A 105,000-nucleotide genomic window follows, 5' to 3' on the forward strand; every position below is an offset into this window, starting at 1 on the left:
GAATGTTTTTTCCTTAGCCTGTCCTTCTCTTTCATCTATATGTCTCCCACATAATATCTGCAAACTTGTAAAATAAAGGGAAATATTTTTGTTATCTGTATTTGACTATTACTTTTCACTACTGGTTATTACAGAATGAATGAGTAATGCATTCTACAGTGCCTTTCTGCAAATAAGTTGGACCATTTAAGGACGTAAAAATTCTGCTTGACTGAAGTGAATGTTTTGCGTAACTTTTCTAAACATTCATATAATAATATCTGCCTTTTTGTTATAAACTCTTCCAGGCAGCAAGATCACATGAGGTGAGTTGTGCTTCAGATATTTTATGATTTTTTCAGTTCACTCTGAAACCTTTAACAGGTATGGTCATGTCAGGCTGATGAGACATGGAATTTGGTCATGCAAGAAAAGTAAAAGCAGCCCAAATCCTCAACTTGCCTTGAGCTACTTTAGGAACTTTAAACCTGCAGCCGGATTTGTGGATAAGTGCTCTGAATTGTGGCAAGCTATCCAACAAGACACTAAATTTATAGCAACTGCATATAAATTAATTAAGGATTTGAAATTTCAGGACAAAATTTTGCTTTCAGAGTATTGGGTAAAAAAAGTAACAGTAACAGACAATCAGATATTAAAAGCAATTGATATAACTAGGAAATCAGTTTCTTTTCAAAAACTGATGTACACGCAAACAATGCATATTACACACATCTTAGATTACATAAATTTAACCCTAGGAATTCTCCAATTTGTCCATACTGTGCAGATCAAACAGCGGATCTTCTTCATATGTTCTGGAGTTGTAAATATATAAACTTTGGAACTCTCTTAAAGTACAACTGCAAAAGATGGGTTATCAAAGTTCTACACTGTCATGGGAATTTATGATTCTACACATTCCTCCAAGAGAGCTTTCCAGATCAAACTATTATCTGTATGAATATTTTTTGCTGATGAAACTCTATATAGCCACAAATTGGCTAGAACCACATAAGACATCATGGAATAATTTTAAGCTTGTGACTATAAAGCATATACTAGCACATAAATTACTTCTGAAACAAACTAACAAAAATATTAATAACCCGAAAATATGGGAAAAGGTCTTCAATATTATATTAGCATGATACTGATTTTAGGAATATATTAAATATAGGAAGCATTTCATGTAGATATTGTATAAATGGTTTGTAGTAGTTATAGTGTATTATGTGTGTGATGTTTATTGTATTTTTGTAATGTTTTTGGAAAATATATTTCAATAAAAATTTATTATGGAAAAAAAAAAAAAGCAGCCCAAATCCTCATATTTAGTTTATTATTGCTATTTGAGATATTAGTTGTTGAGGAAGAGTTTGTTTTCATGTAACAATTTTGATAATAAAATATGCATCTATCAAATCCTTATTGTGCAGTTCAGCCTAAATATGCAATTCGATAATTATTTATAAAATCAGATTTTTGGACAGAATTACACAGACGGTTATGTGATTTATTACATGAGGGCTCAGAGATGATTTGTTAAAAACTGATGTAAAATATTTAATAATTTTGAAGGAAGGTTACGTGTTTTTTTTTAATGTGTTCAGCAAAATACTTGAAGTTCACATCACTTTATTATTTCTGATTTTTCCCAATGTTTTTTCAATAAATCTTTTCTGTGTCCCCATATCATGAATTGCATAATTGTAATTGTACTATTATTTCTAACACTATTATTTTGTGAACTGACTGAAAAATCTCACTTCTTCTTCTCTTTTGGCTGTTCCTGTTAGGGGTCACTACAGCGGATCATCTGTTTCCATTTCTTCCTGTCCTCTGCATATTGCTCTGTCACACCAACCGCCTGCATGCCCTCTCTCACCACATCCATAAACCTTATCTTAAGCCTTCCTCTTTTCCTTTTACCTGGCAGCTCCATCCTTAGCATCTTTATCCGAATATACCCATCATCCCTCCTCATCACATGTCCAAACCAATGCAATCTCGCCTTTCTGACTGTCTCCAAACCGTTCAACCTGAGCTGACCCTCTAATATACTGATTCCTAATACTGTCCATCCTTGTCACACCCAGTGCAAATCTTAACATCTTTAACTCTGCCACTTCCAGCTCTGACTCCTCCCTTTTTGTCAATGACACTGTCTCCAACCCATACAACATAGCTGGTCTCACTAGCCTCTTGTAGACCTTCCCTTTCACTCTTACTGGTACCTGTCTGTCACAAATCACTCCTGACACTCTTCTCCACCCATTCCATCCTGCCTGTACTCTCTTCATCACCTCTCTTCCACACTCACCATTATTCTGAACTGTTGATACCAAGTACTTAAACTCACCCAACTTCGCTAACTCTACTCCCTGCATCCTCACCATTCCTCTATCCTCCCTCTCATTCAAACACACATATTCTCTCTTAGTCCTGCTGACCTTCATTCCTCTCCTCTCTAGAGTATATCTCTACCTCTCCAGGGTCTCCTCAACCTGGTCCCTACACTCACTACAAATCACAATGTCATCTGCAAAAATCATAGTCCATGGGGCCTCCTGTGTGATCTCGTCTGTCAACCTGTCCACACCATTGCAAATAAGAAAGGGCACAGAGCTGATCCTTGATGCAATCCCACCTCCACCTTAAATGGATCTGTCACTCCCACTGCAGACTTCATCACTGTCACATTACCCATGTACATATCCTGTACCACTCTTACATACCTCTCTGCCACTCCTGACTTCCTCATACAATACCACAACTCCTCTCTAGACACCCTTTCATATGATTTCTCCAAGTCCACAAAGACACAATGCAACTCCTTCTGACCTTCCCTATATTTCTCCATCAACAGTCTCAGAGCAAATATTGCATCTGTAGTACTCTTTCCTGGCATGAAACCATTGTTCTGATCACTAATCATCACCTCCCTTCTTAACCTAGCTTCTACTACTCTTTCCCATAACTTCAATCTGTGACTGATCAGTTTTATCCCTCTGTAGTTACTACAACTCTGCACATCACCCTTATTCTTAAAAATAGGTACCAAAACACTTTTTCTCTACTCCTGGTTAAGAACTCCACTGCCATTTCTCCTAAGCATCTCCATGCTTCCACTGGTATGTCATCTGGAAAAACAGCCTTTCCATTCTTCATCCTCTTCATAGATGTCCATACTTCCTCCTTGTTTGTTTCACTTCCTGATTCACTATCCCCACATCATCCAACCTTCTCTCTCTCTCTCTCTCTCTCTCTCTCTCTTTCTCATTCTCTTCATTCATCAGCCCCTAAAAGTACTCTTCCATCTGCTCAACACACTCTCCTCGCTTGTGAGTACGTTTCCCCTCACTATCCTTTATCACCCTTACCTGGTGCACATTTGACTGAAAAGTCTCACTGTTAGAAATAATTGTATAATGACAGTTCATGAAGTAAGAATTCACAGATGATTCAATGAACAATTATTATGAGGAAATTAAAAAATGATAAACAAGTCTCACTGCTAAAAACAGAGAATGACATCACTTTAGAAACTGTGGCTAGGACTCAAGAGAAATTCTTTGTGCCTGAACTAATTGTCCAAAGCATGTTGGTCAATTAGTGTAAAGATGAAAATCTCTCATTCAGTGACATGGTAAAGTTACAGTAAGTAACACCTCATTAGCAGCTAATTATTATATCTCTGACTTAAACAAGTCATTTCAGGCCTAGCAACATTAATATTCATCCTAATACCCCTTGCATCACACTAGCAGTGGAGCCCCCTACTGACACACATGCACACACACACACACACACACACACACACACACACACACACACACACACACACACACACACACACACACACACACACACTCACTCACACACACGCGCACATTCAGACACCCATGGCCCTGCATATAAGCGCGCACACATCTAATCATCCACAAACAATCCCCAGCATACTTATAGAAACACTCAGCCACACTCCTGTTCACCTGCTTAAATGTACACACACACACACACACACACACACACACACACACACACACACACACACACACACACACACACACACACACACACACACACACACACACATAGACACCCATGCCACCCATATAAGCATGCACAAATCTAATCATCCACAAACAAGCCCCAGCACATTTATAGAAACACTCAGCCACACTCCTGTTCACCTGCTTAAATGTATACACACACACACACACACACACACACACACACACACACACACACACACACACACACACACACACACGCGTGCACACACACGCGCACACACTCACACACATCCATTCAGCTGCATGCATATTGCTACAGATATGCACCACATGGCCACGCACAAACACATCTGTCTCCATTATACTGATCTATACCAGGGCAACTCCCATAGGAGTGAATGCCATCAAAAGATGGTATTCCCTGTATTCTCAAGAGTAAAAGTGAACTTCACTCTGCTGAGTTAATTTGGAGCCAGGACCATTTCCCGGGAAGAGGTCATGGCTAATTAGCATTAGCCACTCCCCAGGACTGCTGTATTACCTTGAGACTTCTCCAGTGAGTGTTGTCTATTCTGTGGCCAGGGCTGGTGCTGCAATTTTGGGGGGCCCCAGCAAAATGCTAAGTTTGGGGCCCCTAGACACTCCTAATCTATATATCACCCTGTCACTGAACCCTCCTAAACAACCTTTTAGTTCATGCTGCAAACTTTTGGGAGTAAGTACACACAGACTGACCTGTAACTGCAATGCTCCTACAGTACAACAGGCCCATTTACCATTCTCACAGAGGGACAGTCACAGAAAGTACATGGTGGTGGTGCTGCGGTAGCGTTGTCACCTCCCAGTAAGACGCTGTCCGGTTCGATTCTCAGATAGAGTGTCTTCTGCATGGAGACATGCGTGAATGGGCGTACCTTAGTTGAAGACTGTGCATCAGGCCTGGCAAGCCAGTATGTAAAAATCAACTGCCAATCATTAGCGGACCAGAGTTCTGCTGTGGCAACCCCTAACTGGGAAAAGCTGAAAGACACAAACAAACAGAGGGACAGTCACAGCTATTGGCATTTAGTTGCAGCAATGACACATTACAGCAATTCTATGTACAGGTCTGGACTTAGATGAAATGGTGTCCTAGTCCTACTGTCTCAGCAGCCCCCCCACCCCCTCCCACACACACACACACACACACCCACACCTCCCAGTCCTCTCCTCCATTTCCCCCCCATCTCGGGCTGCCTATGCCATGCACATTACTTTTTATTTCCCTTTCTCACATTTTGCCTTACTCTTCAGGCTTTTCAAGAAGCCATACATGTCTATATACTCCGAAGTACATTCAAAAGTTGTTGTTTTTTTCACTTTTACATAGCCTTTTCATTCAATAATGGCTTGAAAAGAAACTAAGATTAAGGAAAGAAATTCAGTGTTGCTTCTCAGCTTTAGTTTTCCTTGCATTGTCTCAACACACCTTTCCTGATCAAGTCAGCACAGTAATAACCCTTTAGGAAATAACTCAGATAAGCCAGGGCCCAAGAAGCCATAGGGTTATAGATGTTCTGGAGTATATTTTAGAGCTTTTTCCCAACCTTTTAATCCAATGGTATCCTGAACAAAAATCATGAGTAAGAAAAGAATTTCCGTCTATTTTTTTTTCTTTCAAGGATTTTTGTGCCCAAGGCTTAATGTTCAAGAACGACAAAATAGTAGCGCACAATAAACTAGCAAGCCAGTTGTTGTCTGGTATAAATATCCTATCTGAGAATACTGCCTGCCTCCCTAACCCCCCCCCCAAAAAAAAAAACAAAAAACAATCACTGCCTATGCATCCCTGTCCTGTTAGCCTGGGATGAAAGCAGAGGTATTTCAAGAGACTGCTGACAATTCATATACAAAACATGCCTCCTCACTCCTCAACTCTAACCATCAAAGGCAGCTACCTGTATATGTGCCTGATTTGAAGGTGAAAAAAAATGATTGCAGTAATTTACTCTACCTTGTTGCTCCTAGACAGTATGCTGCTCCTACACAAGCTATAGTAACCTTTATACACCTCTTAGGTCTGTGAAAAAAGTAAAAGAAGCAATGTCCGCACTGTCCTCAGCCCATACACAAGCTATAATGACCTCATGTGCAGACCTCTATGGTTTGACTGTGATGAAAATTAAAGAAGTAATAACCATACAACCCCCCAAACCATATAATGTACAGCAGCTTTCTATAAACACACACCTGAGCAGGGCTGGTTTTAGAACGGGTACGGATGAGAGCAGAGACCATTATCAGCTTTATCCTAACAAGGTCATATCACAGCCCTGTTCAGGTTAAAGAGTGTAATCAGAAAATTAAAAATTGTTTTTCTCATTTTTTTCCAATCAACAACAGCCCACACAGTCAAGGATGATTAAGGGAGGCCCCTGTATCAATGTATATAGTCTGGTGAGTGGGTTCCCCAAACTCCTTGACGATCAAAGTGTCTGAATGTTCTATGATGTATCTTATGCATTACTTTTAAAATATAATTACTTGTTAACTAGATTTTTTACTGATACCCAGAAGAACAATGTATGTGTTCTGGCATTATTAAGTGAATGCACAGATAAAAATCAGTGATACTTTTTACACACCCACACACACACACACACACACACACACACACACACACACACACACACACACACACACACACACACACACACACACACACACACACACACACACACACGCACACACACGCACACACACTCTTTCTCTCTCTATCTCTCTCTCTCTCTCACACACAAGCATAAGCCGTAGCAATCCTAGTTTTGTACTTATTTCAGCAAATGGCAATACATTGTGCAACACTGGTGCTACCACACCAGATCAGTGACTGCTGTTTAGCAGTCACCAAAAAGCAGCAGGGGTAAGTCACTTTTATTTACCTCATTGATGAGTAATGCATACCTGTCACTCTCGGATTTCACAGACCTTCTCTGACTTTGCTCTCTCTCTGTCTTTCATAAAATGTTTGATTGTCTGGTAAATCATTCAGGATTACAGACAGTCAATAGATCCAGACATCAGAGTTTTATACTTCTTCTTGTCCAAAAATGCATGTTGATGCAAAAGGTGTTATTCTATTCCTTTCATAAGTGAATTAGAGTAATATTTAAAACACGTTCCTGATTTTGAGCCTTTATTCTGCTATTCATTTTGGTATTGTGCTGAATTTTTCAGCAAAGACGTTGACAGTTTTAGTATTTGGTGTTCTACCAGTATTCATAAAACTCCCCGAAAGAAAAAACAAACATCCCTGAAGATGAGAAGCATCAGCTGTTTTTAAAACCCAAAGTTTACCCTGAGCTCAGTCTCTCTGGGCTGCGGATCTTTCTACTGCTTACCCTGCTATGTTCATTATCACCTTTATCTTAACAATGTCATATCACAGCCCTGCAGTTAACGAGCAGAATCAGGAAATTCATACAGTTTCCCTCATCTTCCCCAAACAGCAACAGCTTTTTGAGGTCCACACATAGTCAATGATGATTAACAGGCCCCTTTGCAACCACAGGTATTGCAGATACCTAAAGCTGGCTATATTGTTGGTTTTAGCATAGAGAATGTCCACCAGTAGGGTTTAATTAAGCCAGGTGCACTATGTCAATAGTAAAATATTTAATGGAATTGTGAAGCCTGTTACTTGATAAAACACTGTTATTATAACCGGAAGTATCTTTGAATTTTAAAGGTGATATAAAAAGAGTTATTACTCACCTGGTTTATTAAGTATACAAAATTGCTGTACTAGCTTTTATTAGTTTTTACAGGGATGTTACAAAATAACTAAATAATATAACTTGCTGTGGTTGGGGGCCCCCAGGAACAGGGGGCCCCCAGCAACCACAGGGCCCACTGGTGCCTAAAGCCAGCTATGTCTGTGACCTCTGTAAGAGGAAACCACAGCAGGAGTCCAGTTTCTGAATCAGAAAGAGTCATGCAGAAACCTTCTGAGTTAAGGCTTCCACATCACGAATATCCTGTCTGAATCATAAGCTATTTAACTTTAGACATTAAACTGACTGGTAATCATAAAACAAAATTTTGCTAACGGGTTGCTAGCAGCTGTAATATGTTTAAGCACATTAATTTGCATTCTTCTTTAAATATACACGTTACATATGATGTTTAAACATTTTCACAGCTGAAGTACCGATAAAAGCAATCGTTAATGACTTTTTCAAGTGAAATGGAGAAGGACACAAAAATCTCATAAGAAAGTGAAATTTCCCTGTGTTACATATGTAAAAGAAACTAATCCAAACATATTTATATGTAGGATTGAGCTTGGCTCAGGAAATGATCAACCTGTTTGAAGGAAATGGAGCTTTCAAGCTTGATGGTCACTTCAGGAAATCAAAACTGCTGGGGTTGCTTCTGTAAGATCTTTTACTAGCTAATCAGTAAACAGCAGAGTTGTGGACTTGTTCTACTTGTTCTGGAACTATCAATACCCTGTTGGAAAACATATACTCCAAAAGGGTATAGGTTTTATGTTCCTCACATTTTTTAAAGTTGTTTAATTCACACCATGTCATTATTTATTGCTTAGATAAAAAAACACACCCCTAAACTTCAAAAATATACATGATTTAATCATATCTTGATATGCTGTGCCATACTAATGCATCCACAACAAACTGTTTTGTATTCTGTTTTTTTGTCTTTTTCTGAGACTGCTGTTTTTGTCCTCCTTATATAATTTATCCTCAATAAAAGGGAGCAGCTTATTTCATTTTATAGTGACAGTGCTCTGGGCCAATGGCTTTTTAGCAGCTTGTGTTAAGTAGTAAAATCATGTCCTAAAAATTAAATGGATTTTTATGCTTGCTCCAAATAGGGGTAGTGGGCTAAATAGCAATGTCCCTTTAAAACCAACCCTTAGAGCTAGATGGCTGAGAAGATGATTGGTTGTTTTTTAATTGATTTTATTATTTAAACAGTGTATTTCAATTATATTGTTAGATCTGATAAAGCAACTGTGTTGCGAAAACGCTCAAGTCGGTTTGTTTTATTTTATTAAAAGTGTTTATTTTAAAGTATTTTTCCTGCCTTATTGACTTCTTTGCATGATTTTTACTCATGTCATAAAAATATTTGCCCATACTCTTCTTGAGATATCAGATTTGTCAGTACAGTATATTACTGACTGCCTTTAAACTATCTGTACCTGCACAAAAGCAACATTTCATTGGCCAGACACGAAAGTACTGACCAGTTGGCTTCTAGGATGTTGAAGTATAACTAAATTATTCACTTTTTTCACATAAAGATTTACCAAAAGCCTTACTGTTTGGTTTCACCTCAGGTATTACTGTGTGCACTTAACTGACCTCAGTAATCCAATCCGATAATTTAATAGTGTGATGACATCTATCACAAAGAACTACAGACAATGGCAGGTCAAGCTTAGGTCAAATGGACTGAAGCATGTTCCTTTCTAAAACAACTTATGATCTAAACAAGCAAAAAAAAAACTGGTGGGGCCTACATGCTCTATGGTAGGGAAAAATGAAGTAATGTAAAGGCATTGTAGGATTTATTGGCAATAAATAAGATGTGAATGACATTATAAGGACAAAAATAATGGGATAAAGTTAATAACATTAGTAACTGGTATTTTTACTTTAATTATTTTATAACAAAAACAGGAAAACAAGGCTTATGTTTGCAATCATGTGTTGCTCTCAGATATGCTTAATGACATTCTCACTGGTTTCACAGGTAAACCATCAGCTATAGAACGTCACCACTCAAAACAGACAGGGAAATGTCATCAGAGACCTTATTAATGCATCTCTTGGGTGTCAGAAATTCTAAAATGTAAGGAAATTAATTAAAAAATAGTCATGCAAATCATGTGGCATGTCACAATTAATGAACTTTTCACACCATGTTGAAAAAGGCAATAATGAATGTGTAATTATTTCAATAACATGTTTTCTCCAGTCAACTTACCTGTTGTTAGAATCTTAAAGTGGAGTGCACTACTGCCATGGAAAATAATGCCTTTCTTCCAGAATCTTCTACATTTTTGACTATTACAGGCAAAAACATAAAGGACTAGAACTTCCTCAAAGACTTTACCTCTTGCTAGTCTCCGCTGCATCATGGTCAGCAAGCATTATCACTCAACCTTTAAATTCCTGACATCAGACAGCAGCTGCTGCTGCTACACAAAATATACCATCATTTTCCAAGATACTGATAAGAAATTGTAGATCCTAAAAGAACTCTTCTTTATCAGCATGGCTGTACTTTCTATTTCATTTCTCTCACTTCTCCCACTGCATTATTAGCTGAGTTTTCTCTTCATTCTCCTTTGTTTTTGACCAGGATTGTCCTTTCTGCATTGCTCGAAGGCATATCGCAGCATGTATACTAAATTCACTGTTTTTGAGTCACCTGTCTTCGCTATCCTTCAAAACTCCCCTTTCTGTCTCATTCTGTAACTTTCTACCCATTTATATCCAACTCCCATTTCTGAGTGAGTGCTGTGAGAATAGGGATTGTTGTACCTCACATGGTTTTCCACATTACCTACTTCCTGATTCAGTTCTATCCTTCCTTTTCAACCTGAATGATTGTGATATGATGCTTTCACATGGCTACAGTAATTTCTTCCTACTCCTCATTTAACTATTGCTGCAAATAATTCAGTCTTTCAAATACAAATCCAAGTTTGTTCACCTGCAAATTTAAGCCTTTCAGGTCTGCTGCTAAGACTTTAAGTATGCCAGGTGACTTACTAGAAACCTCAAGATAACCTTAGATGGTCACACACTGGTATGAAATCATTTTAAATCAAACTTCACCAATGTGCACTGTATTAATCCAAATATGTTTGGTGGATTTATGAGGACATGTCCTAGGCTGCTGTCTTTATTGGCTCCACCCCAACGCCAATCCATTGTAAGTTCACTGAGACTATATGGAGATTATCTAACCTAAAAGTCTTTCGGCTTTTTCTGGTTAGGGGGTTGCAACAGCAGAACTCCAGTCCGCTCATGATTGGCAGTGGATTTTTATGGTGCCGAGTTGCCAGCCCGATGCCCAACCTTCAAAGAAGGCGCGCCCATTCATGCTCGCACCTACCTGCATGTCTTTATGTCTTTAGCATCACTTAACCATGGGGAGGACATGCAGACTCCACACAGAAGATGCTCCAGCTGAAAATCGAATGGGAGAACCTCTTGCTGCGAGGCGACAACGCTAACCTCTGCACCACCACGGCCCTATTACCCTAAATTGCCAGATTAAATACAACATCTTAATTCTATCAAATGAACATCAGTTAGTTTGTTCAATGGCTCTTACCACAAACACACACATTTATACATTCAGCCATATTCATAAAAACAGACACCTAACATTTATTTAAGCACCAACATATACAAAAACATGTGCCATTCAAGCAACTGAGAGAACATTTCATTAAACATTATGAGCTGTGTCACAAATAATCAAAGGCACAAGTTATCAAAAGAAGAAAGTTTTGTAAGATGTGAAATTGTATCATGTCAGGGATTGGGAATTTGACATCCCACACTGGGTCAGTAATCAAGGAGCCTGAATCCTCACAGTATTCACTTGGAATACAAATGGATACACTCAGTATTTCCAGATGCAGCTCTCTGCACCAAGTACAATTTCTCTTAAGATCACACAGAGAGCACACTCAGTCTGGGGTCTGGATCTCTCTTTCTGGCTCCCTCCATGCCCCAGTAAGACTCCCACTGGTACAGCTGTAGGATTAGGTCCTTAGCCAAGTGCCGAAGCCAAGTCCTTCATCACCCTCTCTGTGAAACCAGTGCTTCATGCCCCTGTTCCAAGTAGCTGACACACACACACACACACACACACACACACACACACACACACACACACTGTAAGATTTGATTTTTCACACACACACACACACACACACACACACACACACACACACACACACACACACACACACACACACACACACACACACACACACACACACACACACACACACACACACACACACACACACACACACACACACACACACACACACACACACACACACACACACAGACCTGGGAAAGGCTGGCACAGATTTACCTGCTGTGCCCCCTTCTGCCCAGAGTATAAGATAGTAATCACTGCCACCAGACACTCCAGAATCAGCTAGTCTAAGGCCCTTAACAAAAGGTGTCCAGTTTTACTGTGTAATATTACCACTAATACATATGGTAGTAGATGACCAAGACAGCTAGGCCTTCTGGAGTTGCCCACACAGTGTCACCAAATAAATATAAGTGGTTTCTAATGTTAAATGCTTTCTAAAAGGACCAGCAACAATAAAAGTTTTAAATATATATAATAATAAATAATAAAAGAGCATGAAAATACTGAATATATATTTACAGTATACCACAGGTTTCAAATCACAGGAAAGATTGAAAATAGCATTGATGGACAGATTCAGACAAATAATGAAAAACAATATCTAAACTAAGCTTTACTGTATTTTCCTGACTGAATCCAGGAGAATTACTATTCCCTACTTACTTAACAGAGCAAGGTAGATGATGTGGCGAGTGGTCCTTCTTTTTGTCAGGCCCAAGACAGAATACTCAGTACCGAGAGATTTCTCTTTGGAATATCTAAAATTTCCAATATGACTGGCAGAATGATCTCATCTCATCACCTGACTCTAGGTTTTCACACTATTCCCCTTTGTAGCTTGAGATAGGATGTTAACATAGAGGTGATAAGATGCATATCTAAAGTTTGGCAATGTTTATGGCAGTGCTTGGGGCATCCCCTATTTTTACTTAGTTAATGAACAAAGGTTTCTTCCAGACATGCCATCTCTGGTACTATTCAGAGCTGTGAGATAAGCACTTTCATGGCTCAACAGGTGGTCCAATTAACAGTATTTTTTCTTAAAGTAAGAAACACACCTTCTCTTCCAGTGCCCTTTGCTAACGTATATACATACAGTCTCACATGTATATTCATTCTCTGTCTAGCAGGACTCACTGTTGATACATTTTTTAACACTAACAACTTTACAAACACATTTTGATTTTCAAATGCCATACAATTCTAAAGCATTTGTAACATAAACATCTTGTATAATTCAGTTTGATATTCAAAGGACATATCATTCTTTACAGACCTCCATCTGGCCATGCTGGCACTAGCCCATATAATCACAGGGAATATGCCTTTTCTCCACTGTTGTGTGATCCTGGAGTTGGTATATATAAAGTTGTGGGGTGTGATGACACAGATGTTATTTGTGATGGTTCATTTGCTTTGGAATGTTAAGTATTTGTGTATATGTAATGATAGAGAGTCTGCATATACGTGTGTGTGTGTGTGTGTGTGTGTGTGTGTGTGTGTGTGTGTGTGTGTGTGTGTGTGTGTGTGTGTGTGTGTGTGTGTGTGTGTGTGTGTGTGTGTGTGTGTGTGTGTGTGTGTGTGTGTGCCAGTGTTAATTGTACAGAGTTTGGTCATGTGCATGGTAGTATGTGATGGGTTGTTTGTGTGTGATGATTTGTTGTTTTGTTTTTTGTTCACTTCTGCTGTGATCATTGTTACATTACATTTGATAATTCAGTAGATAATCACAAAAGAACATTCGTGCATATACAGTTAGTCAGACTTCCGAGGCATTCTCAGAATCATAAAAATACACAGCTCCAGTTCATTCTTTTTTACATCCAGTAGATGCTATTCATTCATCAACCACTGTGCCGAATCTGGAGTAGCAACATAAGAGCTTGAATAAAATGTATGAGTGTTTTATGTGTTTAGGCTAAGAAGTAATCATTAAAATAAATAGCTACTCCAAAGCTGTATCAGTGTAGATTTTCTGCAGAAATCAAAGATATGAAGTTGTTGTTGTTGTTGTGTCTTTCGGCTTTTCCCGGTTAGAGGTCGCCACAGCAAATGATTGGCAGTAGAGTTTTACGTGCAGAGTTGCCAGCCCTGACGCACAACCTTCAACGAAGGTACGCCCATTCCCGCATGTCTCCACACACAAGATGCTCTAGCTGAGAATCGAACAGGACAACATCTTACTGTGAGATGACAACGCTACCGCAGCACCACCACCGCAGTATAGAAATCAAAGATATGAAGTAACAGTTAAAAATGAGTCCATCAATTCCAAAAGACACATTAGCGTAGACGTCATTTAGCTACTTAATAGCAGTCACACAGCATAAATGTTTGTGAGACATCATTGTCTGATAACACTAATATAACAATGTTTTCTGTAGGTTACAAGTGAGACTTCCTTAATGAAGAATGAAGAATGCTGCTAATGTAGTAAAAAAGGGCTAACATTTTTTTTAAAAAGCCCAATCAATTCATATAAATCCTGGTTTCTCTCTCTTTCTCTCTCTATAACTCATACCTCTAAACACTTAGCCCAAGAAATCTGGACAAAGCCAGAAATAATGGGGGATCAAAGGTAAAAAAATAGGGACAGATTTTAAATATTGCCCTTATAAATGTAGAAAGTTGCTAGAATTACAGATATTGCATTATTATATGTTTTCTGGAGGATATAAAGTCAGAAACTTAGATTTCTGTTATTATTTAGCATTATTTAGTGACTTCGGTCATCAGTGATTTACCAGAAAACTACAAATTTTATGAACAGCAAACCAACAATAAGAGGCAAAAATCTGGACATTCTGCTAAAATTTGGACAGTTGAAATTTATGCTTTAACTTTCCATTTAATGGCATTTAATGGCAATTTTGCTGTTATTGAGGGTCTTTTGATAGCATTGTTACATAAAGCTGTAGCTGTTGACAGTGGGTGGCAAGAAAATCATGAAACTGAGTTCATTGACAAATTTATAAATATGCCAGATATCATTTCTGTCCTAAGTGGAAATACGGCTTATGTATACAGGTGGCATATGTCACACTTTTAACCAGATAAGAAAAATGCTTTTTTTATATATTTGCTTTAGTTAAATCATTTACTTATAATTCCAAGATCTATAATTAAACAATGATGGAATCAAATAAAGATCTCCAAAATATAATTAATTAGCAGATAACAGCCTTTAATCTTTATGCTATTCGTCTGGTCTACACAAAGCATTTACTGTTCAGCATACTCTTGAACCGTTCCTCAAATACAGTACACAGATGCAAAACCAAAGAAAGTCCCCTTAGTGAATAAAAGTGTGAAATAGCTATTATATAAGTTTTAATTAAATATTTGGCACCTGAATGTTATAAAACATCGCAAGAATGTGTTTACTCGTCCATGAAATGTAATACCATTAAAACTGGAATATAATTTATCTATATTTCTATGTAGCAGATAAGAAATTTTGAATCCCCAGAAGTACATAACAACTGTTACAATGCATCATTCAGTGCCTAATTTACTAAGCAGTACAATTAATACTGCACATAAGCATGGATATGAAAACATGTATCAAGATATAAAAAGTGTATTGCCTGCCACCCAGAAACCTTATATGGCACAACACTCTGAATGCACTGAGATTATTTTTATTTTTACTTACCAACTGCCTTATTTTCTTTTTTTATTTATTTTACTGACTGCACCCTTTAACAATATTACTGAAATTCACCTTCACTGCAAGCCAACACTTAGCATTGACAACATTTGTTTTACTTCTTGCTACTCAGAGTTGTTTGAATGCTCACTTTTATTTCTTATGAATCTGATTTATTCCATGGGTGCTAATACATGAGGTTTGCAACAAACCAATTTGTCCAGGGACATCTTTAGTAAGGGGTTACTCAGATATATTAGTGAGAGGTAAAATGGTGTGGGATGAAAGGGTTAAATGGAAGGAGTGTCGATTGAGAGGAAATGAGGTAAGGGTGGGGAGGGGCTTAAGGGACTTAGGCAAGACCAGTTGGGTAAGGAACCACATTTTGGCATGAACTTGCTGAGGGTAGGTACGCCTATGATGACCTGTAGGTGTTCTGGGAAAAGGTAGGCCTCGGGGTGCTGGTTGGGGGCAGTTGGCCTGTACATATAAGATATATATTAATAATTTATATCATTTTTTTAATGATAAACAGGTGGCAGGTACATAGTTTAGTGTTGGCTGGCTATGGTACTTTCCTTCATAACTGGGCTGATAAGCCCTGCCGCTTGGACTGTTTTGCCAAGTCTCTCATGGGATTGACGGCTTTCACTCAATAGTTTTTGCCGGGCCTCATTTGTCTTGTCTGTGTGTGGCTTGCTTTGATTTTCTTGTTGACCGAGCCAGGTGTCTTGTTTTCAGCATGTGGCTTGGAGGAATGCGGAGTTCGCACGATGTGCAGATGGTGTTTTTAGGGATGATGTGGTTTGTGGAGCTTGCTGCTGTCTGGTGGTTGCTCTGGACTGAGGTGGTTGGAGGGGATGTGCTTTGGTCTCGGTCTCACTGATTGTTGTTTTGTTGGGTCTCCTGGCATGGTGCGTGGGAACTGTCATTGTGTGGGCCTTTGTCTTCCCCCCTGCCTGTTCTGGATTCCTCAGGTGTCCTGCATTGAAAGGAATTGTATAGATGTTGGTCTGTTTTTGAAAAAAAAATAAATAAATAATAGTAATGGTGAGGTGAGTGTGTTTTGGTTTCCGGCGGGTCATGAGGAGGCTCCAGAGCTTGACTTCCATTCGACAAGACTGACTGCTTGAGGGATTTTGTGTGGTATTCACGGGCTTTCCTTTTATCTTCCAGGTTGGCATCTTTTGTGGGCTTTGGTTGGGCATCATGGTGATTGGCTGCTGGCTGCCTGTTTTCCCACTGGTACATTTCTGATGGGGTGGGTGTGAGTGGTGAAGTATGCGCATCCGTTTGTAAACATCAGGGAAAAAAAATTAAACTACTCCTTGGATGGGGGGGTTTGGCTCTGTTGCAGTACCAGGGGTCCGCTGCTCTGTCATGCTAGGGGATTGCTGCTGTGGATGGGATGGGACTCTGTGAGTTTCCTTTGGTTGTGTTTATTCCAGACAATAAGAACTTATATGAAATACAGACTATCTTTAAAAATGTGTCAGTTACTCATGAAATTTAGTGTTATAATATCGCTTATTAAGCATATAAATGCGTATGCTGTATTGCACACACATGGTGTTGGACACATTATTTAAATAACGGATGGGTTATCGTTATTTTCAGTGAGATGTGCCCATTACTCTACTATTGGCTCTGCAGTCTGACTCCATTGGAAAGATAAGTTTTCTCTTGAAGCTGTCTGATGCATATAGGACATAAATGGCAGCAGGATGCCCGTATTCATGGCATGAGAACTAATGTAGGCAGTTATGTGGCCAGGTAGTACGTTAGCATAACAGGTGGCTACTGCTCAGATAGCTGTCAAGAAAGACTGCATAGATTGCCAATAGCTGGAGCACAGGAGCTGGTCAAATTAGTGATGGTGACTATAAGGAACAGGTAATCTGTGGCTAGAAGTGCTGTCTGGTGCTAAGAAGTCATCTTAAGTTGCAGGGTATCTATGTTCTGGTCAGTAGAGACTGTTGATATCTACTATGAGAGGCAGGAATATTATGTATTTATTTATTTATTTTTGTTAACATTGTAAGTCTGCCGGATACAATTGTCCCTTTACTAGGTTGATGCACAAACACTGGTTAAGTGACTTGTTCAGAGTCACACAATTTACGATTTGCAAGTGTAAATTGAAACTTTTCTGGCCTATGACACCCACAAATTTCCTTCTCTGTTTTCAGTGGAAGAAACACATGTTTAATATTTGCAAGAACATTAATCACAGGAAACACGTTTCAGGGACCAGAACTTTATTTATAACTAACAGATATTTATGATGGTGTCCATGAACTCAATGAGGAATTAAACCCACAGCTAGGACAGCTGTTTAATCAAAGTCTTACCTCTGGATACATACTGCAACTGTGGTCCCACTTCACAAACCTTATCTGCAAAGCCATGGAGAGGATCATAATGGACCTCATAAATAAAGACATAGACTTTGGATCCAACCCAGTTTGGCTTTGTCAAGGCAGATCATGCCTTTTAAACTTGGTTGACGTCACCAAAGCCATTGATGAGGAAAGGCAGTCCATACAGCCGGTATCATGAAAAACTCATCAGCTTAAATGTTAACCCATACATCACAAGATGGGTTGCAAACTGGCTGAGTGACAGAACCCACAGGGTCAGAGTTGCGCCATGTCAGACTCAAAGCCTGTCACAAGTGGTGTCCCACAGGGCTCAGTCATCTACTTTGTACAAGCAAACACAGGAGGGTTATGACAAAGTTTGCAGATGACTGCAAACTGGGCTTATAGTAGAAAAACACATCGACACAGATATCCTTTCAGAAGGTCACAGAAACGGATATAACTGGTGCCCAGAGCCACTAAAAAAAGTTAAAAATGAAAAATGCATAGTCATAACCGAAAAAAAAACAACCCCTACCTACAAGCTACAAATAATCCCACTGAGCACTGAGCAAGAAGTTATCAGGGACCTGGGGACCCAGGTTGATAGTAGTCTGTCATTTGACACCCATGTAGCTAAAGTAGTTAGGAAGACCTTCTACATTGCCCACCTTATCATGGAGGTCATAGTCTCCCTTTACTCATCACTCATCAGACCAATGATTGAGTACAATGCCCCATTCGGAATGTATCTGACCCGACACTTGCAGCAGCTGGAGAGGCCACAAAGTTCCTCACCAAAAGGATAAAGGGTCTCAAAAATCTGTCCTATGCTGCCCGACTGAAAGAACTCCAGCTCTATTCAGTGGTGACCTTTGCCTAACATACAAGGCCATGTCAAACCCAGATTTGATGAATATGCTTCACCTCAAAAATCTAGATCCATCAGAGCCACGAGACTTAAACCGGAGGATAGATTCATCACCCAAAGACTCCTATGCTGTGGAACAAAATCATGTGAGGCAGAGCACCTGGCTGGCCTTGTTCAAGAGGAAGCTTGACCAATGGATGCGAGATGATATACCCCAGGGATTACCTCAGTGTCACTGCTCGACAGAGGCACAGGCAGATAGCCTAGTATGAACCTATGAACCTATAAGAACTTGCTGGAGAGACAGATTTGTATACCAAAGTCGACTTAGGTATGGAATAAACTTCCCATCTTCATAACACAAAGGGCATCCCTCAATCTCTTCAAAAGAATTTGGATAAATGGGTGGGGAACCATAAATTAACTCCTGTCACACTGACTATGTCCCTTATCCCTTATGGGCAGAGGCAGTCTGTAAAATGACTCAGGGCTCCAATATACAGTGACCTTCTACCCTGATACTACCCTATCCCATATCTGGGGAATTAAGATATAATATTTTCATATTCTGGGTATTATTGGCTAGGTTTGCAAAGTATCTTGTGCCAATAGCCCAGTACTCACCTAGGAAGATACCTCTCACCCTCTTAGACCACAAAATCTGGACATAGCTATAAATAAGGGGGAACAAAGGCCCAAAATTGTGGACACTTTTTAAATTTTTCTTTTCAAGCATAGAAAGTTGATAGAATGACAACTTTTGCATTAGCATGTAGTTTTCCGAAGGAGGGTGAAGTCTGGGGCTCAAATGTCTGTCATTATTTTATGATTTACAACCTTAGTTATTTAATTATTTTGATGTCTGTTGACAGTGTTGGTGCAACTGAGTCAGTGGCCCATTTTCAGTGGAGACCAGAGGAGAAGGGCTGCATTACAGAGAAGTACAGTATGACAGTATAGACATATTTACATGTAATGCAGTGGCTAAGCATTTGGGTCTACAACTAGTGAAGCTAGGTTAGGAAGGAAGACTATGGTATGGTGGAGTAACAGGAAGGCAATCTTGTTATGCTCTCCACTTCTATTGAGAGGGTGTTAAATAAAATTGTTCCTAGTTCTGCCTTCCTTATATTTGGGGCCTGTGGTAGGTCCTGCGTAATGGTCACCAAAGTCCTTGATTTAAAACCAGATATGCCAGGCATATACTTTGAATAATTAAAAAAGGGTATATATTATAGATCATTTACTGAGTTCCATAGCTTAGTCTTTAATTGCTTCGCAGACATGCCTTCACTGAGCTGTCATCGACTATGGTTTAAAAAGTCTGGCCCTGCTAATCTGCCAGATGTAATGAAGGGTGAAAGAGGCAGATGGGGGGGGGCAGGGGAAGAAAAAAAGCAACATTACTCTGTTAGTGCCTGATCCCAGGGGTAAGGCAAGGTTACTAGTGAGCTATTAGTTGCACATTTGTACATTGTTTCACATTGTGGAGGCTAGAGTTCCCCATTTGGGAGACAGAAAGTTCTGAGGATAGGTTGCGAGCTATAATCCTGTTTTATGGGTGCAGAGTGCTTACAGTTTCTTTTCTTTTGCAGATTAGTTTTCAGTTTCTGGTATTGGAGTGGTGTGCAAGGAGGTTGCAGAAAGACAGCATTTATGGTATGGTTGATCAGGTTGTAGGAGTCCTGCATGGTGAGACTACACGTAAAGGAGTGTAGAGTGGATATTAGTCAGTCACTAGAAGGAGGTGCATCTGAAAGACTGCAAAGTTGAAGAAGTAGCATTAATGAATGGGCTGACAGTGAATTTACACCTTCAGTTGGTGGGAAGGTGCACAGTGGACCTTGGTTGATGGTCAGAATGAAGGAGGCCCAAAAGTTGATAGGGCAGTTGCAGCAGATGTCCCAGTCACCAGGGGGGTGCACAACAAGGTCACAAAGGAGGTACGTTTTGGGAAAGATTAAAACAGTGTTGGGGATTGTTTATGGGGGCGTGGGATTTCCACGGGTGTGGTTGATTCACAACAGTCATAAGATTGTAGGGTTATTAGGCTAATGACTCCAGGGCAATTGCAAGTTGGCAAAGTTCAGCCCTTGCTTTCAGATGGGGTAACCTGTAGCGTGAATTTAGTTACCCATCCAGTTGCTTAAACAGTATTTGTTGAGGGTCAGTGATGTGTTCTGCCTGACAGGAAGCTGGTGTCTAATTTTAGGTGGTATTCTTGGGAAGACAGTTGTCCCCCATGTAGATACTGTTTACATCACATACCAGGTTAGGGTTTTAGAGAATAGCATGTGGACTCTTTCCTTGGTCCCTTGGGTGGGTATTGGATAGACAGGAGGTTGGAGGTTATTAAGTGCGCTTTTGATAGTAGGTCAGGTTTGAAGGGCATTGCAGGTATGTGAGGATTGGGGATATGTAGAAACTAGGTATTTCTGTGTCCAGACTAAAGTTATATGCATTAGGGAGGACATGGTTTTGAGTTTTCTAACAGATGTTTCTGGTTGTTTCACTATCAGATGTGAGGTGACAGGCTGAAAAGGAAGCATTAGGAGGTAGAGCTCTGGTAAATGCATTGCATTGCTCATACTAATTTTGTTGATTTCAAATGTGACAGGAGGGTTGGTTCATATTTTTGGGGGCTTGATTTGTGCCTTGGTTATCAGCAAGGTGGGTTGTCTGCATAAGGGATGTTGGATGGAAGTTGATTTCAAGTTGGCAGGCAGAGAAAGTTGAGGGAATGGAGGTCCAGTTTTAACTTGGTTAATATGATAGTGGTAGAGTTTGTAAAGATGGGCTCGTGCGGGGATGGGTCTTGGGAAATGGCGTTCAAGCGGTTGTAGTTCTGTGTCATTTGTTAGGGCTGTAGTGAGTTATTCTGAAAATGTTTTGAGGGTCAGCAAAGGTGTGGATGTTCATTAGGTGATACGTTTGTATTGGACATTTGGAGAAGATGGCAGGATTGCTCGTGGACTTTATTATATATGGCTGTTATTAGGGATGGTAGGCAGTTGCCTTGTGTGGTTTCACGCAGCATTGGGTAAATGTTTTTGGTGTCGCCTACGGTAGGTAATGTCTTAGGGCTCATTATAAGGTAACATTGGTAGTTGGAATGAGTGAGAAGTTAGTTAATAGAAGTAAGCAAAGATATGGTTAGGTTAGTATTGGGAAAGGATCATTGGTTTAACTGTTAATCAAGTGGTGATTTTCAGTGCTGATAAAGCTGGGCTTTTGGGGTTGCTGATAGGGATCCAGCTGGGTTTTAGGGAAGATGGGTACACCAAATCATGTTTGACTGAGCCACCCCTTCTCTTTTATGGGTGGTTAGGTTGTTGATATGCTTGTAGGAGAAAGAGGGAACAGCTTGGTCAGGCTGTTGGGCAGAGAATAGGGATAGGCTTGCCCTCTTTTGTTCCTCCTCTGGTGTTTGGATGTTCATTCCAATAAATTGGGAAAAGAAAGTGAGCAGTTGGAGGCTATAAGTGGTAAATATAAGTGAGCAGAGGTAAGGACGTTGCTTATTTAATTGGAGGGGTAATTAAGTAAATGGTATGTGAAGTGAGTTGTTGGATGCTGCTTCTTAAGTAAAGGACTTCGTGGGATGTTTAATTCAATAAATGGTATATGAAGTGAGTCGTTGGATGCTGCTTCTTAAGTAAAGGACTTGGTGGGATGTGTAATTCAATAAATGGTATATGAAGTGAGTTGTTGGATGCTGCTTCTTAAGTAAAGGACTTGGTGGGATGTGTAATTCAATAAATGGTATATGAAGTGAGTTGTTGGATGCTGCTTCTTAAGTAAAGGACTTGATGGGATGTGTAATTCAATAAATGGTATATGAAGTGAGTTGTTGGATGCTGCTTCTTAAGTAGAGGACTTGGTGGGATGTGGAATTCAATAAATGGTATATGAAGTGAGTTGTTGGATGCTGCTTCTTAAGTAGAGGACTTGGTGGGATGTGGAATTCAATAAATGGTATATGAAGTGAGTTGTTGGATGCTGCTTCTTAAGTAAAGGACTTCGTGGGATGTTTAATTCAATAAATGGTATATGAAGTGAGTTGTTGGATGCTGCTTCATAAGTAAAGGAATTGGTGGGATGTGTAATTCAATAAATGGTATATGAAGTAAGTTGATGGATGCTGCTTCATAAGTAAAGGACTTGGTGGGATGTGTAATTCAATAAATGGTATATGAAGTGAGTTGTTGGATGCTGCTTCATAAGTAAAGGACTTGGTGGGATGTGTAATTCAATAAATGGTATATGAAGTAAGTTGTTGGATGCTGCTTCATAAGTAAAGGACTTGGTGGGATGTGTAATTCAATAAATGGTATATGAAGTGAGTTGTTGGATGCTGCTTCATAAGTAAAGGACTTGGTGGGATGTGTAATTCCTAAAGTAACTGAGTAGAGGTATGGATGTTGCATACTGGGTCAGGATAGGTAAAGTCAGGCTATTCTGATTGACATTACAGGGATGTTTATGCTGTGATTAAAATCAGCTGTACTATGTTCATTTGTAATTAATATTGGTTATAAAAGCCATGTTATGGAAGTTTAATAAGGGTCGTCAAATGTCATTCGGTGTGATGTGTTTTACTAAAGGGGACTGGGACAATGGCAATTTCTGTAGTTCTGTTTTACATGAGAGTGATAAGAACTGGTAGTACCTAGGGTTTAACTAATGGTTTAGTCACTTACTGTCCCTATTTATTCAGTTTTATTTGCTTGTTTAAATAATTTGCACTTCCTCACTTTTCCTACTTATTCAGTCAATGTTTCAGTTTAGTGCAGCCTATCAGTGCAAAGTCATATAGTGGGTTTAAAAGCAATAGCAAACCTAAGAAATGCACCCAGATACACTGAGCTTATTTACCGTACCAAGACAGGCACAGGACTTTTTGATTCTTTGTTACACTGTGTGTGATGTCACAGGCATCTAGAGCTCTGCTTTAACTGGGACAGACAGGCTGTTAATAGTTCATAGGTTCATAGGTAGGTACTAGGCTATCGGCCCTAGGGCCCATACAAGCCTAGCCAAAAAATGTACCCTGACTTTCGCCACCCAAGAAAATGATTTTCCTGTGCCCCTGTCGAGCAGAGCCACAGAAGTGATCCCCGGGGTGAATTTCCCATTTCCCATCCAATCATCAAGATTTTTCTTGAAGAGTGCTAATGAGGAGCTGTGTTTGACATAGATAGGTAGTCTGTTCCAGAGTATGGGAAGTCTCTGGGACAGGAATCTATCCCTCCAGCATGTTCTGTTTATTGTGGTGACAAGGTTAAGGTCCCTAGCGCGTGTAGCTTGGAGGGATTGGGATTTTTTTAAGTGGAGCATGTCCAACAGCTCTGGGTTTGACATAGCTTTGTATGTTAGGCAGAGATCGCCCCTGAGTAGGTGATATGCAATGGAGTAAAGCTGTAGATGTCCTTCAAGGATGCATCTGCAGTCCTAACATATGGGTTGTCCTGCCTCAGGCAGCCCTTCAGTCGGCCGGATTCCAAAGTCTGGGTCTGGCCTCGGCTGATGTCGCACTTCACCCGACGTCATAGCTGCTGTCAATTGGGTATAAAGGCATCAGCCGACGCCATTTTCCCCAGTCTTTCTTGCCGCGTGGTGCCCGAAGCAGAAGCTGTTCGCAAGTGCCGGTCGGTCAGAACCAGAGATTACTACTACCGAAGACTTCTAAAAAGCTAAGTACCCCGTTGGGGACTCTTTCTTGCCTCAGCCGATGTCAGAAAAAGTAAATAACTGTTTAACTTGTGGGAAACAAATACCTCATAAGGATTTCCACTCTTACTGCCTTCCTTGCTTAGGCCCAGACCACGACGTAGCAGCTTGTCGGAGACTCCGACTTCACAATTAGCTAAAAAGCGTAAGGAAAAGGACCGACATTCGCGGTCCGCGGTTTCGGCCGAAACCGCGGTTAAGCCAACCACGAGTGTCTCGGTTTCGGCTGAAACCGAGTCCTCGGTTCTTCCTTCGGCCGAAAGCATGCCTCCTACAACCGAGGCCTCATCCAGCATGGCTGAATCTGCTACTGAATTTCCACCTGCTGCTGCAGGTTCTCAGGATTTATCAGATACTATTCCCTTAGACATATCTACTCCTGCACGTGGAGCTGCTAGGCCCCCTGCATCCATGTCTATCAAGGCTTTTTCTAGGGCTAAAGCAGCTAAATCTTCTAAGGCCTTGCCTGCTAAAACCCCCTCACACAGGCCTAGCTCTAGTACCCAAATGCTTAGCCTGGCAGAGGATCTCATTTCTTTGATCAGGGGATCCCAACCTCACCCTGACAGGGCCTCTCATCTCCCTCCAGAGAAGAGGCCTAGAGCAGAGCCCCCTGAGCCAGTTTCTACAGATTATTCCTCTGATGATTCAGAAAACTCAAATCCTCCAGAAGGCCCTTATTCTCCATATGAGGACTCTGACGCAGAAGACTCCATTCCTTCTGCCTCTCCTCCTGAGGAATTTTCTTTTGGGGAAACCTTGCATGCTATGAGAGAACAATTTCAATGGCAGGGCCAGGATTTTTCAGATTCTAGGAAAAGGCTTAGGACCTTTTACATTTGCCACAGCATAGGCCTTTAGCCATTCCTCCAGTACTTACAGTTGTGGATGATGCATTTAATGATGCTTGTACTGCCCCTGACTCTCTTCCCCCGGCCCCTGCTAAGCCCGACAGATACTACAGGGTCCTGGACACACATTATCACTTGTATAAGGCTCCTATTGCAGATCCTGAAACTATTTCACAGGGCCCCAAAGCTGTAGCAGCTGCCTCTGCCAAAACCCCCTCCCATCTGAAAGAGAATCTAGAGCATTAGAGAGATGGGGTAAAAAAGTTTATACTTCTGCTACTCTTTCGGCTAGGGCCTTAAACTGTCAATTCCACATGATTCAGTATCAGGAATTTTTGTTAGATCAGCTAACTAAAAAACTGTCCTCTCCTGAACCTATAGACCGTAAGTCCCTTCAGGATTTGGTACATAACACTCAGCAGGTCAGTAATCATTCCTTAAAATGCGGCTATGATGCACTGGAGGCTTCCTTTAGATCAGCTATGACTGGTACAGTGATCAGAAGGCATGCATGGTTAAAAGAGCAATCCTTACCAGACCATGTAAAGTCAAAGCTCATAGATGCTCCCATGGAAAAACACAGTTTGTTTGGCTCCCCTGCACAGCAAGTGTTAAAGAAGGTGGAAGAAAAAGCAAAATCTGTCCAAACAGTCAAGGATTTCTTACAGGTCCAGCCTCCGAGGTTTAGTAGGAATTGGCCTTCGAAGAATTGGTCCTTTCCAGACACCACCAGAGCACAGAGAGGCAGAAATAGGCGCCCAAGAGGCAGAGGTCAATCCAGAGGTGCCTACAGGGGACGTCAGTGGCAGCCTAACAACCAGAGAAGTACTGCCACAGATCCAGCCACTACCACTTCCACAGGACAGTCACAGTGACTTGGCTCTGATACCGCCTACCAGGGAACAACTAGAAGCACCCTTAGGCAGAAAGCTAGCCTTATTTTCAGTAAACTGGCATTACATTACAGGAGACAAATGGATTTTACAGACAATAGACAAAGGTTACAGGTTTCACTTCCATACTCTACCAAGGAAGAGAGGAATGCCAAACCTACCACCAAACCAAAAAACAAACGCTCTAGAACAAATCGACCACTTACTAAGGATGAGAGCTATAGAAAAGGTACCGTCTATGGAACAAGGACAAGGATTTTATTCCAGACTTTTCCTGGTACCAAGAAAGGAAAACCAATGGAGACCTATTCTCGACCTGTCCGCTCTGAACACATATCTCATTGTTCCAAAATTCAAGATGCTGACCCTACAGCAACTTCTTCCCATGCTGGGCAAGGAGTCTTGGCTGGTGACTCTAGATCTCAAGGAGGCATACCTGCACGTCCCCATACGACCAGATTGCAGAAGATACCTCAGATTTCTTGCAGGATCAGAGCATTATCAATTCTCAGCATTGCCTTTTGGCTTATCTACTGCGCCCAGAGTATTCACGAAATGCCTGGCATCAGTAATTGCTCATTGCAGGCTTCAGGGAATTCAAATTTATCCATACCTGGACGACTGCCTGTTACAAGCGGACAACAAAACAAATTAACAAAAGATTTGAGAAAGGTTATTCACCTATTGCAAGCCCTGGGATACACAGTCAACATAAAAAAGTCAAGGCTGATACCATCCCAAAGGATAACTTTCTTGGGTGCAGAACTGGACACATCAAATCAAATGGCATTCCTCACAGCAGAAAAGCAAAAGCAACTACCACTCTATTTCATGGCATTAACAACGCAGAACCAGCTTATAGCAAGGAAAGTCCTGCAAGCCCTGGGTTACATGGCATCCTGCATAATATTGATTCCACATGCCAGACTACATATGAGGAAGTTGCAATGGTACCTAAGGAATTTATGGTCTCAGCACAAGCACAGCCTAGAAGCCCAAATTCCAATAATTCCATGCCTGAAGCAAGAATTCCAGTGGTGGGCTCAGGCCTGTCAATTGAACAAAGGACTGCCTTTCCACAGGCCTCACCCAAGCCAGACTATCACCACGGACGCCTCAGACCTCGGTTGAGGGGCACACATGGTGGACAAGTGCATACAAGGCTTATGGACACAAGACCAGCTGAATCTACACATAAATCAAAAAGAGATGCTGGCAGTAAAACAGGCAATTCAGACATTCAGACCGTTTCTTCAACAAGGTCATTTGCTGATAAGGACGGACAACACCACAGTTATGTGGTATATCAACAAACAGGGAGGCACACATTCATATCCTCTATGCCGGATGGCAATGGACCTCTGGAATGTGGCCCTGAACCTCAACATTCAGCTCCAGGCCATATTTGTGCCAGGAAAAGAAAATATACTAGCAGACATCTTAAGCAGAACTACCATGGATGCCCACGAATGGATGCTGCATCCAGACATCTTCAAATCCATTACAAAGAAATGGGGACTACCAGAAATAGACCTGTTCGCATCCCCACACAACCACCAATTGAGAAAATTCTGCACAAGGACATACCACCCACTTGCTTGGAAGGTGGACTCCTATCCTTCAGTTGGGAAAACCTGACAGCATATGCATTCCCACCTCTTCCTTTGATGCACAAAGTGCTACTGAAGATCAAAGAAGATCACCCAAGGATCATCCTGATAGCTCCAGACTGGCCGAGGCAGCATTGGTACCCGCTACTGAGGAGTATGTCTCGGCACACGCATGGCCTCTACCTCTAGTTCCTTTACTGCTAACACAGAACAACTTCAAAATCCTGCATCCAAACTTGAAAACACTGCAGCTAGCTGCTTGGAACATTACATAAAACAAAATAACCCAGATTTATCTCAAAGGGTTAAAGACATTATCCTGGAGGCTCGCAGACCCTCCACAAGGAAAACTTATTCAGCAAAATGGAAAAGATACCTCATTTGGAGTGCAGCAAAGGAGAAAATGTATCATTGGCAAACATAGCTAACATCCTGGAATATTTAGCAGAGCTTTTCCACAATGGCCTATCTTACTCCTCCATTAAGATTCATGCATCAGCAATTTCAGCAGAATACAACATGGATCCTCCAGTCTTCTCTCATCCTCTACTCAGGCAGTTTCTGAGAGGAATTAAAAATGTAAAGCCTCCAAGGAAGCCACCTTTGCCTACATGGGACCTGAACTTTGTGTTAGAAAAGTTAACACTTCCCCCTTTTGAACCAGCAGCAACAGCAGAATTACAGTTCTTATCTTGGAAAACTGCTTTCTTGCTTGCAATCACTTCAGCAAGAAGGGTTTCTGAATTACAGGCATTAATGGCAGTACAGCCCTTCCTTATCTTCCATCAGGATAGAGTGTCCTTGAGAACTAATCCTACTTTTATGCCAAAGGTGGTCTCCAGGGTATCATTAACCCAAGCAATCCACCTACCAACATTCTTCCCCAACCCACAGAACAGGGGAGAAAGACTACTGCATACCTTGGATGTGCACAGGCAATTGCGCTACTACCTGGACAGAACCAAGAACAATAGAAAAACTGACCAGCTTCTGGTAGCATATGCAACAGGAATGGAAGGAAAAGCAATTTCAAAACAGACAATCTCAAAATGGATAGGAAATTGCATTAGATTTTGTTACTCTTTTCATGGAAAGACAACTCCAGAAAACATCAGACCTCACTCCACAAGGGCTACTGCCACTACTACAGCTTTCTTCAGGAGTGGCTACCAAAGACATTTTAGAGGCTGCTACTTGGAGCTCCGTGCATACATTTGCCAAGCATTATAATCTACCTTTATACTCCAGATCCCGAGCAGGTTTTGCCACTGCTGTTTTGCAAGGGATCTTAACTACACCATAATCTTCTTAGTGCCTCCTCCCCCAGTTTGGCTATGGTATTCTACCCATATGTTAGGACTGCAGATGCATCCTTGAAGGACATAGTACAGTTTTGTACCTACCATAAATGTAGATGTCCGAGAGGTATGCATCTGCAGTCAGGATTACCCACCCTCCTTCCCCTCTGTGGTACTCCTAGGGTATTTGCCCATCTTGTAGCTAGCTGAGGGAATCTATTATGGTGTATTTGTTTGTATATATGTATATACATGTTTATTTTTATTTGCTCTCTACTGTTTGGAATCATTTGCATTTATCCAAATTTAGCCTTCCTAGAGGGCACCTGGCATCTGGGGCAAGAAACACTGAGGAAAATGGCGTCGGCTGATGCCTTTATACCCAATTGACAGCAGCTATGACGTCGGGTGAAGTGCGACATCAGCCGAGGCCAGACCCAGACTTTGGAATCCGGCCGACTGAAGGGCTGCCTGAGGCAGGACAACCCATGTTAGGACTGCAGATGCATACCTCTCGGACATTTACATTTATGGTAGGTACAAAACTGTACTTTTTTTGAGACGGACTGCATAGGGCATATGTTTGAGGCCAGTAATCCTCTTTGTGAGGTATTTCTGTGGTCTTTCCAGTTGTTGTAGATGTCTTGTGAGGTACATACCAAAACGGGTGTTGTACTCTATAATGGGTCTAATGAGTGATGAGTAGAGGGGAACAATGACCTCTTCTTTTCTGGATGAGAATCCTTTTGTGATGAGATGAGCCACGTAGAAGGATTTCCTGACCACTGTGGCGATGTGATTATCAAAGGAGAGACTACTGTCCACCTGTGTCCCAAGGTCTCTTATCACATTTTCGGCATTAAGTAGACTACCAGCTATGTTGTAGTTCATGTGTACAGAGTTTTTACCAAAGGGGATGACAATACACTTTTTGGCATTGAGCTTCAGGCCATGGCTTTGACACCAGGTATCTGTCTCATTGAGGCCCTTTTGTAGTTTGTCCACATCATTAGGCCTTTCGATTATGGCTCCTAGTTTGCAGTCATCTGCAAACTTTGTTAGCCAAAGACCTTCTGTGTTGGCCTGCGCTTCATAGAAGTAGATACCAAACTTTTGTATCTTTTTTCTTTGATGCTACTGACAATGACGCAATTTCACTTTTCAAGCAGCTATAGTGTCCCTACATTCTCATCTCTGTTTTGTGTACAGCAGTACCCACATCTAAGGTTTTTGTATATTAAGATCCCAGACTGATCTTATTACACCACAGGGCATTTGTTTTCAGACGCTTGCAGGTGTTTTTATGCTGGGATTTACCTTTCACCATTGGCTGTGTTGGATAAATATCTTTCATCTTCACACAAATCTTTAGTTCTGAAAACAGGTTTTTGTGGCTGTTTAAGCCTGTGGCTTTCTTTACCTATCTGCTACCACGTTGTCAGTCTCTTTTCTATGTTTTTTTTTCTGACTGACTTTAACTGCTGTTTTCCCTTCAACCTCTCCATAGTAATCTGTTAAGGCCAGCTTCTAGTCTACACGAATCTAAGCTTACAATGTTAAAAAATCCATAATTACAGTTTTAATTACTTTTTCTTTTTTTCCTTTTTTTCTTTTTATCTTTTCTTTTTTTTTTTGGTGGTGGTGGGGGGGGGGCAGCTGAAAGAAATACCCTTCATGCAGTATTACTCATCATATTTGCCGATTCTGTTTCTGTAGAAACATGGCACAGTTTCAAAAAGGACCATTTTGCAATAAACAAACAACGTCATGATTAGCATAAAACCTTAAGGAAAACTCCAAAGAAGTGCTTCATCAAGAGTTCAGGCCTTTATTTTATTCATTCATGTGTTTGATAAAAAGACGGATGTCCTGATTTACAAGTACTTTTTTCTGGATACAACCATAAATATAGGCAAACGTATGCAAACTGTAGCAAAGAGGTTATTCAATTTAGCTGAGACCAGTTAGACAAAGACTGATTTTTGCTACCTCTGGCTGAGCAAAATGACAGTTTCTATGAAAAGATAAACATTTTCACTAAGGGTGTTCTAAAGTCCTGTGTACACCATCCTATTTATATTGTAATTTTTTTTACGTCACCAGCAGAGAAATGGACATTGTGACAGTTCAGTCACCATCCAAGCAGTCTATATTAACGCATATTATTCCCCTCACGGGGATATAGCCTGGTTTTGCTATAAATACTAAGACAAAGACCAGCATGTCGTGGTCCACTGTACATATCAAAAGTTCACCCAAAACACTAAGTTTGAGTGGCAGATCCTGCATACACCCACTCTGTACAGCAGACTTCGCTTCTTCCATCATCTTCTTTTTATAACTCTGTACCTTAACACTGACAGGGAAAAGAAATCCAGTTTTGGAAAACCCACAGGCAAGTGTGGCCTTGTGGTCTGGAACTGACTGACCTTCATACACTTAGACTCCTCCCTCACTGGAGAACAACCGAGGACTAAATACAGACAGTACAAATAACTATTTATATATAATCTCCAGTTACAAAATATCACTGTTAATGTTTAATTAATGAGATGTATGACTTTGGCCACCAGCAATGATTGCCTTTATATGGCAGCATCCCTGGTAGAAGGGTCTTTTTACTGATCCATTTTGATGTGATTTATCCTGAATGAATATGACTGTGAGAGTTTAAATTAGAGATGTTGTTATGGACAAAGTAACAGTCTCCTGCCAGTATAATAAGGTGGCTCCAAATACTGTGTGTTAAATGATTTTACCACTTGTTCAAACACAAAAGGAACTTTGTTCTCTCCACTGATCCCCTCCTTCTGTTGCATTCTGGGACAGTAAAGTTGTGCTCCTGTTTTTGATACCCTCTTTTTCCCTGCATAAGTTAAACTTAGCACATTTTCTTTCAACAGTGGATAGTGTATGAAAAATAAATCTCCCATGATCCAGTGTCCTTTTTCTAATAATATCAACAGCTAAAGCTGGCTAGTCTGCATTTATTTTTTTCATTTATTAAAACCCCATCCTGCCTAGTACCTGTTTTCTCAAGCAGTAATTGTCTTGACTTACCCAGCTACTGTTTTGACTTCCCCACTTTAAGGAAGGTAGTGTTTCCTGAAAACACCAGCTTATCTCCCACATCAGAAAGTTCAAATGAACAACAATCCATTTAAAACCCCAGTTGCAAGTACTACAAGTATCAGTGAGACAAGAAATGATCATAACAAAATAGACTTCTAGACAAAAATTTGACTGATACATATCATACACAACTGCCATTTGCACATGCTTTAGACCGATCATTTTCTAGCAATGTGTCCTTTGCATTTGCCCTGTTATTGTACCAAAAGTCTGATATTTGTTCTTGTGTCACTGTTGGCTGCATCCAGAGGTTGGCAGCAGTCTTGTGACGAGTCAGAATCTTGGGATATCTAAGGGTTGGTATATTTCTTATTGGTCGCCTCTTCTGACGTTTGGCTAATCGGATGTAGAGGATTAATGTTGATGTCATGAAAGATATGATGACAGCAGACAGTACCGCTAATGTGATGATACATTGTAATTGGATATGCAGAGGTGTCACTGACCAGCAGCTTTGAGCTATGTCATTCCCAGTATCCATAGCACTGGAGTTCCTTACTTCCAAAATGTTACTGTCAGGTGAAGTGACAAAAGTAAAGTAGGTGTTTTCCAATTGCTCAGAGGCTAGGGAATTTTCAGTAACATTCAAGAACCCATCAACATACCGCACAAAATGGTGCACCAGAAAAGAGCTGCATATCCAATTTTTAGTCAGGTGTCTACTTATCTGCTTCATTAAAGTTTCCTGGAGATTCTAAAGAAAAAGAAAAAAAAAGTTTCATTTTGTCAAACTCAACTTAGACTTAGTACTATTTTATAAAAAAAAGAATGCTGTTAACAGCTCAGGCATTATGGCTATTATCATATTCAGTCAACACAAATAAAATAGTTCCTCCTGTTTTTATTACTTATCTAATAACTTACCAAGTCCAGTAGTCACAAGTCCCTCTTTTCAGGTTTAATTCAGTAGTATTTTCTCTTTAAATGACTATTTAGAATGAAAGCGGTTGGAAATAGCGCCTGAGTGAATTGAACCCAGGAGTACAAGACAGAACGCATTACCAGTCCATAGTGTTAATTCTGTGTTACACTGTTAGGCTGCAGTGACTATACATACATGTTTTGCTGTAAGTAACTACATGCTTATAGAGATAAAGCTGTAATTTGCATGAATCTATGAATCTATTTGTTTTTATTTACAGCCCTTTATTTGTGTAACAACATGAACAGATACCTGTTCTGCTTGCGGAGGTTAAGTTTTTTACAAGTGATATTACAGTATGTCGCTATGGTGATAACTTATGCCATAAACAGGATGCAGCCTTCCTAGTATCAGCAAAATAAAAAACAAAAGGGAATTATTACAATAGAAACATGGAATAAAATGCATTTAGATCTATTAAAATCTTGGATTACAAGCAGCTGAATGCAGGCTTCCTTAAAAAAAGATTCTTATTATAAGTGCCAAGATAAGAAGGGAATTATATTCACGTGAAAGAACATTCAAGACTGATGATTTTGTTAGCGTGATTAGGATCTGGAAAGCAGAACATTGCTGCTGTAAGACAGTCATACAAGTTAAGCTACATAGATAAACTACAGTAAAGAGTATTTTACACACCCAGGATTCTTGCTTTCTCAGTGTAACTGGCCAAGCAATACCTGGAAATGTATAGCTCCTTTAGTTCATTCTTAGGTTTCATTCACTGTAGTTTTATTTTTGTTCTTTTACCTGCTTAGCTTGAATATATACATTTGCTGATGTTCCAAGTTATCACTCAACTTGTAATAAAAAAACAGTATTAAAAATAACCCAGAGAAAGGCCTGATATACTTTGAGATATTAGGTATATAGAGATAGATGTACTTAGAATTTACTTAAAGAATCTCTTAAACCCCTCTGCATTTGAAATGTTATTCATTTTTACTGTATATGTATATCTATAATTATCTTTTGAACACACCTATGTTTGTAAAGATATTTACATCAAAGGCGCTCAAAAAAATTAATGATTTATGAAAATGTAGGATAGTCTCTGATAGTAGGCTTAAACAGATGAAAACTACTTGCAAAATTGCTACTTGATTTTGCAGTCAAATTTACAGCAACAATTAAATGTGTATTAAGCCAACTTAGTGCCACAGAAGTGAGATACATATTGGTCTGGTTTGTGGCAGAAGTTTGGGTCAGCGAGAGGATGTTGGCAGGGAAGTTAAGGATAATAAAGACTGCAGACTGCTGCCCCATGTATCGAGCTCATAACAATGGTCGAGCATGACCTGTGTCAGTGCTTGTGAAAATACGGTGTGATACCAAATTTATCACATTGTCAGTAAGCAGGGTACAATATCCCCTACTTTATAGAGGGGTAGGATATCCAAAACACTTCTCTTGGCTCATGATTACTAGAAAAATTATTTTTCCTAGGATAACTAAAAACTAGCCCTGCCGGGGGTAACTAAAAACTAGCCCTGTCCAGGGTAACCTGAAAAACTGTTCTTCCCTAGAGTATCTAAAAAAACTATCCCTGTTTGAGGTAACCAGAAAACTGCTCCTTACTAGGGTAAGTAAAAACTACCCCTGCCTACGGTAACTAGAAAACTGTCCTTTATATTTGTTGCTCCCTGCAGTACTCTCATTGCAAGAATTCAAACCAAGAAAGTATAAATTTTAAGGGATGAACTGAACAGTAGCTAATAATATTTGAAATCTGCTTTCTCTATCAGATCTCTTGAAAGACTATAGTATTTAATTATGATGACTGACATTACTATGAGTCATAATCAGAATAAAGGCATTTCCAAGTGACATGGGAATCCCAACATGAGGTAATTGGTTGCTTTGGATAACGAGATAGTGGGTAATAATGGCTGATAGTGGCTATGAACGTATGGTTGAATATGCCACTTGGCCCTCTGGGCATTTTTTTCTGGCTATACTGCTCAGACAAGCTCCACGTGGGTTTACAGAGTGGTCCTAGCAGCAGGGAACTCAGAAAAGCGACTACCTTCTGGATTTAAGTATCTTTGCTTTTTTTTCACTTGAAATAGCTTCTGTAGCTTACCTTGAACTAGCCTGAACTTTTTTTTAACTGATTGCTGCATTATTTTAAAATCTGCACTTAAAGTTACATTTTAGTCGAATTTGATCGAAAGTTTGCTTGTTTGTTTGTTTAATTTAACTGTGGAGGCTGCCCACTAAAGTGTGCTAGCCTGTGTAACTAATTTATCACTGTTTCTGCATTTTCTGTGTGTTTCTACCAAAAAAACAAAAAAAAAATAATCCTTGTTTTCCCGCCTTCCTCGACTAGTTTAGACCAGTTTACAGGCATTGCTGTATTCTGGGCTGTAGTGTAGTTCCTGTGTTGTCCATTACCTTACTTGGATAGAAGGAAGTTTCTTTGCTCACCAGTGGGAGTGGGAGCCTTGAGCAGCCTACCTGTCCTTGGGGGAAGTGACCTCAACACAAGAAGCTGTAGTAATTGGTTGTTTTGGACCATTTCTAGCTCTTTTGTAGTTCACTGTTTAAAATCCGCCTCTGGGCATTTTTTTTCTGGCTATACTGCTCAGACAAGCTCCACGTGGGTTTACAGAGTGGTCCTAGCAGCAGGGAACTCAGAAAAGTGACTACCTTCTGGATTTAAGTATCTTTGCTTTTTTCACTTGAAATAGCTTCTGTAGCTTACCTTGAACTAGCCTGAACTTTTTTTTAACTGATTGCTGCATTATTTTAAAATCTGCACTTAAAGTTACATTTTAGTCGAATTTGATCGAAAGTTTGCTTGTTTGTTTGTTTAATTTAACTGTGGAGGCTGCCCACTAAAGTGTGCTAGCCTGTGTAACTAATTTATCACTGTTTCTGCATTTTCTGTGTGTTTCTACCAAAAAAAAAAAACAAAAAAAAATCCTTGTTTTCCTGCCTTCCTCGACTAGTTTAGACCAGTTTACAGGCATTGCTGTATTCTGGGCTGTGGTGTAGTTCCTGTGTTGTCCATTACCTTACTTGGATAGAAGGAAGTTTCTTTGCTCACCAGTGGGAGTGGGGAGCCTTGAGCAGCCTACCTGTCCTTGGGGGAAGTGACCTCAGCACAAGAAGCTGTAGTAATGGGTTGTTTTGGACCATTTCTAGCTCTTTTGTAGTTCACTGTTTAAAATCCGCCTCTGGGCGTTTTTTCTGGCTATACTGCTCAGACAAGCTCCACGTGGGTTTACAGAGTGGTCCTAGCAGCAGGGAACTCAGAAAAGTGACTACCTTCTAGATTTAAGTATCTTTGCTGTTTTTTCACTTGAAATAGCTTCTGCAGCTTACCTTGAACTAGCCTGAACTGTTTTTTAACTGATTGCTGCATTATTTTAAAATCTGCACTTAAAGTTACATTTTAGTCGAATTTGATCGAAAGTTTGCTTGTTTGTTTGTTTAATTTAACTGTGGAGGCTGCCCACTAAAGTGTGCTAGCCTGTGTAACTAATTTATCACTGTTTCTGCATTTTCTGTGTGTTTCTACCAAAAAAACAAAAAAAAATCCTTGTTTTCCCGCCTTCCTCGACTAGTTTAGACCAGTTTACAGGCATTGCTGTATTCTTTGCTATGGTGTAGTTCCTGTGTTGTCCATTACCTTACTTGGATAGAAGGAAGTTTCTTTGCTCACCAGTGGAAGTGGGGAGCCTTGAGCAGCCTACCTGTCCTTGGGGGAAGTGACCTCAGCACAAGAAGCTGTAGTAATTGGTTGTTTTGGACCATTTCTATCTCTTTTGTAGTTCACTGATTAAAATCCGCATTTGCACGGCTTTGCACGGTCGTGCGCATAGCGCAGCGCCGGTTAAACAAGGTTAAACTTTTTCTGGCTCCGCCAAGTCTGCTCTTCAAATTTTCCCTTAAGGAAGCTCTACTCTTAGTATGACCAGACTACTCACTGTATTATAAGCCTAGCACTTGTTCTCAATACTTCTCTACTAAGTAAGCACTCTCGTACTAAGTAAAGCACTACATCTACTTACCACCCCTGTGAATATCCACTTCCCTTAAAGGTATACCACTCCCTTATACTGTTGTAGCATGTCGAGTGGTAGATTACTGGCGTCGTCTCCAGTTCAGCTGGTCAATCTGGGTATCTTGAGACAATGCTACAATTGTCTCATGTACACAGACAACCCTCTCCTCCTCCCAACAAACACAAATACATGTGAGAGATGCAACTATATAGCCAAACTGGAGGCTGAACTCTCTCAACTCAGGGCTGGCATGACCAAACAGGAGGAGATGGCAACCACACACACAACAATCCCAGTCCCACATAGACCTACCACAACTGCAAATCAAACACATAAAAACACAAAGACATACTCAGAGGCTCTAATAAAAAACTTACCAAAACAACAGAGCCTCCCAAAGCAGACATCCAAAAATCCACCACCTCAAAATAAAACACATGCAACACATACTTCAATAAATCAGTGTGTCAACCAATCGCAGCCCATAAGGCCAAACACCTTGCCTGATACACTAGTAATAGGTGACTCCATAGTCAGACACACTGATGTCCCACTGACCAGGCTGAACAAGGAGAAGGTGACTGTCAGCTGTCTATCGGGAGCTAGGATCCGCCACATAACACATGCACTCAGGTCACTCCAAAGCAAGTACAAATATGACTCCGTCATTGTCCATGCTGGTGTGAATGACTTGAGACGTACCTCCCTGGACTACATAAAAAGAGACCTAGAGGAGCTCTCCGATTATGTAGCCCAGGCTGGTATGACCCTGACCCTGAGCAGCATCTTGCCCTCACCAAGAATGATACCACAATACAAAGACAAGATGATCAGCTTTAACAATTGGCTCAAGTACTGGTGTTATTCTAAGGGGATCCAATGTCTGTCTGCCTGGGATGATATGTTGGACAAGCCACGCTGCTTCGCAAGGGATGGCTTACACCTGTCACCACTGGGCTTCCGGATATTGGCTAAGGCTCTTGCCACCCTCATAGTGCCTTTTTTAGGCAAGGCTCAAATGACAAACCCACCTCCTTAGAAAACAAAAATGGAAAAAAACTAAGGGTAATGCTGCTCAACGCCAGAAGTCTAAATCTCCAGATGCAGGATCTTGTTGCACTCCTCAGCATGGAGAACATTGACGTCTGTGCAGTAACTGAAACCTGGTTCAAGGCTCCTGAGAGCACCCCAGCACTACCAGGCTATACCTCGTATCATGCTTTTCGGCCCCAAAACCCGGGCCGAACCACAAAGGTAGGGGGAGTGTCCATATTCATAAAAGACACCCACACCTCCAGGTTAGTAGCAACACATGAAGCATCAGAGACCATACAGGTGCAACTAACCATAGGCAAAACTGCTATACAACTGGTAGCATGTTACAGACCACCCTCCCAATCTCAAGAACCCCACTCAGCCTTCCTGAAGACATTGGAGGATATGAATGTGTCACAAAATACCATCATACTAAGACTTCAACTACCCAAACATAGATTGGGTACATTATTCTAGCCCTAATACCCTAGCCCAAAGGTTCCTGGAATTCATAAATTCAAATGCACTGGAACAACTAGTCACCTCTCCCACTAGGGGAGATAATATACTAGACCTGATCATCACAAACATGGGGACAAAATGCTCCACACTGGAAGTATACCCCTCACTAGTGAGATCTGACCACAAACTAATCACCCTGGATATACATATCCCACCTCCACCCCCAGCACAAAAGACCACAGTGAAAAACTTCTCAAAATCAGACTTCACTCTTCTTAAGACTGAGATGGTATCCTTTAAGCCCACTGTGCCAGTGGATAGCACATCCCACAATGCCGAATCCTTCACAAATGCTTTCTATGGACATCTCCAAGAATGCATGGATCATGCAATCCCAAACAAATCCAAGTCCCTCTCCACCAAATGTAAGCGTCCTGTCTGGTGGACCTCAGCCATAAACAAATTATATAACAAAAGAAGGAAGCTACTGCACGTCAGAGCGAAATCCCATGAAGGAAGACATCTCTGATCAACATTAGCAGAAAACTACGTTCTCTCATAAAAACATCCAAGGCAAACTTTGAGAGAAAAATCGCTAAGGACACTAAAGATAACCACAAAGCCTTCTTCAGCTATGTTAGAAACCTGGTAGGAAACCCTCAGATATGCTCAGAGTTGGTTCACAACAACAAAAATACACTGAACCCACAGATATTGCTACATTCTGGCTGACAGGTTCAGTGCAAATGTCTCCCTCCTTCACCCCAAAGAATAAATACTTATCCCAGATGAATGTAATCTCCCTGTCATCTCAGATGTCCAAGTGAGAACCGCCCTAAACAAAACAAAAAACACAGCATCAATGGGACCTGGCGGTATCCCGGGGTGCGTGTTACGTGAACTCAAGAGGAGCTAAACCCACACATAAAAACGCTATTTAACCTTAGCCTTACTTTGGGATATGTACCTGAACACTGGCGTGCAGCAATGGTCCCACTCCACAAGGGGTGCCTCTACAGACCCTGAAACTACCGCCCCATAAGCTTAACTAGCCTGGTCTGCAAAGCTATGGAAAGAATCATTATGGAACTCATAAACAGAGACATAGGGGACCTACAGACACTTGACCCCACCCAGTTCGGCTTTGTAAAGGGCAGATCCTGCCTTTTAAACCTGGTTGACTTTTTCGAAACAGTCACTAGAGCCATTGATGAGGGCAAAGCAGTCCATACAGCATACCTGGACTTGGCTAAGGCCTTTGACACAATACCTCACTCAGGCATCATAGATAAGCTAAACAGCTTAAAAGTAAACCCTTATGTCACTAGATGGGTTGCAAACTGGCTAAAGGGCAGAGCCCATAAAGTTAAAATCGCTGGAGCAATGTCAGACTCAAAGCCAGTCACAAGTGGTGTCCCACAGGGATCTGTCCTGGGACCCCTCTTGTTCTACATTTATTTCTCAGATGTTAAAGCAAATATGGGAGGGCTGTGGCTGACAAAGTTTGCAGATGACTGCAAACTAGGCGCCATAGTTGATACACCAGCAGACACACACATCCTACAAAAAGGCCTCACTGAAACGGACAACTGGTGCCATAGTCACGGCCTTAAACTAAATGCCAAAAAATGTATAGTCATCCCTTTTGGAAAAAACAAAGTACCCACAAATTATCACATAGACAGCAACCCACTGAGTATGGAAAAAGTAATCAGAGACCTAGGGACCCAAGTAGACAGTGACCTCTCATTTGACACCCACGTTACCAAAGTGGTTAGAAAAACATTCTACCTTGCACACCTCATCATGAAGGGATTCACATCCAGATCCAAGGATGTCATTGTACCCCTATATTCCTCCCTCATCAGACCCATGATTGAGTACAATGCCCCATTTGGTATGTACCTCACCCTGCATTTGCAACAGCTGGAGAGACCACAAAAGTACCTCACCAAAAGGATCAAGGGTCTCCAACATATGTCTTATTCTGCCAGACTAAAGAAACTTCAGCTCTATTCAGTAGCATACCACCTGCTCAGAGGTGATCTCTGCCTGACGTACAAGGCCATGTCCAATCAGGATCTGATGGACATGCTCCACCTCAAAAAACCCAAATCCATCAGGACCATGAGAGCTAAAGACTTAAACCTCAGCACAAGTATGAATAGGACATGCTGGAGGGATAGATTCATAACCCAGAGGCTTCCCATGCTTTGGAACAGGATCCCAGTTCGTATTAGGCAGAGCCCCTCACTGACTCTCTTCAAGAGAAATCTTGATGGGTGGATGGGAGATCGTAAGTTTACCCCAGGGGTCACATCTGTGTCACTACTAGACAGAGGCACAGTAAACTAATTCTATTGTATAAAGGGACCTTCATTGTGTCACTACTAGACAGAGGCACAGTATTCTAGATTTATTCTGTACATTTTTGTACCATTTCATGGGGTGGCAAAAGCCACATCACTATGGCTAGGCTTACAAATGCCCTAGGGCAGATAGCCTAGTACTATACTATGAAACTATGAAACTATGAATGAGCTGCTTGAGAAATCCATTAAGAGTAAATGACAGCTTTACCTAAAGAATAGTACATGAAGATAACAAATTTAACCAAGAGTTTAGGAAGACTGTTCGGGCTACCTCACTTTAATATGTAGCTATATCCAAAGACAGTTCTCAGTTTTCAAACCAATTAGACAAGTCAAAGAATATGACTTACATTACAAGTCTTCATACAGTCAGGGCCCTTAAGGCCTCTCTAGAAGAAACCCCACTTAATTGCTTGTAAGAGACCTTACTATAACGTAACTATCTCAACCAGATTCAACTGTAGATCATTCAAGGTTCAACTGGTGATGTGGAGTCACTCACATTTAGAGAAAGAGAAGGAATGCAGGATATCATTGAACAAGATATGCTACTGAAGCCCACCGAGTTATGTCACTGACTCACACTGCCTCCACCAAAGCAGCTAAGTATCTAAATATCCCATCTCTCACTTATTTATGCATCTGCTCTAGCTATAACTTTTTGGCACTTATCTTCTAGAAGTGGCTTGTGAAACACTGCCAATCAGTGACTATCTATCTATTGAATATGCTGTCCTTTCTGCACATCTCACTAGCTCCATTCCTGTTTTCCAGACAAGATAAGGTTGCTGCATTTCCATTCCTAAACCTACTGACCATTACTAGTTATAGGACTGACACTAGGACATAGGGACATAGGTCCTTCATAAATAGATATGATATTACTGGCACTTGTTATGACTGTAACCCCCCCCCCCCCATAGTTGTTTACAGATAGACTTGTAAGGATCTGCGCCCTTCCATCCCTCACTAATCTCTGGCACTAGCAGAGTCATCCAGCCATCATCCAATAGCAGTGTAGAGACAACAGTCCATTCCCACCAATTATATAATGAGCAGTTAGATTGTCTCCTCCCATGCTGTGGCTAATGCTGCAGCTGTTTCAGATCCACCAAATGCAGAAGAATGCTCTGCCATGATGTCACTGAGCTGTTCTGTAGCTATCATCCTGGATCACTGCAAAGACCTGGATTTTCCCATAACCTTACAGCAGAAATTGGAAACGTATCAGAAAGTTCCAAAAGGAATTCTTCCAAACACTATAGAAGTGGTGATGAGGATTTCTGAGAATGCCACACAAACAAAATGGCATTGTCCATCATCCATGCTAGTCAGGGAAAATGCATGGAGACATCAGTACTGGAAAGGCTGATCTAGAGAACACTGGATACAAGCATTCAAAATCATGGGAATTTGCTAGCTTACTGGCAGAGGCAAGGCATTTGTTTTTGCACCCTTTGATCAGGGTTAAGAAACAAACCCGGATATGCAGCATGATCCAGCAGAAGAAGCATAAAGTAGCAGCTGAAGGCTTGTTGTCCTACGTTGAACTGGTGGGAGATGAGGGTTATGGGTTTCTTGCAGACTCTGAAATTCCTATGTAGTCTAGCAGTTTGTTAGTAATAGTCATATATTGCCAAGGGAGTACCTAGGTTGAAGTGGTAAATAATGCATGCTAAGATGCATATGCTATCCGTACACGTCAGTGCACACCCTGCCACTAGTACAAAGTACAACTCACCATTCCTTTTGATGATGGAGTGCAATTCATACTCCAGATTTAAACCATCCACTATCCTGTGTTCACAAACGCTACACTAATAGGCAACAGTACCTTACTTTCAAAGAAGTTGGAGAGACCATACAAATGAAGGGTCATGTCCAGACTTCAAGAATGATATCATTTGGGAAAGAGACAGGGTTTGGGATTTGAGGCTGTAGGATAACATAGATCTGCAGTGAGAGATGGGAGCTCAGATAATTTATAAAAGACATAGGAGTTTCCTTTGTTGCTTTGATGTGTTGTAAAGTAAGTAGGGCAGAGACAAGAAGCAATACCCCTCACCCACATGGAGTACTTCATTGTTTTGCTCTCTCCATATTCAAAGTCAGCATTTTGTGTTCAAACTTTAATGCACTAACCTTTCTGGTCTTTGAATTTTCCTATGGAATTCTTGATAGGTAATGAGATATGGATGATATCCTGTAAGGGTATTACAATATGGATTAAGGGTGAGTGAGAACATTATATATGGTGATAAATTCAAAAGTTGGGTACTACCCCAAAATCAAGACAGCTAATGGAATGGATATTGCTGGGAAATTATTTGATTAAATGTCTAATTTAATCTGTGTATTGTTTAATTCTTACATTATTTTCTTCATATTTCTCCTTTTTAATCATAATGCAGATTAATAAATTACAAAAAAAGTGTCTTATGCAAGTTTCAAAAAACTAATTCATTATTACCATTTGATGCTCCATACACAGAAGCAAATTCTGTCTACCAAAAGCTATGGGGGAGTAAGATTCACCCTAAGTACCAGGCCATATTGCAATAATATCATACCTATTTGTGAAGACCCTAAGTTTCAGGGTAAATCCTAAAAATAGTAATGATGTATGAGCTTAGGAATGGAGATGCATATTTCTGATCTAATGGGCCCTGGACAGGCATAACTTGCAAAGACATTTCAATGAAGTGGATGTCATACAGGTGGAAATTGTCCAGAGAAAAGACACTGAATCTCTTTTGTCTGTTCATTTTAGTCAGTTACCACTGACTTCAAATACTTCAAACCTTAGATAATTCTCTCCCAGGGTCGCCACATCTTGGAAGGGTACACTAGACATATCCTAACACTAGGGGGGTCTGGGTTCCAATTATGTTTTTGAAAAATAATGTAATTGAACACTCAGAACTTCGAAACGACCGCATTTCGAAGATCGCATTGTGGGATCACAGTACAGTGAAGATCGGGATCTTTGCCCTTTCCTCACTGTAGTGTGATCTCGGAGTTGGAATATATATTTAGTGGGGGGTGTGGGGGTGCAGCCCCCCCCCAATAAAAGCTTTGATATGCGGCCGTTTTGAAGTTCTGAGTGTTCGATTACATTATTTTTCGATAACGTAATATGAACCCGGTGGGTCTTGTCAATGACTCATAGGCTGATAAGTATTTACTTGGCATGTAGTCAAGGACACCACTATGGAGTCTAGTCTAGTTTCTCAATTGCCCCAGGGCACTGTTGGGTTAAGTGACTTGTTTGGTGATACAAAGTAGGCAAATGAAGTCTGAAGGAATTAAGGCCTGGACTTTTGGAAAGAAGTTAGTTAATAGCACATAGCTTTCTTTCTCTGCATTAACTGCCAGACTTTCCTTCTGAATGGGAAGACCTCATGGCCACTGGGCTGTGAATACTACAACAAATGGATGAAAGAAGCAAAAATGCCAGGTAGTCATACACTGACATTTGGGACTTTCTCTTTAAGACCTACCTCCTTCTGAGGTACCTGGCTGATGGCAGCTAAGTAGGCATACAGTGTCACTGTGAAGGAAATAGCCACACCTATGTGGTGGTGTGTCTTTCTTTTCTAGATGCACTTACTGTGCCACTAGCTTTTACACGGTCCCAGCATCACTACTGGTGCTTATGAATCAGCCACATGCTCCCAGCATTCCTCACACCCTCCATACCTCTCAACTTCTTTGCTCAAGAATTCTGGACAAAGCCAACAATATCAGGGGGACATAGGTCCAAAATCAGGAATGATTTTTAAATATTACTATAACTCACTTCAAATGTAATAAAACAGCAGGGTTTGTATCAATATGCATTTCCCGAACAATAAGAATGGCAAAACTCTAATGTCTGGCTTTATTGAAATTCTAAAATCTAGCATTATTGACTGACTTTAATCATCAGTGATTTAACTGTAAATCAAAACTTTTTAAAGGGAGAGTATAAAAATATGAGGCAAAATCAAGGCCATTCTATAAAAGTCTTGACAGCTGAGAGGCATGCAATCCTCACTTCATAGAAATGAGCAGGAAGAGCCTCATTACCAGCCTCCCACCCCCACTCCGCATCAGTCCAGCAGGTGTCTGTACCACTAATCAAACTCAGGCTACACGGGTCATAATTAGGGACATATCCCTCTATGCTAGTCGTGTTTTCAAAAATCCACCTAAAAAGTGCATGGGATGGAGGGGAAAGGATACTACCAAAGATATGAGGATGTAGAGTTCTTCTAACTAAAGTCTGAAAAATATAGGGAGACATGATATAAGTGCACAAGGTAATTCTCTGAGAAATTATGGGCCATCTTGAACAGGAAAGATATGCAAGGGGTGGAAAAGGCACAGGCAGCAGACTATAAGGACTATCTACTAAGTAGATAGCTGAAAGCATTTCTTCATGGAGAAAGTGGTGAAGAAGGGTTCCACAAAAAATATTTTTGAAAAGAGTGGTACAGGAGAATAAATTATAAGAGGAAAGGGATCACTGAAGGGGGCATGGAATAATAAAAGTACTTAAAGGTAAGGCTGTTTAGGTTTACTTTCTCCTTCTGTTGTTATGAAAATATAAAACAATACCCAGAGCTTCCTTGTGGCATTAGCCGCAATCTATCCTTCCAGTTTTTTGACTTGTGATTCTTAATGGATACTTTTGACCCCCATGATACATAAAAATTTGTATAGTCCAGTAAAAAATAGAAAAGCAAGCAGGCTGATTAACACATGACTACAGTGATGCAAAAAAAGCCATTGAAAATCTAGAAGTGATTACTTCCAAGGAGAAAATTTAGATATATGGGAGTGCACAGTTAAGCAGTCGATATAATCAATATGAAAGAAGGTTTATTTTTGTACAGTGGTCTGTCTAGATAGGCAAAACTTAGCTAGTGGCTACAGCTAAACAGAGAGTGATATGACACGACACTTCCCAACTACATCCAAGAGAATTATAAATAGCCTGAGAATTAAGGTGGGTAGTTGCATTTAGGATGACTACAATAGGGCAAAATAGTTGCATTCAGGCTGATTACAAAAAAGTGAGATAATTGCATCTAAGCTGATTACAACTGTCAGACAGATTGAAGAGACATTTATTTATCTTTTATCAGCTTCCACATATGTGTCACAGTTCCTGAACATACCTTATGAACTAAAGACTACAAAATAGACTTCCAATTTTGCATTTCATTTCTTTTACATATGAATATGAATAAAATGGAATAAAACTGTGTGATGTTATACAGAGCAATTTATAATTAGCAGTAACCTTCCTATCAAAATGAGCACTGAAAGCAGATAAGTAATATTGCTCCGCCTGAACACTTATAAACAAGACCAAAAATGTTACACCAAAAGCCACCCAAATCTCTTTTTACTGTTTGTCTTGTCTGTAGCATAGTGTCAGGGAGCCTTGATTATGAACCAGCTCTTAAGGGTTTGTCTAACATTTTGAGGACTAGAGGATTTGATGGAGAAGTGGAAAAGGAGTGGTCGTTACCAGCTTATTCACCCGAGTGGGGGGAGGATGTTTGTGCTTCTCAGTGGCATATATTCCCCTAACATTTCTTCAGTGAAGGCTGAGGATCCTAGGTGGAACCCTAAATTCTGGATGAGAACAGGGCAGCACTGCTGCACCCACTCCATACCACATCAGGAAGGAATTTAGTGAGATGTACTGGGAGGACAGGTGTATACACTAAAATACCTGAACTGCATACAGTGATGATCTACCAGTATTCAACTCTCACTCCCACCGGTAAGCAAACAGAGTGGAATGAATGGGCGAAGCTGGCAGTGGGTGGGTTAGATGGTCAAATGTAAAATAATAATGGACTATTGGTGGTGTTTCAGGTAATATTAGCAGATAAGCTGTTGGAGTGTTATGAAGTATGATAGCATGTGACTATGATATCATGTGACTATGATAGCATGTGACTGATGTGGTTACAGTATGATAAAATAAGTTGACATTTTTCGGAAGTTGTTTTTCCCCTGTACCACATATCTTCTTTGTGTACTTTTTACATTTCTGTGCACATAACTTCTCAGGGTCATGTGACAACTTCTCAGGGTCATGTGATTAAAGGTTTTCTTCATCTTCTCTTCCTCCTTATCTAACCCTCTACATAAATCTTCCATTTACTGGTCCATTTATTCTCTTACAACTAGCATCACCTGCTTTGATAGTCGATTCTTTTACATCCATTTCAGATTAGTTCTCAACAATTGCGCACTGTTGTCTTTGCAGCCTCTCTGGTATTAATGGCTTACTTTTGCCTATGAATTCATGCATTATTCTGAATATGGTTGACTAGCTGAACAGTCTGTCAGCTGTGACATTTTTGAAAATCAGATTGTATGTTTAGTTATTGATGATTATGTAGAATATTATTGCAATAACCCATGCCTGGGTGTGGGTAATGCTGGATTTACCAATGGTTGGTGTGGTTTGGTCACGAGGACGAAGCCCGAGTGGCCAAACAAAGACAACCGTGGGTAAATCCAGCATTACCCACCCCCAGAAGTGGGTTATTGCTATTATACAATGACATTATTTAAGAAAAAACATAATTACTTTTCGTAAATAATGGCATTGTATAATGCCTCCTTGCTGCCCTTCTGCAGCTGTCTGATATTCTGCGGCAGTTCTGATGTACTGCGTATGCGTATGCTTACACAGTACATCAGAGCTGTGGGCAGAAGCAATGGAAAAAGCAAGATCTCTGTTGCTTTTTACAAACTGTCTTGCTATGTTAAAGGAGTTTAACATAGCGAGACAGCTTTAAAAAAAGCAATGGAGAATCTCCGTTGCTTTTTTGAAAGCTGTCTCGTTATGTTAAACCCATTTAGCATAGCGAGACACCTTAAAGAAAAGCAACGGAGATAGGAAGATCTCCGTTACTTTTTTTAAAGCTGTCTCGCTATGTTAAACTCATTTAACATAGCGAGACACTGTGTAAAAAGCAACAGAGATCTTGTGTTCTCCATTGCTTTAAAAAAGGAGTTATATTAATGGAAAAAGTCCAGGCGACCGGACCTTTTTCCATTACTATAATTCTGATTTACAATGTGCACACTGACCAATCAGTGTACACGTTTTGGAATATTAATGGAGGGGGTCGTTGTATAATGGCCAGGAATGAACACACAGGCATAACTTTATTGACATCATCAAGATACTTTGGAAAGAGTACAGTGTATAATCATAACACCAATGTATATTATTACAGTTTCATATAATTTGCAGGAGAGGACACAGGAGACAAACCAAACATGCACAATTCTATGTCTCACTATATTAGTCTGGATGAAGCAGAACAAAAATTAAAGGCTGAGGGGAGCACTGCAGAAAGTGATACAAGCCACATGTACTAGGAATAAGGTGATACAACAGATGAGTATCCAAAGGGGAGGGTGTCTGCTGACACATGATGGGCATCTTTAGTGGTAGGACTGGCAGTTAAGTGACAAAGTATACTGAAAACAAGCATTGTACAGTTTTTTATATTTTCTTGGACTACAGGGATGGTACTAACCATTTATGAAGAACCAGCCTCCATAACCATGCCATAGGTCCTGCCACTAAAATCCTCCATGAAATTAAGAACAGCCACACAGCTGTGTTTGGCACTTTCCTGATATTAATGGCTTACATCTGCCTCTTGCTGACTGTATAGCTCTGTGCTAGTCATGTAACCAGACAATGCTCCTAGTTTATTACCACTAAAAAGGCCCACATTCCTAAGTGACATTTCTGGTGAACGAATCAAATAAATAAACATGAATATATGTTCCCATAAGAATGTGAAGGCCTGCTGTGATCTCTTTAACTGGTTTGTTAAAGGGAGAGCACCTTATTGTGACTGGCCTACTTCTGAATGGGCTAAGGGAACAGAAGCAGACAGAGTGAAGCATGGAGAATGAGGCCGACATCAGAGATATACCATTATTACTTCTTTATGGAGATTAGAGATGGTATGTTCTAAATGTATTGCCTATACCATTATAGAATATTAGTCTGTCATTGTGCCTAATCTGAAGATGTAGCACTGTGCTCCCTACTACATGACTACTGGATTAGCAGGATTGACTGCTGCACCCCCCCCCCCAATTCTTTTCATGCTCGAATAAATATTTACACTGCTAATCACAATCAGCCCAGCATGTCATACAGTGCAGTCACATGTACAATAGGCCTCTGTGTGGATATTATGTCAAGTGAAGTGCATTGTGTTTATGTGTACATATCTCCAGGCAGCTCTTTGTTAATCCCTTCATACATGAGGCTGTTTCTCTCCTGCTAGTATTATTACTGGTATATTTTCTTAGCAATGTGTCCTCCACAGCTGACTGCTTTGTATATGTTGTATTGCCTGCATCACTGTTGGCTTCTTTACCCTCATACATCATCATCATCTTCTTTCGGCTGTTCCTGTTAGGGGTCACCACACCGGATAATCTGTTTCCCATTTCTTCCTGGCCTTTGCATCTTGCTCTGCCACACCAACCACCTGCATGTCCTCACTCACCACATCCATAAACCTTATCTTAGGCCTTCCTCTTCCTGTTACCTGGTAGCTTCATCCAAAGCATCTTTTTCCCAATATACTCAAGATTTACAGGAGCAGCAAGCAATACGTTTCATGTTCCAGTGTGCTTTTCTGTAAAACTTCTGAGAGATATTGCTGTAACAGTTTATCTCAGCTTTTTTGACACTGCTGGAAATGTGAAATAGCTGAATAGTTTAGCAGAGGAGGAAATGTTAATATTGTGAAAGAATGATGGTATACAAAGAGCATCAGAAAGTACAACACCTAAGCAAGACATACACAACCTTTGTGTCTGTAGTGCGAACAAGGAACTTACAATGCAATTATCTAACATATTACTTTTACCATTATAACAGCAGTAGACATGTGTACCCAAATAAAAGAGTAACAGTTATATCTGCTAAGACAGACAGTTTATTTTTTTCAAGTAAAACAGTTGTAGAAGTCATTTTGTCAGAGGTGGGTCACAAGGTTTTAACTAAACCTGTTCCTCTAACTCACTTCTTATGATCTTTTCACAGTTCCCCTATCAGCTTGAACAAGTTGACCGTAAACTGCTGACATCTCCCTCTAGGCTCATGTACTGATCCTGTAATGCAAACAGAATAGAAACAGAGCACCGGGAAGCTAATGTACGTAAGTTATTACAGCCATGGAGATCCAGATCTTTCAATACTATTATTTTCCACATTAACTGCAGCCAATTGCAGCAGTGGGATGCACACTCGTGGTGATGTTAGATTTTAAATTCCCCTCACCTCCGTCTCTACATTTCCTTCTCCCATTGTTAGGAGTCAGTATTTAACTAATAGTGACCAAAGTAAGTAGAGCGTCTTCGCTAAAATTCCTGATCTCGCTAACTAAAATGCTACAGTATAGCAGTATAAGGTTAACTCTTAAGTTAAGTTTAAATAGTGAAAAGGTTGTTCAATCAGTACAATCTGAAACTACCTGGTGTGTCTCATGGCTGAAACTACCTGCTCTGCCTTGTGACTCTACCCATTCCGTTCACCCTCACTCTGTTCAGGTGACTCCCCTCCCATTCCCTACTCCCAAATTCTATCCACCCCCCACTACCTGCACACTAATACACAACTCACTCCTCCTTTCACTTCAACCAGCCAATTACCACCTGTTCCTCTTCCCTCCAAATTCTATATCGCCCCTATTCTCCACTACATAACCACTGCCACACCTATCCTCTTCCTTCCTAACTTACTATCATTTTCCCACCTGCTACAAAACTTTCCTCCCTATCTACACTCCTTTTCCATCACCCTCACCTTGATATTCACTTGTATCTTCCTGTAACCCTTACAACTTTGCTTTTTTCCATACTATACATCCTATAAATTTCCATACTAGCACCCTTACAAACCCAGCTATGTTTTCATCTATTTCACAAATTGTAACTTTGTCACTTGTCTCCTTATTTCTTTGTTCTGTACTACACAATACTGCCCCAATCACTATCATCTACACACCTCTATAGTCCACTACCTTCCGTCCCATTTCTAGTCAGCTTAAGAGCTATACTAATCACCTATATCAAATAAACCCCCTCTTCCAATACAATCTAAAAATTGTACCTCTCATAAATAAAATTTAATTGACTCCAATAAGCAGCACTACCACTTCTTCTCAAACAAATAAAACCAAACTTCCCTCTAAACAAAAGCCATTAGCTTATACATTCACATTTATTACTGTATCTTTATCTGGCGCAATGCACCCGAATCCAGGTCCCACTTCAAAGAATACCTCCACACCCCCACTTAAGGTCAATTGTCTTAAATCCATTTACTTGGTAATTAAATCTCCAAAATATTTGCAACAAAATTTTAAATTTCCATGCATGAATCACTCATAACCAACAAACATTCTTGCTACCACTGAGACCGAGCTAAAACCCTATATTAAAGACACAGAATTTCTCCCTCCAGGCTTTCAAACAATAAGATCTGACAGATCCAACAAAAAAAGAGGTGGTATAGCTCTAATCACCTTTAATATAGTCCATTATACAAACCCTATTCTCCAATTCACTAATGCCGAAATTCTTATTTCTTTCCTAAAAATGAACAACTGCAAAATTCTACGCTTCATAGTTTTCTACCTACTGTACCCCCTGGCAACAACATACCCTTATTAGAAGAAATCCTTGCCTGGATTTCTACTAATATCAAAAATGAAACTGTTATATTAGGTAAGGTAAATATCAACTGGCTAAACCTCAGTTCCAACATTCCTGCTTCTAATATTAATCTATTCAACTTCACACAGCTCATAAACACCCTAGACCATTTAAGGATAACACCACAAGATCCATCCTAGACTGGATTCTTGTCTCCATATCCAATAAAGTATCTGAAGCAGGCAGTCTTCCAGACACTTTGAGTGACCACCTCCCTGCCCTTATCCACTGCTCCCCCTCCTCCTACCAAAATCAACACCATTACAAACAAATAAGGAACCTAACTGCATTCAATCCACTTAGATTTGTCAGTACCCTGAAAATAATAAGCTGGCACAACCTAAAGACTCTCCTGCTTGACAAAACTTTGACTACTTTAATAATATGTTTGTAAACACACTAAACATCTTTGCACCCCTTCGCATGAAAGGAATGAAAACAAATGCTGCCCCAAGGCTGTCCAAACATCCAAAAGATCTGATGCTCTCCAGAGATAAAATATGGGAACAGTATCAAGCTAATAGCAACCATCTGGACCAGATAAAATTTAAACATCTTTATAATCAGGTAAAAAAAAAAACTAGTTAACAAGACAAAAAAGAATACTATTCAAAACTGCAGTCTAACCATAAAAAAAATAAAATTCTGAAATTCCGTCACATCAGTCGTGAACCCTGGCACAAAAAGCAACCCGTTTGCACATCATGGAAAACCTTCTCAGGAAATAACCTTTCTCTTTAACTTTCTTTATTGATACTATAGTTGACATTACTGCTGGCTTTCCCAATGCTAAAGGGAGCATAAACGACTCAGCTCCACCAAAAACTTCCACTACCTTCCCTATCACTTCCTACACGCCCCTCACCCGTGAGCTTAACACCCACTCTCCTCCTAACTTCAGTCTTAATCCCATTTTTATGATAACTATAAAAATACTACTCCTGAAGCTTAAGCCCTGCTCCAATGCACCTGACAATATACCCCCTGAATTTCTAAAGCTTGCTGCAGATGCTGTTGTATTCCCTATAAGTATCCTTATTAATAGGTCCACTCAGGAATCCTATGTAACCAAATAATGGAAGAAAGCAATCATTCTCCCTCTTCATAAAGGTAGCAAAAACATCGATATCACCAAGTATCGTCTTATTGCTATTATTTCTCCTGTCTTTAAGATCTTGGAAAAGTGCATTCGGATTCAGCTGATGCACTATCTTCTCCAAAACCATCTCCTCTCTCCCACACAAAATGGCTTCATAGCCCTACAACTGCCCTTGTATCTTTCCTGGATGCTGTTAACAGAGCAAGTGATGCCAGGAAAGTAATCTCTACCCTCTTCTTAGATCGATCAAAGGATTTTGAAACAGTTTACCACCGCCTACTACTATCGCAACTCTCTAACATCGGACTTTCCCCCACCACCCTGAACTTGTTCTCAAGCTATCTAAAAGACAGGCAACAGGCTGTCAAATGGCAAAAATATATCTCTCCATATCTTTACACCTATACTGGAGTTCCTCAAGGCACCATACTTAGTCCCCTCCTATTCAACAATTTCATTAATAACTTTCATTCTTCTATAACCCATGGATCTCTCATTCAATATGCAGGCGACTCAACTGTTCTATGTTTGGCTGACTGTTTCTGAACTTGAAATCAAAACTTAAAAAGCCTTCTCCACTTCTGAATCCTGGGTGTGTAATAACCACCTAGTCCTTATTCCTAATAAATCCAAGATCATTTTATTCACTGCTAAGAAATCAACCCTGTTAGACAAAACCAAAGTTCAGTATGTATTCTCAAAGCAAGGCACAAATAGAACTTGTTAGCAACACTAAACTACTAGGAATCACCATAGATAAACACCTAAAATGTGATATTCCCTTACAACACAACATCCATAAAACTCATCAGAAACATGGAATCCTCTATAGACACACCACTTCCTTAGCCCCTCCACTAAACAAACCCTTGCCTCCACCTACTTACTCCGTTCTCTCATTTATGGTGCCCTTCTACTTACCAACCTTCAAACTATACTAAAGACCAAGCTCAAGACTTGCTATAATAAAATTGCCAAATTTACAACTAATTTCAAAAACTTCACCCATCACTGTACCACTCTACACTCCCTAAAATGGCTGTTACTACCAAAGTATCTCACCTATCTGCAACTAACTATAGCACACAAACTGATCTTTAAAATTTTAGATTGTCCTGCCCATACCTCAGTTTTCACTTACTAACTCCCAAAGATGCCTCTCAGAACTGGGAATTAGTAAGTTCTGCAAGTTTACAAACCAAATCTTCCTCCTGGCCAGCTCTTTTACTCCCACTCTTTAGCCAGAAAGTGGAATGCTCTACCTTTAGCCATTAGAACAATCCAGAATCCTGCAAGTTTCAGAACCTGTTTATGCGAATGCCTATCTTCCATCTCGATCTGTAGTTGCACCTAGCCTCCTTAGAATATCTTAAGTCCAGTGAAATGTTTCTACTTTTATACCATGTTTACCAAAATTTGTCTCTCCTGTAACTACCTCAAAATTGTTGTAATGTCACTTCTATTTGTTTTAGCCACTGGATTGCTAATTGTGTCTTTTATTTTAGCTGTCTTTTAGTAAGTATATTACCAGTGTAAAAAATGTATATTACCAGTGTATACATTTCTACTTTTATTCATGTACTGAGGAGATTTTCTTCTCTGGTCTCTACTGAAAACAGGCTTTGAGTGGCCCAGCGGACTTTCCCGGTAAACAAACTGCAAGCAAATAAGTAAATATAAGTCTGTGAAGTGGAGTGTTATAAGTGGATATTATGTTTTGCCCCTTACCTGCTTACAGATACTTTTTTTTCATTTCATGGTGTGACCAGGTTCTACCAACTCTGTTTGCCCGGGTCTATATTAAATCATTGAATGCTTAGAAAAGTGAACGATGATTTATCAACCCCATGTAAGCGAAAGCTTACAAACTCGAACACTTAGAACAGTGATTATTTTCCAAAGGAAAAAAATTGGTTTAAAAAAAGAAAAACACTTAAACCATAACATAAAATGGGGGGCTTTGCCCCCCATGCCCCTCACACACCCCTACTTAAATATACCAACTTCGCGATCACACTACAGTGACAAAAACGTCAAAGTAACAGATGAAAATGGCAAAGTAACAGAGTTGGCCAAGCAATATCTTTCCCAGGGAAAGAATTTGCTTATATGCCACTTCATCATTTTGCATTTTCGTCTTTTCAAGTTCGACCAAGATGCATTCAAAAGAATGCATCTTCGGTCATTTAATAGGAATCCATTTGCCCTCAGTCAACTCAGGCTTACTCCACTCTGCTATCCTGCTCCCAAATCCTACCTACCCCCACTACAGCTACATTTATTTTAACCGGACCACACCTACAAACTCTAATTATCCAACAACCACTACCAAAGCTAATCCCCAAATACTTGACTCACTAATTACATAGCCTCCCATTGCATCACTAAATCTCTCCTCCCCATTCTTCTCCCAAATTGTCACCTCCCTATTTAACTTATTCTATGCATATCACATCACCACTTATAAAACTCATAACTAATCTACTACTAAAACACCCTGTATACTACAATGTTGCTGTTGCACACATCCCTCTTAATTTTACTAATTCTAGCCCTTTATCTTACATCCTATCACAATCAAGTAATCATAAAAATTTCCTCTCCCACCCATCCCTTCCCCACACTACATACGCAAATATTGCCATAGCACCATACCTCTTTAATACCACCAAGACAGAGCTCTTTACATACAGACATACACAACAACCAGCTACTCCCTATCTAGTTCATAAATGCACTAGACTGACACTCACTTATACCCATTCCTAAATGTAATATTTCACTAATATTTCACCTCAAACTAAGTGGGTACATTCACCAGGCCCTAAACCCACTCATCAAGTACCTCACACACTACCTACTACAAACTTCCATATCATTACTAACCTGCCATGTAATGGGTCTGACCTTCTACTTATCAACTTGAATCTTAGGTGCCTAACAAACAAAATACATTAATTTTATGCTTCCCTCTCCCACTACTCCCCTGACATAGCAGTTATTACTGAAGCATGGCTAAAACTGGATTATTGTCTCCAAACCCAATAAAGTATCTGAAGCAGGCAGTCTTCCAGAAACTTTGAATGGCCACCTCCCTGCCCTTATCCACTGCTCCCCCTCCTCCTACCAAAATTAACACCATTACAAACAAATAAGGAACCTAACTGCATTCAATCCACTTAGATTTGTCAGTACCCTGAAAATAATAAACTGGCACAACCTAAAGACTCTCCTGCTTGACAACACTTTCACTACTTTAATAATATTTTTATAAACACACTAAACATCTTTGCACTCCTTCGCATGAAAGGAATCAAAACAAATGTTGCCCCACGGCTGTCCAAACATCCAAAAGATCTGATGCTCTCCAGAGATAAAATATGGGAACAGTATCAAGCTAATAGCAACCATCTGGACCAGATAACATTTAAACATCTTTATAATCAGGTAAAAAGACTAGTTAACAAGACAAAAAAGAATACTATTCAAAACTGCAGTCTAACCATAAAAAAAAATAAAATTCTGAAATTCTGTCACATCAGTCCTGAACCCTGGCACAAAAAGCAACCCATTTCCACATCATGGAAAACCTTCTCAGGAAATAACCTTTCTCTTTAACTTTCTTTATTAATACTATAGTTGACATTACTGCTGGCTTTCCCAATGCTAAAGGAAGCATAAACGACTCAGCTCCACCAAAAACTTCCACTACCTTCCCTATAACTTCCTACACGCCCCTCACCCGTGAGCTTAACACCCACTCTCCTCCTAACTTCAGTCTTAATCCCATTTTTATGATAACTATAAAAATACTACTCCTGAAGCTTAAGCCCTACTCCAATGCACCTGACAATATACCCCTGAATTTCTAAAGCTTGCTGCAGATGCTGTTGTATTCCCTATAAGTATCCTTATTAATAGGTCCACTCAGGAATCCTATGTAACCAAATAATGGAAGAAAGCAATCACTCTCCCTCTTCATAAAGGTAGCAAAAACATCGATATCACCAACTATCGTCATATTGCTATTATTTCTCCTGTCTCTAAGATCTTGGAAAAGTGCATTCAGAGTCAGCTGATGCACTGTCTTCTCCAAAACCATATCCTCTCTCCCACACAAAATTGCTTCATAGCCATACAACTGCCCTTTTATCTATCCTGGATGCTATTAACAGAGCAAGTGATGCTGGGAAAGTAATCTCTACCCTCTTCTTAGATCGATCAAAGGATTTTGATACAGTTTCCCATCCCCTACTACTATCGCAACTCTCTAACATCGGACTTTCCCCCACCACCCTGAACTTGTTCTCAAACTATTTAAAAGACAGGCAACAGGCTGTCAAATGGCAAAAATATATCTCTCCATATCTTTACACCTATACTGAAGTTCCTCAAGGCACCATACTTGGTCCCGTTGTATTCAGCAATTTCATTAATAACTTTCATTCTTCTATAACCCACGGATCTCTCATTCAATATGCAGGCGACTCAACTGTTCTATGTTTGGCTGACTCTGTTTCTGAACTTGAAATCAAAACTCAAAAAGCCTTCTCCACTTCTGAATCCTGGGTGTGTAATAACCACCTAGCCCTTATTCCTAATAAATCCAAGATTATTTTATTCACTGCTAAGAAATCAACCCTGTTAGACAAAACCAAAGTTCAGTATGTATTCTCAAAGCAAGGAACAAATAGAACTTGTTAGCAGCACTAAACTACTAGGGATCACCATAGATAAACACCTAAAATGTGATATTCCCTTACAACACAACATCCATAAAACTCATCAGAAACACGGAATCCTCGCTAGACACACCACTTCCTTAGCCCCTCCACTAAACAAACCCTTGCCTCCTCCTACTTACTCCGTTCTCTCATTTATGGTGCCCTTCTACTTACCAAACTTCAAACTATACTAAAGACCAAGCTCAAGACTTGTTATAATAAAATTGCCAAATTTGCAACTAATTCCAAAAACTTCACCCATCACTGTTCCACTCTACGCTCCCTAAAATGGCTGTTACTACCAAACTATCTCACCTATTTGCAACTAACTATAGCACACAAACTGATCTTTAAAATTTCAGATTGTCCTGCCCATACCTCAGTTTTCACTTACTAACTCCCAAAGATGCCTCTCAGAACTGGGAATTAGCAAGTTCTGCAAGTTTACAAATCAAATCTTCCTCCTGGCCAGCTCCTTTACTCCCACTCTTTAGCCAGAAAGTGGAATGCTCTACCTTCAGCCATTAGAACAATCCAGAATCCTGCAAGTTTCAGAACCTGTTTATGCGAATGCCTATCTTCCATCTCGATCTGTAGTTGCACCTAGCCTCCTTAGAATATCTTAAGTCCAGTGATATCTTTCTACTTTTATACCATGTTTACGTCTCTCTTGTAACTACCTCAAAATTGTTGTAATGTCACTTCTATTTGTTTTAGGCACTGGATTGCTAATTGTGTCTTATATTTTAGCTAACTGTCTGTTAGTAAGTATATTATCAGTGTAAAAAATGTATATTACCAGTGTATACATTTCTACTTTTATTCATGTACTGAGGAGATTTTCCTCTCTGGTCTATACTGAAAACAGGCTTTGAGTGGCCCAGCGGACTTTCCTGGTAAACAAACTGCAAGCAAATAAGTAAATATAAGTCTGTGAAGTGGAGTGTAATATTATGTTTTGCCCCTTACCTGCTTACAGATTTTTTTTTTTCATTTCATGGTGTGACCAGGTTCTACCAACTCTGTTTGCCCGGGTCTATATTAAATCATGTAATGCTTAGAAAAGTGAACGATGATTTATCAACCCCATGTAAGCGAAAGCTTACAAACTCGAACACTTAGAACAGCAATTTTTTTTCCAAGAGAAAAACAATCGCTGTTTCAAAAAAAAAAAAAAAAAAAAACACCTAACATACACCCCTACTTAAATATATCAACTCCGAGATTGCACTACAGTGAAGAAAACTGCAAAGTAACAGACGCGGCCAATTTGCTTATATGCCGCTTCGTCATTTTGCCTTTTCGTTTTTTTAAGTTCGACCAAGACACATTTGAAAGAATGCATCTTCAGTCATCTAATAGGAATTCATTTGCCCTCACTCCACTCAGGCTTACTCCACTCTGCTATCCTACTCCCAAATCCTACCCACCCCCACTACACTTACATTTATTTTAACCAGACTACACCTACCAACTCTAATTATCCAACCATCACTACCATATTTTATCCCCAAACACTTGACTCACTAATTACTTACCCTCCCATTACATCACTAAATCTCTCCTCCCCCATTCTTCTCCCAAATTGTCACCTCCCTACTTAACTTATTCTATGCATATTACATTGCCACTTATAAAATTCATAACTAATCTACTACTAAAACATCCTGTATACTACAATGTTGCTGTTGCACACATCCCTCTTAATTTTACTAATTCCAGCCCTTCATCTTACATCCTATCACAATCAAGTAATCATAAAAATTTCCTCTCCCATCCATCCCTTCCCCACACTACATACACAAATATTGCCATAGCACCATACCTCTTTAATACCACCAAGACAGAGCTCTTTACATACAGACATACACAACAACCAGCTACTCCCTATCTAGTTCATAAATGTACTAGACTGACACTCAAACACTTATACCCATTCCCACATATAATATTTCCCTAATATCTCACCTTGAACTAAGTGGGTACATTCACCCTAATCTAGGCCCTAAACCCACTCATCAAGTACCTCACACACTACCTACTACAAACTTCCATATCACTACTAACCTACCATGTAATGGGTCTGACCTTCTACTTATCAACTTGAATCTTAGGAGCCTAACAAACAAAATACATTAATTTTATGCTTCCCTCTCCCACTACTCCCCTGACATAGCAGCTATAACTGAAACTTGGCTAAAACCTCACAGAAATGACAATGGAATTCTAACCCCAGACTAAAACATCTATAGACTTGACAGAATGCACAAATGTGGTGGAGGTAAAGCTGTAATTTATAAACATACAGTCAAAGTACAACACTTAGAACTAAACACCCCAGGTCTCAATAACATTGAAATATTAATTATCCATCTTGAATTTAATCTAAAAAAATCTATAACAATTATAGCAGTCTACATCCCTTCCAGCAACAACTTCTCAAAAATCGAGGACTTTTTTCACCGGAGGTCCTCTGCAACTATTCAGGAAACCTTAATAATGGGAAACTTCAATATGGACTGGCTCACTTGTACCTCAGATAATAACTCTTAACTTTATCAACCTGTATGAATTCACCCAAACAATACAATCCCCAACTAGAACAGACAAGCACAGTAACAGACAGTTAATTCTAAAGTGGACATTAACTAGCAAGTTCTCACTGGCCTATCAGTCAGGCTGCCTACCTGATAACCTTGGCGACCATCTAAATATCTTCCTACTTTGACAATGTCTATATTCCCCAAAAAATGCCACATGCAAATAAATTCATAACAAAACCAATTTTCACCAGATACATTTATATCAGTTCTTCAGCGCTGTGACTGGTCCACACTAAAATATCTCCATCTAGATTCTGCCATACAGTACTTTAACAGTAAATTCCTAGACATACTAAACAGTTTATAACCTTCTAGAAATGCTCATGTCAAATCAAACTATGCACTGTGGTTAACTAAAGTCACTAAACAGTTAGTTACTTAATGTGAGAGACAAAGCCTGGACACAATATCAGGACAACAAAAAACAAAAAAAACCCCTAGACTACTACTGGCAACTAAGAAATAAATCCAAAAAACAGATCAAGATTGATAAAAACTTACTATGCTGGCATCCAACAAAAACACAAAAATAATCCTCAAAAATTCTGGAGTGCTATAAAACAACTACTACAACCTGGGCAATCCTCATCTCCAGCCCTTACAACCACAAATACTACAGATAGCATAGCTACCCAGTTTAATACACATATCAGCTCCATACTATGTCTAGCCAAAAATAACAACAATGCTCCCCTATCCATACCTAAAGAAGCTGAAGCAACTACTGATTCCTTCTCCCTAAAACCTGTCCGGACCAGTGCCACAAAAAATTACTCAACAAACTGAAACCCTCTTCACTCACAGCTGATAAATTGACTAGTGAATATCTGAAACTAGCAGCTGAAGCTACCTCTTACCCTGTCTCTGTCTTGATCAACTGATCCATCACAGAACAATATGTTTCCAAGCTCTGGAAAATGTCCTACATTATCCCACTGCATAAAGGTGGAACCTCAACAGACCTCTCTAATTACAGGCCAATAACCATACTACCACCACTATTTATTTACTTATTTTTATTTTATGTTATTTAAATTTGATGACGGAGGAAGTCCACTGGGCCAAGAAGAGCCCATTTTCAGTGGAGGCCTAGGGAGAAAAGCTCCACAATAATTGCAAGTTACATTTCGCATGTTACAAAAGGACTTAGTTCATAGAGCTAATTAAACATTTACAGATAAGCTACATATTTGCAATTGGCTTGTCACAATGTTACAAAAATGAAAAGACATAATTTGATACAGAAATTTCAACATTTACATAAAGTGAATATTTTTGTTATAAACTCAATTGTAGGTTTAACATTTCAAAATATATAGCTACTAGCCATTAGTAGGTCAGGAAAATATTATGCATGGAGAGGGTAATAATATAATTGAGATTGGAGAGTATAGTACAATAGATATTAGAGAGAAAATTAGTTTTTGGTAGGGGAGAGATTGTTTTGGGTGGGATGAAGTAATAGTAGAGGTAGTTGGATGAGTCAGTGCAAGGTGAAGTGAGGGGGAAGGGGTTTAAGTTGGAGCATGGCAAGGGCATTCCCATTTGGAAGAAAGATGAGAGAGTAGCTGAGATTTGAAATTTGAATTTAAAATAAAATTCTAGAAAATTATATACACTCAAAACTGATGAATTCCCTTTTATGCCAACACAGCTTCTGACCCAGTCATAGTACCACAACTGCCCTCTTTAAGTTTCACCAGCACAATCAACCAACATAAAAGTAATGGACAACTTGTAAACGCCAACTTTCTAGATATTTCCAAGGCATTTGATACCACTTCTTACCAAAACCTCCTCAATGAACTCTCATCCCTAAACCTAAACCAAACAGCCCTCCATGATGCCACAACTACCTATCTGACCAACGACAAGCTGCCAAATGGCAAAGTGACCTTCTCCTTATTACCCATCAGAATAGGTGTTCCACAGGGTTACAGTCTTAGGACCACTCCTCTTTACAAACTTCACCAACAAACTCCACACTGCCACCTGCCTTGCCACTATCATTCAATATGCAGATGACTCCAGTCACATCTGTGCAGCACCTTCCCTTCCTCAACTGCAAGAAATAAGCCAACAATCCTTCTCAGCCATTAAGCCTTGGCTCTCTGACTATCAACTAATTTTCAATCCCACCAAAACTAAACTAATTATTTTTTCCAAATAACAAATCACCTGAACATATATCCTCTTCTTTCATCCATTCATCAAACAATACTAAGATTGATCCGGCCTCCACACTAAATTCCTTGGAGTCATGACTGATAACAGCTTGAGATTCGATAAACACTTAGCACTAGTCATTAAAAAGGCCCACATAAAACTACAGAGTCAAGCCATACGTCACCAACTCCACCAGACAATCTATTGCCAGGGCCCACCTGCTATCTACCCTTCTATATGCATCTCCCATCTTCACTAACCTCAAGAAAACAGACCTAACTAAACTCAAAGCCTGCTACAGCAAAATTGCCAATTTTGTCACAAACTCACCATACAGATCCCACCACTGTGCTGCTCTTCACCAATTAAACTGGCTAGAACTGCCCAAACTCTTATCCTTCATTCAACTCATGACCACCCATACTGTCATATACTGACCTGATAAGTGCCCAGCACTAAAATATTTTCTCCAACCCTACTCAAATAATAGACCCCCGAGATCTTCTGACAAACTCCTATTAAAAGTCATCAACTCTAATAATAATTACGGGGATTCTCTTTACTCTAACCAAATTTCCAGAGCTTAGAATAACATCCCTCAACATATCCCAAATGCTACAAACCCCTCCAAGTTTAAAGAGCTTCTCAACATATATTTAACTGACACCTGGTGCTGGTCTTGCACATCCCTGGGCTAACTGTACCATCTCTCCTATAGCTTCTTTCTCTCATCTATCCTAATCTTTCTCATATCCCCCTCCCTCTTTCCTCTACAGCGTTTACTTTAATGCATTATCCATTTTGAAAATGCCTACAGATCTATATGTATATTAACTATTTCTATGTATGTTGTATTTTGTAGACTCTATAAAGGAGGATAATTTACTTTGTTTCTAAATAATGGGTACCTGTTAACTTGTACTTGGAGCTTTTCTTCCCGGACCTCCGCTGAAAAAGGGCAACTTGTCCATTTGGACCTCCTCGGTAAACAAATGTAAAAAATAAATAAATAAATAAATATGTTCAGAATAATTTATTACATAGCTATGTAGCCGGTCATTTTTCTGCATATATTTTGTGACAGGGTAGATCAAGCATTCCATTTTCTCTAGTGACTGAAATGTATGACTGAAACTGCTTTCAAGCCAAAGAAAAGACAATACATATGTCAGAGCACTGCAATGAAGTCATCATATAAACCTCAAAGCACTATGCTATAGAACAAGCCCATACAACAAATGTACCATAACTAAAATATTTTCCACAATTAAGAATGTATACCATGTAACACACTCTACTTTTATTCATTTTGTCATCAGTTTGGTTCATTTCCATAAAAGCAAGCTACCGGATTCCTTCAGCCACAGTGACTACATAGATTTAGGATCATAGGATCATATGCGATTACTAGGCTAATGGCTCTGGGGCCCTTATAAGCCTAGCCAAGAGTTTATCCCCGAAAAAGAAACCTCAATCAGCACCTATCACCCCTGTCAGCGAGGGACACAGGTGGAACCCCTGAAACAAGTTTGTGTCAGCAATGTACTTTGCTTCATGTGTATGGGGAGTCTATTCCAGAGATGGGGTAGCCTCTGGGAGATAAACCTCTCTCTCCAGCAGGTTTTGTTAATATCACATATTAGATTTAAGCCTTTTGATTGGGTACTACGTGAGCAATTAGACTTATGGATATGGAGCATCTCTAGTAGAGCAGGGTCTGAGATTGCCTTGTAGGCGAGACACAGATCACCTCTGAGCAATGTGTATGATACAGAGTAGAGTGATAGTGATTTGAGCCTGTCCACATAGGGCAGGTGTTGGAGGCCATGGATTCTCTTTGTGAGGTACTTCTGTGACCTTTCCAAGTTAGTGCAAGTGTTTGCAGTGGTACATACCAAACTGGGCATTGTACACAGTTATTGGCCTAATGAGGTTGGAGTACAGAGAGATAATAACCTCCTTTTTTCTGGACGAAATTCCTTTACTTGTGAGATGTTCCAAGTAAAAGACTTTTCTGACCACTGCTGCTACATGATGGTCAAATGTGAAATTGTTGTAAACTTGTGTACCCAAGTCTCTCACCACAGGTTGTATGCTTAGGGGGTTGCCGTTAATGTGGTAATCAGTAGGGGCCATGTTTTTGCCAAATTATATGATGATACATTTTTTTGCATTTAACTTAAGTCCATGATTTTGGCACCAGTAATTTGTTGCTGTGAGACCCTCTTGAAGTATGTTAACATCATTTGGAGAGTCAATGACAGCATCCAACTTACGGCCATCCACAAACTTGGTCAGCCACAGGCCTTTTATCTTTGCCTGGACCTCTGAGAAGTAGATGCCAAACAATTGGGGTCCCAGGACAGATACCTGAGGGACACCGTTAGTGACAGGTCTGCTGTCGGAGGTGGTGGAACCTATTTTGACCTTGTGGGTCCTATCAGTGAGCCATTTGGCCACCCACCTGATGAGATGGGGATTTATGCCAAGTTGTGTTAGCTTTTCGATGATGCCCGAGTAGGGGACTGTGTCAAAGGCTTTGGTCAAGTCGAGGTAAGCTGTATGTACTGGCTTCCCTCATCCAGGGCCTTGGTGACAGTCTCAAAAAAGTCAACCAGGTTCAACAGGGAAGATCTGCCCTTGATGAATCCAAACTAGGTGCGGTCAAGTGCTTGGAGATTGCCTATGTCTGGGTTTATGAGGTCCATAATAATATGCTCCATGGCCTTACAGATTAGACTTGTCAAGCTAATGGGGCAATAGTTTCCAGGGTCAGTAGTGGCACCACCTTTGCACAAAGGGATGACAATGGCAGTTCTCAACTCTGCTGGAATGAAGCCGGTACTTAGGCTATGGTTGAATAGGGGGCTAAAGTAAAAAGCTTATTTTAACCAAGGTGACCATTTTATTACAGAACCTATACTGGGACACTTGAGGGCTGCCCCGAGAAGCCAGGTCTGCAATCCCATTCTCCCGGCCCCCATGGTAGTGGTGATAGGGCCACCATTTCAACTCACACTGGGGCCAGCAGGTTGGCTTCCCATCCTTCATCCAGCACTGTGGGTATGCCACTCTGTGAATGGCACCACCCAGGAGGCAAGAGGCCACATATCAGGAGGGTTGAAGTGATTCATATTCATCGGCACCTGGCACGATGGGGAGAGAGACTGAGGTGTGCTGCAAAATGCGCAGAGATGGGGGGACCCAGGACAATCTCCCCTGGGAGTTTGAAAGCCCTAGGTGCAAGGCAAAGGGAAGAATCAGTGTCACAGAAGTCTGGATGAGGGACTGTCTGAGGCTTTGTGGCCCAGCAGAGTTCCATGAGGCTGGGAAGATCCCCTGAGAGTCTCCAAGAGCACGTATGACACTGCATGATTGGCATCAGTCAGGAAATATGTAACCCTGGAAAATAGCTCTCTCTTCTGGGTGGAAGTTTAAGCCTGGAGGGGGTCCATCCTGATGGAAGTCTGTAAGGGAGGCAGAGGTGGAAAGTGAGTGGGACAGGATAGCTCCTGTCTAGGTGAAGGGGTATGGACCATGCCTCCTTGGGAAGGAAGTCTGGAAGGGGTAGAGAGGTAAACAGTGGCAAGGCTGGGTGAGGGGGGGTGTCAGACAGATTTCTCCACAACGGAAGTCCTTAAGGGAGTGACTGTCAGACAGCAGCAGGGCCTGAAGAACTCCTGCCTGAGTGAAAGGGATCAGGCAGCACTCCCCATGATGGAAGTCCTTGAGGAAGCACCAGGGCGGATGGTAGAGGGGCCTGGAGAGCTACTGCTGAGGTGAAGGCATCTAACTTCACCTCATAACTGATGGCATCCTTGAAAGATCCCAAAGTCCCCAGAGCTGCTCTGGCTGGGAAAGTAGGGGGACTCTGAAGCCTTCATGAGAGTGGATCTGCCCCTCAGCGGCTGAGGAGAGTTCTGGAGGGATGGATGGGATCAGAGGGAAGCTCCCCTGAGAAGGTCCGAGGACATGAGAGATCCAACATGATTTGGCAGCCTGCAGCAGACATGGAGGTGGCATAGTCCCCTGCCATGGGGGGGCCATGGCTAGGGAAGATCTCTTGGCCAGGTCGAAGGGGAGGCCTGTATGGGTTGGCCCTAACAGAAGTCAATAAAGGTGGGGCCTGGAAAGCTCTTGCCTGAGTGAATGGGGTCAAGCAGAGCACCCTATGACAGATGTCCTGGAGGGAATTACTGCCAGATACTGGCAAAGCATGGAAGGCTCCTGCCAGGGTGAAGGCATCTGACCTTACCCCATACCTAATGACATCTCCAAAAAATTGCAAAGTCCACAGAGCTGCTCGGGATGGGAAAGCAGTGGGTCTGGCTGTCCTGGTAAGCCAGGTCACCATTCAGACTGAGTGATCTAAACTGGGACATTTTTGTGTCCCAAAGGCAATGTTCGGGATTCCAGGACAGAGACCTCCAAACCAGGACTGCCCTGAAAAAACTGGGACTGTTGGTCACCTTGATTTTAACACAGATACTTGTTTTAGACTTTTATGATTATTTTAGCTATTTTGCATTTTCTGGATTGTTTGGTGCCTATGTTTATTTTTTTAATTGCTGTGCTATTATTCTGGAAAAATACTCCCACTGAAAGTTATACTATTGAAAGTTAGGATACTATGATGAATGTGGCAAGAGATGGTTTTGATTTTTTTTAAGAAAAACACAAAGGGTACCGATTGCAAAAGACTTGCTCTCAGTGCCAGTGACCTCTTACACAAGATCAACCTGAGGGCAGGTGTTTTGGACTTTGATTCCCATAGTAAGCTTGTTTATTGATAGGCTTTATGTTTAAAGATAGGCCTTACACCAAAATAAGTTGCTTACACTTAGAATTAGGGCAGGCATACAATGAGAACAACTCTTTTGGAATCTGGCTGAGGGAAAATTAAAAGACATGTTTAGTGTTCCTAAAGACAAGTACAGAAATGAAACTTTAAATTAAAAAGGAAGTGTATACCTGGATAAAGTTGAAGACCAGTCGTCAGAGTGTTAGTACATCAGGTCTGAGTCACTTTAATAACTAGACTACTGTAGTCAAGAGTAACTATACACTATACATATATGTTTTATATATGTGTATATATATATATATATATATATATATATATATATATATATATATATATATATATATATATCTATATGAAAGTCTACTTCTAAATCTCGCAGCCCATATTACCGAACATAAGAATCTTGAGACAACAATAATAAAAGTCACAATTTCGAACATCAGATTTTTAAAATGGTAAGTAAACACTTGGCCAACTGGAACTCATGCTGAGGCCAACATGCCCTGTTCTGCACTGTAGTTCGATCCCGGAATTGGTATATTTAGTTGGGGGGTACGGGGTGTGCAGCCCCACATATCTGGGGGTGTGGGTGGCATAGCCCCTCACCTAGGTGAGTTTTACTTATCTCGGCATGAGTTTTGCTGCAGTTGGCCAAATGTTTACTTATCATGTTAAAACTTCAATGTTCAGGATTGTGACATTTCGTTATTGTCGTCTCAGGATTTTCGCATTCAGTAATATAGGCTATGAGATTTAGAAGTAGATCCATATATATATATATATATATATATATATATATATATATATATATATATATATATATATATATATAAAAGAAATATCAGGGAAGTAGAATGTGTTAGCAACAGACTTAGTAGTGTCTATTTTCACTTCATTGTTCTTTAATTGGCTTTTAGCAACTTTTAGCAACTATCAACTATATCAAATCTGCGTCAGAGTAGTCTACATTCCTACGGGACAAAATATCCCAACTCTTGAAGAACTTCTGTACTGGACATCCAAAAATATCACCAATGAAACTGTTATAATGGGTGATACTAATATTAACTGGCAAAATGTGATCATTAATCCTCAAGCCACACATATTTACCTGCATGGATTCACGCAGCTCATAAACTCTCCTAGCAGAGTAAATAGCAAAACCCACCAAGGCGCAACTCTTGACTGGACATTAGTTAAAGAACCCTAAAAATATTCTAGCTCTGATATTTTACCAAGCACCTTAAGTGACCATTCACCTGCTTATACCTGTAGAGTATCACCAAGTAACAAAGTAACCAAAAACCATAATAATTAAACCTCTTGAAACCTAACAAGTTTCAATAATATCCTATAAAATATAAACTGGTCCACCTTAAAAATACTCCCACTAGATGATGCCATAAATTACTTCAATAGAACTTTCTTGGACACACTTAATAGCCTAACTCCTTTACGCACCAAAAGGACTAAAACAAACCCTGCACCTTGGCTTACTAAGTCCACCAAACTAACACTTCTAGCTAGAGACAAAGCCTGGACAACTTGTTGAAAAACCAAAGAAGAACTCGATCACCTACAATTTAAACAACTCCAAAACAAAGCAAAAAGACTAGTTACTTCTGATAAAAGAACCTACTTTGCACGACAATTAAACTCCAAATCAAACAATCTTGACATGTTTAATTCACATTTCATTGACAGTATTCTGAAACTTACACATTCCTCCGCACATAATATCTCTAACCTTACCGAGATATCATCCAGTACTAACTCCGTAGATGACCATCCTGGCACTAATTCTTCCCCCACAGAAAACGCTTTCTCCTTACAAGCTGTATCTACCTCTCTAGTTTGTAGATTTCTTTCTAAACTAAAGCCTTGTTCCTTGTCTGTGGATAACCTTCCATCTGAATAGTTAAAACTCTCTGCCAGTGCTATAGCCTTTCCAGTTAGCATCTTAATCAACAGGTCTATCTCTGTATCCTATGTCCCCAAACTATGGAAAAAATCCATTATCGCCCTCTTACACAAGGGTGGAAAAAATCAAGAACTATCTAACTTCTGACCTATCGCTATCCTCTCCCCTCTACCCAAGATAACTTGAAAAATGTATTCACAAACAGCTAATAAAATTTCTAACACCCTCCTCACACCCACTCAGCATGGCTTTCATCCTGTACATAGTACCACAGCAGCATTATTAACCTTCACAGATACCGTCTGCAAAGCTTTGAATCAAAGTCGATATACAGCTGTACCATTACTTGACCTGTCAAAAGCTTTTGATACAGTGCCTCACTCCAAATTACTATCACAACTGTCCATTCTAGGTTGCTCGCCTACTGCTCTAAAATGTTTTTTTAATTATCTAACAGAAAGACAACAATGTGTCAGATGGCAAACTAGCTTATCCAAATACCAAGTAAACAGTACAGGAGCTCCTCAAGGATCCATTCTGGACCTTTGCTTTTTAATATATTTGTTAACAAATTTCACACTGCCTCACCTCAAAGAACCATTATCCAATATGCTGATGATGCCACCATCACTTCCGCTTCAGTTAACCCCATTCACCTGTTGACCACTACTCAAAATGCCTTCACCCCTGTCGAAACTTGGATAAACAATTCACAACTAATACTTAATCCAAATAAACCTAAGCTTTTACTGTACTCACCAAAGCCTCTTACCCTTAACTTTAAAATATACTCTTATAACAGCACACAGATTGAAACTGTCAACCATGCAAAACTTCTAGGAATAACCGCAGACAACAAGCTTACTTATGAACAACACATATCTGATATAATAAAGAAAACACATATCAAACTAAGTAAACTTTGCAGACATAAACAATTTATGGATGCTTCCACTAGAATAACCCTTGCTAACACCTTCCTCCTTCCTACCTTTCTACATGCAGCCCCTAATCTCACCAATCTTCATATAACACTCCTGAGCAAGCTCCAATCATGCTATCATAAGAGTGCAAAATTTGCCACTGGGTTATCTTACCATACCCACCATTGTGGTGCCCTACAAAAACTCAACTGGTTAGAACATCCCCACTACCTGAACCTGAAAAAGGAGGAGAGTTATTGGGAATAATCCCAATATTGCAAGTCCTTTATTTTCCTAGTGAAACGCCGGTTCCAAAATCTGGTTATTAATGAGGTTATTATAGTTAAACTTTTAAAACTATCATGGGCTATACAAATCCCATAAAATGTACTCTAGATCTGAAGTCCGTATTAAAAATGTAAAATAGATCATACTACTCAGGATCTGACACTTGTATTAAAAAATGTAAAATAATACAGAAAAAAGCATAGAAATGTTACTGGTTAAATAACAAACTCCTTAGTCATGAAAATATCTTCTTTATTCATAGTAGATGAGCGCAGTACTAACCAGAACATTCAGAGTTACATGTAATTTATACCAGACAGTCAAATGACGTACAGTAAAATGATTTGTGCTGTGAACAAACATACATAAAATTGTGGAGGACTTTTATATAGTTACAAAATAGTGTTTAAAACAATCCAGTCAACAATGTGGGGACACATGGGACTTTTATTCCGTAATTAAAACCTTTTTGTTTTCAACAATAATCTAGGCGTTATGCTTTCCTAGGTCCAATTACTTGTTTTAAAATGCCTACGAAAACAACAGGGTTGGGCTTAGTCTTGTGAGTGTGTGTAAGAGCTCAGTAGTCTGTGTTATTGCAACTGACCAATCGTGGTTACAGTTGGGGAAGCGGGAAGGAAATATTTAAAACTTTAGGATTTTGTGAAGCGAAACGGTAAAATGTGGCAGGTGTAGTTACAAACACAGTGTATTTGCTAATTGGCTCCGGGTTTGAACATTAGGCCAATGTGTGACTGTGGGAAAATAATGTAATGACTGGTTGTAGTGCCTGATGGGGGGCATGTAGTATGATGTCGGTGGGCGGAGGGAGCGAAGGTGGAGGGCAGAGTTCATTGTGCGGGAATAACCATGATTGGTTTGAGTCTATGTGTCATGTTCAGATCTAGGGGAGGGGGAGTGATGGATAGAAGGGGTGGATGCTAATGCACGGGAATGGTGGTAATAGGTCTGCTATTGGTGTCATCATCAGAGGGAAGGGCTAAGGGCAGGGGGAGTGACAATAGTGGGTTGGCAACAATCGAGCAGGAGTTATTTGGACTGGTGGACTACAGAAAAGACGTCAGTGGAGGGGAGGGATACAAAACCGAAGGATGGCAGTGGAGGGGAGGATGTATAATGTGAAAAAACGTACCTGTTTGTGGGGATAAGCATGCAGGAAACTGATAGCCAATCCTGTGTCAGGTGGGAAGTCCGAGGGAAGGGATGGTGGATGTGAAAACAGCGTGTGTCTATGCGAATGCAGGATTGGGTGGACATTAAGCTCTTTAGCAAATGGGAACGTGAGGGTGGAGACTAATGGTGTGAGCTCTTTGTGCTCAGAAAACTCACTGACCTTGGGTATTGAGCCATGAAAGGGTTCAGTTTTGGTGGGCAGTTTTAAAATTAATAAATAACAATGAAACAATGTACTAATACTTAATGTAAAAATAAAACATAATACTTTAAATTGTACCTGGCCTTTTGGAAAGTGCGCTTTCACTTTGGAAGCTTCTTCAGATCTTCCACAGTTAAACTTATTAAAAATAATGCCAGTATAAAAACATTTAGGGTTATTTCATCACACATTTAACTCAAAACAAGCTAATGAAAATTAGACAAAATCAAGTTAACAGGTACATGCCATCGGTGTCCAGCCCATATCTTCCAATAAACCACTATCAAAATGTGCTTTTTAATACAGTGATAAAGGAAGAAACACATTGATCTTTGCAATAAGTAAAGTTTAAAACATTTGTTCTGAAAACTGGTGCTGTAAACATATTAACGATTAGATCTTTTGACATGAAAACATTTATCAAATTCTTGGGGGTTTTAACTTATACGAAACTTGGTGGTTGTTACTTTCAAGGATGATCTGAGCATTCCAAATCTCGACATATACTTGAAATCAAACTGATATTTCCTAGATGTGAAATTGACAGAAAAATAAGATGGAAAATAGAATAAAATACAATAAATACCAGTCATAAAGAAAGACATATTGTCCGAATCGTGTGGGGTATGTGTTGTGCTTGATGTGAAATGGTCCTTATTTCTTAATGTCTGGATCATTAAGAAACAAGTAGCCAGGATTGTTAAAAATACAAATGGACTGTTCTGAACCATTTTAGATTCGATAGTCAGAACATCTTATTAGATGAAAATACACAAACTTTGAAATGAAGGTTTTTTAGATAAAAATGAAGCAGCAGGCAAAATTGAAAACTAACGCAAAGTTCCTGTAATTACGGCTGCACAGGTAAAAACTGCACTCTCCAAAGCCAAGAACACAGCATCCATGGGACCCGACAACATCCCAGGCTGCGTTCTACATGAACTACAGAATGAACTGACACCTCACCTAAACATCATGTTCAATCATAGCCTCACCTCAGGCTTTGTACCCACTGAATGGCACACAGTGATGGTTATCCCACTCCACAAAGGGGGAGCCACCATGGACCCCAGGAACTACCGTCCCATTAGCCTAATGTGCCTGGTCTGCAAGGCCATGGAACGTATCATCATGGAACTTATAAACTAAGACATTGGTAATCTCCAAACTCTGGAACCCACCCAGTTCAGGTTTGTAAAAGGCAGATCATGTCTCCTAAACCTGACTGAGTTCTTTGAAGCAGTTACCAAAGCCATAGATGAGGGTAAGGTGGTTCACACAGCCTATCTAGATCTCACCAAGGCTTTTGGCACCATCCCCCACTCTGGAATTATGGATAAACTCACTAAACTAGGTATAAATCCCTATGTCACAAGATGGGTTGCCAACTGGCTCACTGGCAGAACCCACACTGTGAAAGTAGCAGACTCCAAATCAGACTTCAGACCAGTGACAAGTGGAGTACCACAGGGTTCAGTCCTGGGTCATCTCCTGTTTGGTATCTACTTTTCTGAAGTACAGGCTAACACCGAAGGTCTTTGGCTAATGAAGTTCACAGATGACTGTAAACTAGGAGTCATAATTGAAACTCCTAATGATGTGGGCATCCTACAAAAGAGCCTCACTGAGACAGATGCCTGGTGTCAAATCCATGGCCTCAAGCTCAATGCCAAAAAGTGAATTGTCATTCCCTTTGGTAAAAACTCTGTGCCCATGAGTTACCACATAGGTGGTAGTCTACTTAACACAGAAAGTGTGATAAGAGATCTTGGGACACAGGTGGACAATAGTCTCTCCTTTGATAATCACATCACCACAGTAGCCAGGAAATCCTTCATCACAAAAAGTTTCTCATCCAGGAAAAAAAGAGGTCATTGTTCCCCTCTACTCATCACTCATTAGTCTTATTATAGAGTACAACGCCCCTTTTGGTATGTACCTCACAAGACAACTACAACAACTGGAAAGGCCACAGAAATACCTCACAAAGAGGATTACTGGCCTCAAACAGATGCCCTATGCAGACCATCTCAAAAAACTCCAGCTTTACACCGTCACATATCGCCTACTCAGAGGTGATCTCTGCCTAACATGCAAAGCTATGTCAAACCCAGAGCTGTTGGACATGCTCCACTTAAAGAAATCCAAATCCCTCCAAGCTACATGCTCTGGGGACCTAAATCTTGTCACCACAATAAACAGAATATGCTGGAGGGATAGATTCCTGTCCCAGGACTTCCCATACTCTGGAACAGACTACCTATGTATGTCAAACAGAGCTCCTTATTAGCACTCTTCAAGAAAAATCTTGATGATTGGACGGGAGATAGGAAATTCACCCCGGGGATCACTTCTGTGGCTCTGCTCGACATGGGCACAGGAAAATAATTTCCTTGGGTGGCAAAAGCCAGGGTACCTTTTTGGCTAGGCTTGTATATGCCCCAGGGCCAATAGCCTAGTACCTACCTATGAACCTATGAACCTATAAAAATAATAATGGAATCAATTAATGACTGGCTGTAGAAAATCAATGGATGACTGAAAAAATATACATTACAGTGAAAGCTTTAGATAAAAAATGAAGCCTCAGGCAATAATGAAAAACGAAAATTGAAACATTGAAAAATACAGCAATAAAAAATAAAATAAATACAGTATTGGAATCAAATGATGAATAATTGTAGAAAATACATTTCTGAAATCTTAGTTGTTTAAAAATAACTTTTAGTAGTAAGTGTGGTGGTTGAATTTCCTTAGGTTCAAAATGCAGTTGATGGAGATATGCATGTTCAGGCCAAATCCCCTGTTCACATTGAGTCTTAACTGCCATTCCAGTTCTCTCTTTTCAAGCAATAAGTTTGTGGGGCCTTGAAGGGTTTCTCTATCCAGGTGATTGATGATGTGGAATTTGAAGCTGTTATGGAGAGGTTTATCCTTGGCATGCCCTGCTAGTGCATTGTTTGGGTTCGCATATCTAATATCATGTAAATGATGGGCCATTCTGTCTTTTATTTTATTAATGTTTTTTCCGATGTAGAAATGGTTACATTTTGTGCATTGAGCCCTGTAGACCACACATTCGCTGTTGCAGTTAAAAGTGCCTTTGCTTTTGTAGGCTGAGTTGGTATTAGGGCACCTAAAATGGTCTGATTTGATGACCATTTTACAGTAGCTGCAAGCTTTCCAAAGGCAGGGGTATGTACCTGGTTTTGTCCGTGGCAATGGATCTGAGTGCCTACTGGCCTGTTCGAGGATTTGTTTGATGTTTCTGTTTCTTTGAATGCTGAAGGAAGGAATGTCCGGGAAAACTGGCCCGATTGCAGGGTTATTGTTGATAATGCACCAGTTGTCCATTATAATCTTCTTTAGTTTTTGGAAGTCAGTTGAGAAGGTCACGATCATAGCTATTTGGTTGGGATTTTCAGTTTGTTCGTTTTGGCGCCTTTTGTTGTGGCCGATGTAAATCCCGTATTTCTGATCTGCTAGTTTTGCATCTCTGATGGGGTCCAGTATACTTCTGATCAGTTTGATGTTGTATCCCCATTCTAGAAAGTCTTTTTCAAGATTGATCAGGTTGGTGGCAAAATCTCTGATCTCTTTGGAGACCCTTGCCATTCGTAGTCCTTGCGATTTGATAATGTTCTTTTTAGTGAGGAAGGGGTGCATGCTTGCCCAGTGGAGAAGCAAATTGGTTCTCATTGGTTTCTGGAACAGGTTGTTGGAGAGTCTTTCAGTGTTACTGTCTTTGGTAATTGTGAGGTCCAGGAAGGTTGCTTGTTCTTTTCTGTAACTGTTCATGAATTTTAGAAAATCAGTTGAGCTTTTTATATGGGAAAAGAATTGTTGTAATTCTTGTTCTGTCCCATTCCATATGATCAGTATGTTATCGATGTAACATAGGTAGCATTCCATTTTATTGTAGAAATGGGAGCAGTAGATGTGTTTGCTCTCCCATTTCCCAAGGGTGGTGTTCGCTAAACTTGGGGCCATTGCTGCCCCCATGGCAATCACCAGTTTGTCTAAAGTATCAACTGTCTGATATAAATTGCATGCAACTCTGAATGCTCTGCTTAGTACTGCGCTCATCTACCATGAATAAAGAAGATTTTTTCACAACTTAGGAGTTTATTTAACCAGTAATGTGTCTATGTTTTCTTTCTGTATTATTTTACATTTTTTAATACGAGTGTCAGATCCTGAGTAGTATTTACGGGATCTAGTTTATGTTTTTAATAAAGGCTTCAGATCTTGAGTAGATTTTATAGGATTTGTATAGTCCATGATAGTTTTAAAAGTTTAACTATAATAACCTCATTAACGACCAGATTTTGGAGCTTTTCATGAGGAAAGCAAAGGACTTGCAATATTGCAATTATTCCCAATAACTCTCCCCCTTTTTCAAGTTATTATTTTTTTAGTACCCCAGGTGCTAGCAAGCACCTTACTATTGGGTGCAGAGAGTTTTTTCAGGACACTGGACACACTCCTCTCAGTGCTCCTTTTGGGATTTTTCACTACCTGAACCTAGTACAACTATCTCTGGCTCATAAAATTATATACAACCCAGATAGCTTACCTTACACCCCACCTCGAAAACTTCACTCTACTAATGAATTCCTCCTGAAAGTATATAAACCCGCAAAAAGAGCAGGGCAAACTCTCATGTAATTTCTAAATTATGGAATGCTTTAACATCTAAAATTTGTAACATTGAATCCCTCAAGACTTTCAAACTAACGATAAAAAACTACTTTCTCAAAAGTCACATATGTCCTTATTCCCAAACACGTACTGTAATTGCCATAATTATCTCCATCCTCCTTCCATTCCTTTTAACTTTTCTGCCCTTCTCAGAACTCATCCTGTTATCCCAGTCAATAAAATATACTGGCTGGTCCTCTATTTAACAATTACCTTGTAAGCTTATAAGCACTACTCTCAGCCTCTATACGTCCTCAGACTCCTCTTCTCCTACCTCACTATTGCCCTGGATAAATCATACTAATACACTTATACCATTAACTCACCTTGCTTCTGCCTTAATCTACAACCTTTATTGCATCCCTCCTCCTCTCCATACCAACCCATCACCCGTATCTGCATTTCTACTAACCTTAAAGTGTTAGATCCAATGAAAGATCTAACATTACTTATTTTCTAATTACAATTATATCTAGCCATCTCTCCAAATTGTAATTTATGTTTCAATTGCTGTGAATGGATATTATCTTATTGTAAATTATTATATATCAGACAATGTGACACAAATGTCTAATATTCACTAATTTTGATTAAGTATGCTTACATTTTTATTACTTAAAGTTTGTATTGTGGAGCTTTTCTCCCAGAGGCCTCAGCTGAAAAGGGGTCTGTGACCCAGTTGGACTTTCCCTGTCTCCAAATGTCAATAAATAAATAATCAGGCAGCCCTTTTCTCCCTATTTACATTGTCCTCTGTAAAGCAACAACAATAAAAGCATTTACAATTTTTTTAATTCCTTGCTTCTGTAACAGAAGCCTACCTCTTCTCATGTGATGGTTTTTTCTACAAAATGAATGGATTCTCTCTGAATGAAGAATAAAGCAGCATGTCGTTGCCAGTACAGAATCATAGAGGCCAGGCAGTGCTTTTTCTTTTTTTAATTTTTTCCCCCAAAGCGATCATCTGATTCTAACCTAGAGCAAAGACACTTTGAGTGTTTAACAGGATGTCAGATGATGACAGTTAGGCAGCTAAAGTGAGAAATAATATTTATTTAAACACTGTATGTGAGTCGCCCTCAACTAGTCAGAAACAAGAATGACAAAATTACATTACACTGTGCACAACTGTCAATGACTTGTGCACTAAAAAGTTAGTTTTCTGTAAAAGTGCAGGGTGTTTCCACCTCTCTCCACCACTATGCATGTGAGGATAAATCTCCTCACATGTGGGCTGCAGATGACTTTCTTGCCGCTTCAAAAAAAAAATAACAGAACAAGGCAGATGTACTCTGCTTTTTCTGTGTTTACCCCTTGTTATAGTGCACGTATGGGTCATTTGATGTAGTGGTGCAGAGACCGACAGCAGGACTGTCACCTGATTTGCCTGTTTTATCTATTTCCTGTATTATTTTTTTAATGGATTAAAGTGTTCTGCAGATGTCCACTTGTTATTTATTACTATTTTTTGTTATATTAACATTTTTGTTATAACATATTTTTAACATATTAACATAATTTGTTATAGTAACAATATAACCAGCTGATCTGATTGCTTCCTCTATTTCCTGTAAAAGACACAGGCATCATCTTTTTCTGTCACCAAGAATAACATTTTAACTACCAGAGTACTTGGTAGTACTTTGTCATCCTTATGTTTTAATTAACACTAGGTTTTTTCCGGTTTACCTATTCAGTATCCCTTCCACAAGATCTCAATAAGGAAAGCAGTGAAGTGAAGTAAAAAACCTTCACCCATCCAGAAAAAGAGAAGAGGGCAGAAGCGACATACCTGGCACAGGTGTGATTTGGTGAAATATGGTAGCACCATCCAGCAGGAAGCGATGTCTTTTTTTTTTTTAAAGCATCCACCTTATGCAGGTGAGGTTATTCATCAATGAGCAGTTACTGACATGGTTATGTTTTCTGTAATGGGTCAGCACCAGAGGTTGCTGTCATAGAGAAACATCATGGCCCATGACTAGGACATAATTATGCAAGGTGGTCTGTAATGATTTCCTTGCTGCATTTTTATGTCCGATACCAGGGCCTGAAGACACAAAATTGGACTACCAGCATGTCAGACTAATATTCTAATACACTAGATCTCGAACCAGTAAAATACATTTCAGCTTTGAGGCATCAGTTATGTCAGTAAATGTAAAAGGTTGTAACATACCAGGCTTAGTAAATGCAGTAAATTCCTTAAGTGAAATAACATCGACTTACAAATTAAAACACTTATCAACAAGATCTGTAGCCTGATAGTAGGACTATTAATCACACCTTAGCTGAGCCCAGTTCAGGAGAATGGCTGGACAGTGACAGAAACTGCACATTCCAAAACATCAACAAAAGAAAGACGTTGCCACATCTTGGAAGTCTCCCCCCAACACACACAAACTTACACCTCTTTCTATTTTTAAAGTCAAACCTTACCTTTCATTTTACATTTATTTGATGATAGAAGGGGATACTAAGCTTATTAAGTCTGCCTGTAAGTGAATTCAGCATTCTGTCTCATGTTATACCTGTCAACCTCTTGACATACAAGATCTAGACAAAGCCAAAAATAATGGAGGCACAATGGGACAAAATCAGGGACAGATTTTAAATATTGCTCTTATAAATCTAGAAAGCTGCTCAAATGACAGGTTTTGCATTGGCATGCATTTTCTAAAGGGTATGAGGCTTGAAACTCAAATGTCTGTCATTATTTCTTGACTTCACTCCTCAACAATCTGCCAGAAAACTGAAAATTGTATGAGGAACAGATTCAATAAATGAGGAAAAAAGCTGGACATCCTACAAAATTCTGCACAGTTGAGATGTATGCCTCACCTTCCTCCCTCTTCTTCCTCACCACTTCTCCACCTGCACCACACCTTTGTGAATACCTCCTTGTATTCCATCTTTGCAGTAGTCCATTTTAAGCAATAACAAGACTCTCTGTGAAAAAGTGCTTTTCTAGTTTTAATAAGTAACCTGTTCCTACAGTCTACTGCATTTACCCTGCCTTTCCTCTTGTGCTGTACTGTTTTGTCAAGAAAGTAAACAGACACATGATGTGCATGCCTGAATTCATTTTTAAAGGTATTTATATGAATGTCATAGGTAAGTTATCAAGGGGATGGATGTCAGAAATGGTGAAGGTGTACAACACAGGAGTCCTTCTAATGTCTGAAAAATCAGGCACTGTTTAGGCCACCTAAAACCCTTACTAGAGAAGTATTAGAGCTTGTAGACACACAACAAAGGTAGCAAGGCCTGTGAATAAACAGAGAATTGGGTCTGTAGTGGGAGATGGGCCAAAATCATATCAGCGGCCTTCAGCACTGAAATAATAGCTGTCACCCCCCACTGTATAATCAAGCTGATGTTCATACACATTCTTCTTGGAACATAAAATGGAAAGTCACTTACCCCTCAAAATTCTCTGTAAGTCGCTTTGTCTTTTCCTGGTTATGATCTTTTCTTTTTTAGTGAGAATTCACAAAACATAAGTGCAGGTCCACCCAATTGCTGCCTTTTCTTCATTCCCTCCCCACGTAGTTTGATGGCAGTTACCAGCTCCTTTACTTACAATGCCTTCATCAGGTTGTTTGCAACAAGCATAACACAAAACCCGTTTTTTTTTAAGTAATTGTGAAAAATTCAAAGAAGAGAAAAAATCATGCATTCCCAATGTCCTTCAGTTACATGTGACCAGTGAATTAAAGGTTACTGCCGGCATGTTAGCAAATACTAGGCCACTCCTTCTGCAAAATAAACTTTTTTTAACTTACTCTTTAGTTCCCATAATGATGGTTCCTTAGTAACAGGCGCCATCTTTGTAGCAACGTAACTTTTTAACAGGATGGATGTGGTAGACCTATATATTGCCCCACCTCTCTTTTCTTCTCAGACTACAACATGACACTTCCTTATTCTGAGAAATCAACAAAAAGAATATTATGTTCTTTTCAGGACAGTTCACCTTTTTGCCACTGTTCCATTTACATTAACTTAAAATGACAGCAGTTTTCTTCTGGGTCTTGAGAATCTACAATTGAGAAGCTAATCTATGACGTTTACAATACGTAGCTACAAAGTAACAATAAGTAGCTACAAAGTAACTACATAATAAGATACTCTGCAGCAGTAGAGCTGAAAAAGCAGGGGATCAAAAGGAGACAATGTCCTTTAGGTACATAAAGTGCATACTGGTATCACCCCATGGTGTACATAGCTGGTAAAAGAGAAGGGGTTGACCCTACTTTAGTACAAAGCTGGAAGGGTTGTCAGAACGTAGGGATAAAGTATTTTATTTATCCATGAGGACAGGTGTGCTGGACAGCTAGTGCAAACTTCCTTATAGTAATGTACTTAATGCTGATGAAAGATGAGGAAGTGACAGACGTGGAACTAAAGCTTTCTGTTTATTGATACATTATAGGAGCTGGAACAATGCAGCCTGCTTTTGATTCAAATGTATTTAGTTCTGGTAAAAGGTGGAGGAGTGACATCAATGGAGACTGAAGCCCCCTGTTATCTGTAGTGAGACTAAAAATGCAGGGTATAGATTGTATAGATTTGTCCATAGGGATCCACAATGATGCATTTAATTGTGGAGAAATGCAAAAGAGTGACAAATTTGGGGACTGAAGCCTGCTCTTTATCTTATGAGACATGTACAATGCAGGCACAGAGAGCACAGGTTTCCCCATATTACGCTGTAGTAAGTGATGGTGAAAGGCGAGGGGCTACACCACTGGGGACCAAGCCCCCCTGTTTATGCATAGGGCAGGATCGGTGTGGAAAACAAGAAATTCCAAGCTTCACCACACTGTGTTGCATTCAGTGTAGGTGAACCTTAAAGGAATGACATCAGTGGAGACTGAAGCACAATGCTATCCACTGAAGACAGGTACAGGATGAGAAAGAGACTGTGCAGATTTCTTCAAACCGTGCTGTATATAATGATGGTGAATGGTCAGAGACTGACGACACTGGCTATTAAAGCCTTCTTTTTTTCTCAGGAACACTGTGGAACAGGGACATCTGTAGATATACCTATTCTTTAGCAAGGAGTTCACAGAAGCTGTTGTCTGTCCCAGTCAGTTCTACAACTATATTTCTTAGATGGCTATTATTTTTTGATTTGCTTGTTATTTATTTTAGTTTGTAATTTTAAAAAGAATGCTCTTTACTTCTGTATTCAGATTCTGTTTTGCATATCTACTACAACCCCACCCAAAGATATGTTTCTATAATGTTAAATAAAGAAAAGAGAGAGCTATCACTGTATTTGTACTGGTCATCAGTAACATTCCCATAAAGGCCAAGTGTTCTGTCCAAAAAGGAGTCTTAGCATAATGCTCACTGAGATCCTGACTAGTGTCTGTCACTTTCTCTGTGCCTTAAATTGGATAAAAGGTATAAGAAAATGGAAGAATGAATGAAGAAATGAAACACAGCACAAAACAGTTAGGTCGTATAAACTAAATATTGTGGGAAGAAATATCCAGGGAATTGTTATGGCTAGGCTTGTACAGGCCCTGTGGCCGACAGCCTAGTACCAACCTATGAACCATAAAGGTTGAAAAAGACTGCATTCATGTCTTCCACACATACCTCTCAACCTCTAAGAGCAAGAAATCTGAACAAAGCCATAAATAAAAGTAGCAGAAAGGACCAAAAATGGAGATTATTTTTAAATATTGCTCAAACAAACTTGGAAAGTTAATAGAATATCAAGTTTTGCATTAGCATGAATTTTCTGAAGGGTATGAAGTCTGAAACTCAAATGTCTGTCATTATTTTCCAACTTTAATCTTTAATGATTTGCCACTAATGTGCCAGAAAACCACAATTTTATGAAAAAAGAGAGCAAAAAATATGAGACAAAAATCTGGGTATTCTGCGAAAATCTGTACAGTTGAGATGTATGCTTCCTCACATCTGCCCTGCAAATCTTAGAATTTCCTTACAGCATGCAAGCCGTGTAGACAGCTAGCTATCCCATCAAATTCACTACCCTCATTTTGTCATGTCAAAGCAGGTCATATCTGTTCCCCTTATTCTGTCCAGTGCTTTCCTGAATACACTAACTGAATCCTCATTAAATTATGTTTACATGGGTTCATTTCAAGAGTATCATATGGGTTTATCAATAATCTTAATGTGATTATGGACAGTTTTATTAAGTATTTAATTAGTAATTAACTAATTAATTGAGTAAGTGATTATCTTTTTCTGAACTCACACAGGAAGCACTTTCATGTAAATGTGTTACACAAGCTTTTGCCCCCCCCATACCACCTAACTCATGTCTGCTGATATAGGTTCATAGGTTCATACTAGGCTATCTGCCCTAGGGCATTTATAAGCCTAGCCAGAGTATGTTTGGCTTTCGCCACCCATTTTAAATTAATTTTGCTATGCCCTTTTTCGAGGTTAGTATACTGTGCCTCTGTCTAACAGTGACACAGAAGTGATACCCGGGGTAAACCTACGATCTCCCATCCACTCATCAAGATTCCTCTTGAAGAGAGTCAATGAGGGACTCTGCCTAAACTGGACTGGGATTTTATTCCAGAGTGAAGAGAGCCTCTGGGTTATGAATCTGTCCCTCCAGCATGTCCAATTTATTTTAGTGCTGAGGTTCAAGTCTCTCGAGCGTGTAGCTCGATGGGATTTGGATTTTCTGAGGTGCAGCATGTCCCTTAATTCCGGGTTGGACATGGCTTTATATGTCAGGCACAGGTCGCCTCTGAGCAGGCGGTATGCCACTGAGTAGAGCTGGAGTTTCTTTAACCAGGCAGCATATGGCATCTGTTTGGGCCCTTTGATCCTCTTGGTGAGGTACTTTTGGGGTCTTTCCAGTTGCTGCAGGTGTTTGGTAAGGTAAATCCCAAAAGGGGCATTGTACTCGATTATGGGCCTGATGAGGGATGAGTAAAGAGGCACGATGACCTCCCCTAATCTAGATGTGAATCCCTTCATGATTAGGTGGGCTATATAAAATGTTTTTCTAACCACTTTGGCCACGTGGTTGTCAAATGAGAGATTGCTATCAACTTGGGTCCCCAGGTCCCTAATTACTTCTTCTGTACTTAATGGATTACCACCTATGTGGTAATTTGTGGGCACTTTGTTTTTGCCAAAGGGGATGACTATACACTTTTTGGCGTTTAGCTTGAGGCCATGGCTCTGGAACCAGTTGTCTGTTTCTATGAGGCCCTTTTGGAGGATGCTTGTGTTGGCTGGAGAGTTGATTATGGCGCCCAGTTTGCAGTCATCTGCGAACTTGGTCAGCCACAGTCCTTCTGTGTTGGCCTGTACCTCTGAGAAATATATACCGAACAAGAGAGGTCCCAGGACTGAGCCTTGTGGGATGCCACTTGTAACTGGTTTGGAGTCTGACATGGCTCCAGCAATTCTAACCATGTGGGTTCTGTCCTTGAGCCAGTTTGCAACCCATAGGGGTTTATATTTAAGCTGGTGAGCTTATCTATAATGCCCGAGTGGGGTATTGTATCGAAGGCTTTTGCAAGGTCCAGGTAGGCTGTGTGGACCACCTTCCCTTCATCAATGGCCTTGGTGACTGTTTCAAAGAAGTCAACCAGGTTTAAGAGGCAGGATATGCCCTTAACAAAGCCGAACTGGGTAGGATCCAGTGTCTGTAGGTCCCCAATATCTTTATTTATGAGGTCCATGATGATCCTTTCCATAGCTTTGCAGATTAAGCTAGTCAGGCTTATGGGGTGATAGTTTCCAGGGTCCGTTGAGGCACCAACTTTGTGGAGAGGGACCACTGTTGCTGTACACCACTCTTTGGGTACATATCCTGTTGTAAGGCAGAGATTGAACAGCAGTTTTATGTTTGGGTTTAGCTCTTCTTGGAGTTCATGTAGGACGCAGCCCGGGACACTGTCTGGTCCCATTGATGCTGTGTTTTTTGCTTTGGAGAGGGCGGCTCTTACCTGACCATCTGAGATGTCAGGGGAGCAGCACTCTGCTGGGATAGATATTTGCCCTTTTGGTGGGGAGGGGGGAATAAGTCTGCACTGAACCTGTCAGCTAGGATGTTGGCAATGTCTGTGGGTTTGGTGTATTTTTTTGTCATTTTGGACTAATTCTGAGCATATCTGGGAATTCCCACCCAGGTTCCAAACATAACTAAAGAAAGCCTTGTGATTATCCTTAGTGTCCTGTTCAATTTTTCTCTCGAAGCTGGCCTTAGACGATTTTATTAGTGCCCTTAGTTTTTTGCTAATACTGATCAGAGATGCCTTCCCTTTTTGGGATTTTGCTCTATCATGTAGTAGCTTCCTCCTTCTATTGTATAGTTTGTTTATGGCTGGGGTCCACCAGACAGGACATCTGCCTTTGGAGGATTGGGTCTTGGTTTTATTTGGGATTGCATGATCCATGCATTCCTGAAGGTGTTCATAGAATGCATTTATAAAGGATTCTGCGGTCTGGGCCATATTTTTCACAGGCCCGGGGGCTTTGAAGGATTCCACCTCGGTTTTGAGGAGTGTGAAATTTGCTTTAGAGAAGTTTTTTCACTGTGGTTTTCTTGGCAGGGGGTGGGGTCGGGATGTGAATATCCAGTGAGATCAGTTTATGGTCTGATCTTACCAGTGAGGGATACACTTCTGGTCTGGAGCATAGAGTCCCCATGTTGGTGATGATCAGGTTCAGTATGTTTTCCCATCTTGTGGGAGTGGTAACAAGTTGTTCCATAGCATTTGAGTTTATGAATTCTAGGAACCTTTGGGCTAGGGTGTTGGAGCTAGAGTAATGCTCCCAGTCTATGTTTGGGTAGTTGAAGTCGCCCAATATAATGGTGTTTGGAGAGACCTTCATATTTTCCAGTGTTCTCAGGAAGGCCGAGTGGGGTTCCTGGGTTTGGGAGGGTGGTCTTTAGCAGGCTATAAACTGGAAGGCAGTTTTACCCACTGTTAGTTGCACATGGGTAGTCTCTGATGCTTCGTGCTTTGCCACCAACCTGGAGGTGTGGGTATCTTTGATGAATATCGATACTCCCCCTCCTTTTGTGGTTTGGTCCAAGTATCAAGGGAAGGAATTAAATTTCTTATACTCATTAGTGAAGGACATTTTTATGGTGAAAATGGCAACTGAGGTAGCACTGATATCATTTATAATAGTTTTGATTGTCTTCCAGAGTAACTTTTGAGTGGCTTTTGAGGCCAATCTGATTGCATTAAATGTTCTAAAACAATGTGCAGAGAGCTGTTTTAGTCATAGGGGGATTGGCATAATGGTTAAGGTGTTTACCTTGCATACACAGGCTACAGAGTTGGATTTTCACCTTTAGTCACCATCTGGTTATGTGGTAGGCATGTAATAATCTGTAGACTGATTGTATCATATTTACCTATGAACCTATGAACTCTCTGCAGGCATACAGAGTCCACACTCACTAGACTGGACAGATATAGGGATGATGTAAGCTGCTTGTCCAGTGCCAGGTCTCTGACATGTCACAATGGCCCTAATGTTCATTAAACTAGACAGATATGAAGACTTGGGTTAACCCGTGCAAGAGTGAATGACCTGAGGTACTCCACCCAGAAGAATGTTCAAAGTGACATGATATAATTTAGTATGCATGTGTTAGAGGCAGGAAAGACACTGGTCTTGAGTATATTCCTTTCACCAAGAATGATGCCTAGAAGCCAAGGCAAGATAGTTGGCTTTAACAACTGACTATGCAGTAGTGGTCATTCTAAAAGGTCATGTATATGACAGCTTAGAATGAGATGGTAGATAAGACTTTTTTGACAGGAATGGCTTAAACCTCTCACATCAGGGCTTTCACATACTGGCTAAGGCCTTTGCTACCTCCATAGTGCCTTTTGCAGGCAGAGTTCTTTTCTGGACATTCCAACATAACAAACGCAAATGAAAATTCATCACGGTGGCACTATTCAGTGGTAGAAGATGCCAGAACTTGAGGCCTCCCTACAATTTGAGTCCATTCATACTGTGTAGTTACTGAGAATTCAGTACAGTGATGCCACTCCCTATATACCAGGGTTAAGTAGCAATCTAGACCTCAGTTTGTTTGGTTTTGTAAAGGGCAGGTCTTGTCTCTTGACCCTAGTAAGCTTCTTTTAAAAGGTAGCAGAAGCTGTGGACAGTGGTCACTCTGTGCATGTTGCCTATCTTAATCTGACCAAAGATTTTCATGCTATACACCATGATGGCATTACTGAAAAAAACAGACAAGCCTGAAGTGTATTGGCTGTGTCCAGAAGCATGTCTAAGAAACAAACAAACATCTGGTATTTGGTATAACCTCCTTATCATACACAACACCAAGCTATACAGTTTTTTATGCAAAAAGAGTGTTGTTTGTATATTTTTATTGTGTTGATAGAGACATCTCCCTGAATTATTTCTCAGAGCTGAACATCCCTGCCATGACATCACAAAGAACTGGACCCACAATTCCTCACTAATGTATAAGCTACAGTATTTCCATGTTAAATGCATCAGTAGTGGCTTCTTACTTCATAGAAAAACAAGATGCCAACTAGAATTTGCTGGTGGAACAACTTACACTGAAAATTAATACATGAGAATGTAGTAGTGAAACTACAACTAAGGAGGTATATTGTTTCCTCAGCCACAATGCTTTGTACTTATATGCAAACTAGTACCCAGTACCTACCATGACATCATTTTGTGGGTGTGACTATAGAGAAAAGCTGAGTAAACAGTAAAAAAATAAAAATATGAAACAAAACTATAATTTCAATGTATTTGTAGAATCACATGCAAATGTAATATGAGTAATATAACAAGAAATTAAATTAATTGTAAAACAAGGATGCTTATGTAAGTTACCAATACACTTTAATATAAATCCCTTCTTTAATTACTATATTGCAAACTGGCTATTCAGCAAATCTCAGATTGTAAAAGTTGCTGGTAACCTCTCTGAACATAAAATTGGAATTAGTTGGGCACCACATAAATGAGTGTTGTGCATTTTCCTATTTGGAACCTACTTTGCAGACATTTTAGCCAATATCTGAGAATTGACCAAGTTTGTTGATGACTGCAATCTGGGCACTTTTGTCTACTCATTCACTGATAGTAAATAGCTCTACCATAGGCTGAAAAATGCACATACCTGGTATACCAAAACAGTATCAACCTAAATGCGAAAAGGTGCATTGTACTACAGCTCAGAAAAAAGTTATCCCCAATGTTCTCATCTCATACACCTTAAATGGTACTCCACGTCAGACTGACAGACAGACAGACACTAAGAGACCTGGGTACTTCTGTGGAGAACTTTCTCTTCTCGTGTTCCCACCATATTATGAAATTCCTTATATGTAGCTAATTTAATTTCCAAGAGAATACCTTTAAGATCGAAAGAAGTCATTCTACAACTGCACTCTTCCCTTATGAGACCCATAGCCTAATACAATGCCCCCTTCATGTATATGTAAATCCAAGCATATAATTCAACTAGAAATGCCTTCGAGGTTTCTAAGCAAAGAACTGAAAGCCCTTAAACCTTTCAAGCAGACCAACAGGTCGTTATTCTTCTCCTTATACTCAGAGCCAGATCAAAGTCAAATGGGGTCCTGGGCAAGGTAATAAATCAGGGCCTCCCCCAGAGGAGTGCCTCTTGCGGCATACCCTACCTCCCCACCCCCTAACCATTCCAGTGTTCCATGATGATGCTATTTCTCTCCAGTTACCATAAACACTGTTCAAACCTGTCAGTGTGCATACTGCTTTCTTATTTACTTCCACAATGATTACAGATATTGAAATAAAATAGCACAAACAATAATAGCCATTTTCTAAAAACAAACAATACAGTCTGACAATGAAAACTAACAGCATGAACAGTAAGCGTCTCTGTCCTTGAAGCTCACATTCATTGAAACAGCATTAAAACAAACATCCAAAGAAAATGCATCTGGCCAGTGGAGGATTAAGTTTACCTTTGGGCTATTTTCAAACCATAGGCTCCTTGCACACATTGTTTAGGGCCATGCATACATTCTTTGATTCACCTTCCTGGTTGTATTAAATTATATTCCTTGTATAATACAGCACCAATTATTAGAATGTGTTTTAAATTTATAGTTTAAAAAATTCTTCCAGTAAGCAATAAAAAAAATGTGAGCCAATAATGACTGAACTACCCATTTCAGAAAATTTCAATCATAAAAAGCTACTCAGACATCTATCATTATAATCCACCAATATCAGTCAATAAGCACAATGTCTGTATTAGTAATAGTCATCTGAATGACTCCACATTAAAGAGATATGTAACTAATGAAGAGGTTGCTACTGGCAAACAACTTTACATTTCACTGTTTCATCTACAAATTCAGTGCCTGCTGCTCTTGAAGAATTAATTGCCTATGTAACATTAAAAAATTGATAAGTTGGTAATATTGCAATATGGAATCACTAGCAGACAAGTTTATAGTAACTGGACATCTCATACAAAGGAGGGCACACTCAGGAGTGCAGAACCCCTATCCCCCTTAAAATGCACCAAATAATCAACAATTGAAAGGGCACTGCACTACCACCACGCCATCTACATGGTGTGGGAGTAGAACCTGCAGCCTTCTTCACCAAAAGCAATTATGCTACTAATAGTGCTTTCAAATTCTACAGCACAAACAGTGACTGCCATTTTGTAAACAAAGCAGTTAGTTGCACATTGAAAACAGACTTAACATGAGCAACAGTAAACGTCTCTTCCCTTGAAACTCACAATTCCATGAAAATGCATTTAAACTCATAATTCCCTGAAAATGTACTGAAACTCAAACTCTCGACAGCATTCTGGTAGTTGATGTAGAGGACAGGCTCTTGTCTCCACTAAAGCTCACAATTCTTTCTGCAGTCTCGTAGCTGGTGTAGAGGATTCAGGCTCTTGTCTCCTGTAATGAAGTTATAGGATCAAGCCTGATCAAGTTAATTGGCTAACATGCCTCACCCCCCCCTCCCGCTAGGGCATTACATACTATACCTCCGTACCTCTCAACCTAAAAGCCTAAATAATGTAGATACAATGGCCCAAAAATAAGGATAGATTTTAAATATTGCTCTTTTTTAACTTAGAAAATTGCTAGAATAACAAGACTTTTGTGGGCATGCATTTTATGAAGGATATAAAGTCTAAAATTCATATGTCAATATTTAGTGCCCTCAATCCTCCACAAAATGCCAGAAAAACACAAATTTTATGAGAAATTGGCAAAAATATGAGGCAAAATTTTAATCAGTTGACAGGTATGCATAACTCTTAACCTCTTATTGCAAGAAATCTGGACAAAGCCTAAAGTAACAAGGATACAATGGCCTAAAAATAGGGATAGATTTTAACCATTGCTCTTTTTAAATTATAAAGTAGTTAGAATAACAGGATTTGTGTTGGCAGACACTTTCTGAAGGATATGAAGTCTAAAACTCATATATATGTCATAATTTAGTGACTTCAATCCTCCATGAATTGCCACAACTTTTATAATAAACAGATCAAAACTATAAGGCTAAATCTGGACAGTTGAGAGGTTTGCTGAAGACACACAAATACATACACAAACCTGCCTTCTCTCTACTCTCACACAGCAACACACACACACCTTTTTCATACAGCAACACACGCGCACATTTTTTCATTCATGAGAACAGAATGGTTATTTTAAATTATATACACATATATACGTATACTCACACACATACTTTCAAGTTTAAAATACACACACACACTATCTCTAGTTTAAATTGCTTAAACATACACACACACACACACACACACACACACACACACACACACACACACACACACACACACACACAGACATGCACTTTCTCTTCAGTTTAAATTGTTTACGCACAGTGTGCAAGTATAAGCTCAGTGTAAAAAATGTACTGGTTATTTCTGGCATTTAGTCAGTATCTGATTTAAACGTCTGATTTCATTGTTACTGCAAGTATTCGACGTGACATCTAACACTGCCACAGTCAACATCAGTACCAACCATAAATCGACATCACATTTTTGTTTTACAATTTTCGTGTGTGTGTGTGTGTGTGTGTGTGTGTGTGTGTGTGTGTGTGTGTGTGTGTGTGTGTGTGTGTATGTGTGTGTGTGTGTGCAGGCACTGGGTTGATGGTTCATTTGGGGACCTCTGACCTGTTGCTTTCAGTACAAGCCGACTTTGTGGCAAGTCTGGCATGACCTTCCTTACCTACTCATCTACTTTCCTTCCTGCTGAAACACGCACTGAAAAGTATGTTACAAAGTATATATTTTCCTCAGATGTTTTTCTTCAAAATGAAATAGCGTATATATTTTGACACATGCCTTTAGTCATGTACTTGGACAGATTAAAACTTTTAGCACTTAAACCAGGGCCCACTCAACAACAGGTCACTTAAAGCAGTTCTGCATATACATAAACGTACAAGGGTAGGTCAAATACATCCTGCTGATGATTATAGTGTACTGACAACTGCAGTAAGACCTTTGCAATGTCCTTCAGCTTGCCCCCCACCCCTCATTTTCCCATCTTAAGAAAATGCCCACATAGTACCTTTCAATCCAGAATCTTTAAAGACAGGTGAACCCACAAAACACACATTACCCTTGAACCTGACTTTACTGTGACAGAAATGTAAAAGAATAACTACAAACGTATAGATTCCATCCAGTATTTCCAGGCTGATGCAGAATTTGTGATGAGTCCTAAACTGTGTCCAGGCACAATACTAAAAGATCCTGCATAATAAACTGCATTATGTAAAAAGTGGTGTCTACAACTATGCTATGACAAAAATACACATTTTTTTTTTCTTATTCAGTTGCGTGGCTTGGAGATCTTTAGTACTGGTAAGGATACACACACACACACACACACACACACACACACACACACACACACACACACACACACACACACACACACACACACACACACACACACACTCACACACACACACACACACACACACACACACTCATCTTTTCATTGAATGGAACAGCTAATTTAAATTACCTGTGCAACTGTGGAATGTGTTTACTTCCACAGTGGTGTGCGGCACACATACATGGTTCTCCTTTAAGGAGAAGACATTGCTACTGTGGTGTTAAGAAGGTTTTTTTTAATCTATTATTAAATTTGATAGTGCAGTGATGTAGCAGTTAGCATTGTTGCCTAACAACAATAGGTTCTAGGGTTCGATTCTCGCCTGGGGTGCATTTTGTGTGGAGTCTGCATGTCCTGCATGCGTTCGTGTGGGTTTCCTCCCACATTCCAAAGACATGCAGTAGATGGATTGGACACTCTAAATTGGCCCTAGGTGTGATTGTGTGCATGCGAGTGTGTGGTGCACTCTCTGAGGAGGGTTGGCCATCGGGCTAGCAACATGATCCAGTAAAACTTTACCTGATGTGGAAACAACGAGTACTGAAGGGTGTTCGTTGCAAGTGTGCTGAGTACACGGGAGTGTATCCAGGATTATTAAAATAAATGTTTAAGCCTCCTGGCCAGAGTGGGCCCTTCCTCAGCCACAGGGCTCTAGGTGACTGCCTATGTCACCTACTGCTGCATCCAGCTCTGCTTATACTCAGTGGCATACTGACTGGTTTGAGGTGACCTTTATCTGACTTTTCAAGCCATGAAAGACACAATCCTGTTTGATCCCGTGTTTGTTTGCAAAACCTGTGGTGCTACAAACATCCATACTAAATATCTATATCACCAAAACAAGGATCATTATAGGTACAGGTTCCTAACTCCATATATTTCCAGCCTATGGAATAAGTTACAACTACAGGTCAGACAAAATACCACTTGGTTGCATTTAAATTTATACCAAGTTTATCATGTACAGTCCTTCTTAATTTGAAAAGAGAGCTCTATTTAATAAAAAGGGGCAAGAATATTTAAATGTGTCTTCTTAAAGGTGCATATGACTAGGCATCTCATGTTCCCTGTTATTGCTTGCATAGTTTTGTTCCTTTGTCTCTATGTTCCTATGAAGCTAGTTGTCTGTTTTGTAGGTACATGGCTTTTACTGGGTTTTTATCCTACATTCCTCTTTAAAATACAGGTAGACTTGGTGTAGATTTTAATTATTTTTAATGCTTATTTTGTTTTGTCCATGCCTTTTCCCTTTATCTCATAAATGATTTTAGGTCATTTGTTAGCCAAGGGCATTACTGTTCTATTATACATGTGCACTTTTTGGAGTAAAATATCTTGTATACTGGATAACTAATCTAAAAGAAAGGATAAAGCTTGATTTGGGTCCGTTTCCAGGAAGACGGGGTCTAGTCAGCAGTTTGCAATGCATTGTATATATTTGCCAGCTTTAGACTGGGAATGGATTTTGCCTCTGTATAATGTGGTGGAGCCTTTATAGTTTTGAAAAACAATCTGAGATTAAGGACCAGTGGTCACCAAGGCTGTTGGGTAAATTGTCTAGTTTTAAGCAATATAAATGAATGTTAGTTGTAATGTATATCAATTGTTTACTGGGCAAGTCCGACTGGGTCAGAACCCATTTTCAGTCAAGGCCTGGAGAGAAATGCTCCAGATGTATGTCTTTGGAATGTGAGAGGAAACCAGAACACCCAAAGAAAAGCCACACAAATGAAATGAGGACAGAAAGCACGCCAAGGATCAAACTGGAGAACCTCTTGATGTGAGGGGACAATGCTAACCATTGCACCACTGCGTTACCCTGGATAATGAGTGAGAGTATTTACTGGTGGTGTAATTAGGTCTAGAAGAACAACTGATTAATTGTATTATTCCATTAATATTAAGGAATTTATGTGGATATGAGTCCACAGAGGCTAAAGCATTGATTTTAATGTCACATCACAAAATGGTATATTCGCTAGTTATGTTGAGGTATATTCTTCCATGCTTTTTCTATCCACAGATAGAAGAAGGAGTGAAACATATACTATTATATTCGCTTTATATCTGGGGTATATTCTTTCCTATTTTTTCTATCACACAGATACTACTCCAAGTGTGCAAGATGGAGTTACTTGCCTAGAAGCAACTATGTTTGTGTCATATCTTGGGGGGGGGGGGTGGCTTTCTCTATTTGAGCTATGTTCAGTATGTTTCTTTAGCATAATTTAAACATCACTGCCTTATTTTTAGACCTAGGCTCTTATCTTTATAAATTATATAAACTTCCTGAACAAGATTTGATGGAGAGGAGCCTGTTTTTTTCCATCAAGTTATAACACAAATGTGGTGTTGCTTTTCCAGAAACCATGATACAGGTGAAGTCCAGTTGTTGCCAATACTGCTGATATTAATTAGCCCAATCTTTAGGTGTTTTAGACTTATTCTAGAACTATTATTTGGGAATTACATTAGAATTCTGGACTCCGGATTAAGATACATATCTTATGATTGGATTTTCTGATGGCATGTTAAGATAAAATTTTGTAAGAAGTTGTTTGCATTGGGCCCCTGTGAAACTATACTCAAAACTCTCTTGTCATTTACCCATGATTGCTGCTGTATGCCTTGCTCTGCATATATAATGATCTGCTTGCTTCACTCCCTTTCTTATGTCTTTCCTCTTAAAACCTCATACTGCATCAGTGATGGACTTCTGTTTTACTGGTTCATTTATCATCACCCCGTATTTATTGTTGTATTTGAGCAGTAACAGTTTACTGTTGACTTCTAGGTCATGCTTCACAATAGCAAATTCTGTGTTGTGTACCCTCTGGGTTAACAAAATTTAGGTAAACTGTATCTCTGAATACTGATACCATTTTTAAAATCATTAGCTCCCAAGGGTAGCTTTTCTGAAAATCTGATTGTATTCTTTGGGACAAAATATTTCTTCACTTCACTCCCAAGCCTACATCACACTCACTGTGCTCTTTTATTCTTGTATAGTTTTTCTAAGCTATTACTTTCCACAAACTCTGCTAATCTTTTGGATTTACCTGAATTATTCCAGCATGTCCCATGTCACTCTTCTTTCCTACAAGGCACACATAACAGGATCTTTCAGTGACTGTATGAGTGTGTGTGTGTGTGTGTGTGTGTGTGTGTGTGTGTGTGTGTGTGTGTGTGTGTGTGTGTGTGTGTGTATGTGTATGTGTGTGTGTGTATGTGTGTGTGTGTGTGTGTCTGTGTGTGTCTGTGTGTGTCTGCATGTTTGTTTGATGTTTTCTGTTACTCCCACCCTACAGAGTTCTGCTGCCCTTTCATCTACCTAGAGATGCAGTCTCTATGAACTGCTGCATACATTTCTCTAGGCAAGGCTTCACCATTGTCTTTACAGAAAGAAAACAACTTATTGAATCACAAAAGTAGCCCAACTGCCATAAATCCTATTAGAAAGAGTCCATTTGTTCTGCTGCCTGTAATACCAAACTGAAGTATGCCCACAGCCCTATCAGACTAATCATGTACCAGCCCTGTTTCCTGCTTAACGTACATTAAGAAATCAGTTTGCCTTTGGTGTTTGTGGTTTTACATAGAATCAGTCCTCACTTTACACATCTGCACACTGCTTTACATACCTGCAGGAGATCCTTGATAATTTCTTTCTAAGCACCTCCCTTCTTTGGAAAACAAAACCACAATTTCTTGTTACGGTATGTATACCCTTTTTCTAGATGTCATGTCAGTACTGGCTGAAAAGACAGCAGTAATTACTTGAACTTCATTTTACTCATTTTAATCACTTAATTTTGTCTCCACAGTAGATAAATGGCAACATCATCCTGCATTCCAGCAGAAATATTATTAATATCTTATTCCTTTTAAAGTATCAATGCAATGAACTGTTTTTCTTTTTGTTTCTTTTTTAGTTCCTCACGACAAGAGTTTGCAGAATCGGATCTTGCAATGAAATACAAAAGTTATGGAGATGCGTCTGTATTGTTATTCATAACCAGTGATGTAGGTTTCACTCATATTTCCTGTTGCAATGTTGATTTTAATATAAATGTATATAACTTTAAGGAACTGCTGCCTTTATCCATGTATCTGTTTAAAGAATATGCATCATGTGGCCTGATAGCCTGTACAGTGGTACAGTCTATAACACTTGTTGATGTAGCCAGCTGCATGCAACTGGACTGTAAGCTACTGTTGTAATTCCAAGGATCGCATATGCAGTTCTTAGAACAATAAAACTAAATATTCAAAAGAAGAATGTTATAAGTCTGAGGCAACAGTATCTCAAACTATTCCACTTACGCCGACATACAGTGACCTCAAAAAACATATGCAATTGTAGCAGAGGTGTGAACAGTAATAGTCCCCCAAATCATTGCAGCTACGGGATGAAACCCTGTTGCAAAAATTCTTTAATAGCATTACAACAACTTTGTTTGCTGATTCTCCTTTGTAGTTGTAGACCCATAATTATGAATCACAGACTACCAATAAAGCGCCATAGTCTCTGTTTTGTTGCTTTAGCCATACCAATGTATTTCATTTTACATGGTGTCAGAGGTGATTGAAAACCCAGTACTAACATTCCCAATACCATATTCATGGGTGACTTTAGTTTCCCTACTGTTAACTGGAAATCCTATACAACACCAAACGTACATGCACAGCGATTCCTGGATTTTATAAACACAGACTCCCTGGACCAGATAGTCAATACACCAACCAGGGTTGCAGCCATACTGGATCTGGTCCTCACTAATATGGGAGAGTGCTGCATACCCCCTACTGTAATGTCTTCCCTGGTAAGGTCAGATCACAAAATGGTCTCCTTAGAAGTAAAAATAAAACCTGGACCCTCAGCTAAATCTAGAATATTCAGAAACTATGCTAAGGCTATCTTCCTGCTATTAAATGATAACCTGGCAAAATTTCAAGCCCATATAAACCCTGAGAGCACTGCTGCCTATGCAAAACGTTTCACAGAAACCCTTTACAAGCATGTTAATAGTGGCATAGAGGCAGCTGTACCCACCAGGAAGGAGTACAGAACTAACTCAAAAACAGGCCACCCTGATAGAATCACAAAATCAACAGGTTGTGTAACAGAAGGAAGAACATCATGGCAAAAATTAGGAGGTGCAGCACCAACATGATAAAAGCACTCTCATCAAACCAAACAAACAACTCAGAGGGCAAATAAAGTTTACCAAAGCCAAATTTGAGGTAGGTTTGGCATCCCAGGCCAAGGACAACTGCAAAGCATTCTTTAGCTATGTCTGCAAACTCAAAGGCAATAAACAATTGTGTGCAGAGCTCATTGTAAATGGAGCCACCTATAATGAGCCAGAAGATATAACAAACTCCCTATCTGATAAAATGAGCTCCTACTTTACCCCCCCCCCAACCTTCTCTCAATAATTACCACCAAATATAACTCCCCCTACTATCACTAGGGAACAGGTCCTTAATATTCTCTCTAAGACCAAAAACACCGAATCAATGGGACCAGACAATATTACTGGATGCCTTCTAAATAGCATGAAACATTACCTATCAGGGCCTCTGGAATTGCTATTTAACTGTAGCCTCCAAATAGGCTTTGTGCCTCCTGAAAGGAGAACAACAACAGTCACCCTTTGGCACAAAGATGGACCATCTACAGGCCCTGTAAGCTACAGACTCATAAGTCTCACTAGTCTTCAATGTAAAGCCATGGAAAGAATTATCATGGAAATGATCAATACAGATATAGTAAACCTCAGAACACTGGACCCAACCCAGTTTGGTTTCATCAAGGGCAGATCATGCCTACTCAACCTTGTAGACTTCTTTGAGAGGGAAAACAAAGCAATGGATGAGGGAAAAATGGTTCACACTGCCTGCCTTGACCTGGCCAAGGCATTTGACACAATACCTCAAATGGGCATTGCTGATAAACACAGGAGGTTAGGTACAAACTCGTATGTCACTTGGTAGATAGCCAACTGGCTCAGAGACAGGACCCAGGAAGTTAGACTTGGGGAGACCACCTCTACAAAGAGGCCAGTTCACAAGTGGAGTCCCTCAGGGATCAGTCCTTGGACTTCTCCTTTTTTGCATTTACTTGTCTGAAGTCAAGGACAATGTCAGTGGTCTCTGTCTGTCTAAATTTGCAGATGATTGCAAATTAGGAGCTGTCATTGAATCCCACACTGACACAAATATTCTCCAGGAGTGGCTGACACAGACAAATAACTGGTGTCAGAACCACGGACTAAAACTAAATGCCAAGAAATGCATAATAGCATCCTTTGGGAAGTCATCCACCCCTGGTAACTATGATATTGACAACACACCCCTTAGAGTTGACCAGGTAGTCAGAGACTTAGGGACATGTATATATAGTAATCTAGCCTTTGACAATAACATCTCTACAGTAGTGAGGAAACCATTCTGTGTTGCGCAACTTATAAATAAAGGTATAGCATCTAAATCCAAGGAAGTCATTGTTCCACTGTATTCGGCATTCAATAGCGCTGTCATTGAGTACAATGCCCCCTTTGGTATGTACATAACCAGGTATATCGAACAACTGGAACATCCAGAGAGGTTCCTCACTAAAAGAATGCAAGGTGTAAGTAAAATGTCCTATACAGACCGCTTCAAGGCCCTATCCCTGTATTTTGTCTCCTACAGATTTCTGAGGGAAGATCTATGCCTGGCATACAGGGCATTGTCAGACCCCACTCTGATGGACCTCCTGCATATCCACAAAACAAACAACACCAGAATTACCTGTTTTAAAGAATTAAACCTTGTCTGTGATATAAATAAGATCTGCTGGACAGACATGTATGTATCCCAGAGACTGCTCCGTCTATGGAACAGGCTCCCCATCCATGTGTACCAGAGTTCCTAACTAATCCAATTCAAGTGCAACTTGGACAATTGAATGGCAAACAGAAAATTCTTCCCTGGTTTGGCACCTGTGTCTTTAATGGACACAGGCAACCTGTAAAGAGTTCATCTCCCAAACCCCTGCTTACACTTATCAAGGGTATCAGAACTTGTCAGAGATTTGAGATGCATGCCTAGGCTTAAAAAAACCCTTGTGGTCATTAGCCTAGTAAACACCTGTGAATCTATGAACCTATAAGTTGTTTCACCTGTCATTTGAGATGTGGATCAACAACACTCAGATGATAACTGCTTTCTAGGCTAAATCGTTTGAGACGAGGACTCTACAAATCCAAAAATATAATTTATTCCTGACTGTGAACAGTACAGCCAACAACCATCAAAATACATTGATAGCTAGGATGTTGTATATTGTCAGGGAAAGCTATGACTATTTATACTGCATTTGAGTTTTGAGAACTTTAAGAAGTGAGTATTGCAGTGTTAAGTCAAATGGTTCAGAGTTACTGTGTACCAGTTAGAAATCTGCTATATATTTGGCATTTTTCTTTATAAGGACAAAAGGTCTGACAGAGTCTATTGAGACTTTCATTAATGAGATAAAGAACTGAGCCACATATTGTGAATTTGTTGGTTACTTGATTCATTAAGTCATTTAATATGCATGTGGTGTGGAATGTTGCACCTCTTATAGCCTGCACTGCACACATCCTTGCATTCCACAGTATTTTCTGAAAAATAAACTTAAAAAGCATAAGCTAATCAAGGCTTTTCTACTTCAGGACAGCTAGGTTAATAATCTTAGAGCCATTTTATTAATACATCCTTGCCCTTTCCCATCCTGCCTATTATAAGTTGGTAAGTCACTTAGAAAGCCAGACCTAAGAAAGATCTGGACGTCATAAGGAACTAAGTGTGTAAACTGGAAGTATATAAAAAATATATAAAAAATGTGCTATAGGCTTGAATGAGTTAAAATAAGACATATTCATGTGTGGTATCAGAAATGATTAAATAAAGGGGGAGTGTTGAGTGAATCAGATTTAAGGTTAAATTAAGTGATTATGCAAAGCCAACAAAACTGCTTTGCCACACTTATGAGTCCACAGAGGAGTTTGAAGTGTGTAAGGAGTAAAAAGAGAATAAAAATGAATCATGAAAGTCATGGGAAACATGAAAAGCATGAGAAACATGCATAATATATTCTGCATGGTAGAGTGGCACAGCAGTGCAGCAGATAGTGTTGCTATATCACAACAAGAAGCTCTCCAGTTTGATTTTTGGCTAGGGTGCCTTCTATGTGGAGTCTGCATGTCTCAGTGTGTTCATATGGGTTTACTCCAGGTGCTCTGGTTTCTTGACATATTCTAAAGGCATGCAATATGTAGATTAGACTCTCTAAATTGGCCATAAGGTGTGTGTGGTGTGTGTGTGTGTGTGTGTGTGTGTGTGTGTGTGTGTGTGTGTGTGTGTGTGTGTGTGTGTGTGTGTGTGTATGGTGGTGTGGAAGAACTACCATGGCAGGGTTATCCAGCCAGCAGTGTAAACCTTAGCTCTAGAAGATTGCCACTGTTGGAGTGACACCCTGACCCTATGTGCAAAATAGGGTTGTGGATATATTGTTGTTCTGCATGGTATTTGGCTAAAAGCAGGATAAAAGCAAACATCAACTATTTTGAAGCTGTGGAAAAAAAATCATTTTGCTAAAGTTTGCATAATGAAATAAAATTTCCATTAGAGACTGCATATAGTAGAACAAATTTATGAGAATGAGCTATTTGCAAACATTAAGTATGATTAGTGCTGAGCAAATGTATAGAATGAATAGTGTACAAGAAAGGGGCACAGAAAACATCCAACTATAGAATCAGATAGTCTGAGTATAGAAGAAGAAAACTAATGAAGTATGATGTGGAGGCTAAACACTGTCTAGAGTGCAATATAATGTCTGCTGGCATGACTGAAGCACTGAACCTAAAAGATAAATTGAAGTCATGATGTGTAAATTGCTTACTTATTATGGACAAAATGTAAAACTATTCGATCAAAAAATACTTGCATATGAATAGAAGAGTGAAAATACCGTATTCAATTAAGGAGAGCCAGTATAACAGAAAACCTATGACTTGGGGTAATTTGACTTGGTGATAAATGTAGAATATGAATGTGCATTTGACAAATGAATCAAGTCAATGTGTAATGTGGTGATTTGCTTAAAGACTATGAATAATTATTTACTAGATTAGGTTTTGCCTCAGAAAGTCATTATAGTTAGACATTATAGTTGCAGATCCTGAATTACTAACATTGTTCCATGCTCAAATAAAAATCCCAGTAGCTTTGATGTATACCATTGAGAAGGAGATTAATTACATGCAGATTATGTGTAATATTACCAAAATGATTTGTGTGAATGGGTAAGCAGCACAGTTACTGCTGTAAGTCCATGTAAAATATAAGTTTTATTAGATCCACATTATCTTAATATAAATCTATAAATGACTACTACTATCCACTTTGTATAACTGAAGAAATAATACTTGCCATCTCAGCAGCAAAGTATTTTATACATGTGGTGCCTATTAGAGATTTTGGCAAATTCATATTGAGGAGGAAAGTTCTAAGCTGTGTACATATGACACACTAGTAGAAAAATAGAGATTTCTTAGATTTCCAGTTGGCATTCCATCAGTATCTAAAGTGTTTTAGGCAACTGTGACACAGATCACAGAGGAGCTTGGTGGTTGCTTTAATGTTTGGGGACCATACTAGTGTGGAACAAAATAAAGAATAGCATGATGCGAGACTGGCTGAGTTAAAGAAGAGACTGAGAATAAGCATCCTACAAATGAACAAATGTATGATTAAAATTATACTTAAAGAGGTCTAGATTCCAAAACAGTTTATGCTTGGACAAGCTGCAGCCATGAATTGAGTACCGCAAGTATCATGACTCTAATTCTGAGGGAATGTTTGTTCAATTCCTCAGGCAATATATGCAAATAAGGAAGCATACATGTCCTCACAGGGTACTCCTCCTAACTATACCAAATTCTAAAAGATGTCATTTGATCATTACCCTAATATTCTGTGGTTCACTGTTATATTATGATCTTCTCTGTTAGAAATCCAGATCATACAACAACATAGTTTGTCACTACAATAGTAAAGGTTGACTGACACTGTAGAAGTCAACACCTATAGCCTGTTTACAAGCCACACAATAATGTTATATGGGGCTTTATTTTTGTTCTTATGGATATTCATGTTGGATACGATATCTACTGAAAGCAAGACTCTGTTATATGAAATAGGCTTGAAATAGCTGCTGTTATTTTTCTGTGTTTTATGCAGAGTCTGCATTATGGTGTACTATGTATCAAGATCTCTGTATTAATATATTATGTTGTGAAAGTATACCCTCACAAGAATTAAGGTTATGTGCTACAAGACAGGGTACTTTCCCTTGCAGATGCGGTAAAGCGTGCTCATTTATTAATAGTCAGAGTCATTTTGTACATCCAGTTACTAAGAAGAGATATACCTATGAGCTATATGCTGATTGTTTTATATCTGGCCCACTGTAAAAACTGCACAGGTTTCTACATTGGTAAAACCAACTGCAGATTAAAAGATAGAATACTAAAGCATCTGCCTTCTATACGATTGAAAGATATACACAATGCCTTGTCTCAACGTTTTGAACAAAATCCAACACATGCATTTTATTTTATGGTTATTCAGAAAGTCAATATAAATTTCAGGTGTGGGGTTATTGTGAATAAATCTGAATACAATGGGATGAATAGATTTTAGAGCTGGGAGCGGATCATCCTTCAGACATAAATGGTTCATAGGTTCATAGGTAGGTACAAGGCTATTGGCCCTAGGGCCTATATAAGCCTAGCCAAAGGTAACCTGGCTTTCGCCACCCAAGAAAATTATTTTCCTGTGTCACTGTCGAGCAGAGCCACAGAAGTGAATTTCCTATCTCCCATCCAATCATCAAGATTTTTTCTTGAACAGTGCTAATGAGGAGCTTTGTTTGATATAGATAGGTAGTTTGTTCCAGAGTATGGGAAGTCTCTGTGACAGGAATCTATCCCTCCAGCATGTTCTGTTTATTGTGGTGATGAGGTTTAGGTCCCTAGAGCATGTAGCTCATAGGGACTGGGATTTCTTTAAGTGGAGCATGTCTAAAAGCTCTGGGTTTGACATAGCTTTGTGTGTTAGGCAGAGATCGCCTCTGAGTAGGCGATATGCAATGGAGTAAAGCTGCAGTTTTCTGAGACGGTCTGCACAGGGCATCTCTTTGAGGCTGGTAATCCTCTTTGTGAGGTATTTCTGTGGCCTTTCCAGTTGTTGTAGATGTCTTGTGAGGTACATACCAAAAGGGGCATTGTACTCTATAATGGGTCTAATGAGTGTCGAGTAGAGGGGAACAATTACCTCTTTTTTCCTGGATGAGAAACCTTTTGTGATGAGGTGTGCCACATAGAAGGATTTCCTGACTACTGTGGCAATGTGATTATCAAAGGAGAGACTACTGTCCACCTATGTCCCAAGGCCTCTTATCACACTTTCGGTGTTAGGTAGACTACCACATATGTGGTAGTTCATGGGCACTGAGTTTTTACCAAAAGGAATGACAATGCACTTTTTGGCATTGAGCTTGAGGCCATGGCTTTGACACCAGGCATCTGTCTCAGCAAGGCCGTTTTGTAGGATGTCCACATCTTTTGAAGTTTTGATTATGGCTCCTAGTTTGCAGTCATCTGCGAACTTCATTAGCCAAAGACCTTCTGTGTTGGCCTGTACTTCAGAGAAGTAGATACCAAACAGGAGAGGACCCAGGACTGAACCCTGTGGCACTCCACTTGTCACTGGTCTGAAGCTGGATTTGGAGTCTGCTACTTTCACAATGTGGGTTCTGTCAGTGAGCCAGTTGGCAACCCATCTTGTGACATAGGGATTTATACCTAGTTTAGTGAGTTTATCTATAATTCCAGAGTGGGGGATGGTGTCAAAAGCCTTGGCGAGATCTAGATAGGCTGCATGAACCACCTTACCCTCATCTACGGCTTTGGTGACTGCTTCAAAGAAGTCTATCAGGTTTAGGAGACATGATCTGCCTTTTACAAGCCTGAACTGGGTTGGGTCTTGAGTTTGGTGATTACCAATGTCATTTTTTACAAGTTCCATGATGATACGCTCCATAGCCTTGCAGACCAGGCTCGTTAGGCTAACGGGGCGGTAGTTTCCAGGGTCTGTGGTGGCTCCCCCTTTGTGGAGTGGGATAACTGTTGCTGTGCGCCATTCAGTGGGCACATAGCCTGAGGTGAGGCTATGATTGAACATGGTACTTAGATGGGGTGCCAGTTCGTTCTGTAGTTCATGTAGAACACAGCCTGGGATGTCGTCAGGTCCCATGGATGCTGTGTTCTTGGCTTCGGATAGTGTGTTTTGTACCTGTGCAGCTGTGATTACAGGAACTTTGCATTCTTCTGGTATAGAGATGGGCTCTTTAGGGGATGACAGAGGGGTAAAGTTAGCACTGAACCTATCTGCCAGGATGTTGGCAATATCCATTGGTTCTGTATATGTATTGCCATTGTGCTGTAACTCAGAGCAGATCTAAGTGTTGCCATTGAGATTCTTGACATAGCTATAGAATGCTTTGTGGTTGTCTTTAGAGTCAGTGGCAATTATGTTTTCATAACTAGCTTTGGAGGATTTTATGAGGGATCTCAACTTCTTACTGAAGCTGACCAGGGAGTTTCTCCAATCATGGGATTTTACTCTTTTTTTGCAACAGTTTCTTTCTTCTGTTGTAGAGTTTGTTTATGGTAGGGGACCACCAGATTGGCTTCTTTTTTTTTGTGGATAGCATCTTGGTTTTGTTAGGGATTGCACGATCCATGCGCTCATGTAAGTGCTTATAAAGTGCATTTGTGTAGGATTCAGCAGTCATACCTCTATTGTCCATCAGCATGGGTGTCGTGAAGTTTGCCACTTCTGTCTTAAGAAGCATGAAGTTGGCTTTGGAGAATTTTTTTACTGTGGTTTCCCTAATGGGGGGTGGGGGAGAGATGTGGATATCTAGGGTGATTAGCTTATGGTCGGATCTGACCAACAAGGAATTGACCTCTGGTGTGGAGCACCGGTTGCCCATGTTGGTAATAACCAGGTCTAGGATATTGCTGCCCCTGGTGGGGGTGTGGATAAGTTGATCCATGGCATTGGAATTTATGAATTCCAGAAAACGTTGAGCACAAGAGTTGGTACATGAGTAGTTTTCCCAGTTAATGGCAGGGTAGTTGAAATCGCCATTATTAGGGTGTTAGGTTGTACCCTAATATTTTCCAGTGTATTAAGAAATGAGGAGTGGGAATCCTGGGGCATGGTGAGGAATCTGTAGCAAGCTACAATTTGGATTGCGGTCTTGCCCAGAGTTAGTTGCACTTGGATAATCTCGGATGCATTATGCTGAGCAACTAGCCTGGAGGTGTGGATATCCTTAATGAATATGGACACACCTCTGCCTTTAGTGTTTCAGTCCAGGTTAGGTGGCCGAAAGGTGTGGTATGAATTATAGCCTGGTAATGCAGGGGTACTCTCTGGAGCCTTGAACCAGGTCTCTGTCACTGCACAGA

General features: G+C 40.0%; 1 long non-coding RNA gene across 1 annotated transcript; it reads right to left on the reverse strand.

Moving 5' to 3' along the window:
- Positions 1-30,820: 30,820 nt before the first annotated feature.
- Positions 30,821-80,379, reverse strand: LOC122815435. The gene is made up of 2 exons (XR_006366956.1): positions 79,923-80,379; positions 30,821-33,003 (listed from the first exon to the last, which is right to left on the reverse strand). It is a non-coding gene; the product is annotated as an uncharacterized LOC122815435 (long non-coding RNA).
- Positions 80,380-105,000: the final 24,621 nt, after the last annotated feature.

The sequence above is a fragment of the Protopterus annectens genome, chromosome 11.part0, assembly GCF_019279795.1.
Source record: "Protopterus annectens isolate FY-2018-M chromosome 11.part0, PAN1.0, whole genome shotgun sequence".
NCBI classification, from domain to species: Eukaryota; Metazoa; Chordata; order Ceratodontiformes; family Protopteridae; genus Protopterus; species Protopterus annectens.